This window comes from Pan paniscus, chromosome 22 (genome assembly GCF_029289425.2).
Source record: "Pan paniscus chromosome 22, NHGRI_mPanPan1-v2.0_pri, whole genome shotgun sequence".
Lineage (NCBI taxonomy): Eukaryota > Metazoa > Chordata > Mammalia > Primates > Hominidae > Pan > Pan paniscus.
In genome coordinates, this window is record NC_073271.2 from 8672761 (window position 1) to 8816939 (window position 144179).

The following is a 144179-nucleotide window of genomic DNA, read 5'->3' on the forward strand; positions in this document are numbered from 1 at the left end:
AATATATACTACACACCCTATGTAAAATATCAAAAGCTACACCAAATATATATTATATAATTTACATAAAATATCAAAAGGACACCAAATATATCTTATATACTCTACATAAATCATCAAAAAGTACAGTAAATATATTTCATATATTGTGCATATATTAACTAAAACTACACCAAATACATTTTATGTACTGTAAATAAAATTGCAAAAAGTTCAGTAAATATATATTACATACTGTACATAAAATATCAAAAAGTACACCAAATATGTGTTATATATACAGTAAATAAACTATCAAAAACTACAATAATTATATTTATTATACTGTACATAAAATATAAAAAATTACACCAAATGTATAATATACTGTAAATAAAATATCAAAAAGTACAGTAAATATATATTAAACATCATATATAAAATATCACAATCTACACAAAATATATATTATATAATTTACATAAAATATCAAAAGTACACCAAATACATATTATATACTGTATATAAAATATCAAAATATTCAGTAAATATATTTCATATATTGTACATATAATATTAACTAAAAGTACACCAAATGCATTATATATATTGTAAATAAAATATCAAAAAGTACAGTAAATATATATTACATACAGTACATAAAATATCAAAAAGTACACCAAATATGTGTTATATATACTGTAAATAAACTATCAAAAACTACATTAATTATATTTAATATACTGTATATAAAATATCAGAAATTACACCAAATGTATATTATATACTGTAAATAAAATATCAAACAGGACAGTAAATATATACTACACACCGTATGAAAAAATATCAAAAACTACACAAAATATATATTATATAATTTACATAAAATATCAAAAGGCCCCCAAATATATCTTATATACCGTACATAAAATATCAAAATGTACAGTAAATATATTTCATATATTGTACATATAATATTAACTAAAAGTACACCAGATACATTTTATATACTGTAAATAAAATATCAAAATGTACAGTAAATATACATTACATATTGTACATAATATATCAAAAAGTACACCAAATATGTGTTATATATACTGTAAATAAACTATCAAAATCTACAGTAATTATGTTTAATATACAGTGCATAAAATATCAAAAATTACACCAAAAGTATATAATATACTGTAAATAAAATATCAAAAATTACAGTAAATATATATTACATACTGTACATAAAATATCAAAAAGTACACCACGTATGTGTTATATATACTGTAAATATCAAAAACTACAGTAATTATATTCAATGTACGGTATATAAAATATCAGAAAATACACCAAATGTAAATTATATGGTGTAAATAAAATATCAAAAAGGACAGTAAATATGTACTACACACCCTATGTAAAATATCAAAAACTACATCAAATATATATTATATAATTTACATAAAATATAAAAAGTACACCAAATATATCTTATATACTGTAGATAAAATATCAAAATGTACAGTAAATATATTTCATATATTGTGCATATAATATTAACTAAAAGTACACCAAATACATTTTATGTACTGTAAATAGAATATCAAAAAGTACAGTAAATATATATTACATACTGTACATAAAATATAAAAAGTACACCAAATATGTGTTATATATAGTGTAAATAAACTATCACAAACTACAGTAATTATATTTAATATACTGTACATAAAATATCAAAAATTACACCAAATATATGTTATTTACTGTAAATAAAATATCAAAAATACAGTAAATATATATTACACACCATATGTAAAATATCACAATCTACACAAAATATATATTATATAATTTACAAAAAATATCAAAAGGACACCAAATATATCTTATATACTGTACATAAAATATCAAAATGTACAGTAAATATATTTCATATATTGTACATATAATATTAACTAAAAGTACACCAAATACATTTTATATACTGTAAATAAAATATCAAAAAGTACAGTAAATATACATTACTTATTGTACATAATATATCAAAAAGTACACCAAATATGTGTTATATATACTGTAAATAAACTATCAAAATCTACAGTAATTATGTTTAATATACAGTACATAAAATATCAAAAATTACACCAAAAGTATATTATATACTGTAAATAAAATATCAAAAATTACAGTAAATATATATTACATACTGTACATAAAATATCAAAAAGTACACCACATATGTGTTATATATACTGTAAATATCAAAAACTACAGTAATTATATTCAATGTACGGTATATAAAATATCAGAAATTACACCAAATGTAAATTATATGCTGTAAATAAAATATCAAAAAGGACATTAAATATATACTACACACCCTATGTAAAATATCAAAAACTACATCAAATATATATTATATAATTTACATAAAATATAAAAAGGACACCAAATATATCTTATATACTGTAGATAAAATATCAAAATATACAGTAAATATATTTCATATATTGTGCATATAATATTAACTAAAAGTACACCAAATACATTTTATGTACTGTAAATAGAATATCAAAATGTACAGTAAATATATATTACATATTGTACATAAAATATCAAAAAGTACACCAAATACGTGTTATATATACTGTAAATAAACTATCAAAAAGTACATTAATTATATTTAATATACTGTACATAAAATATCAAAAATTACACCAAATGTATATTATATACTCTAAAATATCAAAAATTACAGTAAATATATATTACACACCCTATGCAAAATAACAAAAACTACACCAAATATATATTATATAATTTACACAAAATATCAAAAGGACACTAAATATATCTTATATACTGTACATAAAATATCAAAAAGTACAGTAAATATATTTCATATATTGTGCATATAATATTAACTAAAAGTACACCAAATACATTTTATGTACTGTAAATAGAATATCAAAAAGTACAGTAAATATATATTACATACTGTACATAAAATATCAAAAACTACACCAAATATATGTTATATATACTGTAAATAAACTATCACAAACTACAGTAATTATATTTAATGTACTGTACATAAAATTTCAAAAATTACACCAAATGTATGTTATTTACTGTAAATAAAATATCAAAAATACAGTAAATATATATTACACACCATATGTAAAATATCACAATCTACACAAAATATATATTATATAATTTACAAAAAAATATCAAAAGGACACCAAATATATCTTATATACTGTACATAAAATATGAAAATGTACAGTAAATATATTTCATATATTGTACATATAATATAAACTAAAAGTACACCAAGTACATTTTATATAGTGTAAATAAAATATCAAATAGTACAGTAAATATATATTACACACCATCTGTAAAATATCACAATCTACACCAAATATATATTATATAATTTACATAAAATATCAAAAGGACACCAAATATATGTTATATACTGTACATCAAATATCAAAATGTTCAGTAAATATATTTCATATGTTGTACATATAATATTAACTAAAAGTACACCAAATACATTTTATATAGTGTAAATAAAATATCAAAAAGTACAGTAAATATATATTACACACCATATGTAAAATATCACAATATACAACAAATATATATTATATAATTTACATAAAATATCAAAAGGACACAAAATATATCTTATATACTGTACATAAAATATCAAAATGTACAGGAAATATATTTCATATATTGTATATATAATATTAATTAAAGTACACCTAATACATAGTATATAGTGTAAATAAAATATCAAAAATTACAGTGAATATATATTACATACTGTATATAAATTATCAAAAAGTACACCAAATATGTGTTATATATAGTGTAAATAAACTATCAAAAACTACAGTAATTATATTTAATATACTGTACATAAAAAAACAAAAATTACACCAAATGTATATTATTTACTGTAAATAAAATACTAAAAAGTACAGTAAATATATATTACACACCCTATGTAAAATATCACAAACTACACCAAATATATATTATATAATTTACATAAAATATCAAAAGGTCACCAAATATACCTTATATACTGTACTTAAACTATCAAAATGTACAGTAAATATATTTCATATATTTTACATATAATATTAACTAAAAGTACACCAAATACATTTTATATACTCTAAATAAAATATCAAAAATTACAGTAAATATATATTACATACTGTACATAAAATATCCAAAAGTTAACCAAATATGTGTTATATATACTGTAAATAAACTATCAAAAACTACAGTAATTATATTTAATATACTTTATATTAAATATCAAAAATTACACCAAATGTATGTTATATATTGTATATAAAATATCAAAAAGGACAGTAAATATATACTGCACACCCTATGTAAAATATCAAAAACTACACCAAATATATATTATATAATTTACATAAAATATCAAAAATTACACCAAATATATATTATATACTGAAAATAAAATATCAAAAAGGAGAGTAAATATATATTACACTCTATGTAAAATATCAAAAACTACAAATATGTATTAAATTTACATAAAATATCAAAAGGACCCCAAATATATCTTATATACCGTACATAAAATATCAAAAAGTACAGTAAATATATTTCATATATTGTGCACATAATATTAACTAAAAGTACACCTAATACATTTTATGTACTGTAAATAAAATATCAAAAAGTACAGTAAACATATATTACATACTGTACATTAAATATCGAAAAGTACACCAAATATGTGTTATATATACTGTAAATAAACTATCAAAAACTACAGTAATTATATTTAATATACTGTATATAAAATATCAAAAATTACACCAAATGTATATTATATACTCTAAATAAAATATCAAAAATTACAGTAAATATATATTACACACCCTATGTAAAATATCACAAACTACACCAAATATATATTATATAATTTACATAAAATATCAAAAGGACACCAAATATACCTTATATACTGTACATAAAATATCAAAATGTACAGTAAATATATTTCATATATTGTACATATAATATTAGCTAACAGTACACCAAATACATTATATATATTGTAAATAAACTATCAAAAAGTACAGTAAATATATATTACATACAGTACATAAAATATCAAAAAGTACACCAAATATGTGTTATATATACTGTAAATAAACTATGAAAAACTACAGTAATTATATTTAATATACTGAATGTAAAATATCAGAAATTACACCAAATATATATTATATACTGTAAATAAAATATCAAACAGGACAGTAAATATATACTACACACCCTATGTAAAATATCAAAAACTACACCAAATATATATTATATAATTTACATAAAATATAAAAAGGACACCAAATATATCTTATATACTCTACATAAAACATCAAAAAGTACAGTAAATATATCTCATATACTGTGCATATAATATTAACTAAAAGTACACCAAATACATTTTATGTACTGTAAATAAAATATCAAAAAGTACAGTAAATATATATTACATACTGTACATAAAATATCAAAAATTACACCAAATATGTGTTATATATACAGTAAATAAACTATCAAAAACTACAATAATTATATTTAATATACTGTACATAAAATATAAAAAATTACACCAAATGTATAATATACTGTAAATAAAATATCAAAAAGTACAGTAAATATATATTAAACACCATATGTAAAATATCACAATCTACAGAAAATATATATTATATAATTTACAAAAAATATCAAAAAGACACCAAATATATCTTATATACTGTACATAAAATATCAAAATGTACAGTAAATATATTTCATATATTGTACATATAATATTAACTAAAAGTACACCAAATACATTTTATATACTGTAAATAAAATATCAAAAAGTACAGTAAATATACATTACTTATTGTACATAATATATCAAAAAGTACACCAAATATGTGTTATATATACTGTAAATAAACTATCAAAATCTACAGTAATTATGTTTAATATACAGTACATAAAATATCAAAAATTACACCAAAAGTATATTATATACTGTAAATAAAATATCAAAAATTACAGTAAATATATATTACATACTGTACATAAAATATCAAAAAGTACACCACATATGTGTTATATATACTGTAAATATCAAAAACTACAGTAATTATATTCAATGTACGGTATATAAAATATCAGAAATTACACCAAATGTAAATTATATGCTGTAAATAAAATATCAAAAAGGACAGTAAATATATACTACACACTCTATGTAAAATATCAAAAACTACATCAAATATATATTATATAATTTACATAAAATATAAAAAGGACACCAAAAATATCTTATATACTGTAGATTAAATATCAAAATTTACAGTAAATATATTTCATATATTGTGCATATAATATTAACTAAAAGTACACCAAATACATTTTATGTACTGTAAATAGAATATCAAAAAGTACAGTAAATATATATTACATATTGTACATAAAATATCAAAAAGTACAACAAATACGTGTTATATATACTGTAAATAAACTATCAAAAACTACAGTAATTATATTTACTATACTGTACATAAAATATCAAAAATTACACCAAATATATATTATATACTCTAAAATATCAAAAATTACAGTAAATATATATTACACACCCTATGTAAAATATCAAAAACTACACCAAATATATATTATATTATTTACATAAAATATCAAAAGGACACCAAATATATCTTATATACTGTACATAAAATATCAAAAACTTTAGTAAATAAATTTCATATGTTGTACATATAATATTTACTAAAAGTACACCAAATACATTTTATATACTGTAAATAAAATACCAAAAACTACAGTAAATATACATTACATATTGTACATAATATATCAAAAAGTACACCAAATATGTGTTATATATACTGTAAATAAACTATCAAAGTCTACAGTAATTATGTTTAATATACAGTACATAAAATTTCAAAAATTAAACCAAAAGTATATTATATACTGTAAATAAAATATCAAAAATTATAGTAAATACATATTACATACTGTACATAAAATATCAAAAAGTACACCACATATGTGTTATATATACTGTAAATATCAAAAACTATAGGAATTATATTCAATGTACGGTATATAAAATATCAAAAATTACACCAAATGTAAATTATATGCTGTAAATAAAATATCAAAAAGGACAGTAAATATATACTACACACCCTATGTAAAATATCAAAAACTACATCCAATATATATTACATAATTTACATAAAATATAAAAAGGACACCAAATATATCTTGTATACTGTAGATAAAATATCAAAATGTACAGTAAATATATTTCATATATTGTGCATATAATATTAACTAAAAGTACACCAAATACATTTTATGTACTGTAAATAGAATATCAAAAAGTAGAGTAAATATATATTACATACTGTACATAAAATATCAAAAAGTGCACCAAATATGTGTTATATATACTGTAAATAAACTATCACAAACTACAGTAATTATATTTAATATACTGTACATAAAATATAAAAATTACACCAAATGTATAATATAGTGTAAATAAAATATCAAAAAGTACAGTAAATATATATTAAACACCATATGTAAAATATCACAATCTACACAAAATATATAATTTACATAAAATATCAAAAGGACACCAAATATATCTTATATACTGTATATAAAATATCAAAATGTTCAGTAAATATATTTCATATATTTTACATATAATATTAACTAAAAGTACACCAAATACATTATATATATTGTAAATAAAATATCAAAAAGTACAGTAAATATATATTACATACAGTACATAAAATATCAAAAAGTACACCAAATATGTGTTATATATACTGTAAATAAACTATCAAAAACTACAGTAATTATATTTAATATACTGTATATAAAATATCAGAAATTACACCATATGTATATTATATACTGTAAATAAAATATCAAACAGGACAGTAAATATATACTACACACCCTATGTAAAATATCAAAAACTACACCAAATATATATTATATAATTTACATAAAATATCAAAAGGACCCCAAATATATCTTATATACCGTACATAAAATATCAAAATGTACAGTAAATATATTTCATATATTGTACATATAATATTAACTAAAAGTACACCAAATACATTTTATATACTGTAAATAAAATATCAAAATGTACAGTAAATATACATTACATATTGTACACAATATATCAAAAAGTACACCAAATATGAGTTATATATACTGTAAATAAACTATCAAAATCTACAGTAATTATGTTTAATATACAGTGCATAAAATATCAAAAATTACACCAAAAGTATATTATATACTGTAAATAAAATATCAAAAATTACAGTAAATATAAATTACATACTGTACATAAAATATCAAAAAGTACACCACATATGTGTTATATATACTGTAAATATCAAAAACTACAGTAATTATATTCAATGTACGGTATATAAAATATCAGAAAATACACCAAATGTAAATTATATGCTGTAAATAAAATCTCAAAAAGGACAGTAAATATATACTACACACCCTATGTAAAATATCAAAAACTACATCAAATATATATTATATAATTTACATAAAATATAAAAGGGACACCAAATATATCTTATATACTGTAGATAAAATATCAAAATGTACAGTAAATATATTTCATATATTGTGCATATAATATTAACTAAAAGTACACCAAATACATTTTATGTACTGTAAATAGAATATCAAAAAGTACAGTAAATATATATTACATACTGTACATAAAATATCAAAAAGTACACCAAATATGTGTTATATATACTGTAAATAAACTATGACAAACTACAGTAATTATATTTAATATACTGTACATAAAATATCAAAAATTACACCAAAAGTATGTTATTTACTGTAAATAAAATATCAAAAATACAGTAAATATATATTACACACCATATGTAAAATATCACAATCTACACAAAATATATATTATATAATTTACAAAAAATATCAAAAGGACACCAAATATATCTTATATACTGTACATAAAATATCAAAATGTACAGTAAATATATTTCATATATTGTACATATAATATAAACTAAAAGTACACCAAATACATTTTATATAGTGTAAATAAAATATCAAATAGTACAGTAAATATATATTACACACCATCTGTAAAATATCACAATCTACACCATATATATATTATATAATTTACATAAAATATCAAAAGGACACCAAATATTTCTTATATACTGTACATCAAATATCAAAAAGTTCAGTAAATATATTTCTTATGTTGTACATATAATATTAACTAAAAGTACACCAAATACATATTATATAGTGTAAATAAAATATCAAAAAGTACAGTAAATATATATTACACACCATATGTAAAATATCACAATATACAACAAATATATATTATATAATTTACATAAAATATCAAAAGGACACAAAATATATCTTATATACTGTACATAAAATATCAAAAGGTACAGTAAATATATTTCATATATTGTATATATAATATTAACTAAAAGTACACCTAATACATATTATATAGTGTAAATAAAATATCAAAAATTACAGTGAATATATATTACATACTGTATATAAATTATCAAAAAGTACACCAAATATGTGTTATATATAGTGTAAATAAACTATCAAAAACTACAGTAATTATATTTAATATACTGTATATTAAATATCAAAAATTACACCAAATGTATGTTATATATTGTATATAAAATATCAAAAAGGACAGTAAATATATACTGCACACCCTATGTAAAATATCAAAAACTACACCAAATATATATTATATAATTTACATAAAATATCAAAAATTACACCAAATATATATTATATACTGAAAATAAAATATCAAAAAGGAGAGTAAATATATATTACACTCTATGTAAAATATCAAAAACTACAAATATATATTAAATTTACATAAAATATCAAAAGGACCCCAAATATATCTTATATACCGTACATAAAATATCAAAAAGTACAGTAAATATATTTCATATATTGTGGACATAATATTAACTAAAAGTACACCAAATACATTTTATGTACTGTAAATAAAATATCAAAAATACAGAAAACATATATTACATACTGTACATTAAATATCGAAAAGTACACCAAATATGTGTTTTATATACTGTAAATAAACTATCAAAAACTACAGTAATTATATTTAATATACTGTACATAAAAAAACAAAAATTACACCAAATGTATATTATTTACTGTAAATAAAATACTAAAAAGTACAGTAAATATATATTACACACCCTATGTAAAATATCACAAACTACACCAAATATATATTATATAATTTACATAAAATATCAAAAGGTCACCAAATATACCTTATATACTGTACATAAACTATCAAAATGTACAGTAAATATATTTCATATATTTTACATATAATATTAACTAAAAGTACACCAAATACATTTTATATACTCTAAATAAAATATCAAAAATTACAGTAAATATATATTACATACTGTACATAAAATATCCAAAAGTTAACCAAATATGTGTTATATATACTGTAAATAAACTATCAAAAACTACAGTAATTATATTTAATATACTGTATATTAAATATCAAAAATTACACCAAATGTATGTTATGTATTGTATATAAAATATCAAAAAGGACAGTAAATATATACTGCACACCCTATGTAAAATATCAAAAACTACACCAAATATATATTATATAATTTACATAAAATATCAAAAATTACACCAAATATATATTATATACTGAAAATAAAATATCAAAAAGGAGAGTAAATATATATTACACTCTATGTAAAATATCAAAAACTACAAATATGTATTAAATTTACATGAAATATCAAAAGGACCCCAAATATATCTTATATACCGTACATAAAATATCAAAAAGTACAGTAAATATATTTCATATATTGTGCACATAATATTAACTAAAAGTACACCTAATACATTTTATGTACTGTAAATAAAATATCAAAATGTACAGTAAACATATATTACATACTGTACATTAAATATCGAAAAGTACACCAAATATGTGTTATATATACTGTAAATAAACTATGAAAAACTACAGTAATTATATTTAATATACTGAATGTAAAATATCAGAAATTACACCAAATGTATATTATATACTGTAAATAAAATATCAAACAGGACAGTAAATATATACTACACACCCTATGTAAAATATCAAAAACTACACCAAATATATATTATATAATTTACATAAAATATCAAAAGGACACCAAATATATCTTATATACTCTACATAAAAGATCAAAAAGTACAGTAAATATATTTCATATATTGTGCATATAATATTAACTAAAAGTACACCAAATACATTTTATGTACTGTAAATAAAATATCAAAAAGTACAGTAAATATATATTACATACTGTACATAAAATATCAAAAATTACACCAAATATGTGTTATATATACTGTAAATAAACTATCAAAAACTACAATAATTATATTTAATATACTGTACATAAATATAAAAAATTACACCAAATGTATAATGTACTTTAAATAAAATATCAAAAAGTACAGTAAATATATATTAAACACCATATGTAAAATATCACAATCTACACAAAATATATATTATATAATTTACAAAAAATATCAAAAAGACACCAAATATATCTTATATACTGTACATAAAATATCAAAATGTACAGTAAATATATTTCATATATTGTACATATAATATTAACTAAAAGTACAACAAATACATTTTATATACTGTAAATAAAATATCAAAAACTACAGTAAATATACATTACTTATTGTACATAATATACCAAAAAGTACACCAAATATGTGTTATATATACTGTAAATAAACTACCAAAGTCTACAGTAATTATGTTTAATATACAGTACATAAAATATCAAAAATTACACCAAAGTATATTATATACTGTAAACAAAATATCAAAAATTACAGTAAATATATATTACATACTGTACATAAAATATCAAAAAGTACACCACATATGTGTTATATATACTGTAAATATCAAAAACTACAGTAATTATATTCAATATACGGTATATAAAATATCAGAAATTGCACCAAATGTAAATTATATGCTGTAAATAAAATATCAAAAAGGACAGTAAATATACACTACACACCCTATGTAAAATATCAAAAACTACATCAAATATATATTATATAATTTACATAAAATATAAAAAGGACACCAAATATATCTTATATACTGTAGATAAAATATCAAAATGTACAGTAAATATATTTCATATATTGTGCATATAATCTTAACTAAAAGTACACCAAATACATTTTATGTACTGTAAATAGAATATCAAAAAGTACAGTAAATATATATTACACACTGTACATAAAATATCAAAAAGTACACCAAATATGTGTTATACATACTGTAAATAAACTATCACAAACTACAGTAATTATATTTAATATACTGTACATAAAATATCAAAAATTACACCAAATGTATGGTATTTACTGTAAATAAAATATGAAAAATACAGTAAATATATATTACACACCATATGTAAAATATCACAATCTACACAAAATATATATTATATAATTTACAAAAATATCAAAAGGACACCAAATATATCTTATATACTGTACATAAAATATCAAAATGTACAGTAAATATATTTCATATATTGTACATATAATATTAACTAAAAGTACACCAAATACATTTTATATACTGTAAATAAAATATCAAAATGTACAGTAAATATACATTACTTATTGTACATAATATATCAAAAAGTACACCAAATATGTGTTATATATACTGTAAATAAACTATCAAAATCTACAGTAATTATGTTTAATATACAGTAAATAAAATATCAAAAATTTCAACAAAAGTATATTATATACTCTAAATAAAATATCAAAAATTACAGTAAATATATATTACATACTGTACATAAAATATCAAAAAGTACACCACATATGTGTTATATATACTGTAAATATCAAAAACTACAGTAATTATATTCAATGTACGGTATATAAAATATCAGAAATTACACCAAATGTAAATTATATGCTGTAAATAAAATATCAAAAAGGACAGTAAATATATACTACACACCCTATGTAAAATATCAGAAACTACATCAAATATATATTATATAATTTACATAAAATATAAAAAGGACACCAAAAATATCTTATATACTGTAGATAAAATATCAAAATGTACAGTAAATATATTTCATATATTGTGCATATAATATTAACTAAAAGTACACCAAATACATTTTATGTACTGTAAATAGAATATCAAAAAGTACAGTAAATATATATTACATATTGTACATAAAATATCAAAAAGTACACCAAATACGTGTTATATATACTGTAAAGAAACTATCAAAAACTACAGTAATTATATTTAATATACTGTACATAAAATATCAAAAATTACACCAAATGTATATTATATACTCTAAAATATCAAAAATTACAGTAAATATATATTACACACCCTATGTAAAATATCAAAAACTACACCAAATATACATTATATAATTTACATAAAATATCAAAAGGACACTAAATATATCTTATATACTGTACATAAAATATCAAAAGTACAGTAAATATATTTCATATATTGTGCATATAATATTAACTAAAAGTACACCAAATACATTTTATGTACTGTAAATAGAATATCAAAAAGTACAGTAAATATATATTACATACTGTACATAAAATATCAAAAAGTACACCAAATATGTGTTATATATACTGTAAATATACTATCACAAACTACAGTAATCATATTTAATATACTGTACATAAAATTTCAAAAATTACACCAAATGTATGTTATTTACAGCAAATAAAATATCAAAAATACAGTAAATATATATTACACACCATATGTAAAATATCACAATCTACACAAAATATATATTATATAATTTACATAAAATATCAAAAGGACACCAAATATATCTTATATACTGTACATAAAATATCAAAATGTACAGTAAATATATTTCATATATTGTACATATATTAACTAAAAGTACATCAAATACATTTTATATACTGAAAATAAAATATCAAAAATTTCAGTAAATATATATTACGTACTGTACACAAAATATCAATAAGTACACCATATATGTGTTATATATAGTGTAAATAAACTATCAAAAACTACAGTAATTATAATTAATATACTGTACATAAAATATCAAAAATTACACCATATGTATGTTATTTAGTGTAAATAAAAAATCAAAAATTACAGTAAATATATATTGCACACCATATGTAAAATATCACAATCTCAACCTATATATATTATGTAATTTACATAAAATATCATAAGGACACAAATTATAACTTATATACTTTACATAAAATATCAAAAAGTACAGTAAATATATTTCATATATTGTACATATAATATTAACTAAAAGTACACCAAATACATTTTATATACTGTAAATAAAGTATCAAAAAGTACAGTAAATACATATTACATACTGTACATAAAATATCAAAAAGTACACCAAATACGTGTTATATATACTGTAAATAAACTATCAAAAACTACAGTAATTATATTTAGCATACTGTACATAAGATATCAAAAATTACACCAAATGTATATTATATACTCTTAAATATCAAAAATTACAGTAAATATATATTACACACCCTATGTAAAATATCAAAAACTACACCAAATATATATTATATAATTTACATAAATATCAAAAGGATACCAAATATATCTTATATACTGTACATAAAATATCAAAATGTATAGTAAATATATTTCATATGTTGTACATATAATATTTACTAAAAGTACACCAAATACATTTTATATACTGTAAATAAAATATCAAAAACTACAGTAAATATACATTACATATTGTACATAATGTATCAAAAAGTACACCAAATATGTGTTATATATACTGTAAATAAACTATCAAAGTCTACAGTAATTATGTTTAATATACAGTATATAAAATATCAAAAATTACACCAAAAGTATATTATATACTGTAAATAAAATATCAAAAATTACAGTAAATATATATTACATACTGTAAATAAAATATCAAAAAGTACACCACATATGTGTTATATATACTGTAAATATCAAAAACTACAGTAATTATATTCAATGTACGGTATATAAAATATCAATAATTACACCAAATGTAAATTATATGCTGCAAATAAAATATCAAAAAGGACAGTAAATATATACTACACACCCTATGTAAAATATCAAAAACTACACCAAATACATATTATATAATTTACATAAAATATCAAAAGGACACCAAATATTTCTTATATACTTTACATCAAATATCAAAATGTTCAGTAAATATATTTCTTATGTTGTACATATAATATTAACTTAAAGTACACCAAATACATTTTATATAGTGTAAATAAAATATCAAAAAGTACAGTAAATATATATTACACACCATATGTAAAATATCACAATATACAACAAATATATATTATATAATTTACATAAAATATCAAAAGGACACAAAATATATCTTATATACTGTACATAAAATATCAAAATGTACAGTAAATATATTTCATATATTGTATATATAATATTAGCTAAAAGTACACCTAATACATATTATATAGTGTAAATAAAATATCAAAAATTACAGTGAATATATATTACATACTGTATATAAATTATCAAAAAGTACACCAAATATGTGTTATATATAGTGTAAATAAACTATCAAAAACTACAGTAATTATATTTAATATACTGTATATTAAATATCAAAAATTACACCAAATATATGTTATATATTGTATATAAAATATCAAAAAGGACAGTAAATATATACTGCACACCCTATGTAAAATATCAAAAACTACACCAAATATATCTTATATAATTTACATAAAATATCAAAAATTACACCAAATATATATTATATACTGAAAATAAAATATCAAAAAGGAGAGTAAATATATATTACACTCTATGTAAAATATCAAAAACTACAAATATATATTAAATTTACATAAAATATCAAAAGGACCCCAAATATATCTTATATACCGTACATAAAATATCAAAAAGTACAGTAAATATATTTCATATATTGTGCACACAATATTAACTAAAAGTACACCAAATACATTTTATGTACTGTAAATAAAATATCAAAAAGTACAGAAAACATATATTACATACTGTACATTAAATATCGAAAAGTACACCAAATATGTGTTATATATACTGTAAATAAACTATCAAAAACTACAGTAATTATATTTAATATACTGTACATAAAATATCAAAAATTACACCAAATGTATATTATATACTGTAAATAAAATATCAAACAGGACAGTAAATATATACTACACACCCTCTTTAAAATATCACAAACTACACCAAATATATATTATATAATTTACATAAAATATCAAAAGGACACAAAATATACCTTATATACAGTACATAAAATATCAAAATGTACAGTAAATATATTTCATATATTGTACATATAATATTAGCTAAAAGTACACCAAATACATTATATATATTGTAAATAAAATATCAAAAAGTACAGTAAATATATATTACATACAGTACATAAAATATCAAAAAGTACACCAAATATGTGTTATATATACTGTAAATAAACTATGAAAAACTACAGTAATTATATTTAATATACTGTATGTAAAATATCAGAAATTACACCAAATGTATATTATATACTGTAAATAAAATATCAAACAGGACAGTAAATATATACTACACACCCTATGTAAAATATCAAAAACTACACCAAATATATATTATATAATTTACATAAAATATCAAAAGGACACCAAATATATCTTATAGAATCTACATAAAACATCAAAAAGTACAGTAAATATATTTCATATATTGTGCATATAATATTAACTAAAAGTACACCAAATACATTTTATGTACTGTAAATAAAATATCAAAAGTACAGTAAATATATATTACATACTGTACATAAAATATCAAAAAGTACACCAAATATGTGTTATATATACAGTAAATAAACTATCAAAAACTACAATAATTATATTTATTATACTGTACATAAAATATAAAAAATTACACCAAATGTATAATATACTGTAAATAAAATATCAAAAAGTACAGTAAATATATATTAAACACCATATGTAAAATATCACAATCTACACAAAATATATATTATATAATTTACAAAAAATATCAAAAGTACACCAAATACATATTATATACTGTATATAAAATATCAAAATATTCAGTAAATATATTTCATATATTGTACATATAATATTAACTAAAAGTACACCAAATGCATTGTATATATTGTAAATAAAATATAAAAAAGTACAGTAAATATATATTACATACAGTACATAAAATATCAAAAAGTACACCAAATATGTGTTATATATACTGTAAATAAACTATCAAAAACTACATTAATTATATTTAATATACTGTATATAAAATATCAGAAATTACACCAAATGTATATTATATACTGTAAATAAAATATCAAACAGGACAGTAAATATATACTACACACCGTATGAAAAAATATCAAAAACTACACAAAATATATATTATATAATTTACATAAAATATCAAAAGTACACCAAATATTTATTATATACTGTATATAATATATCAAAAAGTGCAGTAAATATATTTCATATATTGTACATATAATATTAACTAAAAGTACACCAAATACATTTTATATACTGTAAATAAAATATCAAAATACAGTAAATATATATTACATACTCTACATAAAATATCAAAGAGTACACCAAATATGTGTTATATATACTGTAAATAAACTATCAAAAACTACAGTAATTATATTTAATATACTCTACATAAAATATCAAAAATTACACCAAATATTTGTTATATATACTGTAAATAAACTATCAAAAACTACAGTAATTATATTTAATATAATGTACATAAAATATAAAAAATTACACCAAATGTATATTATATACTGTAAATAAAATATCAAAAAGGAAAGTAAATATATATGACACACCCTATGTAAAATATCAAAAACTACACCAAATATATATTATATAATTTATATAAAATATCAAAAGCACACCAGATATATCTTATATACTATACATAAAATATCAAAAAGTACAGTAAATACATTTCATATATTGTGAATATAATATTAACTAAAAGTACACCAAATACATTTTATATATTGTAAATAAAATATCAAAAAGGACAGTAAATATATATTACATACTGTACATAAAATATCAAAAAGTACACCAAATATGTGTTATACATACTGTAAATAAAGTATCAAAAACTTCAGAAATTATATTTAATATACTCTACATAAAATATCAAAAAGTACACCAAATATGTGTTATATATACTGTAAATAAACTATCAAATCTACAGTAATTATATTTAATGTACTCTACATAAAATATCAAAAATTATACCAAATATTTGCTATATACACTGTAAATAAACTATCAAAAACTACAGTAATTATATTTAATATAATGTACATAAAATATAAAAAATTACACCAAATGTATATTATATACTGTAAATAAAATATCGAAAAGGAAAGTAAATATCTATGACACACCCTATGTAAAATATCAAAAACTACACCAAATTTATGTTATATAATTAACATAAAATGTGAATAGGACACCAAATATATCTTATATACTGTAAATAAAATATCAAAAAGTACAGTAAAGATAATTCATATATTGTACATATAATATTAACTAAAAGTACACCAAATACATTATATATACTGTGAATAAAATATCAAAAAGTACTCTAAATGTATATTACATACTGTACATAAAATATCAAAAAGTACACCAAATATGTGTCATATATACTGTAAATAAACTATCAAAAACTACAGTAATTATATTTAATATACTGTACATAAAATATCAAAAATTACACCAAATGTATATTATATACTGTAAATAAAATATCAAAAAGAACAGTAAATATATATGACACACACTATGTAAAATATCAAAAACTACACCAAACATATAATATATAATTTACATAAAATATCAAAAGGACACCAAATATATATTATATACTGTACATAAAATATCAAAAAGTACAGTAAATATGTTTCATATATTGTACATATAATATTAACTAAAAGTACACCAAATACATTTTATATAGTGTAAATAAAATTTCAAAAAGTACAGTAAATATATATTACATACTGTACATAAAATATCAAAAAGTACACCAATTAGGTGTTATATATTCTGTAAATAAACTATCAAAAACTACAGTAATTACATTTAATATGCTGTACATAAAATTTCAAAAATTACACCAAATGTATATTATACACAGTAAATAAAATATCAAAAAGGACAGTAAATATATACAAAACACACCATGTAATATATCAAAAACTACACCAAATATGTATTATATAATTTACATAAAATATCAAAAGGACACCAAATATATCTTATATACTGTAGATAAAATATCAAAAAGTACAGTAAATATATTTCATATATTGTACATATAATATTAACTTAAATTACACCAAATACATTTTATATACTGTAAATAAAATATCAAAAAGTACAGTAAATATATATTACATACAGTACATATAATATCAAAAAGTACACCAAATATGTGTCATATATAGTGTAAATAAACTATCAAAAACTACAGAAATTATATATAATATACTGTACATAAAATATCAAAAATTACACCATATGTATATTATATACTCTAAATAAAATATGAAAAAGGACAGTAAATATATATTACACCCTATGTAAAATATCAAAAACTACATCAAATATATATTATATAATTTACATAAAATACCAAAAGGACACGAAATATATCTTATATACTGTACAAAAAATATCAAAAAGTACAGTAAATATATTTCATATATTGTTTATATAATATTAACTAAAAGTACACCAAATACATTTTATATACTGTAAATAAAATATCAAAAAGTACAGTAAATATATATTACATACAGTACATAAAATATCAAAAAGTACACCAAATATGTGTTATATATAGTGTAAATAAACTATCAAAAACTACAGAAATTATATTTAATATACTGTACATAAAATATCAAAAATTACACCAAATGTATATTATATACTCTAAATAAATATGAAAAAGGATAGTAAATATATATTACACTCTAAGTAAAATATCAAAAACTACACCAATATATAGTATATAATTTACATAAAATATCAAAAGTACACCAAATGTATATTATATACTGTAAATAAAATATCAAAAAGTACAGTAAATATATTTCATATATTGTACATATAATATTAACTAAAGGTACACCAAATACATTTTATATACTGTAAATAAAATATCAAAATGTACAGTATATATATATTACATACTGTACATAAAATATCAAAGAGTACACCAAATATGTGTTATATATACTGTAAATAAACTATCAAAAACTACAGTAATTATATTTAATATACTATACATAAAATATCAAAAATTACACGAAATGTATATTATATACTGTAAATAAAATATCAAAAAGACAGTAAATATATACTACCCTCCCTATGTAAAATATCAAAATCTACACCAAATATATATTATATAATTCACATAAAATATCAAAAGGCCACCAATTATAACTTATATACTGTACATAATATATCAAAAAGTAAAGTAAATATGTTTCATATATTGTACATATAATATTAACTAAAATACACCAAATACATTTTATATAGTGTAAATAAAATTTCAAAAAGTTCAGTAAATATATATTACATACTGTACATAAAATATCAAAATTACACCAAATATGTGTTATATATACTGTAAATAAACTATAAAAAACTACAGTAATTATATTTAATGTACTGTACATAAAAAATCAAAAATTACACCAAATGTATATTATATACTCTAAATAAATATGAAAAAGGACAGTAAATATATATTACACTCTATGCAAAATATCAAAAACTACACGAAATATATATTATATAACTTACATAAAATATCAAAAGGACACCAAATATAGATTATATACTGTACATAAAATATCAAAAAGTACATTAAATATATTTCATATATTGTACAGATAATATTAACTGAAAGTACACCAAATACATTTTATATACTGTAAATATAATATCAAAAATACAGTAAATATATATTACATACAGTACATAAAGTATCAACAAGTACACCAAATATGTGTTATATATACTGTAAATAAACTATCAAAAACTACAGTAATTATATTTAATATACTGTACATAAAATATCAAAAATTACACCAAATGTACATTATATACTGTAAATAAAATATCAAAAAAGACAGTAAATATATATGACACACCCTATGTAAAATATCAAAATGTACAACAAATATATATTTTTTAATTTACATAAAATTTCAAAAGTACACAAAATATATATTAAATAGTGTACATAATATATCAAAAAGTACAGTAAATATATTTCATATATTGTACATATAATATTAACTAAAAGTAAACCAAATATATTTTATATACTGTAAATAAAATATCAAAATACAGTAAATATATATTACATACTCTACATAAAATATCGAAAATTACACCAAATATTTGCTATATATACTGTAAATAAACTATCAAAAACTACAGTAATTATATTTAATATACTGTACATAAAATATAAAAAATACAACAAGTGTATATTATATATTGTAAATAAAATATCAAAAAGGAAAGTAAATACATATGACACACCCTATGTAAAATATCAAAAACTACACCAAATATATATTATATAATTTATATAAAATATCAAAAGGACACCAGATATATGTTATATACTGTACATAAAATATCAAAAAGTACAGTAAATACATTTCATATATTTTGCATATAATATTAACTAAAAGTACACCAAATACATTTTATATAGTGTAAATAAGGTATCAAAAAGGACAGTAAATAAATATTACATACTGTACATAAAATATCAAAAACTACACCAAATATGTGTTATATATACTGTAAATAAACTATCAAAAACTACAGTAATTATATTTCATATATTGTACATATAATATTAACTAAAAGTACACCAAATACATTTTATATACTGTAAATAAAATATCATAAAGTACAGTAAATATATATTACATACACTACATAAAATATCAAAAAGTACTCCAAATATGTGTTATATATACTATAAATAAACTATCAAAAACTACAGTAATTATATTTAATATTCTCTACATAAAATATCAAAAATTGCACCAAATATGTGTTATATATACTGTACATAAACTATCAAAAACTGCAGTAATTATATTTAATATACTGTACATAAAATATAAAAAAATTCTCCAAATGTATATTATATACTGTAAATAAAATATCAAAAAGACAGTAAATATATATGACACACCCTATGTAAAACATCAAAATCTACACCTAATAAATATTATATAACTTGCATAAAATATCAAAAGTACACAAATTGTATATTATATACTGCACATAAAATATCAAAAACTACAGTAAATATGTTTCATATATTGTATATATAATATTAACTAAAAGTACACCAAATACATTTTATATACTGTAAATAAAATTTCAAAAAGTACAGTAAATATATATTACATACTTTATATAAAATATCAAAAAGTACACCAAATATGTGTTATATATACTGTAAATAAACTATCAAAAAGTACAGTAATTATATTTAATATACTGTACATAAAATATCAAAAATTACACCAAATGTATATTATATACTCTAAATAAAAGATGAAAAATGACAGTAAATATATATTACACTCTGTGTGAAATATCAAAAACTACACCAATTATATACAATATAATTTACATAAAATATCAAAAGGACACCAAATATAGATTATATACTGTACATAAAATATCAAAAAGTACAGCAAATATATTTCATATATTGTACATATAATATTAACTAAAAGTACACCTAATATATTTTATATAGTGTAAATAAAACATCAGAAAGTACAGTAAATATATATTACATACTGCACATAAAATATCAAAAAGTACACCAAATATGTGTTATATATACTGTAAATAAACTATCAAAAACTGCAGTAATTATATTTAATATAATGTACATAAAATATCAAAAATTACACCAAATGTATATTATATACTGTAAATAAAATATCAAAATTACAGTAAATATATATTACATACTCTACATAAAATATCAAAAAGTACACCAAATATGTGTTATATATACTGTAAATAAACTATCAAAAACTACAGTAATTATATTTAATATACTCTACATAAAATATCAAAAATTACACCAAATATTTGTTATATATACTGTAAATAAACTATCAAAAACTACAGTAATTATATTTAATATACTGTACATAAAATATAAAAAATTACACCAAATGTATATTATATACCGTAAATAAAATATCAAAAAGTACAGTAAATATATTCTACACACCCTATGTAAAATATCAAAAACTACACCAAATACATATTATGTAATTTACATAAAATAACAAAAGGACAACAAATATATATTATATACTGTACATAAAATATCGAAAAGAACAGTAAATATATTTCATATATTCTACATGTAATATTAACTAAAAGTACACCAAATACATTTTATATACTGTAAATAAAATATCAAAAATACAGTAAATATATATTACATACTGTACATAAATTATCAAAAAGTACACCAAATATGTGTTATATATACTGTAAATAAACTATCAAAAACTACAGTAATTATATTTAATATACTGTATATAAAATATCAAAAATTACACCAAATGTACATTATATACGGTAAATAAAATATCAAAAAGACAGTAAATATATATGACACACCCTATGTAAAATATCAAAATCTACAACAAATATATATTTTTTAATTTACATAAAATTTCAAAAGTACACAAAATATATATTAAATAGTGTACATAATATATCAAAAAGTACAGTAAATATATTTCATATATTGTACATATAATATTAACTAAAAGTAAACCAAATACATTTTATATACTGTAAATAAAATATCAAAATACAGTAAATATATATTACATACTCTACATAAAATATCGAAAATTACACCAAATATTTGCTATATATACTGTAAATAAACTATCAAAAACTACAGTAATTATATTTAATATACTGTACATAAAATATAAAAAATACAACAAGTGTATATTATATACTGTAAATAAAATATCAAAAAGGAAAGTAAATACATATGACACACCCTATGTAAAATATCAAAAACTACACCAAATATATATTATATAATTTATGTAAAATATCAAAAGGACACCAGATATATGTTATATACTGTACATAAAATATCAAAAAGTACAGTAAATACATTTCATATATTTTGCATATAATATTAACTAAAAGTACACCAAATACATTTTATATAGTGTAAATAAGGTATCAAAAAGGACAGTAAATAAATATTACATACTGTACATAAAATATCAAAAACTACACCAAATATGTGTTATATATACTGTAAATAAACTATCAAAAACTACAGTAATTATATTTCATATATTGTACATATAATATTAACTAAAAGTACACCAAATACATTTTATATACTGTAAATAAAATATCATAAAGTACAGTAAATATATATTACATACACTACATAAAATATCAAAAAGTACTCCAAATATGTGTTATGTATACTGTAAATAAACTATCAAAAACTACAGTAATTATATTTAATATTCTCTACATAAAATATCAAAAATTGCACCAAATATGTGTTATATATACTGTACATAAACTATCAAAAACTGCAGTAATTATATTTAATATACTGTACATAAAATATAAAAAAATTCTCCAAATGTATATTATATACTGTAAATAAAATATCAAAAAGACAGTAAATATATATGACACACCCTATGTAAAACATCAAAATCTACACCTAATAAATATTAAATAACTTGCATAAAATATCAAAAGTACACAAATTGTATATTATATACTGCACATAAAATATCAAAAACTACAGTAAATATGTTTCATATATTGTACATATAATATTAACTAAAAGTACACCAAATACATTTTATATACTGTAAATAAAATTTCAAAAAGTACAGTAAATATATATTACATACTTTATATAAAATATCAAAAAGTACACCAAATATGTGTTATATATACTGTAAATAAACTATCAAAAAGTACAGTAATTATATTTAATATACTGTACATAAAATATCAAAAATTACACCAAATGTATATTATATACTCTAAATAAAACATGAAAAATGACAGTAAATATATATTACACTCTGTGTGAAATATCAAAAACTACACCAATTATATACGATATAATTTACATAAAATATCAAAAGGACACCAAATATAGATTATATACTGTACATAAAATATCAAAAAGTACAGCAAATATATTTCATATATTGTACATATAATATTAACTAAAAGTACACCAAATATATTTTATATAGTGTAAATAAAACATCAGAAAGTACAGTAAATATATATTACATACTGCACATAAAATATCAAAAAGTACACCAAATATGTGTTATATATACTGTAAATAAAGTATCAAAAACTGCAGTAATTATATTTAATATAATGTACATAAAATATCAAAAATTACACCAAATGTATATTATATACTGTAAATAAAATATCAAAATTACAGTAAATATATATTACATACTCTACATAAAATATCAAAAAGTACACCAAATATGTGTTATATATACTGTAAATAAACTATCAAAAACTACAGTAATTATATTTAATATACTCTACATAAAATATCAAAAGTTACACCAAATATGTGTTATATATACTGTAAATAAACTATCAAAAACTACAGTAATTATATTTAATATACTGTACATAAAATATCAAAAATTACACCAAATGTATATTATATACTGTAAATAAAATATCAAAAAGTACAGTAAATATATACTACACACCCTATGTAAAATATCAAAAACTACACCAAATACATATTATATAATTTACATAAATTAACAAAAGGACAACAAATATATATTATATACTGTACATAAAATATCGAAAAGAACAGTAAATATATTTCATATATTCTACATGTAATATTAACTAAAAGTACACCAAATACATTTTATATACTGTAAATAAAATATCAAAATACAGTAAATATATATTACATACTGTACATAAATTATCAAATAGTACACCAAATATGTGTTATATATACTGTAAATAAACTATCAAAATCTACAGTAATTATATTTAATATACTGCAAATAAAATATCAAAAATTACAGCAAATGTGTATTTTAGACTGTAAATAAAATATCAAAAAGGAAAGTAAATATCTAGTACACACCCTATGTAAAATATCAAAAACTACACCAAATTTATGTTATATAATTAACATAAAATATGAAAAGGACACCAAATATATCTTATATACGGTAGATAAAATATCAAAAAGTACAGTAAATATAATTCATATATTGTACATATAATATTAACTAAAAGTACACCATATACATTTTATATACTGTGAATAAAATATCAAAAAGTACTGTAAATATATATTACATACTGTACATAAAATATCAAAAAGTACACCAAATATGTGTTATATATACTGTAAATAAACTATCAAAAAATACAGTAATTATATTTAATATACTGTACATAAAATATCAAAAATTATACCAAATGTACATTATATAGTGTAAATAAATTATTAAAAAGGACAGTAAATATATATGACACAACCTATGTAAAATATCAAAGCCTACACCAAATATATATTATATAATTTACAAAAAATATCAAAAGTACCCCAAATATATATTATATACAGTACATAAAATATCAAAATGTACAGTAAATATATTTCATATATTGTACATATAATATTAACAAAAAGTACACAAAATACTTTTTATATACTGTAAATAAAATATCAAAATACAGTAAATATATATTACATACTCTACATAAAATATCAAAAAGTACACCAAATATGTGTTATATATACTGTAAATAAACTATCGAAATCTACAGTTATTATATTTAATATACTGTACATAAAATATCAAAAATTACACCAAATGTATAATATATACTCTAAATAAACTATCAAAAAGGACAGTAAATATATACTACACACCCCATGTAAAATATCAAAAACTACACCAAATATATATTATATAATTTACATAAAATATCAAAATGTCACCAAATATATCTTATACACTGTACATAAAATATCAAAAAGTACAGTAAATATATTTCACATATTGTACATATAATATTAAATAAAGTACACCAAATACATTTTATATACTGTAAATTAAATATCAAAAAGTACAGTAAATATATATTACAGACAGTACATAAAATATCAAGAAGTACACCAAATATGTGTTATGTATACAGTAAATAAAATATCAAAAATTACAGTAATTAAATTTCGTATATTGTACATATAATATTAACTAAAAGTACACCAAATACATTTTATATACTGTAAATAAAATATCAAAAAGTACAGTAAATATGTATTACATACACTACATAAAATATCAAAAAGTACACCAAATATGTGTTACAGATACTGTAAATAAACTATCAAAAACTACAGTAATTATATTTAATATACTGTACATAAAATATCAAAAATTACACCAAATGTATATTATATACTGTAAATAAAATATCAAAAAGTACAGTAAATATATACTACACACCCTATGTAAAATATCAAAAACTACACAAAATACGTATTATATAATTTACATAAAATAAAAAAAGGACACCAAATATATATTATATACTGTACATAAAATATCAAAAAGTACAGTAAATATATTTCATATATTCTACATGTAATATTAACTAAAAGTACACCAAATACATTTTATATACTGTAAATAAAATATCAAAAAGTACAGTAAATATAAATTACATACTGTACATAAAATATCAAATAGAACACCAAATATGTGTTATATATACTGTAAATAAACTATCAAAATCTACAGTAATTGTATTTAATATACTGTACATAAAATACCAAAAATTACACCAAATGTATATTTTAGACTGTAAATAAGATATCAAAAATGAAAGTAAATATATAGTACACACCCTATGTAAAATATCAAAAACTACACCAAGTTTATGTTATATAATTAACATAAAATATGAAAAGGACACCAAATATATCTTATATACTGTACATAAAATATGAAAAAGTACAGTAAATATAATTCATATATTGTACATATAATAATAACTAAAAGTACACCAAATACATATTATGTACTGTGAATAAAATACTAAAAGTACTGTAAATGTATATTACATACTGTACATAAAATATCAAAAAGTACACCAAATATGTGTTATATATACTATAAATAAACTATCAAAAACTACAGTAATTATATTTAATATACTGTACATAAAATATCAAAAATTACAACAAATGTACATTATATACTGTAAATAAAATATTAAAAAGGACAGTAAATATATATGACACACCCTATGTAAAATATCAAAATCTACACCAAATATATATTATATAATTTACATAAAATATCAAAAGTACACCAAATATATATTATATACTGTACATAAAATATCAAAAAGTACAGTAAATATATTTCATATTTTGTACATATAATATTAACTAAAAGTACACAAAATACATTTTATATACTGTAAATAAAATATCAAAATACAGTAAATATATGTTTCATACTGTACATAAAATATAAAGTAGTAGACCAAATATGTGTTATATATACTGTAAATAAACTATCATAAACTACAGTAATTATATTTAATATACTGTACATAAAATATCAAAAATTACCCCAAATGTACATTATATACCGTAAATAAAATATCAAAAAGGACAGTAAATATATACTACACACCCTATGTAAAATATCAAAAACTACACGAAATATATATTATATAATTTACATAAAATATCAAAAGTTCACCAAATATATCTTATACACCGTACATAAAATATCAAAAAGTACAGTAAATAGATTTCATATATTGTACATATAATATTAAATAAAGTACACCAAATACATTTTATATACTGTAAATTAAATATCAAAAAGTACAGTAAATATATATTACAGACAGTACATAAAGTATCAAGAAGTACACCAAATATGTGTTACATATACAGCAAATAAACTATCAAAAACTACAGTAATTATATTTCATATATTGTACATATAATATTAACTAAAAGTACGCAAAATACATTTTATATACACTAAATAAAATATCAAAATACAGTAAATATATATTACATACTCTACATAAAATATCAAATAGTACACCAAATATGTGTTATATATACTGTAAATAAACTATCATAAACTACAGTAATTATATTTAATATACTGTACATAAAATATCAAAAATTACACCAAAAGTATATTATATACTGTAAATAAAATATCAAAAAGACAGTAAATATATACTACACACCCTATGTAAAATATCAAAAACTACACCAAATATATATTATATAATTTACATAAAATATCAAAAGTTCACCAAATATATCTTATACACCGTACATAAAATATCAAATAGTACAGTAAATATATTTCATATATTGTACATATAATATTAAATAAAGTACACCAAATACATTTTATATACTGTAAATAAAATATCACAAATACAGTAAATATATATTACATACAGCACATAAAATATCAAGAAGTACACCAAATATGTGTTATATATACCGTAAATTAACTATCACAAACTACAGTAATTATATTTCATATATTGTACATATAATATTAACTAAAAGTACACCAAACACATTTTATATACTGTAAATAAAATATCAAAAAGTACAGTAAATATATATTACATACTGTATATAAAATATCAAAAAGTACAGTAAATATATTTCATATATTGGACATATAATATAAACTAAAAGTACAAAAAACACATTTTATATACTGTAAATAAAATATCCAAAGGTAAAGTAAATCTATATTACATACTGTACATAAAATATCAAATAGTACACCAAATATGTGTTTTATATACTGTATATAAACTATCAAAAACTACAGCAATTATATTTAACATACTGTATATAAAATATCAAAAATTACACCAAATATATATTATATACACTAAATATAATATCAAAAAGTACAGTAAATATTTATTACACACTGTGTTTAAAATATCAAAAATTACACACAATATATATTATATAATTTACATAAAATTTCAAAAGTACACCAAATATATATTATATACTGTACATAATATATCAGAAATTTCTGTAAATATATTTCATATAGTGTACATATAATATTAACTAAAATACACCAAATACATTTTATATACTGTAAACTAAATATTCAAACGTTCAGTAAATATATATTACATACTGTACATAAAATATCAAAAGTACACCAAATATGTGTTATATATACTGTAAATAAACTACCAAACACTACAGTAATCATATTTAATGTACTGTACATAAAATATCAAAAATTACACCAAATGTATATTATATACTGTAAATAAAATATCAAAAATTACAGTAAATATATATTACAAACTCTATGTAAATTATCAAAAACTACACCAAATATATATTATAAAATTTACATAAAATATCAAAAGTACAACAAATATATATTATATATTCTACATAAAATATCAAAATTTACAGTAAATATATTTCGTATATTGTACAGAGAATATTAACTAAAAGTACACCAAATACATTTTATGTACTGTAAATAAAATACCCAAAAGTACAGTAAATATATATTACATACTGTACATAAAATATCAAAAAGTACACCAAATATGTGTTATATATACTGTAAATAAGCTATCAAAAACTACAGTAATTATATTTAATATACTGTACATAAAATATCAAAAATTACACTAAATGCATATTATATACTGTAAATAAAATATCAAATAGTACAGTAAATATTTATTAAACACTCTATGTAAAATATCAAAAACTACACCAAACATATGTTATATAATTTACATAAAATATCTAAAGTACACCAAATATATATTATATACTGTACATAAAATATCAAAATGCACAGTAAATCTATTTCATATATTGTACGTGTAATATTAACTGAAAGTACACCAAATACATTTTATATACTGCAAATAAAATATCTAAAAGCACAGTAAATATATACTACATACTGTACATAAAATATCAAAAAGTACACCAAATCTGTGTTATATGTACTGTAAATAAACAATCAAAAAATACAGTAATTATATTTAATATACTGTAAATAAAATATCAAAAACTACACGAAATGTATACTATATACCGTAAAAAAATATCTAAAATTACAGTATATATATATTACACACTCTATGTAAAATATCAGAAACTACGCCAAATATATATTATATAATTTATATAAAATATCAAAAGCACACCAAATAGATATTATATACTGTACATAACGTATCAAAAAGTACAGTAAATATATTTCATATATTGTACATATAATATTAACTAAAAGTACACCAAATACATTTTATATACTCTAAATAAAATATCCAATAGTACAGTAAATATATATTACATACTGTACATAAAATATCAAAAAGTACACCAAATATGTGTTATATATACTGTAAATAAATTATAAAAACTACAGCAATTATATTTAATATAGTGTACATAAAATATGAAAAATTACACTAAATGCATATTATATACTGTAAATAAAATATCAAATAGTACAGTAAATATTTCTTACACACTCTATGTAAAATATCAAAAACTACACCAAATATATGTTATATAATTTACATAAAATATCAAAAGTACAGCAAATATATATTATATACTGTACATAAAATATCAAAAATTACACCAAATGCATATTATATACGGTAAATAACATATCAAAAAGGATAGCAATTATATATTACACACTCCATGTAAAATATCAAAAACTACACCAAATAGATAATATATAATTTACATAAAATATCAAAAGTACACCAAATATATATTATATACTCTACATAAAATATCAAAAAGTACAGTAAATATATTTCATATATTGCACATATAATATTAACTAAAAGTACACCAAATACATTTTATATACTGTAAATAAAATATCAAAAATACAGTAAATATATATTACATACTGTACAAAAAATATCAAAAAGTACACCAAATATGTGTTATATATAGTAAATAAAATATCAAAAACTACAGTAATTATATTTAATAAACTGTACATAAAATATCAAAAATTACACCAAATGTATAGTATATACTGTAAATAACATATCAAAAAGTACAGTAAAGATATATTACACATTGTCAGTAAAATATAAAAAACTACACCAAATATATATTATATACATTACATAAAATATCAAAAGTACAGGAAACTTATATTATACACTGTACATAAAATATCAAAATTACAGTAAATATATTCCATATATTGTACATATAATATTAACTAAAAGTACACCAAATACATTTCATATACTGTAAATAAAATATGAAAAACTACAGTAAATATGTATTACATACTGTACATGAAATATCAAAAGAACACCAAATATGTGTTATATATATTTTAAGTAAACTATCAAAAACTACCGTAATGATATTTAATATACTGTACATAAATTAGCAAAAATTACTCCAAATGTACATTATATACTGTAAATAAAATATCAAAATGTACAGTAAATATATATTACACACCCTATGTAAAATATCAAAAACTACACCAAATATACATTATATAATTTACATAAAATATCAAAAGGACACGAAATATATCTTATATATTCTACATAAAATATCAAAAATTACAGTAAATATATTTCATATATTGTACATAGATTATTAACTAAAAGTCCACCAAGTACCTTTTATATAGTGTAAATAAAATATCAAAAAGTACAGTAAAAATATATTACACACCATAAGTAAAATATCACAATCTACACCAAATATATATTACATAATTTACATTAACTATCAAAAGGACACCAAATATACCTTATATACTGTACATAAAATATCAAAATGTACAGTAAATATATTTCATATATTGTACATATATTATTAACTAAAAGTACACCAAATACATTTCATATATTATAAAGAAAATATGAAAAACTACAGTAATTATATATTACATACTGTACATGAAATATCAAAAGGACACCAAATATGTGTCCTTTATAATGTAAATACTCTATCAAAAACTACCATAATGATATTTAATATACTGTACATAAATTATCAAAAATTACTCCAAATGTACATTATATACTGTAAATAAAATATCAGAAAGTACAGTAAATATATATTACACACCCTATGTAAAATATCAAAAACTACACCAAATATATATTATATAATTTACATAAAATATCAAAAGGACACCAAATATACCTTATATACTGTACATAAAATATCAAAACGTACAGTAAATATATTTCAAATATTGTACATATAATATTAACTAAAAGTACACCAAATACATTTTATATACTGTAAATAAAATATCCAAAAGCACAGTAAATGTATATTACATACTGTACATAAAATATCAAAAAGCACACCAAATATGTGTTATATATACTGTAAATAAACAATCAGAAACTACAGTAATTATATTTAATATACTGTACATAAAATATCAAAAATTACACGAAATGTATACTATATACTGCACAAAAAGTATCTAAAATTACATTAAATATATATTACACACTCTATGTAAAATATCAAAAACTACGCCAAATATATATTATATAATTTACATAAAATATCAAAAGTACAACAAATAGATATTATATAGTGTACATAAAATATCATAATGCACAGTAAATATATTTCATATAATGTACATATATTGAGTAAAAGTACACCAAATTCATTTTATATACTGTAAATACAATATCCAATAGTACAGTAAATATATATTACATACTGTACATAAAATATCAAAAAGTACACCAAATATGTGTTATCTATACTGTAAATAAGCTATCAAAAACTACAATAATTATAATTAATATACTGTACATAAAATATCAAAAATTACACTAAATGCATATTATATAGTGCAAATAAAATATCAAATAGTACAGTAAATATTTATTGCACACTCTATGTTAAATATCAAATACTACACCAAATATGTTATATAATTTACATAAAATATCATAAGTACACCAAATATATATTATATACTGTACATAATATATCAAAATGCACAGTAAATCTATTTCATATATTGTACATATAATATTAACTGAAAGTACACCAAATACATTTTATATACTGTAAAAAATGTATCCAAAAGCACAGTAAATATATATTACGTACGGTACATAAAATATCAAAAAGTACACCAAATATGTGTTATATATACTGTAAACAAACAATCAAAAAATACAGTAATTATATTTAATATACTGTACATAAAATATCAAAAATTACACGAAATGTATACTATATACTGTAAAAAAATATCTAAAATTACAGTAAATATATGTTACACACTCTATGTAAAATATCAAAATCTACGACAAATATATATTATAGAATTTATATAAAATATCAAAAGTACGCCAAATAGATATTATATACTGTACATAAAATATCAAAAAGTACAGTAAATATATTTCATATATTGTACATATATCATTAACTAAAAGTACACCAAATACATTTTATATACACTAAATAAAATATCCAATAGTACAGTAAATATATATTACATACTGTACATAAATATCAAAAAGTACACCAAATATGTGTTATATATACTGTAAATAAGGTATAAAAACTACAGTAATTATATTTAATATACTGTACATAAAATATGAAAATTACACTAAATGCATATTATATACTGTAAATAAAATATCAAATAGTACAGTAAATATTTATTACACACTCTATGTAAAATATCAAAAACTACACCAAATATATGTTATATAATTTACATAAAATATCAAATTACACCAAATATATATTATATTCTGTACATAAAATATCAAATTGCACAGTAAAACTATTTCATATATTGTACATATAATATTAACTGAAAGTACACCAAATACATTTTATATATTGTAAATAAAATATCCAAATGCACAGTAAATATATATTACATACTGTAGATAAATTATACAAAAGTACACGAAATATGTGTTATATATACTGTAAATAAACAATGAAAAAAACAGTAATTATATTTAATATACTGTACATAAAATATCAAAAATTACACGAAATGTATACTATGTACTGTAAAAAATATCTAAAATTACATTAAATATATATTACACACTCTATGTAAAATACCAAAAACTACGCCAAATATATATTATATAATTTACATAAAATATCAAATGTACACCAGATAGATATTATATACTGTACATAAAATATCAAAAAGTACAGTAAATATATTGCAAATATTGTACATATAATATTAACTAAAAGTACACCAAATACATTTTATATACTGTAAATAAAATATCAAATAGTACAGTAAATATTTATTACACACTCTATGTAAAATATCAAAAACTACACCAAATATGTGTTATATATACTGTAAATAAGCAATCAAAAATTACAGTAATTATATTTAATATACTGTACATAAATTATCAAAAATTGCACGAAATGTATACTATATACTGTAAAAAAAATCTAAAGTTACAGTAAATATATATTACACACTCTATGTAAAATATCAAAAACTATGCCAAATATATATTATATAATTTACATAAAATATAAAATGTACAACAAATATATATATTATACTGAACATAAAACATCAAAAATACAGTAAATATATTGCAAATATTGTACATATAATATTAACTAAAAGTACACCAAATACATTTTATATACTGTAAATAAAATATCCAAAAGAACAGTAAATATATATTACATACTGTACATAAAATATCAAAAAGTACACCAAATATGTGTTATATATACTGTAAATAAACTATAAAAACTACAGTAATTATATTTAATATACTGTACATAAAATATCAAAAATTACACAAAATGTATATTATATACTGTAAAAAAATATCAAAAATTACAGTAAACATATATTACACATTCTATTTAAAATATCAAAAACTACACCAAAAATATATTTTATAATTTACATAAAATAGCAAAAGTACACTTAATATATTTTATATACTGAACATAAATTATGAAAATGTACAGTAAATATATTTCATATATTGTACATATAATATTAAATAAAGAACACCAAATACATTTTATACACTGTACATAAAATATCCAAATGTACAGTAAATATATATTACATACTGTGCATAAAATATCAAAAAGTACACCAAATATGTGTTATATATACTGTAAGTAAGCTATCAAAAACTACAGTAATTATATATAATATACTGTACATAAAACACATACTGTACATAAAATATCAAAAAGTACACCAAATGTGTGTTATATATACTGTAAAAAAGCTATAAAATCTACAGTAATTATATTTAATGTACTGTACATAAAATATCAAAAATTACACTAAATGCATATTATATACTGTAAATAAAATATCAAATAGTAAAGTAAATATTTATTGCACACTCTATGTAAAATATCAAAAACTACACCAAATATGTGTTATATATACAGTAAATAAACAATCAAAAATTACAGTAATTATATTTAATATACTGTACATAAAATATCAAAAAATACACGAAATGTATACTATATACTGTAAAAAAAATCTAAAATTACAATAAATATATATTACACACTCTATGTAAAATATCAAAAACTACACCAAATATATATTATATAATTTACATAAAATATCAAAAGTACACCAAATATATATTATATACTGTACATAAAATATCAAAAATACAGTAAATATATTGCAAATATTGTACATATAAAATTAACTAAAAGTACACCAAATACATTTTATATACTGTAAATAAAATATCCAAAACTACAATCAATATATATTACATACTGTACATAAAATATCAAAAAGTACACCAAAAATGTGTTATATATACTGTAAATAAACTATAAAAACTACAGTAATTATATTTAATATACTGTACATAAAATATCAAAAATTTCACCAAATGTATATTATATACTGTAAATAAAATATCGAAAAGTGCAGTAAATATATATTACACACTGTACCGAAAATATCAAAAACTACACCAAATATATATTATATAATTTACAGAAAATATCAAAAGTACACCAACTACATATTATATACTCTACATAAAATATCAAAAAGTACAGTAAATATGTTTCATATATTTTACATATAATATTAACTAAAAGTACACCAAATACATTTTATATACTGTAAATAAAATATCCAAAATACAGCAAATATATATTAGCTACTGTACATAAAAGTATCAAAAAGTACACCAAATATGTGTTATATATACTCTAAATAAACTGTCAAAAACTACAGTAATTGTATTTAATATACTGTACATAAAATATCAAAAATTACACAAAATGTATATTTTATACTGTAAATAAAATATCAAAAAGTATAGTAAATATATATTACACAGTCTATGTAAAATATCAAATACTACATCAAATATATATTATATAATTTATATAAAATATCAAAATTACACCAAATATATATTATATACTGTACATAAAATATCAAAAGTACAGTAAATATATTTCATATATTGTATATATAATACTAAATAAAAGTACACCAAATACATTTTATATACTGTAAAGTAAATATCCAAAATACAGTAAATATATATTACATAGCGTACATAAGATATCAAAATGTACACCAAATATGTGTTGTATATATTGTAATTAATCTATCAAAAACTACAGTAATAATATTCAATACACTGTACATAAAATATCAAAAATTACACCAAATGTATATTATATACTGTAAATAAAATATCCAAAAGTACAGTAAATATATATTACACATTCTTTGTAAAATATCAAAAACTACACCAAATAGACATTATATAATTTACAGAAAATATCAAAGTACAACAAATATATATTATATACTGTACATAAAATATCAAAATTACAGTAAAAATATTGCAAATATTGTACATATAATATTAACAAAAAGTACACCAAATACATTTTATATACTGTAAATAAAATATCCAATAGTACAGTAAATATATATTACATACTGTACATAAAATATCAAAAAGTACACCAAATATGTGTTATAGATACTGTAAATAAGCTATCAAAACTACAGTAATTATATATAATATACTGTATATAAAATATCAAAAATTACACTAAATGCATATTATATACTGTAAATAAAATATCAAATAGTACAGTAAATATTTATTACAGACTCTATGTAAAATATCAAAAACTACACCAAATATATGTTATATAATTTACATAAAATATCAAAAGTTCACCAAATATATATTATATACTGTACATAAAATATCAAAATGCACAGTAATCTATTTCATATATTGTACATATAATATTAACTGAAAGTACACCAAATACATTTTATATACTGTAAATAAAATATCCAAAAGCACAGTAAATATATATTACATACTGTACATAAAATTTCAAAAAGTACACCAAATATGTGTAATATATACTGTAAATAAACAATCAAAAACTACAGTAATTATATTTAGTATACTGTACATAAAATATCAAAAATTACACGAAATGTATACTATATACTTTAAAAAATATCTAAAATTACAGTAAATATATATTACACACTCTATGTAAAACATCAAAAACTACGCCAAATATATATTATATGATTTACATAAAATATCAAAAGTACACCAAATAGATATTATATACAGTTCATAAAATATGAAAAAGTTCAGTAAATATATTTCATATGTTGTACATATAATATTAACTAAAAGTACACCAAATACATTTTATATAGTGTAAATGAAATATCCAATAGTACAGTAAATATATATTACATATTGTACATAAAATATCAAAAAGTACACCAAATATGTGTTATATATACTGTAAATAAACTATAAAAACTACAGTAATTATATTTAATATACTGTACATAAAATATCATAAATTACACGAAATGCATATTATGTACTGTAAATAAAATATCAAATAGTACAGTAAATATTTATTACACACTCTATGTAAAATATCAAAAACTACACCATATATATGTTATATAATTTACATAAAATATCAAATGTACACCAAATATATATTATATTCTGTACATAAAATATCAAAATGCACAGTAAATCTATTTTATATATTTTACATATAATATTAACTGAAAGTACACCAAATACATTTTATATACTGTAAATAAAATATCCAAAAGCACAGTAAATATATATTACATACTGTACATAAAATATCAAAAAGTACACCAAATATGTGTTATATATACTGTAAATAAACAATCAAAAAATACACTAATTATATTTAATATACTGTACATAAAATATCAAAAATTACACGAAATATATACTATATACCGTAAAAAAAATCAAAAATTACAGTAAATATATATTACACACTCCATGTAAAATATCAAAAACTACACCAAATATACATTACATAATTTACATAAAATATCAAAAGTACACCAAATAGATATTATATATTGTACATAAAATATCAAAGTGTACAGTACATATATTTCATATATTGTACATATAATATTAACTAAAAGTACACCAAATACATTTTATATACTGTAAATAAAATATCCAATAGTACAGTAAATATATATTACATACTGTAAATAAAATATCAAAAAGTACACCAAATATGTGTTATATGTACTGTAAATAAAGTGTCAAAAACTACAGTAATTATATTTAATATACTGTACATAAAATGTCAAAAATTACACCAAATGTATATTATATACTGTAAATAAAATATCAAAAAGTACAGTAAATATATATTATACACAGTACCGAAAATATCAAAAACTACACCAAATATATATCATATAATTTACAGAAAATATCAAAAGTACACCAAATACATATTATATACTCTACATAAAATATCAAAATGTACATTAAATATATTTCATATATTTTACATATAATATTAACTAAAAGTACAGCAAATACATTTTATATAGTGTAAATAATATATCCAAAATACAGTAAATATATATTACCTACTGTACATAAAAGTATCAAAAAGTACAGCAAATATGTGTTATATATACTCTAAATAAACTATGAAAAACTACAGTAATTATATTTAATATACAGTACATAAAATATCAAAAATTATACAAAATGTATATTATATACTGTAAATAAAATATCAAAGTATAGTAAATATATATTACACAGTCTATGTAAAATATCAAAGACTACACCAAATATATATTATATAATTTATATAAAATATCAAATGTACACCAAATATATATTATATACTGTACATAAAATATCAAAAAGTACAGTAAATATATTTTATATATTGTATATATGATATTAACTACAAGTACACCAAATAAATTTTATATACTGTAAATTAAAAATCCAAAATTCAGTAAATATATATTACACAGTGTACATAAAATATCAAAAGTACACCAAATATGTGTTGTATATACTGTAAATAAAGTATCAAAAACGACAGTAATTATATTCAATATAGTGTACATAAAATATCAAAAATTACACCAAATGTGTATTATATACTGTAAATAAAATATCAAAAAGTACAGTAAATATATATTACACATTCTATGTAAAATATCAAAAACTACACTAAATATACATTATATAATTTACATAAAATATCAAAGTACAACAAATATATATTCTATACTGTACATAAAATATCAAAAAGAACAGTAAATATATCGCAAATATTGTACAAATAATATTAACAAAAAGTACATGAAATACATTTTATATACTGTAAATAAAATATCCAATAGTACAGTAAATATATATTACATACTGTACATAAAATATAAAAGTACACCAAATATGTGTTATATATACTGTAAATAAACCATCAAAAACTACAGTAATTATATTTAATATACTGTACATAAAATGTCAAAAATTACACCAAATGTATATTATATACTGTAAATAAAATATCAAATAGTACAGTAAATATTTATTACACACTCTATGTAAAATATCAAAAACTACACCAAATATATGTTATATAATTTACATAAAATATCAAAAGTACACCAAATATATATTATATACTGTAGATAAAATATCAAAATGCACAGTAAATCTATTTCGTATATTGTACATATAATATAAACTGAAAGTACACCAAATACATTTTATATACTGTAAATAAAATATCCAAAAGCACAGTAAATAGATATTACATACTGTACATGAAATATCAAAAAGTACACCAAATATGTGTTATATATACTGTAAATAAACTATAAAAAACGACAGTAATTATATTTAATATACTGTACATAAAATATCAAAAATTACACTAAATGCATATTATATACTGTAAATAAAATATCAAATAGTACAGTAAATATTTATTACACACTCTATGTAAAATATCAAAAACTACACCAAATATATGTTATATAATTTACATAAAATATCAAAAGCACACCAAATATATATTATATACTGTACATAAAATAACAAAAATTACACGAAATGTATACTATATACTGTAAAAAAAATCTAAAATTACAGTAATTATATATTACACACTCTATGTAAAATATCAAAAACTACGCCAAATATATATTGTATAATTTACGTAAAATATCAAATGTATAACAAATATATAGTATATACTGTACATAAAATATCAAAAGGTACAGTATATATATTGCAAATATTGTACATATAATATTACCTAAAAGTACACCAAATGCATTTTATATACTGTAAATAAAATATCCAAAAGTACAGTAAATATATCTCATATACTGTACATAAATTATCAAAAAGTACACCAAATACGTGTTATATATACTGTTAATAAACTATAAAAACTAAAGTAATTATATTTAATATACTGTACATAATATATCGAAAATTACACTAAATGCATATGATATACTGTAAATAAAATATCAAATAGTACAGTAAATATTTATTACACACTCTATGTAATTTATCAAAAACTACACCATATATATGTATATAATTTACATAAAATATCAAATGTACACCAAATATATATTAAATTCTGTACATAAAATATCAAAATGCACAGTAAATCTATTTCATATATTGTACATATAATATTAACTGAAAGTACACCAAATACATTTTATATACTGTAAATAAAATATCCAAAAGCACAGTAAATATATATTACATACTGTACATAAAATATCAAAAAGTACACCAAATATGTGTTATATATACTGTAAATAAACAATCAAAAAATACACTAATTATATTTAATATACTGTACATAAAATATCAAAAATTACACGAAATGTATACAATATATCGTAAAAAAAATCTAAAATTACAGTAAATATATATTACACACTCTATGTAAAATATCAAAAACTACGCCAAATATACATTACATAATTTACATAAAATATCAAAAGTACACCAAATACATATTATATACTGTACATAAAATATCAAAGTGTACAGTATATATATTTCATATATTGTACATATATTAACTAAAAGTACACCAAATACATTTTATATACTGTAAATAAAATATCCAATAGTACAGTAAATATATATTACATACTGTACATAAAATATAAAAGTACAACAAATATGTGTTATATATACTGTAAATAAACTGTCAAAAACTACAGTAATTATATTTAATATACTGTACATAAAATGTCAAAAATTACACCAAATGTATATTATATACTGTAAATAAAATATGAAATAGTACAGTAAATATTTATTACACACTCTATGTAAAATATCAAAAACTACACCAAATATATGTTATATAATTTACATAAAATATCAAAAGTACACCAAATATATATTATATACTCTACATAAAATATCAAAATGCACAGTAAATCTATTTCACATATTGTACATATAATATTAACTGAAAGTACACCAAATACATTTTATATACTGTAAATAAAATATCCAATAGTACAGTAAATATATATTACATACAGTATCTAAATTATCAAAAAGTACACCAAATATGCGTTATATATACTGTAAATAATCAAAAACTACAGTAATTATATTTAATATACTGTACATAAAATATCAAAAATTACACCAAATGTATATTATATACTGTAAATAAAATATTAAAAATTACAATAAATATATATTACACACTCTATGTAAAATATCAAAAACTACACCAATTATATATTATAAAATTTACATAAAATATCAAATCTACAACAAATATATATTACATACTGTACATAAATTATCAAAAAGTACAGTAAATATATTTCATATATTGCACATATAATATAAACTAAAAGTACAAAAAATACATTTTATATACTGTAAATAAAATATCCAAAGGTAAAGTAAATCTATATTACATACTGTACATAAAATATCAAATAGTACACCAAATATGTGTTTTATATACTGTATATAAACTATCAAAAACTACAGCAATTATATTTAACATACTGTATATAAAATATCAAAAATTACACCAAATATATATTATATACACTAAATATAATATCAAAAAGTACAGTAAATATTTATTACACACTCTGTTTAAAATATCAAAAATTACACACAATATATATTATATAATTTACATAAAATTTCAAAAGTACACCAAATATATATTATATACTGTACATAATATATCAGAAAGTTCTGTAAATATATTTCATATAGTGTACATATAATATTAACTAAAATACACCAAATACATTTTATATACTGTAAACTAAATATTCAAACGTTCAGTAAATATATATTACATACTGTACATAAAATATCAAAAGTACACCAAATATGTGTTATATACACTGTAAATAAACTACCAAACACTACAGTAATCATATTTAATATACTGTACATAAAATATCAAAAAGTACACCAAATGTATATTATATACTGTAAATAAAATATCAAAAATTACAGTAAATATATATTACAAACTCTATGTAAATTATCAAAAACTACACCAAATATATATTATAAAATTTACATAAAATATCAAAAGTACAACAAATATATATTATATATTCTACATAAAATATCAAAATTTACAGTAAATATATTTCGTATATTGTACAGAGAATATTAACTAAAAGTACACCAAATACATTTTATGTACTGTAAATAAAATACCCAAAAGTACAGTAAATATATATTACATACTGTACATAAAATATCAAAAAGTACACCAAATATGTGTTATATATACTGTAAATAAGCTATCAAAAACTACAGTAATTATATTTAATATACTGTACATAAAATATCAAAAATTACACTAAATGCATATTATATACTGTAAATAAAATATCAAATAGTACAGTAAATATTTATTAAACACTCTATGTATAATATCAAAAACTACACCAAACATATGTTATATAATTTACATAAAATATCAAAAGTACACCAAATATATATTATATACTGTACATAAAATATCAAAATGCACAGTAAATCTATTTCATATATTGTACGTGTAATATTAACTGAAAGTACACCAAATACATTTTATATACTGCAAATAAAATATCTAAAAGCACAGTAAATATATACTACATACTGTACATAAAATATCAAAAAGTACACCAAATCTGTGTTATATGTACTGTAAATAAACAATCAAAAAATACAGTAATTATATTTAATATACTGTAAATAAAATATCAAAAACTACACGAAATGTATACTATATACCGTAAAAAAATATCTAAAATTACAGTAAATATATATTACACACTCTATGTAAAATATCAGAAACTACGCCAAATATATATTATATAATTTATATAAAATATCAAAAGTACACCAAATAGATATTATATACTGTACATAACGTATCAAAAAGTACAGTAAATATATTTCATATATTGTACATATAATATTAACTAAAAGTACACCAAATACATTTTATATACTCTAAATAAAATATCCAATAGTACAGTAAATATATATTACATACTGTACATAAAATATCAAAAAGTACACCAAATATGTGTTATATATACTGTAAATAAATTATAAAAACTACAGTAATTATATTTAATATAGTGTACATAAAATATGAAAAATTACACTAAATGCATATTATATACTGTAAATAAAATATCAAATAGTACAGTAAATATTTCTTACACACTCTATGTAAAATATCAAAAACTACACCAAATATATGTTATATAATTTACATAAAATATCAAAAGTACAGCAAATATATATTATATACTGTACATAAAATATCAAAAATTACACCAAATGCATATTATATACGGTAAATAACATATCAAAAAGGATAGCAATTATATATTACACACTCCATGTAAAATATCAAAAACTACACCAAATAGATAATATATAATTTACATAAAATATCAAAAGTACACAAAATATATATTATATACTCTATATAAAATAACAAAAAGTACAGTAAATATATTTCATATATTGCACATATTATATTAACTAAAAGTACACCAAATACATTTTATATACTGTAAATAAAATATCAAAAATACAGTAAATATATATTACATACTGTACAAAAAATATCAAAAAGTACACCAAATATGTGTTATATATAGTAAATAAAATATCAAAAACTACAGTAATTATATTTAATAAACTGTACATAAAATATCAAAAATTACACCAAATGTATAGTATTTACTGTAAATAACATATCAAAAACTACAGTAAAGCTATATTACACATTCTCAGTAAAATATAAAAAACTACACCAAATATATATTATATACATTACATAAAATATCAAAAGTACAGGAAACTTATATTATACACTGTACATAAAATATCAAAATTACAGTAAATATATTCCATATATTGTACATATAATATTAACTAAAAGTACACCAAATACATTTCATATACTGTAAATAAAATATGAAAAACTACAGTAAATATGTATTACATACTGTACATGAAATATCAAAAGAACACCAAATATGTGTTATATATATTTTAAGTAAACTATCAAAAACTACCGTAATGATATTTAATATACTGTACATAAATTATCAAAAATTACTCCAAATGTACATAATATAGTGTATATAAAATATCAAAAAGTACAGTAAATATATATTACACACCCTATTTAAACTATCACAATGAACACCAAGTAGACATTATATAATTTACATAAAATATCAAAAGTACACCAAATATATATTATATAATCTATATAAAATATCAAAATGTACAGTAAATATATTTCATATATTGCACATATTATATTAACTAAAAGTACACCAAATACGTTTTATATACTGTAAATAAAATATCAAAATATACAGTAAATATATATTACGTACTGTACATGAAATATCAAAAGGACACCAAATATGTGTTATATATACTGTACATAAACTATCAAAAACTACCGTAATGATATTTAATATACTGTACATAAATTATCAAAAATTACTCCAAATGTACATTATATACTGTAAATAAAATATCAAAAAGTACAGTAAATATATATTACACACCCTATGTAAAATATCAGAAACTACACAAAAAATATATTATATAATTTACATAAAATATCAAAAGGACAGCAAATATATCTTATATAATCTACATAAAATATCAAAAATTGCAGTAAATATATTTCATATATTGTACAGAGAACATTAACTAAAAGTACACCAAGTACATTTTATATAGTGTAAATAAAATATCAAAATGTACAGTAAAAATATATTACACACCATATGTAAAATGTCACAATCTACACCAAATATATATTACATAATTTACGTAAAATATCAAAAGGACACAAAATATACCTTATATACTGTACATAAAATATCAAAAATTACACCAAATTAATATTATATACTGTAAATAAATTATCAAAAATACAGTAAATATATATTACACACCCTATGTAAAATATCAATAACTACAACAAATATATATTATTTAATTTCCATAAAATATCAAAAGGACACGAAATAAATCTTATATACTGTACATAAAATATCAAAATGTACAGTAAATATATTCCATATATTGTATATATAATATTAACTAAAAGTACACCAAATACATTTTCTATACTGTAAATGAAATATCTAAAAGTACAGTAAATATGTATTACATACTGTACATAAAATATCAAAAAGTACACCAAATATGTGTTTTATATACTGTAAATAAACTATAAAAAACTGCAGTAATTATATTTAATATACTGTACATAAAATATCAAAAATTACACCAAATGTACGTTATTTACTGTAAATAAAATATCAAAAAGTACAGTAAATATATATTACACACCATATGTAAAATATCACAATCTACACCAAATATATATTATATAATTTACATAAAATATCAAAAGGACACCAATTATATCTTATATACTGTACATAAAATATCAAAAAGTGCAGTAAACATATTTCATATATTGTACATATAATAATAATTAAAGTACAACAAATACATTTTATATACTGTAAATAAAATATCAAATAGTACAGTAAATATATATTACATACTGAACATAAAATATCAAAAAGTAAACCAAATATGTGTTATATATACTGTAAATAAACTATCAAAAACTACAGTACTCATATTTAATATACTGTACATAAAATATCAAAAAGTACAGTAAATATGTTTCATATATTGTACATATAATAATAATTAAAGTACAACAAATACATTTTATATACTGTAAATAAGATTTCAAAAATTACAGTAAATATATATTACATACTGTCCATAAAATATCATAAAGTACACCAAATATGTGTTATATATACTGTAAATAAACTATCAAAAACTACAGTAATCATATTTAATATACTGTACATAAAATATCAAAAATTACACCAAATGTATATTATATACTTTAAATAAAATATGAAAAAGGACAATAAATATATATTACACACCCTATGTAAAATATCAAAAACTACACCAAATATATATTATATAATTTACATAAAATATCAAAAGGACACCAAATATATATTATATGCTGTACATAAAATATCAAAAATTACAGTAAATATATGTCATATATTGTGCATATAATATTAACTAAAAGTACACCAAATACATTTTATATACTGTAAATAAAATATCAAATAGTACAGTAAATATATATTACATACTGAACATAAAATATCAAAAAGTAAACCAAATATGTGTTATATATACTGTAAATAAACTATCAAAAACTACAGTACTTATATTTAATATACTGTACATAAAATATCAAAAATTACACCAAATGTATAATATATACTGTAAATAACATATCAAAAAGGACAGTAAATATATACTACACACCCTATGTAAAATATCAAAAACTACACCAAACATATATTATATAATTTACATAAAATATCAAAACGAAACCAAATATATGTTATATACTGTACATAAATATCAAAAAGTACAGTAAATATATTTCATACATTGTACATATATTAAATAAAAGTACGCCAAATACATTTTATATACTGTAAATTAAATATCAAATATTACAGTAAAGATATATTACATACTGTACATAAAATATCAAAAACACCCCAAATATGTGTTATATATAGTGTAAATAAACTATGAAAAACTACAGTAATTATATTAATATACTGTACATAAAATATCAAAAATTACACCAAATATATTATATACTGTAAATAAACTATCAAAAATACAGTAAATATATATTACACACGCTATGTAAAATATAACAAACTACACCAAATATATATTTTACAATTTACATAAAATATCAAGAGGACACTAAATATATCTTATATACTGTAAATAAAATATGAAAAACTACAGTAAATATGTTTCATAGATTGTACATATAATATTAACCAAAAGTACAACAAATACATTTTATATACTGTAAATAAAATTTCAAAAAGTACAGTAAATATATATTACATACTGTATATAAAATATCAAAAAGTACACCAAATATGTGTTATATATACTGTAAATAAACTGTGAAAAACTACAGTAATTATATTTAACATACTGTACATAAAATATCAAAAATGACACCAAATGTATATTATATACTGTAAATAAAATATTAAAAAGGACAGTAAATATACATTACACCCTATGTAAAATATCAAAAACTACACCAAAAATATATTATATAATTTACATAAAATATCAAAAGGACACCAAATATATCTTATATACTGTACGTAAAATATCAAAAAGTACACCAAATGTGTGGTGTATATACTGTAAATATACTATGAAAAACTACAGTACTTATATTTAATATACTGTACATAAAATATCAAAATTTACACCAAATGTATAATATATACTGTAAATCAAATATCAAAAAGGACAGTAAATATATACTGCACTCCCTATGTAAAATATCAAAAACTACACCAAATATATATTATGTAATTTACATGAAATATCAAAAGGACAGCAAATATATATTATATACTGTACATAAAATATCAAAAATACAGAAAATGTATTTCATATATTGTGCATATAATATTAACTAAAAGTACACCAAATACATTTTATGTACTGTAAATAAAATATCAGAAAGTACAGTAAATATATATTACATACTGTACATAAAATATCAAAAAGTACAGCAATTATGTGTTATATATACTGTAAATAAACTATTAAAAACTACAGTACTTATATTTAATATACTGTACATAAAATATCAAAAAGTACAGTAAATATGTTTCATATATTGTACATATAATAATAATTAAAGTTCACCAAATACATTTTATATACTGTAAATAAAATATGAATAAGTACAGCAAATGTATATTACATACTGTATATAAAATATCAAAAAGTACACCAAATATCTGTTATATATACTGTAAATAAACTATCAAAAATTACAGTAATCATATTTAATATAATGTAGATAAAATATCAAATATTACACCAAATGTATAATACATACAGTAAATAAAATATCAAAAAGGACAGTAAATATATACTACACACCCTATGTAAAATATCAAAAACTACACCAAATATATATTATATAGTTTACATAAAATATCAAAAGGCCACCAAATATATCTCATATACTGTACAGAAAATATCAAAAAGTACAGTAAATATATTTCATATATTGTACATATAATATTAACTAAAAGTACACCAAATACATATTACATACTGTAAATAAAATATAAAAAATTACAGTAAGTATATATTATCTACTGTACATAAAATATCAAAAAGTACAGTAAATATATTTCATATATTGTACATATAATATTAACTAAAAGTACAACAAATACATTTTACATACTGTAAATAAAATATTAAAAATTACAGTAAGTATATATTATCTACTGTACATAAAATATCAAAAAGCACACCAAATATGTGTTATATATACTGTAAATAAACTATCAAAATCTTCAGTAATTATATTTAATATACTGTTCATAAAATATCAAAAATTACACCAAATGTATATTATACACTCTAAATAAAATATCAAAAATGACAGTAAATATATATTACACTCTATGTAAAATATCAAATACTACACCAAGTATATATTATATAATTTACATAAAATATCAAAATACACCAAATATATATTATATACTGTACATAAAATATCAAAAAGTACAGTAAATATATTTCATATATTGTACATATAATATTAATTAAAGTACACCAAATACATTTTACATACTGTAAATAAAATATCAAAAATTACTGTAAGTATATATTATCTACTCTACATAAAATATCAAAAAGTACAGTAAATATATTTCATATATTGTACATATAATATTAACTAAAAGTACACGAAATACATTTTACATACTGTAAATAAAATATAAAATTTACAGTAAGTATATATTATCTACTGTACATAAAATATCAAAAAGTACACCAAATATGTGTTATATATACTGTAAATAAACTATCAAAATCTTCAGTAATTATATTTACTATACTGTTCATAAAATATCAAAAATTACACCAAATGCATATTATACACTCTAAATAAAATATCAAAAAGGACAGTAAATATATATTACACTCTATGTAAAATATCAAAAGTTACACCAAATATATATTATATAATTTACATAAAATATCAAAATTTCACCAAATGTATATTATATACTGCACATAAAATATCAAAAAGTACAGTAAATATATTTCATATATTGTACATATACTATTAACTAATAGAACACCAAATACATTTTACATACTGTAAATAAAATATCAAAAATTACAGTAAGTATATGTACTCTACTGTACATAAAATATCAAAAAGTACACCAAATATGTGTTATATATACTGTAAATAAACTATCAAAATCTACAGTAATTATATTTAATATACTGTTCATAAAATATCAAAAATTACACCAAATGTATATTATACACTCTAAATAAAATATCAAAAAGGACAGTAAATATATATTACAATCTATGTAAAATATCAAAAACTACACCAAATATATATTATATAATTTACATAAAATATCAAAAGTACACAAAATATATATTATATATTGTACATAAAATATCAAAAGGGACAGAAAATATATTTCATATATTGTACATATAATATTAACTAAAAGTACACCAAATACATTTTACATACTGTAAATAAAATATCAAAAATTACAGTATGTATATATTATCTACTGTACAAAAAGTATCAAAAAGTACACCAAATATGTGTTATATATACTGTAAATAAACTATCAAAATCTTCAGTAATTATATTTAATATACTGTTCATAAAATATCAAAAATTACACCAAATATATACTATACACTCTAAATAAAATATCAAAAAGACAGTAAATATATATTACACTCTATGTAAAATATCAAAAACTACACCAAGTATATATTATATAATTTACATAAAATATCAAAAGTACACCAAATATACATTATATACTGTACATAAAATATCAAAAAGTACAGTAAATATATTTCATATATTGTACATATAATATTAACTAAAAGTACACCAAATACATTTTACATACTGCTAATAAAATATAAAAAATTACAGTAAGTATAAATTATCTACTGTACATAAAATATCAAAAAGTTCAGTAAATATATTTCATATATTGTACATATAATATTAACTAAAAGTACAACAAATACATTTTACATACTGTAAATAAAATATCAAAAATTACAGTAAGTATATATTATCTACTGTACAAAAAATATCAAAAAGTTCACCGAATATGTGTTATATATACTGTAAATAAACTATCAAAATCTTCAGTAATTATATTTAATATACTGTTCATAAAATATCAAAAATTACACAAAATGTATATTATACACTCTAAATAAAATATCAAAAAGGACAGTAAATATATATTACACCCTATGTAAAATATCAAAAACTAAACCAAGTATATATTATATAATTTACATAAAATATCAAAAGTAGACCAAATATATATTATATACAGTACATAAAATATCAAAAAGTTCAGTAAATATATTTCATATATTGTACATATAATATTAACTGAAAGTACTCCAAATACATTTTACATACAGTAAATAAAATATAAAAAATTACAGTAAGTATATATTATCTACTGTACATAAAATATCAAAAAGTACAGTAAATATATTTCATATATTGTACATATAATATTAACTAAAAGTACAACAAATACATTTTACATACTGTAAATAAAATATAAAAAATTTCAGTAAGTATATATTATCTACTGTACATAAAATATCAAAAAGTACACCAAATATGTGTTATATATACTGTAAATAAACTATCAAAATCTTCAGTAATTATATTTAATATACTGTTCATAAAATATCAAAAATTACACCAAATGTATATTATACACTCTAAATAAAATATCAAAATGACAGTAAATATATATTACACTCTATGTAAAATATCAAAAATTACACCAAATATATATTATATAATTTACATAAAATATCAAAAGTACACCAAATATATATTATATACTGTACATAAAATATCAAAAAGTACAGTAAATATATTTCATATATTGTACATATAATATTAACTAAAATTACACCACATACATTTTACATACTGTAAATAAAATATCAAAAATTACAGTAAGCGTATATTATCTACTGCACATAAAATATCAAAAAGTACACCAAATATGTGTTACATATACTGTAAATATTTACCAAAATCTTCAGTAATTATATTGAATATACTGTTCATAATATATCAAAAATTACACACAATGTATATTATACACTCTAAATAAAATATCAAAAAGGACAGTAAATATATATTACACTCTATGTAAAATATCAAAAACTGCACCAAATATATATTATATAATTTACATAAAATATCAAAAGTACACCAAATATATATTATATACTGTACATAAAATATCAAAAAGTACAGCAAATATATTTCATATATTGTACATATAATATTACCTAATAGTACAACAAATAAATTTTACATACTGTAAATAAAATACCAAAAATTACATTAAGTATATATTATCTACTGTACATAAAATATCAAAAAGTACACCAAATATGTGTTATATATACTGTAAATAAACTATCAAAATCTTCAGTAATTATATTTAATATACTGTTCATAAAATATCAAAAATTACACCAAATGTATATTATACATTCTAAATAATATATCAAAAACGACAGTAAATATATATTACACTCTATGTAAAATATCAAAAACTACACCAAATATATATTATATAATTTACATAAAATATCAAAAGTACACAAAATATATATTATATATTGTACATAAAATATCAAAAAGTACAGTAAATATATTTCATATATTGTACATATAATATTAACTAAAAGTACCCCAAATACATTTTACATACTTTAAATAAAATATCAAGAATTACAGTAAGTATATATTATCTACTGTACAAAGTATCAAAAAGTACACCAAATATGTGTTATATATACTGTAAATAAACTATCAAAATCTTCAGTAATTATATTTAATATACCGTTCATAAAATATCAAATATTACACCAAATGTATATTATACACTCTAAATAAAATATCAAAAAGGACAGTAAATATATATTACACTCTATGTAAAATATCAAAAACTAAACCAAGTATATATTGTATAATTTACATAAAATATCAAAAGTACACCAAATATATATTATATACTGTACATAAAATATCAAAAAGTACAGTAAATATATTTCATATATTGTACATAGAATATTAAGTAAAAGTACACCAAATACATTTTTTATACTGTAAATAAAATATAAAAAATTACAGTAAGTTTATATTATCAACTGTACATAAAATATCACAAAGTACAGTAAATATATTTCATATATTGTACATATAATATTAACTAAAAGTACACCAAATACATTTTACATACAGTAAATAAAATAACAAAAATTACAGTAAGTATATATTATCTACTGTACATAAAATATCAAAAAGTTCAGTAAATATATTTCATATATTGTACATATAATATTAACTAAAAGTACACCAAATACATCTTACATACTGTAAATAAAATATAAAAATTACAGTAAGTATATATTAACTACTGTACATAAAATATCAAAAAGTACACCAAATATGTGTTATATATACTGTAAATAAACTATCAAAATCTTCAGTAATTATATTTAATATACTGTTCATAAAATATCAAAAATTACACCAAACGTATATTATACACTCTAAATAAAATATCAAAAAGGACAGTAAATATATATTACACACTATGTAAAATATCAAAAATTACACCAAATATATATTATATAATTTACATAAAATATCAAAAGTACACCAAATATATATTATATACTGTACAAAAAATATCAAAAAGTACAGTAAATATATTTCATATATTGTACATATAATATTAACTAAAATTACAGCACATACATTTTACATACTGTAAATAAAATATCAAAAATTACAGTAAGAATATATTATCTACTGTACATAAAATATCAAAACGTACACCAAATATGTGTTACATATACTGTAAATATCTACCAAAATTTTCAGTAATTATATTGAATATACTGTTCATAAAATATCAAAAATTACACACAATGCATATTATACACTCTAAATAAAATATCAAAAAGGACAGTAAATATATATTACACTCTATGTAAAATATCAAAAACTACACCAAATATATATTATATAATTTACATAAAATATCAAAAGTACACCAAATATATATTATATACTGTACATAAAATATCAAAAAGTACAGCAAATATATTTCATATATTGTACATATAATATTAACTAAAAGTACAACAAATACATTTTACATACTGTAAATAAAATACCAAAAATTACATTAAGTCTATATTATCTACTGTACATAAAATATCAAAAAGTACACCAAATATGTGTTATATATACTGTAAATAAACTATCAAAATCTTCAGTAATTATATTTAATATACTGTTCATAAAATATCAAAAATTACACCAAATGTATATTGTAAACTCTAAATAAAATATCAAAAAGGACAGTAAATATATATTACACTCCATGTAAAATATCAAAAACTACACCAAATATATATTATATAATTTACATAAAATATCAAAAGTACACCAAATATATATTATATACTGTACATAAAATATCAAAAAGTACAGTAAATATATTTCATATATTGTACATATAATATTAACTAAAAGTACACCAAATACATTTTACATACTGTAAATAAAATATAATAAATTACAGTAAGTATATATTATCTACAGTACATAAAATATCAAAAAGTACAGTAAATATATTTCATATATTGTACATATAATATTAACTAAAAGTACAACAAATACATTTTACATACTGTAAATAAAATATTAAAAATTACAGTAAGTATATATTATCTACTGTACATAAAATATCAAAAAGCACACCAAATATGTGTTATATATACTGTAAATAAACTATCAAAATCTTCAGTAATTATATTTAATATACTGTTCATAAAATATCAAAAATTACACCAAATGTATATTATACACTCTAAATAAAATATCAAAAAGGACAGTAAATATATATTACACTCTATGTAAAATATCAAATACTACACCAAGTATATATTATATAATTTACATAAAATATCAAAATACACCAAATATATATTATATACTGTACATAAAATATCAAAAAGTACAGTAAATATATTTCATATATTGTACATATAATATTAATTAAAGTACACCAAATACATTTTACATACTGTAAATAAAATATCAAAAATTACTGTAAGTATATATTATCTACTCTACATAAAATATCAAAAAGTACAGTAAATATATTTCATATATTGTACATATAATATTAACTAAAAGTACACGAAATACATTTTACATACTGTAAATAAAATATAAAATTTACAGTAAGTATATATTATCTACTGTACATAAAATATCAAAAAGTACACCAAATATGTGTTATATATATTGTAAATAAACTATCAAAATCTTCAGTAATTATATTTAATATACTGTTCATAAAATATCAAAAATTACACCAAATGCATATTATACACTCTAAATAAAATATCAAAAAGGACAGTAAATATATATTACACTCTATGTAAAATATCAAAAGTTACACCAAATATATATTATATAATTTACATAAAATATCAAAATTTCACCAAATGTATATTATATACTGCACATAAAATATCAAAAAGTACAGTAAATATATTTCATATATTGTACATATAATATTAACTAAAATTACACAAAATACATTTTACATACTGTAAATAAAATATCAAAAATTAGAGTAAGTATATATTATCTACTGTACATAAACTATCAAAAAGTACAACAAATATGTGTTATATATACTGTAAATAAACTATCAAAATCTTCAGTAATTATATTTAATATACTGTTCAAAAATATCAAAAATTACACCCAATGTATATTATACACTCTAAATAAAATATCAAAAAGGTCAGTAAATATATATTACACTCTATGTAAAATATCAAAAACTACACCAAATATATATTATATAATTTATATAAAATATCAAAAGTACACCAAATATATATTATATACTCTACATAAAATATCAAAAAGTATAGTAAATATATTTCATATATTGTACATATACTATTAACTAATAGAACACCAAATACATTTTACATACTGTAAATAAAATATCAAAAATTACAGTAAGTATATGTAATCTACTGTACATAAAATATCAAAAAGTACACCAAATATGTGTTATATATACTGTAAATAAACTATCAAAATCTACAGTAATTATATTTAATATACTGTTCATAAAATATCAAAAATTACACCAAATGTATATTATACACTCTAAATAAAATATCAAAAAGGACAGTAAATATATATTACAATCTATGTAAAATATCAAAAACTACACCAAATATATATTATATAATTTACATAAAATATCAAAAGTACACAAAATATATATTATATATTGTACATAAAATATCAAAAGGGACAGTAAATATATTTCATATATTGTACATATAATATTAACTAAAAGTACACCAAATACATTTTACATACTGTAAATAAAATATCAAAAATTACAGTATGTATATATTATCTACTGTACAAAAAGTATCAAAAAGTACACCAAATATGTGTTATATATACTGTAAATAAACTATCAAAACCTTCAGTAATTATATTTAATATACTGTTCATAAAATATCAAAAATTACACCAAATATATACTATACACTCTAAATAAAATATCAAAAAGACAGTAAATATATATTACACTCTATGTAAAATATCAAAAACTACACCAAGTATACATTATATAATTTACATAAAATATCAAAAGTACACCAAATATACATTATATACTGTACATAAAATATCAAAAAGTACAGTAAATATATTTCATATATTGTACATATAATATTAACTAAAAGTACACCAAATACATTTTACATACTGCTAATAAAATATAAAAAATTACAGTAAGTATAAATTATCTACTGTACATAAAATATCAAAAAGTTCAGTAAATATATTTCATATATTGTACATATAATATTAACTAAAAGTACAACAAATACATTTTACATACTGTAAATAAAATATCAAAAATTACAGTAAGTATATATTATCTACTGTACAAAAAATATCAAAAAGTTCACCAAATATGTGTTATATATACTGTAAATAAACTATCAAAATCTTCAGTAATTATATTTAATATACTGTTCATAAAATATCAAAAATTACACAAAATGTATATTATACACTCTAAATAAAATATCAAAAAGGACAGTAAATATATATTACACCCTATGTAAAATATCAAAAACTAAACCAAGTATATATTATATAATTTACATAAAATATCAAAAGTAGACCAAATATATATTATATACTGTACATAAAATATCAAAAAGTTCCGTAAATATATTTCATATATTGTACATATAATATTAACTGAAAGTACTCCAAATACATTTTACATACAGTAAATAAAATATAAAAAATTACAGTAAGTATATATTATCTACTGTACATAAAATATCAAAAAGTACAGTAAATATATTTCATATATTGTACATATAATATTAACTAAAAGTACAACAAATACATTTTACATACTGTAAATAAAATATAAAAAATTTCAGTAAGTATATATTATCTACTGTACATAAAATATCAAAAAGTACACCAAATATGTGTTATATATACTGTAAATAAACTATCAAAATCTTCAGTAATTATATTTAATATACTGTTCATAAAATATCAAAAATTACACCAAATGTATATTATACACTCTAAATAAAATATCAAAATGACAGTAAATATATATTACACTCTATGTAAAATATCAAAAATTACACCAAATATATATTATATAATTTACATACAATATCAAAAGTACACCAAATATATATTATATACTGTACATAAAATATCAAAAAGTACAGTAAATATATTTCATATATTGTACATATAATATTAACTAAAATTACACCACATACATTTTACATACTGTAAATAAAATATCAAAAATTACAGTAAGAGTATATTATCTACTGTACATAAAATATCAAAAAGTACACCAAATATGTGTTACATATACTGTAAATATCTACCAAAATCTTCAGTAATTATATTGAATATACTGTTCATAAAATATCAAAAATTACACACAATGTATATTATACACTCTAAATAAAATATCAAAAAGGACAGTAAATATATATTACACTCTATGTAAAATATCAAAAACTACACCAAATATATATTATATAATTTACATAAAATATCAAAAGTACACCAAATATATATTATATACTGTACATAAAATATCAAAAAGTACAGCAAATATATTTCATATATTGTACATATAATATTAACTAATAGTACAACAAATAAATTTTACATACTGTAAATAAAATACCAAAAATTACATTAAGTATATATTATCTACTGTACATAAAATATCAAAAAGTACACCAAAGATGTGTTATATATACTGTAAATAAACTATCAAAATCTTCAGTAATTATATTTAATATACTGTTCATAAAATATCAGAAATTACACCAAATGTATATTATACACTCTAAATAATATATCAAAAACGACAGTAAATATATATTACACTCTATGTAAAATATCAAAAACTACACCAAATATATATTATATAATTTACATAAAATATCAAAAGTACACAAAATATATATTATATATTGTACATAAAATATCAAAAAGTACAGTAAATATATTTCATATATTGTACATATAATATTAACTAAAAGTACACCAAATACATTTTACATACTTTAAATAAAATATCAAGAATTACAGTAAGTATATATTATCTACTGTACAAAGTATCAAAAAGTACACCAAATATGTGTTATATATACTGTAAATAAACTATCAAAATCTTCAGTAATTATATTTAATATACCGTTCATAAAATATCAAAAATTACACCAAATGTATATTATACACTCTAAATAAAATATCAAAAAGGACAGTAAATATATATTACATTCTATGTAAAATATCAAAAACTAAACCAAGTATATATTGTATAATTTACATAAAATATCAAAAGTACACCAAGTATATATTATATACTGTACATAAAATATTAAAAAGTACAGTAAATATATTTCATATATTGTACATAGAATATTAAGTAAAAGTACACCAAATACATTTTTCATACTGTAAATAAAATATAAAAAATTACAGTAAGTTTATATTATCAACTGTACATAAAATATCACAAAGTACAGTAAATATATTTCATATATTGTACATATAATACTAACTAAAAGTACACCAAATACATTTTACATACAGTAAATAAAATAACAAAAATTACAGTAAGTATATATTATCTACTGTACATAAAATATCAAAAAGTTCAGTAAATATATTTCATATATTGTACATATAATAATAACTAAAAGTACACCAAATACATCTTACATACTGTAAATAAAATATAAAAATTACAGTAAGTATGTATTAACTACTGTACATAAAATATCAAAAAGTACACCAAATATGTGTTATATATACTGTAAATAAACTATCAAAATCTTCAGTAATTATATTTAATATACTGTTCATAAAATATCAAAAATTACACCAAATGTATATTATACACTCTAAATAAAATATCAAAAAGGACAGTAAATATATATTACACCCTATGTAAAATATCAAAAATTACACCAAATATATATTATATAATTTACATAAAATATCAAAAGTACACCAAATATATATTATATACTGTACAAAAAATATCAAAAAGTACAGTAAATATATTTCATATATTGTACATATAATATTAACTAAAATTACACCACATACATTTTACATACTGTAAATAAAATATCAAAAATTACAGTAAGAATATATTATCTACTGTACATAAAATATCAAAAAGTACACCAAATATGTGTTACATATACTGTAAATATCTACCAAAATTTTCAGTAATTATATTGAATATACTGTTCATAAAATATCAAAAATTACACACAATGCATATTATACACTCTAAATAAAATATCAAAAAGGACAGTAAATATATATTACACTCTATGTAAAATATCAAAAACTACACCAAATATATATTATATAATTTACATAAAATATCAAAAGTACACCAAATATATATTATATACTGTACATAAAATATCAAAAAGTACAGCAAATATATTTCATATATTGTACATATAATATTAACTAAAAGTACAACAAATACATTTAAATACTGTAAATAAAATACCAAAAATTACATTAAGTCTATATTATCTACTGTACATAAAATATCAAAAAGTACACCAAATATGTGTTATATATACTGTAAATAAACTATCAAAATCTTCAGTAATTATATTTAATATACTGTTCATAAAATATCAAAAACTACACCAAATGTATATTATACACTCTAAATAAAATATCAAAAAGGACAGTAAATATATATTACACTCCATGTAAAATATCAAAAACTACACCAAATATATATTATATAATTTACATAAAATATCAAAAGCACAACAAATATATATTATATACTGTACATAAAATATCAAAAAGTACAGTAAATATATTTCATATATTGTACATATAATATTAACTAAAAGTACACCAAATACATTTTATATACTGTAAATAATATATCAAAAATTACAGTAAATATATATTACATACTGTACATAATATATCAACAAGTACACCAAATATGTTATATACTGTAAATAAAGTATCAAAAACTACAGTAATTATATTTAATATACTGTACATAAAATACCAAAAATTACACCAAATGTACATTACATAGTGTAAATAAAATATCAAAAAGGACAGTAAATATATACTACACACCCTATGGAAAATATCAAAAACTGCACCAAAGATATGATTTATAATTTACATAAAATATCAAAAGGCCACCAAATATATCTTATATACTGTACATAAAATATCAAAAAGTACAGTAAATATATTTCATATATTGTACATATAATATTAACTAAAAGTACACCAAATACATTTTATATACTGTAAATAAAATATCAAAAATTACAGTAAATATATATTACATACTGTACATAATATATCAAGAAGTACACCAAATATGTGTTATATATACTGTAAATAAACTATCAAAAACTACAGTAATTATATTTAATATACTGTATATAAAATATCAAAAATTACACCAAATGTGTATTACATACGGTAAATAAAATATCAAAAAGACAGTAAATATATACTACACACCCTATATAAAATATCAAAAACTACACAAAATATATATTATATAATTTACTTAAAATATCAAAAGGCCACCAAATATATCTTATATACTGTACATAAAATATCAAAAGGTACAGTAAATACATTTCATATATTGTACTTATAATATTAACTAAATGTTCACCAAATACATTTTATATACTGTAAACAATATATCAATAAGTACAGCAAATGTATATTACATACTGTACATAAAATATCAAAAAGTACACCAAATATCTGTTATATATACTGTTAATAAACTATCAAAAATTACAGTAATCATATTTAATATACTGTAGATAAAATATCAAATATTACACCAAATGTATATTACATACTGTAAATAAAATATCAAAAAGGACAGTAAATATATACTACACACCCTATGTAAAATATCAAAAACTACAGCAAATATATATTATATAGTTTACATAAAATATCAACAGGCCACCAAATATATCTCATATACTGTACAGAAAATATCAAAAAGTACAGTAAATATATTTCATATATTGTACATATAATATTAACTAAAAGTACACCAAATACATTTTATATACTGTAAATAATACATCAAAAATACAGTAAAAGTATATTACATACTGTACATAATATATGAAAAAGTACACCAAATATGTGTTATATATATCGTAAATAAACTATCAAAATCTACATTAATTATATTTATTATACTGTACATAAAATATCAAAAATTACACCAAATGTATATATTATACTCTAAATAAAATATCAAAAATGACAGTAAATATATATTATACTCTATGTAAAATATCAAAAACTACACCAAATATATATTATATAATTTACATAAAATATCAAATGTACACCAAATATATATTATATACTGTACATAAAATGTCAAAAAGTACAGTAAATATATATTACATACTGTACATAAAATATCAAATAGTACACCAAATATGTGTTATATATACTGTAAATAAAGTATTAAAAAATACAGTAATTATATTTAATATACTGCACATAAAATATCAAAAATTACACCAAATGTATATCACATACTATAAATAAAATATCAAAAAGACAGTAAATATATACTACACATCCTATGTAAAATATCAAAAAACACACCAAATATATATTATACAATTTACATAAAATATCAAAAGACCACCAAATATATCTTATACACTATACATAAAATATCAAAATATACAGTAAATATATTTCATCTATTGTACATATAATATTAAATAAAGGTACACAAAATGCATTTCATATACTGTAAGTAAAATATCAAAAAGTACAGTAAATATATATTACATACTGTATATAAAATATCAAAAAGTACACCAAATATGTGTTATATATACTGTAAATAAACTGTCAAAAACTACAGTAATCATATTTAATATACTGTACATAAAATATCAAATAATACACCAAATATATATTACATACTGTAAATAAAATATCAAAAAGGACAGTAAATATATTCTACACACCCTATGTAAAATATCAGAAACTACACCAAATATGTATTATATAATTTACATAAAATTTCAAAAGGCCACCAAATATATCTTATATACTGAACATAAAATATCAAAAAGTACAGTAAATATATATCATATATTGTACATCTAATATTTACTAAAACTACACCAAATACATTTTATATACTGAAAATAAAATATCAAAAATACAGTAAATATATATTGCATACTGTACATAATATATCAAAAAGTACACCAAATATGTGTTATATATACTGTAAATAAACTATCAACAACTACAGTAATTATATTTAATATACTGTACATAAAATATCAAAAATTACACCAAATGTATATCACATACTGTAAATAAAATATCAAAAAGACAGTAAATATATACTACACATCCTATGTAAAATATCAAAAACTACACCAAATATATATAATACAATTTACATAAAATATCAAAAGGCCACCAAATATATCTTATATACTGTACATAAAATATCAAAATGTACAGTAAATATATTTCATATATTGTACATATAATATTAAATAAAAGTACACCAAATACATTTCATATACTCTAAATAAAATATCAAATGTAGAGTAAATATATATTACATACTGTACATAAAATATCAAAAAGTACACCAAATATGTGTTACATATACTGTAAATAAACTATCAAAAACTACAGTAATCATATTTAATATACTGTACATAAAATATCAAATATTACACCAAATGTATATTACATACTGTAAATAAAATATCAGAAAGGACAGTAAATATATACTACACACCCTATGTAAAATATCAAAAACTACACCAAATATGAATTATATAAGTTACATAAAATTTCAAAAGGCCACCAAAGATATCTTATATACTGTACATAAAATATCAAAAAGTACAGTAAATATATTTCATATATTGTTCATATAATATTAACTAAAAGGACACCAAATACATTTTTTATACTGTAAATAATATATCAAAAATACAGTAAAAATATATTACATACTGTACATTATATATGAAAAGGTACACCAAATATGTGTTATATATATAGTAAATAAATTATCAAAAACTACAGTAATTATATTTAATATACTGTACATAAAATATCAAAAATTACACCAAATGTATATTTTATACTCTAAATAAAATATCAAAAATGACAGTAAATATATATTACACTCTATGTAAAATATCAAAAACTACACCAAATATATATTATATAATTTACATAAAATATCAAAAGTACACCAAATATATATTATATACTGTACATAAAATGTCAAAAAGTACAGTAAATATATATTACATACTGTACATTAAATATGAAAAAGTACACCAAATAGGTGTTATATATAGTGTAAATAAAGTATCAAAAACTACAGTAATTATATTTAATATACTGTACATAAAATATCAGAAATTACACCAAATGTATATTATATAGTGTAAATAAAATATCAAAAACAACAGTAAATATATATTACACACCCTATGTAAAATATCAAAAACTACACTAAATATATATTATATAATTTACATAAAATATCAAAAGGCCACCAAATATATCTTATATACTGTACATAAAATATCAAAAATACAGTAAATATATTTCATATATTGTACATATCATATTAACTAAAAGAACACCAAATATATTTTATATACTGTAAACAAATTATCAAAAATACAGTAAAGATATATTACATACTTTACATAAAATATCAAAAAGTACAACAAATATATGTTATATATACTGTAAATAAACTATCGAAAACTACATTAATTATATTTAATATACTGCATATATAATATCAAAAATTACACCAAATGTATATTTTATACACTAAATAAAATATCAAAAAGGACAGTAAATATATATTACACTCTATGTAAAATATTAAAAACTACACCAATTATATATTATATAATTTACATAAAATATCAAAAGTACACCAAATATATATTATATACTGTACATAAAATGTCAAAAAGTACAGTAAATATATTTTATATATTGTACATATAAGATTAACTTAAAGTACACCAAATATATTTTATATACTGTAAAAAAAATTTCAAATGTACACTAAATATATATTACATACCGTACATAAAATATCAAAAAGTACACCAAATATGTGTTATATATACTGTAAATAAACTATCAAAAACTACAGTAATTATATTTAATATACTGTACATAAAATATCAAAAATTACACCAAATGTATATTATATACTGTAAATAAATTATCAAAAAACAGTAAATATATACTACACACCCTATGTAAAATATCAAAAACTACACCAAATATATATTTTATAATTTACATAAAATATAAAAAGCCCACCAAATATATTTTATATACTGTACATAAAATATCAAAAAGTACAGTAAATATATTTCATATATTGTACATATAATATTAACTAAAAGTACACTAAATACATTTTCTATACTGTAAATAAAATATCAAAAAATTCATTAAATATATATTATGTACTGTACATAATATATCAAAAATTACACCAAATATATATTTTATATACTGTAAATAAACTGTCAAAAACTACAGTAATTATATTTAATATACTGTACATAAAATAACAAAAATTACACCAAACGTATATTTCATACTGTAAATAAAATATGAAAAAGGACAGTAAATATATACTACAAACCCTATGTAAAATATCAAAAACTACACCAAATATTTATTATATAATTTACATAAAATATCAAAAGGCCACCAAATATATCTTATATACTGTACATAAAATATCAAAAAGTACAGTAAATATATTTCATATATTGTACATATAATATTAACTAAAAGTACACCAAATACATTTTATATACCGTAAATAAAATATCAAAGTACAGTAAAAATATATTACATACTGTACATAATATATGAAAAAGTACACCAAATATGTGTTATATATATTGTAAATAAACTATCAAAAACTACAGTAATTATATTTAATATACTGTACATAAAGTATCAAAAATTACACCAAATCTATATTACATACTGTAAATAAAATATCAAAAAGGACAGTAAATATATACTACACACCCTATGTAAAATATCAAAAACTACACCAAATATATATTATATAATTTACATTAAATATCAAAAGGCCACCAAATATATCTTATATACTGTACATAAAATATCAAAATGTACAGTAAATATATTTCATATATTGTACTTATAATATTAACTAAAAGTACACCAAATACATTTTATATACTGTAAATAAAATATCAAAAATGCAGTAAAAATATATTACATACTGTACATAATATATGAAAAAGTACACCAAATATGTGTAATATATATTGGAAATAAACTATCAAAAACTACGGTAATTATATTTAATATACTGTACATAGAATATCAAAAATTACACCAAATGAATATTACATACTGTAAATAAAATATCAAAAAGTACAGTAAATATATACTACACACCCTATGTAAAATGTCAAAAACTACACCAAATATACATTATATAATTTACATAAAATAAAAAAGGCCACCAAATATATCTTATATACTGTACATTAAATATCAAAAAGTACAGTAAATATATTTCATATATTGTACATATAATATTAACTAAAAGTACACCAAATACATTTTATATACTGTAAATAAAATATCAAAAAGTATAGTAAATATATATTATGTACTGTACATAATATATCAAAAAGTTCATTAAATATGTGTTATATATACTGTGAATAAACTATCAAAAACTACAGTAATTATATTTAATATACTGTACATAAAATATCAAAAATTACACCAAATGTATATCACATACTGTAAATAAAATATCAAAAAGCACAGTAAACACATACTACACACCCTATGTAAAATATCAAAAACTACACCAAATATATGTTATATAATTTACATACAATATAAAAAGGCCACCAAATATATCTTATATACTGTACATAAAATATCAAAAAGTACAGTAAATATATTTCATATATTGTACATATAATATTAACTAAAACTACACCAAATACATTTTATATACTGTAAATAAAATATCAAAAATACAGTAAATATATATTACATACTGTACATAATATATCAAAAAGTACACCAAATATGTGTTATATATACTGTAAATAAACTATAAAAAACTACAGTAATTATATTTAATATACGGTACATAAAATGTCAAAATTTACACCAAATGTATATCACATACTGTAAATAAAATATCAAAAAGTACAGTAAATATATACTACACATCCTATGTAAAATATCAAAACTGCACCAAATATATATTATATAATTTACATAAAATATCAACAGTCCACCAAATATATCTTATATACTGTTCATAAAATATCAAAATGTACAGTAAATATATTTCATATATTGTACATATAATATTAAATAAAAGTACATCAAATACATTTCATATACTGTATATAAAATGAAAAAAAGTACACTAAATATATATTACGCACTGTACATAAAATATCAAAAAGTACACCAAATATGTGTTATATATACTGTAAATAAACTATCAAATACTACAGTAATCATATTTAATATACTCTACATAAAATATCAAATATTACACCAAATGTATATTACATACTGTAAATAAAATATCAAAAAGGACAGTAAATATATACTACACAGCCTATGTAAAATATCAAAAACTACACCAAATATATATTATATAATTTACTTAAAATATCAACAGGCCACCAAATATTTCTTATATACTGTACAGAAAATATCAAAAGTACAGTAAATATATTTCATATATTGTACATATAATATTAACTAAAAGTACACAAAATACATTTTATATACTGTAAATAATATATCAAAAATACAGTAAAAATTATTACATACTGTACATAATATGTGAAAAAGTACACCAAATATGTGTTATATATAGTAAATAAACTACCAAAAACTACAGTAATTATATTTAATATACTGTGCATAAAATATCAAAAATTACACCAAATGTATATTTTATACTCTAAATAAAATATCAAAAAGGACAGTAAATATATATTACACTCTATGTAAAATATCAAAAACTACACCAAACATGTATTATATAATTTACATAAAATATCAAAAGTACACCAAATATATATTTTATACTGTACATAAAATGTCAAAAAGTTCAGTAAATATATATTACATACTGTACATAAAATATCAAAAAGTACACCAAATATGTGTTATATATAGAGTAAATAAACTATCAAAATATACAGTAATTATATTTAATATAATGTACATAAAATATCAAAAATTACACCAAATGTATATTACATACTGTAAATAAAATATCAAAAAGGAGAGTAAATATATTCTACACACCCTATGTAAAATATCAAAAACTACACCAAATATATATTATATAATTTACATAAAATATCAAAAGGCCTCCAAATATACCTTATATACTGTACATAAAATATCAAAAAGTACAGTAAATATATTTCGTATATTGTACATATTATATTAACTAAAACTACACCAAATACATTTTATATACTGTAAATAAAATATCAAAAATACAGTAAATATATATTACATACTGTACATAATATATCAAAAAGTACACCAAATATATGTTATATATAGAGTAAATAAACTATCAAAAACTACAGTAATTATATTTAATATACGGTACATAAAATATCAAAATTTACACCAAATGTATATCACATACTGTAAATAAAATATCAAAAATTACAGTAAATATATACTACACATCCTATGTAAAATATCAAAACTGCACCAAATATATATTATATAATTTACATAAAATATCAAAAGGCCACCAAATATATCTTATATACTGTTCATAAAATATCAAAATGTACAGTAAATACATTTCATATATTGTACATATAATATTAACTAAAAATACACCAAATACATTTTATATAACGTAAATAAAATATCAAAATGTACAGTAAATATATATTACATACTGTACATAATATATCAAGAAGTACACCAAATATGTGTGATATATACTGTAAATAAACTATCAAAAACTACAGTAATTATATTTAATATAATGTACATAAAATATTAAAAAATTACACCAAATGTATATTGCATACTGTAAATAAAATATGAAAAACACAGTAAATATATACTACGCACCCTATGTAAAATATCAAAAACTACACGAAATATATATTATATAATTTAGATAAAATATCAAAAGGCCACCAATTATATCTAATATACTGTACATAAAATGTCAAAAAGTACAGTAAATATATTTCATATGTTGTACATATAATATTAACTAAAAGTACACCAAATACATTTTATATACTGTAAATAAAATATCAAAAATACAGTAAATATTTGTTACATACTGTACATAAAATAACAAAAAGTACACCAAACAGGTGTTATATATACTGTAAATAAACTATCAAAAACTACAGTAATTATATTTAATATACTGTACTTAAAATATCAAAAATTACACCAAATGTGTATTACATACTGTAAATAAAATATCAAAAATTACAGTAAATATATACTACACACCCTATGTAAAATATGAAAAACTACACCAAATATATATTATATAATTTACATAAAATATCAAAAGGACACCAAATATATCTTATATACTGTATATAAAATATCAAAAAATACAGTAAATATATTTCATATATTGTACATATCATATTAACTAAAAGTACATCAAATACATTTTATATACTGTAAATAAATTATCAAAAATTACAGTAAATATATGTTACATACTGTACATAAAATATCAAAAAGTACACAAAATATATGTTATATATACTGTAAATAAACTATCAAAAACTACAGTAATTATATTTAATATACTGCACATATAATATCAAAAATTACACCAAATGTAAATTATATACTGTAAATAAAATATCAAAAATTACAGTAAATATATATTACACTCTATGTAAAATATCAAAAACTACACCAAATATATATTATAAAATTTACATAAAATATCTAAGTGACACCAAATATATCTTATATACTGTACATAAAATATCCAAAAGTACGGTAAATATATTTCATATATTGTATATATAATATTAACTAAAAGTACACAAAATACATTTTGTATACTCTAAATAAAATATCAAAAAGTACAGTAAATATATTACATATTGTACATAAAATATCAAAATGTACACCAAATATGTGTCATATATACTGTAAATAAACTATCAAAAACTACAGTAATTATATTTAATATAGTGTACATAAAATATCTAAATTTACACCAAATGTATATTATATAGTGTAAAGAAAATATCAAAAGGACGGTAAATATATATTACACACCCTATGTAAAATATCAAAAACTACACCAAATATATATTATATAATTTACATAAAATACCAAAAGGCCACCAAATATATCTTATATACTGTACATAAATTATCAAAAAGTACAGTAAATATATTTCATATATTGTATATATAATATTAACCAAAATTACAGCAAATACATTTTATATACTGTAAATAAAATTTCAAAAAGTTCAGTAAATATATATTACATACTGTACATAAAATATCAAAAAGTACACCAAATATGTGTTATATATACTGTAAATAAACTATCAAAAACTACAGTAATTATATTTAATATACTGTACATAAAATATCAAAAATTACACCAAATGTATATTATATACTCTAAATAAAATATGAAAAAGGACAGTAAATATATATTACACTCTATGTAAATTATCAAAAACTACACAAAATATATATTATATAATTTACATATAATATCAAAAGGACACAAAATATATCTTATATACTGTACATAAAATATCAAAATGTACAGTAAATATATTTCATATATTGTACAAATAATATTTACTAAAATTACACGAAATACATTTTATATACTGTAAATAAAATATCAAAAAGTACAGTAAATATATATTACATACTGTACATAAATTATCAAAATGTACACGAAATATATGTTATATATACTGTAAATAAACTATCAAAAACTACAGTAATGACATTTAATATACTGTACATAAAATATCAAATATTACACCAAATGTATATTATATAGTGTAAAGAATATATCAAAAAGACTGTATATATATATTACACACCCTATGTAAAATATCAGAAACTACACCAAATATATATTATATTATTTACATAAAATATCAAAAGGACACCAAATATATCTCATATACTGTACATAAAATATCAAAAGGTACAGTAAATATATTTCATATATTGTACATATAATATTAACTAAAAGTACACCAAATACATTTTATATACTGTAAAAAAGGTATCCAAAAGTACAGTAAATATATATTACATACTGCACTTAAAATATCAGAAAGTACACCAAATATGTGTTATATATACTGTAAATAAACTATCAAAAACTACAGTAATTATATTTAATATACTGTACATAAAATATGAAAAATTACACCAAATGTATATTATTTACTGTAAATAAAATATCAAAAAGTACAGTAAATATATATGACACACCCTATGTAAAATATCACAATCTACACCAAATATATATTATATAATTTACATAAAATATCAAAAGGACATCAATTATAACTTATATACTGTACATAAAATATCAAAAAGTACAGTAAATATATTTCATATATTGTACATATAATATTAACTAAAAGTACACCAAATTTATTTTATATAGTGTAAATAAAATATCAAAAAGTACAGTAAATATGTATTACATACTGTACATAAAATATCAAAAAGTACACCAAATATGTGTTATAAGTACTGTAAATAAACTATAAAAAACTACAGTAATTATATTTAATATACTGTACATAAATTATCAAAAATTACACGAAATATTTATTATATACTGTAAATAAGATATCAAAAAGGACAGTAAATATATATTACACTCTATGTAAAATATCAAAATCTACAAATATATATTATATAATTTACATAAAATATCAACAGGACAAAAATTATATCTTATATACTGTACATAAAATATCAAAAATTTCAGTAAATATATTTCATATATTGTACATATAATATTAACTAAAAGTACACCAAATATATTTTATATAGTGTAAATAAAATATCAAATGGTTCAGTAAATACATATTACATACTGTACATAAAATATCAAAAAGTACACCAAATATGTGTTATATATACTGTAAATAAACTATCAAAAACTACAGTAATTACATTTAATATACTGTATATAAAATATCATATATTACACCAAATGTATATCATATACTCTAAATAAAATATGAAATAGGACAGTAAATCTATATTAAGCACCCTATGTAAAATATCAAAAACTACACAAAATATATATTATATAATTTACATAAAATATCAAAAGTACACCAAATATATATTATACACTGTGAATAAAATATCAAAAAGTACAGTAAATATATTTCAGATATTGTATATATAATATTAACTAAAAGTACAACAAATACATTTTATATACTGTAAATAAAATAACAAAAAGTACAGTAAATATATATTACATACAGTACATAAAATATAAAAAATACACCAAATATGTGTGATATATACTGTAAATAAACTATCAAAAACCACAGTAATTATATTTATTATACTGTATATAAAATATCAAAAATTATACCAAATGTATATTGTATACTGTAAATAAAATATAAAAAAGGACAGTAAATATATATGACACACCCTATGTATAATATCAAAGACTACACTAAATATATATTATATAATTTACATCCAATATCAAAAGGACAGCAAATATATCTTACATACAGTACATAAAATATCAAAAATTACAGTAAATATATTTCATATATTGTACATAAAATAGGAAAAATTACACCAAATGTATATTATTTACTGTAAATAAAATATCAAAAAGTACAGTAAATATATATGACACACCCTATGTAAAATATCACAATCTACACCAAATATATATTATATAATTTACATAAAATATAAAAAGGACACCAAATATAACTTATATACTGTACATAAAATATCAAAAAGTACAGTAAATATATTTTATATATTGTACATATAATATTAACTAAAAGTACACCAAATTTATTTTATATAGTGTAAATAAAATATCAAAAAGTACAGTAAATATGTATTACATACTGTACATAAAATATCAAAAAGTACACCAAATATGTGCAATATATACTGTAAATAAACTATCAAAACTACAGTAATTATATTTAATATACTGTACATAAAATATAAAAAATTACACCAAATGTATATTATATACTCTAAATAAAATATGAAATAGGACAGTAAATCTATATTAAGCACCCTATGTAAAATATCAAAAACTACACCAAATATATATTATATAATTTACATAAAATATCAAAAGTACACCAAATATATATTATATACTGTAAATAAAATATCAAAAAGTAGAGTAAATATATATTACATAGTGTACATAATATATCAAAAAGTACACCAAATATGCGTTATATATACTGTAAATAAACTATCAAAAACTACAGTAATTATATTTAATATACTGTACATAAAATATCAAAAATTACACTAAATGTATATCACTCACTGTAAATAAAATATCAAAAAGACAGTAAATATATACTACACATCCTATGTAAAATTTCAAAAACTACACTATATATATTATATAATTTGCATAAAATATCAAAAGGCAACCAAATATATCTTATATACTGTACATAAAATATCAAAATGTACAGTAAATATATTTCATATATTGTACATATAATATTAAATAAAAGAACACCAAATACATTTCATATACTGTAAATAATATATCAAAAAGTACAGTAAATATATATTACATACTGTACATAAAATATCAAAGAGTACACCAAATATGTGTTATATATACTGTAAATATAGTATCTAAAACTACAGTAATCATATTTAATATACTGTACATAAAAATCAAATATTACACCAAATGTATATTACATACTGTAAATAAAATATCAAAAAGGACAGTAAATATATACTACAAACCCTTTGTAAAATATCAAAAACTACAGCAAATATATATTATATAATTTACATGATACATCAAAAGGCCCCCAAATATATCTCATATACTGTACAGAAAATATCAAAAAGTACAGTAAATATATTTCATATATTGTACATATAATATTAACTAAAATACACCAAATACATTTTATATAATGTAAATAATATATCAAAAATACAGTAAAAGTATATTACATACTGTACATAATATATGAAAAAGTACACCAAATATGTGTTATATATATCGTAAATAAACAATAAAAACTACAGTAATAATATTTAATATACTGTACATAAAATGTCAAAAATTACACCAAATGTATATATTATACTCTAACTAAAATATCAAAAAGGACAGTAAATATATATTACACTCTATGTAAAATATAAAAAACTACACCAAATATATTATATAATTTACATAAAATATCAAAAGTACACCAAATATATATTATATACTGTACATAAAATGTCCAAAAGTACAGTAAATATATTTCATATATTGTACATCTAATATTTACTAAAACTACACCAAATACATTTTATATACTGTAAATAAAATATCAAAAATACAGTAAATATATATTGCATACTGTACATAATATATCAAAAAGTACACCAAATATGTGTTATATATACTGTAAATAAACTACCAAAAACTACAGTAATTATATTTAATATACTGTACATAAAATATCAAAAATTACACCAAATGTATATTTTATACTCTAAATAAAATATCAAAAAGACAGTAAATATATATTACACTCTATGTAAAATATCAAAAACTACACCAAATATGTATTATATAATTTACCTAAAATATCAAATGTACACAAAATATATATTATATACTGTACATAAAATGTCAAGAAGTACAGTAAATATATATTACATACTGTACATAAAATATCAAAAAGTACACCAAATATGTGTTATAAATACGGTAAATAAATTATTATAAACTACATTAATTATATTAATATTCTGCACATAAAATATCAAAAATTACACCAAACGTATATCACATACTGTAAATAAAATATCAAAAAGGTCAGCAAATATATACTACACATCCTATGGAAAATATCAAAAACTACACCAAATATATATTATATAATATACATAAAATATAAAAAGTCCACCAAATATATCTTATATACTGTACATAAAATATCAAAATGTACAGTAAATATATTTCATATATTGTACATATAATATTAACTAAAAGTACACCAAATACATTTTATATACTGTAAATAAAATTTCAAAAAGTTCAGTAAATATATATTACATACTGTACATAAAATATCAAAAAGTACACCAAATATGTGTTATATATACTGTAAATAAACTATCAAAAACTACAGTAATTATATTTAATATACTGTACATAAAATATCAAAAATTACACCAAATGTATATTATATACTCTAAATAAAATATGAAAAAGGACAGTAAATATATATTACACTCAATGTAAATTATCAAAAACTACACAAAATATATATTATATAATTTACATAAAATATCAAAAGGACACAAAATATATCTTATATACTGTACATAAAATATCAAAATGTACAGTAAATATATTTCATATATTGTACAAATAATATTTACTAAAATTACACGAAATACATTTTATATACTGTAAATAAAATATCAAAAAGTACAGTAAATATATATTACATACTGTACATAAATTATCAAAATGTACACGAAATATATGTTATATATACTGTAAATAAACTATCAAAAACTACAGTAATGACATTTAATATACTGTACATAAAATATCAAATATTACACCAAATGTATATTATATAGTGTAAAGAATATATCAAAAAGACTGTATATATATATTACACACCCTATGTAAAATATCAGAAACTACACCAAATATATATTATATTATTTACATAAAATATCAAAAGGACACCAAATATATCTCATATACTGTACATAAAATATCAAAAGGTACAGTAAATATATTTCATATATTGTACATATAATATTAACTAAAAGTACACCAAATACATTTTATATACTGTAAAAAAAGTATCCAAAAGTACAGTAAATATATATTACATACTGCACTTAAAATATCAGAAAGTACACCAAATATGTGTTATATATACTGTAAATAAACTATCAAAAACTACAGTAATTATATTTAATATACTGTACATAAAATATGAAAAATTACACCAAATGTATATTATTTACTGTAAATAAAATATCAAAAAGTACAGTAAATATATATGACACACCCTATGTAAAATATCACAATCTACACCAAATATATATTATATAATTTACATAAAATATCAAAAGGACATCAATTATAACTTATATACTGTACATAAAATATCAAAAAGTACAGTAAATATATTTCATATATTGTACATATAATATTAACTAAAAGTACACCAAATTTATTTTATATAGTGTAAATAAAATATCAAAAAGTACAGTAAATATGTATTACATACTGTACATAAAATATCAAAAAGTACACCAAATATGTGTTATAAGTACTGTAAATAAACTATAAAAAACTACAGTAATTATATTTAATATACTGTACATAAATTATCAAAAATTACACGAAATATTTATTATTTACTGTAAATAAAATATCAAAAAGTACAGTAAATATATATGACACACCCTATGTAAAATATCACAATCTACACCAAATATATATTATATAATTTACATAAAATATCAACAGGACAAAAATTATATCTTATATACTGTACATAAAATATCAAAAATTTCAGTAAATATATTTCATATATTGTACATATAATATTAACTAAAAGTACACCAAATATATTTTATATAGTGTAAATAAAATATCAAATGGTTCAGTAAATACATATTACATACTGTACATAAAATATCAAAAAGTACACCAAATATGTGTTATATATACTGTAAATAAACTATCAAAAACTACAGTAATTACATTTAATATACTGTATATAAAATATCATATATTACACCAAATGTATATCATATACTCTAAATAAAATATGAAATAGGACAGTAAATCTATATTAAGCACCCTATGTAAAATATCAAAAACTACACAAAATATATATTATATAATTTACATAAAATATCAAAAGTACACCAAATATATATTATACACTGTGAATAAAATATCAAAAAGTACAGTAAATATATTTCAGATATTGTATATATAATATTAACTAAAAGTACAACAAATACATTTTATATACTGTAAATAAAATAACAAAAAGTACAGTAAATATATATTACATACAGTACATAAAATATAAAAAATACACCAAATATGTGTGATATATACTGTAAATAAACTATCAAAAACCACAGTAATTATATTTATTATACTGTATATAAAATATCAAAAATTATACCAAATGTATATTGTATACTGTAAATAAAATATAAAAAAGGACAGTAAATATATATGACACACCCTATGTATAATATCAAAGACTACACTAAATATATATTATATAATTTACATCCAATATCAAAAGGACAGCAAATATATCTTACCTACAGTACATAAAATATCAAAAATTACAGTAAATATATTTCATATATTGTACATAAAATAGGAAAAATTACACCAAATGTATATTATTTACTGTAAATAAAATATCAAAAAGTACAGTAAATATATATGACACACGCTATGTAAAATATCACAATCTACACCAAATATATATTATATAATTTACATAAAATATAAAAAGGACACCAAATATAACTTATATACTGTACATAAAATATCAAAAAGTACAGTAAATATATTTTATATATTGTACATATAATATTAACTAAAAGTACACCAAATTTATTTTATATAGTGTAAATAAAATATCAAAAAGTACAGTAAATATGTATTACATACTGTACATAAAATATCAAAAAGTACACCAAATATGTGCAATATATACTGTAAATAAACTATCAAAACTACAGTAATTATATTTAATATACTGTACATAAAATATAAAAAATTACACCAAATGTATATTATATACTCTAAATAAAATATGAAATAGGACAGTAAATCTATATTAAGCACCCTATGTAAAATATCAAAAACTACACCAAATATATATTATATAATTTACATAAAATATCAAAAGTACACCAAATATATATTATATACTGTAAATAAAATATCAAAAAGTAGAGTAAATATATATTACATAGTGTACATAATATATCAAAAAGTACACCAAATATGCGTTATATATACTGTAAATAAACTATCAAAAACTACAGTAATTATATTTAATATACTGTACATAAAATATCAAAAATTACACTAAATGTATATCACTCACTGTAAATAAAATATCAAAAAGACAGTAAATATATACTACACATCCTATGTAAAATTTCAAAAACTACACTATATATATTATATAATTTGCATAAAATATCAAAAGGCAACCAAATATATCTTATATACTGTACATAAAATATCAAAATGTACAGTAAATATATTTCATATATTGTACATATAATATTAAATAAAAGAACACCAAATACATTTCATATACTGTAAATAAAATATCAAAAAGTACAGTAAATATATATTACATACTGTACATAAAATATCAAAGAGTACACCAAATATGTGTTATATATACTGTAAATATAGTATCAAAAACTACAGTAATCATATTTAATATACTGTACATAAAAATCAAATATTACACCAAATGTATATTACATACTGTAAATAAAATATCAAAAAGGACAGTAAATATATACTACAAACCCTTTGTAAAATATCAAAAACTACAGCAAATATATATTATATAATTTACATGATACATCAAAAGGCCCCCAAATATATCTCATATACTGTACAGAAAATATCAAAAAGTACAGTAAATATATTTCATATATTGTACATATAATATTAACTAAAAGTACACCAAATACATTTTATATAATGTAAATAATATATCAAAAATACAGTAAAAGTATATTACATACTGTACATAATATATGAAAAAGTACACCAAATATGTGTTATATATATCGTAAATAAACAATAAAAACTACAGTAATAATATTTAATATACTGTACATAAAATGTCAAAAATTACACCAAATGTATATATTATACTCTAACTAAAATATCAAAAAGGACAGTAAATATATATTACACTCTATGTAAAATATAAAAAACTACACCAAATATATATTATATAATTTACATAAAATATCAAAAGTACACCAAATATATGTTATATACTGTACATAAAATGTCCAAAAGTACAGTAAATATATTTCATATATTGTACATCTAATATTTACTAAAACTACACCAAATACATTTTATATACTGTAAATAAAATATCAAAAATACAGTAAATATATATTGCATACTGTACATAATATATCAAAAAGTACACCAAATATGTGTTATATATACTGTAAATAAACTACCAAAAACTACAGTAATTATATTTAATATACTGTACATAAAATATCAAAAATTACACCAAATGTATATTTTATACTCTAAATAAAATATCAAAAAGACAGTAAATATATATTACACTCTATGTAAAATATCAAAAACTACACCAAATATGTATTATATAATTTACCTAAAATATCAAATGTACACAAAATATATATTATATACTGTACATAAAATGTCAAGAAGTACAGTAAATATATATTACATACTGTACATAAAATATCAAAAAGTACACCAAATATGTGTTATAAATACGGTAAATAAATTATTATAAACTACATTAATTATATTAATATTCTGCACATAAAATATCAAAAATTACACCAAACGTATATCACATACTGTAAATAAAATATCAAAAAGGTCAGCAAATATATACTACACATCCTATGGAAAATATCAAAAACTACACCAAATATATATTATATAATATACATAAAATATAAAAAGTCCACCAAATATATCTTATATACTGTACATAAAATATCAAAAAGTACAGTAAATATATTTCATATATTGTACATATAATATTAACTAAAAGTAAACCAAATACATTTTATATACTGTAAAAAAAATATCAAAATTGCAGTAAATATACACTATGTACTGTATATAATATATCAAAAAGTACACCAAATACATTTTATATACTGTAAATAAAATATCAAAATTACAGTAAATATATACTATGTACTGTATATAATATATCAAAAAGTACACCAAATAAATTTTGTATACTGTAAATAAAATATCAATATCCTGTAAATATATATTACATACTTTACATAAAATATCAAAAAGTACACCAAGTATGTGTTATATATACTGTAAACTATCAAAAACTGCAGTAATTATATTTAATATACTGTACATAAAATACCAAAAATTACACCAACTGTATATTATTTACTGTAAATAAAATACCAAAAATTACAGTAAACGTATATTACACACCCTATGTAAAATATCACAAACTACACAAAATATATATTATATTATTTACATAAAATACCAAAAGCACACCAAATATACCTTATATACTGTACATAAAATATCAAAATGTACAGAAAATATGTTCCATATACTGTACATATAATATTAACTAAAGGTACACGAAATACATTTTATATACTGTAAATAAATTTCAAAAGTACAGTAAAGATATATAACATACTGAACATAAAATATCAAAAAGTACACCAAATATGTGTTATATATACTGTAAATATACTATCAAAAACTACAGTAATTATATTTAATATACTGTATATAAAATATCAAAAACTACACCAAATGTATACTATATAGTGTAAATAATATATAAAAAAGAACAGTAAATATATACTACACACCCTATGTAAAATATCAAAAACTACACCAAATATATATTATATAATTTACATAAAATATCAAAAGGCCACCAAATATATCTTATATACTGTACATAAAATATCAAAAGGTGCAGGAAATATATTCCATATATTGTACATATAATATTAACTAAAAGTACACCAAATACATTTTATATACTGTAAATAAAGTATCAAAAACTACAGTAAATATGTATTACATACTGTACATAAAATATCAAAAGGTACACCAAGTATGTGTTATATATACTGTAAATAAACTATCACAAACTACAGTATTTATATTTAATATACTGTACATAAAATATCAAAAATTACACCAAATGTATATTGTATACTCTAAATAAAATATGAAAAAGGACAGTAAATGTATATTACACAATATGTAAAATATCAAAAACTACACCAAATATATATTATATAATTTACATAAAATATCAGAAGTACACCAAATATATATTATATACTGTACATAAAATATCAAAAAGTACAGTAAATATATTTCATATATTGTACATATAATATTAACTTAAAGTACACCAAATACATTTTATATACTGTAAATAAAATATCAAAATGTACAGTAAATATATATTACATACTGTACATAAAATATCAAAAAGTACACCAAATATGTGTTTTATATACTGTAAATCAACTATCAAAAACTACAGTAATTATATTTAATATACTGTACATAAAATATCAAAAATTAAACCAAATGTATATTATATACTCTAAATAAAATATGAAATAGGACAGTAAATATATATTACATCCTATGTAAATTATCAAAAACTACAAGAAATATATATTATATAATTTACATAAAATATCAAAAGGACACCAAATATATATTATGTACTGTAAAAAAAAATCAAAAAGTACAGTAAATATATTTCAAATATTGTACATATAAGTTTAACTAAAATTACACCAAATATATTTTTATACTGAAAATAATATATCAAAAAGTACAGTAAATATATATTACATACTGTACATAAAATATCAAAAAGTACAGCAAATATGTGTTATATATACTGTAAATAAACTCTCAAAATATACAGAAATTATATTTAATATAATGTACATAAAATATCAAAAATTACACCAAATGTATATTATAAATTGTAAATAAACTGTCAAAAAGGACTGTAAATATATACCACACACCCTATGTAAAATATCAAAAACTACACCAAATATATATAATATTATTTACATAAAATATCAAAAGGACACCAAATATATCTTATATACTGTACATAAAATATCAAAATGTACAGGAAATATATTTCATATATTGTATATATAATATTAACTAAAAGTATACCAAATACATTTTATATACTGTAAATAAAATATCAAAAAATACTGTAAATGTATATTACATACTGTACATAAAATATCAAAAAGTACACCAAATATGTGTTATATATACTGTAAAATAACTATCACAAACTACAGTAATTTTATTTAATATACTGTACATAAAATATCAAAAATTACACCAAATGTATATTATATAGACTAAATAAAATATGAAAAAGGACAGTAAATATATATTACACTCTATGTAAAATATCAAAAACTACACCAAATATATATTATATAATTTACATAAAATATCAGAAGTACACAAAATATATATTATATACTGTACATAAAATATCAAAAAGTACAGTAAATATGTTTCATATATTGTAAATATAATATTAACTAAAAGTACACCAAATACATTTTATATACTGTAAATAAGATATCAAAAAGGACAGTAAATATATATTAATTACTGTACATAAAATATCAAAAAGTACACCAAATATGTGTTATATATACTGTAAATAAACTATGAAAAACTACAGTACTTATATTTAATATAATGTACATAGAATATCAAAAATTACACCAAATGTATATTATAAATTGTAAATAATCTGTCAAAAAGGACAGTAAATATATACTACACACCCTATGTAAAATATCAAAAACTACACCAAATATATATTATATAATTTACAAAAAATATCAAAAGGACACCAAGTATATCTTATATACTGTATATAAAACATCAAAATGTACAGTAAATATATTTCATATATTGTATATATAATATTAACTAAAAGTACACCAAATACATTTTATATACTGTAAATAAAATATCAAAAAGTACTGTAAATGTATATTACATACTGTACATAAAATATAAAAAAGTACACCAAATATGTGTTATATGTACTGTAAAAAAACTATCGCAAACTACAGTAATTTTATTTAATATACTGTACATAAAATATCAAAAATTACACCAAATGTATATTATATACTCTAAATAAAATATCAAAAAGTACATTAAATATTTATTACACACCCTAAGTAAAATATCAAAAACTACAACAAATTTATATTATAAAATTTACATAAAATATCAAAAGGCCACAAAATTTATCTTATATACTGTACATAAAATATCAAAAAGTACAGTAAATATATTTCATATATTGTGCATATATTAACTAAAAGTACGCCAAATACATTTTATATACAGTAAATAATATATCAAAAATTACAATAAATATATATTACCTTCTGTACATAAAATATCAAAAAGTACACCAAATATGTGTTATATATACTGTAAATAAACTATCAAAAACTACAGTAATAATATTTAATATACTGTACATAAAATATCAAAAATTAAACCAAATGTATATTATATACTGTAAATAATATATCAAAAAGACAGTAAATATCTACGACACACACTATTTAATATATCAATATCTACACCAAATATATATCATATAATTTACATAAAATATCAAAAGGACACAAAATATATCTTATATATTGTACAGAAAATGTCAAAAAGCACAGTAAATATATTTCATATACTGTACATCTAATATTAACTAAAAGTACACCAAATATATTTTATATATTCTCAATAAAATATCAAAAATACAGTAAATATATATTACATACTGTACATAAAATATCAAAAAGTACATGAAATATGTGTTATATATAGTTTAAATAAACTATCAAAAACTACAGTAATTATACTTAATATACTGTACGTAAAATATCAAAAATGACACCAAATGTATATTATATATTGTAAATAAAATATAAAAAAGGACAGTAAATATATATTACACCCTATGTAAAATATCAAAAACTACACCAAATATATATAATATAATTTACATAAAATATCAAAAGGACACCAAATATATATTATATACTGTACATAAAATATCAAAAAGTACAGTAAATATATTTCATATATTGTACATGTAATATTAACGAAAAGTACACCAAATACATTTTATATACTGTAAATAAGATATCAAAAACTACAGTATATATGTTACATACTGTACATAAAATATCGAAAAGTACACCAAATATGTGTTATATATACTCTAAATAAACTATCAAAAACTACAGTTCTTATATTTAATATACTGTACATAAAATATCAAAAATTAGAGGAAATGTATATTATATACTGTAAATAAAATATCAAAAAGGACAGTAAATATATACTACACACCCTATGTAAAATATCAAAAACTACACCAAATATATATTATATAATTTACATAAAATATCAAAAGTACACCAAGTATATATTATATACTGTACATAAAATATCAAAAAGTACAGTAAATATATTTCATATATTGTACATATAATATTAACTAAAAGTACACCAAATACATCTTACATACTCTAAATAAAATATCAAATTTCAGTAAATATATATTACATACTGTACATAAAATATCAAAAAGTACACCAAATATGTGTTATATATACTGTAAATAAACTATCAAAAACTACAATAATTATATTTAATATACTGTACATAAAATATAAAAAATTACACCAAATGTATATTATACTGCAAATAAAATATCAAAATTACAGTAAATGTATATGACACAACCTATGTAAAATATCACAAACTACACCAAATATATATTATATAATTTACATAAAATATCAAAAGGACAACAAATATATCTTATATACTGTACGTAAAATATCAAAAATTACAGTAAATATATTTCATGTATTGTACATATAATATTAACTAAAAGTACAGCAAATACATTTTATATAGTGTAAATAAATTATCAAAAATACAGTAAATATATATTACACACCATATGTAAAATATCACAATCTATGCCAAATATATATTATATAATTTACATAAAATGTCAAAAGGACACCAAATATATCTTATATACTGTACATAAAATATCAAAAAGTACAGTAAATGTATTTCATATATTGTACATATAATATTAACTAAAAGTACACCAAATACATTTTATATACTGTGAATAAAATATCAAAATGTTCAGTAAATATATATTACATACAGTACATAAAATATCAAAAAATACACCAAATATGTGTTATGTATACTGTAAATAAACTATCAAAAACTGCAGTAATTATATTTAATATACTGTACATAAAATATCAAAAATTACACCAAATGTATATTATATACTGAAAATAAAATATCAAAAAGTACAGTAAATATATATTACACACACTATGTAAAATAACACAAACTACACCAAATATATATTATATAATTTACATAAAATATCAAAAGGACACCAAATATATCTTACATACTGTACATAAAATATCATAAGGAAAGTAAATATATTTCATATATTGTACATTTAATATTAACTAAAAGTACACCAAATACATTTTATATAGTGTAAATAAAATATCAAAAATTACAGTAAATAGGTATTACATACTGTACATAAAATATCAAAAAGTACACCAAATATGTGTTATATATACTGTAAATAAACTATAAAAAACTACAGTAATTATATTTAATATGCTGTACATAAAATATCAAAAATTACACCAAATGTACATTATTTACTGTAAATAAAATACCAAAAAGTGCAGTAAATATATATTACACACCCTATGTAAAATACCACAAACTACACCATATATATATTATATAATTTACATAAAATATCAAAAGGACAAAAAATATACCTTAATTACTGTACATAAAATATCAAAATGTACAGTAAATATATTTCATATATTGTACATATAATATTAACTAAAAGTACACCAAATACATTTTATATACTGTAAATAAAATATCAAAAATTACAGTAAATATATATTACATACTGTACATAAAATATCAAAAAGTACACCAAATATGTGTTACATATACTGTAAATAAACTGTCAAAAACTACAGTAATTATATTTAATATACTGTACATAAAGTATCAAAAATTACACCAAATGTATATTATTTACTGTATATAAAATATCAAAAAGTACAGTACATATATATTACACACCATATGTAAGATATCACAATCTACACCAAATATATATTATATAATTTACATAAAATATCAAAAGGACACCAAATATATCTTCTATACTGTACATAAAATATCAAAAAGTACAGTAAATATATTTCATATATTGTACATATAATATTAACTAAATGTACACCAAATACATTTTATATAGTGTAAATAAAATATCAAAAATACAGTAAATATATATTACACACCTTATGTAAAATATCACAATCTACGCCAAACATATATTATTTAATTTACATAAAATATCAAAAGGACACCAAATATATCTTACATACTGTACATAAAATATCAAAAAGTACAGTAAATATATTTCATATATTGTACATATAATATTAACTAAAAGTACAGCAAATACATTTTATATAGTGTAAATAAAATATCAAAAAGTACAGTAAATATATATTACACACCCTATGTAAAATATCACAATCTATGCCAAATATATATTATATAATTTACATAAAATATCAAAAGGACACCAAATATATCTTATATACTGTACATAAAATATCAAAAATACAGTAAATATATTTCATATATTGTACATATAATATTACCTAAAAGTACACCAAATACATTTTATATAGTGTAAATAAAATATCGAAAATTACAGTGAATATATATCACATACTGTACATAAAATATCAAAAAGTACACCAAATATTTGTTATATATACTCTAAATAAACTATCAAAATCTACAGTAATTATATTAATATACTGTGCATAAAACATCAAAAATTACACCAAATGTATATTATTTACTGTAAATAAAATACCAAAAAGTAGAGTAAATATATATTACACACCCTATTTAAAATATCACAAACTACACCAATTATATATTATATAATTTACATAAAATATCAATAGGACACCAAATATACCTTATATACTGTACATAAAATATCAAAATGTACAGTATATATATTTCATATATTGTACATATAATATTAACTAAAAGTACACCAAATACATTTTATATACTGTAAATAAAATATCAAAAATTACAGTAAATATATATTACATACTGTACATAAAACATCAAAAAGTACACCAAATATGTGTTATATATACTGTAAATAAACTATCAAAGCTACAGTAATTATATTTAATATACTGTACATAAAACATCAAAAATTACACCAAATGTATGATATTTACTGTAAATAAAATATCAAAAAGTACAGTAAATATATATTACACACCATATGTAAAATATCACAATCTTCACCAAATATATATTATATAATTTACATAAAATATCGAAAGGACACAAAACATATCTTATATACTGTACATAAAATATCAAAAAGTACAGTAAATATATTTCATATATTGTACATATAATATTAACTAAAAGTACACCAAATACATTTTATATAGTGTAAATAAAATATCAAAAATTACAGTAAATGTATATTACATACTGTACATAAAATAACAAAAAGTACACCAAATATGTGTGATATATACAGTGTAAATAAACTATAAAAAACTACAGTAATTATATTTAATATACTGTACATATAATATCAAAAATTACAACAAATGGATATTATATACTGTAAATAAAATATCAAAAAGGACAGTAAATATATATTACACTCTATGTAAAATATCAAAAACTACAAATATATATTATATAATTTACATAAAATATCAAAAGGACAAAAAGTAAGTCTTATATACTGTACATACAATATCAAAAATTTCAGTAAATATATTACATATATTGTACATATAATATTAACTAAACGTACACCAAATAAATTTTATATAGTGTAAATAAAATATCAAAAATTACAGTGAATATATATTACATACTGTACATAAAATATCAAAAAGTACAACAAATATGTGTTATATATACTGTTAATAAACTGCCAAAAACTACATTAATTATATTTAATATAATGTACATAAAATATCAAAAATTACACCAAATGTATATTATTTACTGTAAATAAAATACCAAAAAGTACAGTAAATATATATTACACACCCTATGTAAAATATCACAAACTACACCAAATTTATATTATATAATTTTCATAAAATATCAAAAGGACAACAAATATATCTTATATACCGTATATAAAATATCAAAAGTACAGTAAATATATTTCATATATTGTACATATAATATTAACTAAAAGTACACCAAATATATTTTATATAGTGTAAATAAAATATGAACAGTACAGTAAATATGTATTATATACTGTAAATGAAATATCAAAACGTACACCAAATATGTGTTATATATACTGTAAATAAACTTTAAAATCTACAGTAATTATATTTAATATACTGTACAAAAATATCAAAAATTACACCAAATGTATATTATACACTGTGAATAAAATATCAAAAAGGACAGTAAATATATATAACACTCTATGTAAAATATCAAAAACTACAAATATATATTATATAATTTACATTAAATATCAAAAGTACACATTTTATATAGTGTAAATAAAAATCAAAAAGTACAGTAAATATATATTACACACCATATGTAAAATATCGCAATCTACGCCAAATATATATTATATAATTTTCATAAAATATCAAAAGGACACCAAAAATATCTTGTATACTGTACATAAGATATGAAAAAGTACAGTAAATATATTTCATATATTGTACATATAATATTAACTAAAAGTACACCAAATACATTTTATATACTGTAAATAAAATATCAAAAATTACAGTAAATATATATTACATACAGTACATAAAACAGCAAAAAGTACACCAAATATGTGTTATATATACTCTAAATAAACTATCAAAAACTACAGTAATTATATTTAATATACTGTACATAAAAGATCAATAATTACACCAAATGTATATTATTTACAGTAAATAAAATATCAAAAAGTACAGTTAATATATATTACACACCTTATGTAATATATCACAATCTACACCAAATATATATTATATAATTTACATAAAATATCAAAAGGACACCAAATATATCTTATATAGTGTACATAAAATATCAAAATGTACAGTAAATATATTTCATATATTGTACATATAATACTAACTGAAAGTACACCAAATACATTTTATATAGTGTAAATAAAATATCAAAAAGTACAGTAAATATATATTACACACCATATGTAAAATATCACAATATACACCAAATATATATTATATAATTTACATAAAATATCAAAAGGACACCAAATATATCTTATATACTGTACATAAAATATCAAAAAGTAGAGTAAATATATTTCATATATTGTACATATAATATTAACTAAAAGTACACCAAATACATTTTATATACTGTAAATAAAGTATCAAAAATTACAGTGAATATATATTACATACTGTACATACAATATCAAAAAGTACACCAAATATGTGTTATATATACTGTAAATAAACTATCAAAAACTACAATAATTATATTTAATATACTGTACATAAAATATAAAAAATTACACCAAATGTATAATATACTGCAAATAAAATATCAAAAAGTACAGTAAATATATATTACACAACTTATGTAAAATATCACAAACTACACCAAATATATATTATATAATTTACATAAAATATCAAAAGGACACCAAATATATCTTATATACTGTACGTAAAATATCAAAATGTACAGTAAATATATTTCATATATTGTACATATAATATTAACTATAAGTACACCGAATACATTTTATATACTGTAAATAAATTATGAAAAATTACAGTAAATATATATTACATACTGTACATAAAACATCAAAAAGTACACCAAATATGTGTTATATATACTCTAAATATACTATCAAAAACTACAGTAATTATATTTAATATACTGTACATAAAATATCAAAAATTACACCAAATGTACGTTATTGACTGTAAATAAAATATCAAAAAGTACAGTAAATATATATTACACACCATATGTAAGATATCACAATCTACACAAAATATATATTATATAATTTACATAAAATATCAAAAGGACACCAAATATATCTTCTATACTGTACATAAAATATAAAAAGGTACAGTAAATATATTTCATATATTGTACATATAATATTAACTAAATGTACACCAAATACATTTTATATAGTGTAAATAAAATATCAAAAATACAGTAAATATATATTACACACCTTATGTAAAATATCACAATCTACGCCAAACATTTATTATTTAATTTACATAAATTATCAAAAGGACACCAAATATATCTTACATACTGTACATAAAATATCAAAAAGTACAGTAAATATATTTCATATATTGTACATATAATATTAACTAAAAGTACACCAAATACATTTAATATACTGTGAATAAAATATCAAAAAGTACAGTAAATATATATTACATACTGTAGATAAAATATCAAAAAGTACACCAAATATGTGTTATATATACTGTAAATAAACTATAAAAAACTACAGTAATTATATTTAATATACTGTACATAAAATATCAAAAATTACACCAAATGTATATTATATACTGTAAATAAAATGTCAAAAACGACAGTAAATATATATTACACTCTATGTAAAATATCAAAAACTAAAAATATACATTATATAATTTACATAAAATATCAAAAGGACTCCAAACATATCTTATATAGTGTACATGAAATATCAAAAGTACAGTAAATATATTTCATATATTGTACATATAATATTAACTAAAAGTACACCAAATACATTTTATATAGTGTAAAGAAAATATCAAAAAGTACAGTAAATATATATTACACACCATATGTAAAATATCACAATCTACACCAAATATATATTATATAATTTACATAAAATATCAAAAGGACACCAAATATATCTTATATACTGTACATAAAATATCAAAAAGTACAGTAAATATATTTCATATATTGTACATATAATATTAACTAAGAGTACACCAAATACATTTTATATAGTGTAAATAAAATATCAAAAATTACAATGTATATATATTACATACTGTACATAAAATATCAAAAAGTACACCAAATATGTGTTATATATGCTGTAAATAAACTATCAAAAACTACAGTAATTATATTTAATATACTGTACATCACATATCAAAAATTACACCAAATGTATAATTTTTACTGTAAATAAAATACCAAAAATTACAGTAAATATATATTACACACACTATGTAAAATATCACAAACTACACCAAATATATATTATATAATTTACTTAAAATATCAAAAGGACACCAAATATACCTTATATACTGTAAATAAAACATCAAAATATACAGTAAATATATTTCGTATATTGTGCATATAATATTAACTAAAAGTACAGCAAATACATTTTATATACTGTAAATAAAATATCAAAAATTACAGTAAATATATATTACATACTGTACATAAAATATCAAAAAGTAAAGCAAATATATGTTATATATACTGTAAATAAACTATCAAAACCTACAGTAATTATATTTAATATACTGTACATAAAATATCAAAAATTACACCAAATGTATATTATTTACTGTAAATAAAATATTAAAAAGTACAGTAAATATATATTACACACCATATGTAAAATATCACAATCTACACAAAATATATACTATATAGTTTACATAAAATATCGAAAGGACACCAAATATATCTTATATACTGTACATAAAATATCAAAAGTACAGTAAATATATTTCATATATTGTACATATAATATTAACAAAAAGTACACCACATATATTTTATATAGTGTAAATAAAATATCAAAAAGTACAGTAAATATGTATTATATACTGTACATAAAATATCAAAACGTACACCAAATATGTGTTATATATACTGTAAATAAACTTTAAAATCTACAGTAATTATATTTAATATACTGTACATAAAATATCAAAAATTACACCAAATGTATATTTTACACTGTAAATAAAATATCACAAAGAACAGTAAATATATATTACACTCTATGTAAAATATCAAAATCTACAAATATATATTATATAATTTACATTAAATATCAAAATTACACAAAATATATCTTATATACTTTACATAAAATATCAAAATGTACACCAAATATGTGTTAAATATACTGTAAATAAACTATCGAAAACTCCAGTAATTATATTTAATATACTGTATATAAAATATCAAAAATTACACCAAATGTATGTTATATACTGTATATAAAATATCAAAAAGGACAGTAAATATATACTTCACACCGTATGTAAAATATCAAAAACTACACCAAATATATATTATATAATTTACATAAAATATCAAAAGGACACCAAATATATCTTATATACTGTACATAAAATATCAAAAAGTACAGTAAATATATTTCATATATTGTGCATATATTAACTAAAAGTACAACAAATACATTTTATGTACTGCAAATAAAATATAAAATATTACATTAAATATATATTACATACTGTACATACAATATCAAAAAGTACAAAAAATATGTGTTATATATACTGTAAATAAACTATCAAAAACTACAATAATTTTATTTAATATACTGTACAGAAAATATAAAAAATTACACCAAATGTATAATATACTGTAAATAAAATATCAAATAGTACAGTAAATATATATTACACACCCTATGTAAAATATCACAAACTACACCAAATATATATTATATAAGTTACATAAAATATCAAAAGGACACCAAATATATCTTATATACTGTACATAAAATATTAAAATGTACTCTAAAGATATTTCATATATTGTACATATAATATTAACTAAAAGTACACCGAATACATTTTACATACTGTAAATAAAATATCAAAAATTACAGTAAATATATATTACATACTGTACATAAAGCATCAAAAGTACACCAAATATTTGTTGTATATACTCTAAATAAACTATCAAAAACTACAGTAATTATATTTAATATACTGTACATAAAATATCAAAAATTACACCAAATGTACATTATTTACTGTAAGTAAAATATCAAAAAGTACAGTAAATATATATTACATACCGTATGTAAAATATCACAATCTACACCAAATATATATTATATAATTTACATAAAATATCAAAAGGACACCAAATATATCTTATATACTGTACATAAAATATCAAAATGTACAGTAAATATATTTCATATATTGTACATATAATATTAACTAAAAGTATACCAAATACATTGTATATACTGTAAATTAAATATCAAAAAGTACAGTAAATATATATCACATACTGTACATAAAATATCAAAAAGTACACCAAATATGTGTTATATATACTGTAAATAAACTATCAAATCTACAGTAATTATATTTAATATAATGTAAATAAAATATCAAGAATTTCACCAAATATATATTATTTACTGTAAATAAAATATCAAAAAGTAGAGTAAATATATATTCCACACCCTATGTAAAATATCACAAACTGCACCAAATATATATTATATAATTTACATAAAATAACAAAAGGACACCAAATATACCTTATATTCTGTACATAAAATATCAAAATATACAGTAAATATATTTCATATATTATATATAATATTAACTAAATGTACACCAAATACATTTTTTATACTGTAAATAAAATATCAAAAATTACAGTAAATATGTATTTCATACTGTATATAAAATATCAAAAAGTACACCAAATATGTGTTATATATACTGTAAATAAAGTATAAAAAACTACAGTAATTGTATTTAATATTCTGTACATAAAATATCAAAAATTACACCAAATGTATATTATATACTGTAAATAAAATATCAAAAAGGACAGTAAATATATATTACACTCTATGTAAAATATCAAAAACTACAAATATATATTATATAATTTACTTAAAATATCAAAAGGACAAAAAGTATATCTTATATACTGTACATAAAATATCAAAAAGTACAGTAAATATATTTCATATATTGTACATGTAATATTAACTAAAAGTACACCAAATACATTTTATATACTGTAAATAAAATATCAAAAAGTACAGTAAATATATATTACATACTGTACATAAAATATCAAAAAGTACACCAAATATGTGTTATATATACTGTAAATAAACCATCAAAAACTACAGTAATTACATTTAATATAGTGAACATAAAATATCAAAATTTACACCAAATGTATATTATATACGGTAAATAAAATATGAAAAAGGACAGTAAATATATATTACGCACCCTATGTAAAATATCAAAAACTACAACAAATATATATTATATAATTTACATAAAATATGAAAAGTACAACAAATATATATTATATACTGTACATAACCTATCAAAAATTGCAGTTAATACATTTCATATATTGTACATATAATATTAAATAAAAGTACACCAAATACATTTTATGTATTGTAAATAAAATATCGAAAAGTACAGTAAATATATATTACATACAGTACATAAAATATCAAAAAGTACACCAAATATGTGTTATATATACTGTAAATAAACTATCAAAAGCTACAGTAATTATATTTAATATAATGTAAATAAAATATCAAAAATTACACAAAATCAATATTATTTACTGTAAATAAAATATCAAAAAGTACAGTAAATATATATCACACACCCTATGTAAAATATCACAAACTACACCAAATATATATTATATAATTTACATAAAATAACAAAAGGACACCAAATATACCTTATATACTGTACATAAAATATCAAAATGTACAGTAAATATATTTCATATATTGTATATATAATATTAACTAAATCTACACCAAATACATTTTTATACTGTAAATAAAATATCAAAAATTACAGTAAATATATATTACATACTGTACATAAAATATCAAAAAGTACACCAAATGTATATTATACACTGTAAATAAAATATCAAAAAGGACAGTAAATATGTACTACACACCCTATGTAAAATATCAAAAACTACACCAAATATATATTATATAATTTACATGAAATATCTAAAGGACACCAAATATATCTTTTATACTGTACATTAAGTATTAAAAAGTACAGTAAATATATTTCATATATTGTGCATGTAATATTAACTAAAAGTACAACAAATACATTTTAAGTACTGTAAATAAAATATCAAAAATTACAGTAAATATATACTACATGCTGTACATAAAATATCAAAATGTACACCAAATATGTGTTATATATACTGTAAATAAACTATCAAAAACTAAAATAATTATACTTAATATACTGTACATGAAATATAAAAAATTACACCAAAGGTATAATATTCTGTAAATAAAATATCAAAAAGTACAGTAAATATATATTACACACCCTGTGTAAAATATCACAAACTACACCAAATATATATAATATAATTTACATAAAATATCAAAAGTACAACAAATATATATTATATACTGTACATAACCTATCAAAAAGTACAGTTAATACATTTCATATATTGTACATATAATAATAACTAAAAGTACACCAAATACATTTTATATACTGTAAATAAAATATCAAAAAGTACAGTAAATATATATTACATACAGTACATAAAATATCAAAAAGTACACCAAATATGTGTTATATATACTTTAAATAAACTATCAAAAACTACAGTAATTATATTTAATATACTGTACATAAAATATCAAATATTACACCAAATGTACGTTATTTACTGTAAATAAAATATCAAAAAGTACAGTAATTATATATTACACACCATATGTAAAATATCACAATCTACACCAAATATATTTTATATAATTTACATAAAATATCAAAAGGACAACAAACATATCTTATATACTGTACATAAAATATCAAAATGTACAGTAAATATATTTCATATATTGTACATATAATATTAACTAAAAGTACACCAAATACATTGTATATACTGTAAATTAAATATCAAAAAGTACAGTAAATATATATTACATACTGTACATAAAATATCAAAAAGTACACCAAATATGTGTTATATATACTGTAAATAAACTATCAAAAGCTACAGTAATTATATTTATTATAATGTAAATAAAATATCAAAAATTAGACCAAATGTATATCATTTACTGTAAATAAAATATCAAAAAGTACAGTAAATATATATTACACACCCTATGTAAAATATCACAAACTACACCAAATATATATTATATAATTTACAGAAAATAACAAATGGACACCAAATATACCTTATATACTGTACATAAAATATCAAAATGTGCAGTAAATATATTTCATATATTGTATATATAATATTAACTAAATGTACACCAAATACATTTTTTATACTGTAAATAAAATATCAAAAATTTCAGTAAATATATATTACATACTGTACATAAAATATCAAAAAGTACACCAAATATGTGTTTTATATACTGTAAATAAACTATCAAAAACTACAGTAATTATATTTAATATACTGTACATAAAATATGAAAAATTACACCAAATGTATATTAATTACTGTAAATAAAATATCAAAAATACAGTAAATATATATTACACACCATATGTAAAATATCACAATCTACACCAAATATATATTATATAATTTACATAAAATATCAAAAGGACACCAAATATATCTTATATACTGTACATAAAATATCAAAAACTACAGTAAATATATTTCATATATTGTGCATATATTAACTAAAACTACACCAAATACATTTTATGTACTGTAAATAAAATGTCAAAAAGTACAGTAAACATATATTACATACTATACATAAAATATCGAAAAGTACACCAAATATGTTTTATATATACTATAAATAAACTATCAAAAACTACAATAATTATATTTAATATACAGTACATTAAATATAAAAAATTACACCAAATATATAATATAATGTAAATAAAATATCAAAAATACAGTAAATATATATTACACACCCTATGTAAATTATCACAAACTACACCAAATATATATTATATAATTTACATAAAATATCAAAAGGACACCAAATATATCTTACATACTGTTCATAAATTATCAAAAAGTACAGTAAATATGTATTACATACTGTACATAAAATATCAAAAAGTACACAAAATATGTGTTATATATACTGTAAATAAACTATCAAAAACTACAATAATTATATTTAATATACCGTACATAAAATATCCAAAATGACACCAAATGTACATTATATACTGCAAATAAAATATCAAAAAGGACAGTAAATATATATGACACATCCTATGTAAAATATCAAAATCTACAACAAATATACATTACATCATTTACGTAAAATATCAAAAGGACACCAAATATATCTTATATACTGTACATAAAATATCAAAAATACAGTAAATATATTTCATATATTGTACATATAATATTAACTAAATGTACACCAAATACATTTTGTATACTGTAAATAAAATATCAAAATACAGTAAATATATATTACATACTCTACATAAAGTATGAAAAAGTACACCAAATATGTGTTATATATACTGTAAATAAACTATCAAAACTTACAGTAATTATATTTAATATACTGTGCATAAAATATCAAAAATTTCACCAAATGTATATTATATACGGTTAATAAAATATCAAAAAGGACAGTAAATATATGCTACACACCCTATGTAAAGTATCAAAAACTACACCAAATATATATTATATAATTTACATAAAATATAAAAAGGACACCAAATATATGTTATATACTGTACATAAAATAGCAAAAAGTACAGTATATATATTTCATATATTGTACATATAATATTAACTAAAATTACACCAAATACATTTTATATACTGTAAATAAAATATCAAAATGTACAGTAAATATATATTACATACTGTACATAAAATATCAAAGAGTACACCAAATATGTGTTATATATACTGTAAATAAACTATCAAAAACTACAGTACTTGTATTTAATATACTGTACATAAAATATCAATATTTACACCAAATGTATAGTACCTACTGTAAATAAAGTATCAAAAAGGACAGTAAATATATACTACACACCCTATGTAAAATATCAAAAACTACACCAAATATATATTATATAATTTACATACAATATCAAAAGGACACCCAATATATCTTATATACTGTACATAAAATATCAAAAAGTACAGTAAATATATTTCATATATTGTACATATAATATTAACTAAAAGTACACCAAATACATTTTATATACTGTAAATAAAATATCAACAAATACAGTAAATGTATATTACATACTGTACATAAAATATCAAAAAGTACACCAAATATGTGTTATATATACTGTAAATAAACAATCAAAAACTACAGTACTTATATTTAATATACTCTACATAAAATATCAAAAATTACACCAAATGTATATTATATACTGTAAATAAAATATCAAAAAGTACAGTAAATATTTACTACACACCCTAAGTAAAATATCAAAAACTACACCAAATATATATTATATAATTTACGTAAAATATCAGTAGGACACCAAATATATCTTATATACTGTATATAAAATATCAAAAAGTACAGTAAATACATTTCATATATTGTACATATAATATTAACTAAAAGTACACCAAATTCATTTTATATACTGTAAATAAAATATCAAAAGTACAGTAAATATATATTACATACTGTACATAAAATATCGAAAAGTACACCAAATATGTCTCATATATACTGTAAATAAACTATCAAAAACTACAGTAATTATATTTAATATACTGTACATAAAATATCAAAAATTAAACCAAATCTATATTATATACTGTAAATAAAACATCAAAAAGTACAGTTAATATATACTACACACCCTATGTAAAATATCAAAAAGTAAACCAAATATGTATTATATAATTAACATAAAATATCAAAAGGACACCAAATGTATCATATATACTGTACATAAAATATCAAAAAGTACAGTGAATATATATTACACACCCTATGTAAAATATCAAAAACTACACCAAATATATATTATATAATTTACATAAAATATCAAAAGGACACCAAATGTATCTTATATACTGTACATAAAATATCAAAAAGTTCAGTAAATATGTTTCATATGTTGTACATATAATATTAACTCAAAGTACACCAAATACATTTTATATACTGTAAATAAAATATCAAAATGTTCAGTAAATATATATTACATACTGTACATAAAATATCAAAAAGTACACCAAATTTGTGTCATATATACTGTAAGTAAACTATCAAAAACTACAGTAATTATATATAATATAATGTAAGTTAAATATCAAAAATGACACCAAATGTATATTATATACTGTAAATAAAATATCAAAAAGGACAGTAAATATATATGACACAAACTATGTAAAATATCAAAAACTACACAAATATATATTATATAATTTACATAAAATATCAAAAGGACACCAAATATATCTTATATACTGTACATAAAATATCAAATATACAGTAAATATATTTCATATATTGTACATATAATATTAACTAAAAGTACACCAAATACATTTTATATACTGTAAATAAAATATCAAAAAGCACAGTAAATATATATTACATAATGTACATAAAGTATCAAAAAGTACACCAAATATGTGTTATATATACTGTAAATAAACTATCAAACACTACAGTAATTATATTTAATATACTGTACATAAAATATCAAAAATTACACCAAATGTATATTATATACTGTAAATAAAATATCAATAATGACAGTAAATATATATGACACACCCTATGTAAAATATCAAAAACTACACCAAATATATAATATGTAATTTACATAAAATATCAAAAGGACACCAAATATATCTTACATACTCTACATAAAATATCAAAATGTACAGTAAATATATTTCATGTATTTTACATATAATATTAACTAAAATTACACCAAATACATTTTATATACTGTAAATAAATATCAAAAAGTACAGTAAATATATATTACATAGTCTACATAAAATATCAAAAAGTACACCAAATATGTGTTATATATACTGTAAATATACTATGAAAAACTACAGTAATTATATTTAATATACTGTACATAATATATCAAAAATAACACCAAATGTATATTATATACTGTAAATAAAATATCAAAAAGGCCAGTAAATATATATTACACTCTATGTAAAATATCAAAAACTAAAAATATATATTATATAATTTACATAAAATATCAAAAGGACACCAAATACGTATTATATACTACACATAAAATATCAAAAAGTACAGTAAATATATTTCATATATTGTACGTATAATATTAACTAAAAGTACACCAAATACATTTTATATAGTGTAAATAAAATATCAAAAATTACAGTAAATATATATTACATACTGTACATAAAATATCAAAAAGTACACCAACTATGTGTTATATATACTGTAAATAAACTACCAAAAACTACAGTAATTATATTTAATATACTGTACATAAAATATCAAAAATTACACCAAAGGTATATTATTTACTTTAAATAAAATATCAAAAAGTACAGTAAATATATATTACACACACTATGTAAAATATCACAAACTACACCAAATATATATTATATAAATTACATGAAATATCAAAAGGACACCAAATATACCTAATATACTGTACATAAAATATCAAAATGTACAGTAAATATATTAGATATATTGTACATATAATATTAACTAAAAGTAAACCACATATATTTTATATACTGTAAATAAAATATCAAAAAGTACAATAAATATATACTACATACTGTACATAAAATATCAAAAAGTACACCAAATATGTGTCATATATACTGTAAATAAACTATCAAAATCTACAGTAATTATATTTAATATACTGTACATAAAATATCAGTAATGACTCCGAATGTATATTATATACTGTAAATAAAATATCAAATAGTACAATAAATATATATTACACACCCTATGTAAAATATCAAAAACTACACCAAATATATATAATATAATTTACCTAAAACCTCAAAAGGACACCAAATATATCTTATATACTGTACATAAAATATCAAAAAGTACAGTAAATATATTTCATATATTGTATATATAATATTAACTAAAACTACACCAAATATATTTTATATACTGTAAATAAAATATCAAAAACTACAGTAAATATATATTACATACTGTACATAAAATATCAAAAAGTACACCAAATATGTGTTATATATAGTGTAAAGAAACTATCAAAAACTACAGTAATTATATTTAATATACTGTATGTAAAATATCACAAATTACACCAAATGTATATTATATACTCTAAATAAAAGATGAAAAAGGACAGTAAATATATATTACACTCAGTGTGAAATATCAAAAACTACACCAAATATATATTATATAATTTACATAAAATATCAAAAGGACACCAAATATATATTATATACTGTACATAAAATATCAAAAAGTACAGCAAATATATTTCATATATTGTACATATAATATTAACTAAAAGTACACCAAATATATTTTATATAGAGTAAATAAAATATCAAAAAGTACAGTAAATATATATTACATACTGTACATAAAATATCAAAAAGGTCACCAAATATGTGTTATATATACTGTAAATAAACTATCAACAAATGCAGTAATTATATTTAATATAATGTACATAAAATATCAAAAATTACACCAAATATATATTAGATACTGTAAATAAAATATCAAAAAGAACAGTAAATATATATGACACACCCAATGTAAAATATCAAAAACTACACCAAATATATATTATATAATTTACATAAAATATCAAAAGGCCACCAAACATATCTTATATACTGTACATAAATTATCAAAAATACAGTAAATATGTTTCATATATTGTACATATAATACTAACTAAAAGTACACCAAATATATTTTATATACTGTAAATAAAATTTCAAAAATTACAGTAAATATATATTACGTACTGTACATAAAATATCAAAAAGTACACAAAATATGTGTTATATATACTGTAAATAAACTATCAAAAACTACAGTAATTATATTTAATATACTGTACATAAAATATCAAAAATGCCATCGAATGTATATTATATACTCTAAATAAAATATCAAATAGTACAGTAAATATATATTACACACCCTATGTAAAATATCAAAAACTACACAAAATATATATTATATAATTTACAAAAAAATATCAAAAGGCCACCAAATATATCTTATATACTGTACATAAAATATCAAAAAGTACGGTAAATATATTTCATATATTGTACATATGATATTAACTAAAATTACACCAAATATATTTTATATACTGTAAATAAAATATCAAAAATTACAGTAAATATATATTACATACTGTACATAAAACATCAAAAAGTACACCAAATATTTGTTATATATAGTGTAAAGAAACTATCAAAAACTATAGTAATTATATTTAAAATACTGTATGTAAAATATCACAAATTACACCAAATGTATATTATATACTCTAAATAGAAGATGAAAAAGGACAGTAAATATATATTACACTCTGTGTGAAATATCAAAAACTACACCAAATATATATTATATAATTTACATAAAATATCAAAAGGACACCAAATATATCTTATATACTGTAGTGTGGGCGTGTTTGGAGAGTAGCTGGGACAGACAGGCGAGTCCCTGAGGGTTGGAGATAAAGACGTGCTAGAGACTGGGGAGTAACTCAGTGAAAGTGGTGGGCTTGGTGGTGATCCCTGGGTTCCTGGAACTGACCCGCGCTGAAATGTGGGCGTGGTTGGAGAGTAGCTGGGACAGACTGGAGGGTCCGTAAGGGCTGGGGGTGAAGACGTGAGAGAGACTGGCGAGGATCTCACTGAGGTCTGTGAGTTTGTAGGTGTTTCTGGGGTGTGGGGTAGAGACTCCCGCTGAAATCTGGGCGTAGTTGGAGAGTAGCTGGGACAGACAGGAGAGTCATGGGTGGCTGGGGGTGAGCTGCTGGATGATGGCAGTAAGAACATATGGTATATTATTGATGAATGAGGTGACTGTGAAGAATCTCCAGAGGAGGACACGGGAGAACACAATGACATGAGTGACTGTCCTGCTTGGTTAGGAAAGGGAAACGTAAAGTTGTGGAATTCTGTTGATGATGGATGTGAGAGTGGTGAAGCCCTGCGGGGTGATGTAGAGTACTTCCACATCCCTGGTGAGCAGCTGCCCCTTGGGTCTGAGTTTCTGGGAGGGGAGAGGGAGAAGCTGGGTGAGGCAGGCATGAATCTTGAGGAGTCAGGGCTGGGGGACCGCTCATATTCTCCCGAGACGTGTGAGTCTCTGGGGGACTCCTGGGTGCATGGGGCTGACTCCCGCAGGAACCTGGGGATGGCTGGAGAGTAACTGGGAGCCACAGGAGAGTCCCTGAGGCCTGGGGGTGAAGAGATGAAAGACACAGGGGTGGAGCACCGTGAGGCTCGTGAGTTTGTAGGTGATTCCCGGGTGTGGGGGCTGACTCCAGCTGAAATCTGGGGTTGTTTGGAGAGTAGCTGGGAGACACAGGAGATCCCCCGAGAGCTGGGGGTGAGCTGCTGGGTGATGGCAGTAAGAACATGTGGTATATTATTGATGAACGTGGGGACTCTGAGGAATCCTCAGAGGAGGACACGGGAGAGCCCAATGGCTTCATTGATTGCCCATCACGGTGAGGACAGGGAAATGGGAGCTTGTGGGATTCTGGTGATGACAGAGGTGAGTGTGGTGAAGCCCTAGGGGATGGTGAATGGTAGCTCCGGATCCCTGGTGAGGAGCTTCCCCTGAAGCCTGAGTTTCTGAGAGGGGAGAGGGAGAAGCTGGGTGAGGCTCGCATGGACCTTGGGGAGTCCGTGCTGGGGGACCGTTCATAAGAAGAGCTGGACAAGACCCTACCGTTCTTAGGTGCAGACATGATTAGGAAACCTGCAGCTCCCAGGGGCCCCTACTAATTTTCTAACTCGCAGAAGGAAGGAGTGTGTGTGCGTGTGTGTGTGTGTGTGCGGTGTGAGGTATGTGCCCCTTAAGAAAATGGAAATCAACCAACCAATGAGACAGACAGACAGACAGACAGAGATTCACTTGCCCAAGTGTTCTGTCCTGTCCTCTGAATCCGCTTCCAAGTCGCAAGACGCTTTGAGCTCCAAGTCAACGCAGAGTCCGCCAACCGCTCCGGCCGCTGATCCGCTCCGCGAAGATCTGAGTACAGGCCAGCCAGGGTGGGTTTAAATGGCTTCGGGCGCAGCCTAGCAGCGGAAAGGGCGGAGCTTCACTCCTCCTTTCCATCAGTCACCCCCAACTTTCCCAGGCTACACCTCGTAGGAAACTGTTCTCCTGCTTTGATTTCATGCGCCACCTTTGGGACAATCTAAGAACTTACAAGTTTTCTTGGCCAGATATATTAGGAATTGTATGCACTGAAACACTGAAAACCAACTAGTGGTTCTGTGGTTCCCACGTTGTGGTTTTGACACCAGCAGCATCCTTGCCACAATCAAACCCCGGAGATCCACAGATCTGCGGTGTAACAATACCTCCCCCTGATCCGGATGCATGGCAGTTTAAGGAGTCTTTCCGTGTAAGGGAAAAGACCTCGAAGAAAAGGTGGAGATATGCGTTGTGTAAACATTCTTTTGCTCTGGAACCACGTAGAGACTTGGGAGCCAGTTGGGAGGAGCATTCGTTGGATGAGGGTGCTCGGGTTAGGAATATCAAGGTGTGGCTCCAGATAATCCAATCATCTAATTAAGATTCCAGTTATGCTCATCTGTTTTAAAATTCCGTTTGGGTAAATTCTTTTAGTCAGACTGGAAATGGCAAAGCCTCAACCCCAATTTCCAGGGAGGGTTGAGAGCCTCAGGTGGAGTTGATCACCAATAGCCTATGGTTTAACCCGTCATGCCTATAGAATGAGGTCTCCATAAAAACCCAAAAGGACTGGGTTCAGAGAGCTTGTGGATAACACTTCCTGGAAGGTAGTGCACCCCTCCCCACACGCCGGGCCCCGCATTTATTTCTGAACTTTTTGCAAAGTCCGCTAAAATACAACGGCAAATGTAAGTGTTTCCCTGCGTGCTGTGAGCTCTTCCAGCCAATGAATGCAACTAAATCTGGGAGTGGTGGCAACCTGATTTATAGCCAGTTGCTGAGAAGCACAGGTAAAACAACGTGGGGCTTCCCATTGTTATTAGTGTGGGAGGCCTGTCTGGCGGGACTTGGCCCTTTGGAATCTAAAGCTATGTCCCGGTAGATAGCGTCACCATTGAATTAGAAGACACACATATGTTGAGAATAATCTTTCTGGTCATTTGCTGCATGTCTTATTTACAATATGTAATCAAATTCTTTATCCTGGCCTTATGGCACCTGGGTTGAGAACCATGATTTGAACCAAACATTGGTCTGTCACGTTCTGAGTTTGAAACTTTATTTTGCCTTTAGCGTTTTGCTATTGCTTTTTCGTTTTCTTTTGTTTCGTTTCGTTTCTAAGTTCTGGGGTATATGTGCAGGATGTGCAGATTTGTTACTAAGGTAAACGTGTGCCATGGTGGTTCGCTGCACCTGTCAACCCATCACCTAGGTATTAAGCCCAGCATGCAGTAGCTGTTTTTCTTAACGCTCTGCCTCCCGAAAGGCCCCAGTGAGTGTTGTTCCCCTTCCTGTGTCCATGTGATCTCATTTTTCAGCTCTCATTATAAGTGAGAATGTGGCGTTTGGTTTTCTTTCCCTGGATTAGTTTGCTGAGCATAATGACCACACATCACCACTGTTTCTGTTTTTTAGTATAAAGAGTAGTATTTTATTGAATAAGATTTGCTCACAGAAAAATAAGCTTAAGTCTACAATGAATGCCAGACTCTACAGCAGAAAGCAATTTTCTCACTTTTCCACACACAATGGTTCCTACTAAGTGAAAAAACTTCATTCACAAATGTACTACTCTGTCTCAAAACATCTCACATAATCATGCACTGTACTAAAGCCATTAGATCAGTTCTTCAGTCAGGTTAAAGAAGTATCCCTCTAATAACTGACTTTTATAATGCTATCAATATCCACTCCCAATCAGTCTGCCATTGTTAATGGTGTACAGCATTACTGAATACAATGGAATTGATGACGCCCATATCCACGGACACACCGTGACTTACGGTGGTTTGATTTATGATTTTTCAACGTTATGATGGGATTATTGGAATATTAGATGCGTTTCTGAGTTACAGTGGGTTTATGAGTATGCGACCCTATAGTCCAGAAACAGCTGTATAAGGAAAAACAGGTGTACCTAATAAAAATATGCTTAGTGACTTGGGATAAACCAATAGATGTTCACAACTGATGGAGAGCCGTGAAAGAGAGATAGCGGTAAATAGTTACAATAACACAATTTTCCTGCACCTGTCGAGGATTTCTCCCAAAAAACGCAGAATGTGGGATGCACCTAAGGCATATGAAAGAGAGAGGGCAGAAGGAGTAAGAGAGAAATAGGAGGAAGGAAGGAAGGAAGGAAAGAAAGAAGGAAGGTAGGAAGGAATGAAGGAAGGAAGGAAGGAAGGAAGGAAGGAAAGAAGGACGAAAGGAAGGAGAAAACACCCGGTGTTACTAAAACCCCCCAAAAAATGGTTTCCCCCTGTGGGTAAGCCTACAATGTGGATGAATCTTGAAAATATTGTGCTACGTGTTGTGTCAGTCATAACAGCTCACCTATTGTGCAATTCCGTTGATAGGAAATGTCCACAATATGGAAATCTATGCATATGGGATTGATCGCACTAGGTAGTTGCTACCTAGGGCTGAGGGTCAGGGAGAGGGTTTGAGACAGAATGAGGAGTGACTAATGTCTACAGGGTTTTTCTCTGGTCGGGGGTGATAAGACGTTCTACAATGGATTGCGAATTAAAATTGAATGTGCACCACCACAGGTATACTAAAAGCCACTCAATTCATGACTTTTAATGGGGGAATCTTCTGTGGCGCACTCTCATGGAGACCACGGCAGACATAGTGAGAGAGAAAAAGGTGAGTAAATATCTGAAACGGAGGCAGAAAGAGAGAGAATGAGAAGCCCTGTGAATGGAAGGGAGAGCGAAAAGGGAAAATGGTCCTATTTACAAATGACAGATGTGAAACCGGGGTTCACATCAACAGTGTCACTGCCAGGAAGGAGGGTCATGCTAGCCATGTCACCGGTAGTGTGGCCCGCAGGGACGCCGACCTGCTGGAGCGTCGTGCCAGCATGGGCTCTGGCAGCCACGTGGGCCAGCAGGAGGGTCCCGCTGCACAGCTGTGGGGTGAGGATAGACTGGGTGGTGATATCGCCCATTACAGGGGCCTCTTCTGCTGGCAAGAGTGTGACAGTAGCAAGTAGATGGACAAGCCTGCGTGTGAGGACGGAATGCAGGAGGGGCTCTTGTGCGGCTGGGTGTGGGGCCCTCACGGGAACCGTGGAGAAATGGCCAGGTAACTGCGTCATGTGGGCTAGTAGATTGGCCAGGGCTTCGAACTGAAGGACAATAACGGGGAGTAGCTGTCAGGCCCTGGGAGTGTCTGAGTGTAAGTGGAGATGGGTTTGGGGTCACTGAGGGATGCGTGGGAGCCATCCCTGTATAGGTACAGGTCATAGGGAGATAGTCTCGTGAGGCCTGTGAGTGTCTAGGGTTGTCCTGGGTGCCTGGGGCTGACTGTGGCAGAAATGTGGGGAAGGCTGGAGAGAAGCTGGGAGACCCAGGAGAGTCCCTGAAGGCAGGGGGTGAAGAGGTGAAAGAAATGGGGGAGGGTTGCAGTAAGGTCCGTGAGTTTGTAGGTGATTCCTGGGTGCGGGAAGCTGACTCCAGGTGAAATCTGGAGATGGTCGGAGTGTAGCTGAGAGAGACAGAAGAGTCCTTGAGGGCTGGGGGTGAGAACATGAGGGAGACTGGGGAGTAAGTCAGTGAAATTCGTGAGTTCGGTGGTGTATCGTGGGTGCCTGGAACTGACTCCAGCTGGAATCTAGCGAAGTTTTGAGAGTAGCTGAAAGAGACACAGGAGTCCCTGTGGGCTGAGGGCAAAGACCTGAGAGAGACCAGGGAGGACCTCAGTGAAGCCTGTGAGTCTGTAGGTGATTCCGGAGTGTGGGAGGCTGAGTGCCGCTGAAATCTGGGCGTGGTGGGAGAGTAGCTGGGACAGACAGGAGAGTCCCAGGGGGCTGGGGGTGAAGACATGACAGAGACTGGGGAGTAACTCAGCGAAACTGCTGAGTTTGGTGGTGATACCTGGGTGCCTGGAACTGACTCCCGCTGAAATCTGGGCATGGTTGGAGAGTAGCTGGGACACACAGGAGAGTCCCTGAGGGCTGGGGGTGAAGACATGAGAGAGACCGGGGAGTACCTCAGTGAAACTGGTGAGTTTGGTGGTGACTCCGGGGTGCCTGGGACTGACTCCAGCTGAAATGCGTGCGTGGTTGGAGAGTAGCTGGGACAGACAGGAGAGTCCCTGAGGGCTGGTGAAGACATGAGAGAGACTGGAGAGTAAGTGAGTGAAATTGGTGAGTTTGGTGGTGCTTCCTGGGTGCCTGGAACTGACTCCCGCTGAAGTGTGGGCGTGGTTGGAGAGTAGCTGGGACACACAGGAGAGTCCCTGAGGGTTGGAGATAAAGACGTGCTAGAGAGTGAGGAGTAACTGAGTGAAATTGGGGAGTTTGGTGGTGATTCCGGGGTGCCTGGAGCGGACTGCAGCTGAAATGTGGGCGTGGTTGGAGAGTAGCTGGGACAGACGGGAGAGTCCCTGAGGGATGGTGAAGACATGAGAGAGACTGGGGAGTAACGCAGTGAAATTGGTGAGTTTGGTGGTGATTTCTGGGTGCCTGCAACGGACTCCCGCTGAAGTGTGGGCGTGTTTGGAGAGTAGCTGGGACAGACAGGCGAGTCCCTGAGGGTTGGAGATAAAGACGTGCTAGAGACTGGGGAGTAACTCAGTGAAAGTGGTGGGCTTGGTGGTGATCCCCGGGTTCCTGGAACTGACCCGCGCTGAAATGTGGGCGTGGTTGGAGAGTAGCTGGGACAGACTGGAGGGTCCGTAAGGGCTGGGGGTGAAGACGTGAGAGAGACTGGCGAGGATCTCACTGAGGTCTGTGAGTTTGTAGGTGTTTCTGGGGTGTGGGGTAGAGACTCCCGCTGAAATCTGGGCGTAGTTGGAGAGTAGCTGGGACAGACAGGAGAGTCATGGGTGGCTGGGGGTGAGCTGCTGGATGATGGCAGTAAGAACATATGGTATATTATTGATGAATGAGGTGACTGTGAAGAATCTCCAGAGGAGGACACGGGAGAACACAATGACATGAGTGACTGTCCTGCTTGGTTAGGAAAGGGAAACGTAAAGTTGTGGAATTCTGTTGATGATGGATGTGAGAGTGGTGAAGCCCTGCGGGGTGATGTAGAGTACTTCCACATCCCTGGTGAGGAGCTGCCCCTTGGGTCTGAGTTTCTGGGAGGGGAGAGGGAGAAGCTGGGTGAGGCAGGCATGAATCTTGAGGAGTCAGGGCTGGGGGACCGCTCATATTCTCCCGAGACGTGTGAGTCTCTGGGGGACTCCTGGGTGCATGGGGCTGACTCCCGCAGGAACCTGGGGATGGCTGGAGAGTAACTGGGAGCCACAGGAGAGTCCCTGAGGCCTGGGGGTGAAGAGATGAAAGACACAGGGGTGGAGCACCGTGAGGCTCGTGAGTTTGTAGGTGATTCCCGGGTGTGGGGGGCTGACTCCAGCTGAAATCTGGGGTTGTTTGGAGAGTAGCTGGGAGACACAGGAGATCCCCCGAGAGCTGGGGGTGAGCTGCTGGGTGATGGCAGTAAGAACATGTGGTATATTATTGATGAACGTGGGGACTCTGAGGAATCCTCAGAGGAGGACACGGGAGAGCCCAAAGGCTTCATTGATTGCCCATCACGGTGAGGACAGGGAAATGGGAGCTTGTGGGATTCTGGTGATGACAGAGGTGAGTGTGGTGAAGCCCTAGGGGATGGTGAATGGTAGCTCCGGATCCCTGGTGAGGAGCTTCCCCTGAAGACTGAGTTTCTGAGAGGGGAGAGGGAGAAGCTGGGTGAGGCTCGCATGGACCTTGGGGAGTCCGTGCTGGGGGACCGTTCATAAGAAGAGCCGGACAAGACCCTACTGTTCTTAGGTGCAGACATGATTAGGAAACCTGCAGCTCCCAGGGGCCCCTACTAATTTTCTAACTCGCAGAAGGAAGGAGTGTGTGTGCGTGTGTGTGTGTGTGTGCGGTGTGAGGTATGTGCCCCTTAAGAAAATGGAAATCAACCAACCAATGAGACAGACAGACAGACAGACAGACAGACAGACAGAGATTCACTTGCCCAAGTGTTCTGTCCTGTCCTCTGAATCCGCTTCCAAGTCGCAAGACGCTGTGAGCTCCAAGTCAACGCAGAGTCCGCCAACCGCTCCGGCCGCTGATCCGCTCCGCGAAGATCTGAGTACAGGCCAGCCAGGGTGGGTTTAAATAGCCTCGGGCGCAGCCTAGCAGCGGAAAGGGTGGAGCTTCACTCCTCCTTTCCATCAGTCACCCCCAACTTTCCCAGGCTACACCTCGTAGGAAACTGTTCTCCTGCTTTGATTTCATGCGCCACCTTTGGGACAATCTAAGAACTTACAAGTTTTCTTGGCCAGATATATTAGGAATTGTATGCACTGAAACACTGAAAACCAACTAGTGGTTCTGTGGTTCCCACGTTGTGGTTTTGACACCAGCAGCATCCTTGCCACAATCAAACCCCGGAGATCCACAGATCTGCGGTGTAACAATACCTCCCCCTGATCCGGATGCATGGCAGTTTAAGGAGTCTTTCCGTGTAAGGGAAAAGACCTCGAAGAAAAGGTGGAGATATGCGTTGTGTAAACATTCTTTTGCTCTGGAACCACGTAGAGACTTGGGAGCCAGTTGGGTGGAGCATTCGTTGGATGAGGGTGCTCGGGTTAGGAATATCAAGGTGTGGCTCCAGATAATCCAATCATCTAATTAAGATTCCAGTTATGCTCATCTGTTTTAAAATTCCGTTTGGGTAAATTCTTTTAGTCAGACTGAGAATGGCAAAGCCTCAACCCCAATTTCCAGGGAGGGTTGAGAGCCTCAGGTGGAGTTGATCACCAATAGCCTATGGTTTAACCCGTCATGCCTATAGAATGAGGTCTCCATAAAAACCCAAAAGGACTGGGTTCAGAGAGCTTGTGGATAACACTTCCTGGAAGGTAGTGCACCCCTCCCCACACGCCGGGCCCCGCATTTATTTCTGAACTTTTGGCAAAGTCCGCTAAAATACAACGGCAAATGTAAGTGTTTCCCTGCGTGCTGTGAGCTCTTCCAGCCAATGAATGCAACTAAATCTGGGAGTGGTGGCAACCTGATTTATAGCCAGTTGCTGAGAAGCACAGGTAAAACAACGTGGGGCTTCCCATTGTTATTAGTGTGGGAGGCCTGTCTGGCGGGACTCGGCCCTTTGGAATCTAAAGCTATGTCCCGGTAGATAGCGTCACCATTGAATTAGAAGACACACATATGTTGAGAATAATCTTTCTGGTCATTTGCTGCATGTCTTATTTACAATATGTAATCAAATTCTTTATCCTGGCCTTATGGCACCTGGGTTGAGAACCATGATTTGAACCAAACATTGGTCTGTCACGTTCTGAGTTTGAAACTTTATTTTGCCTTTAGCGTTTTGCTATTGCTTTTTCGTTTTCTTTTGTTTCGTTTCGTTTCTAAGTTCTGGGGTATATGTGCAGGATGTGCAGATTTGTTACTAAGGTAAACGTGTGCCATGGTGGTTCGCTGCACCTGTCAACCCATCACCTAGGTATTAAGCCCAGCATGCAGTAGCTGTTTTTCTTAACGCTCTGCCTCCCGAAAGGCCCCAGTGAGTGTTGTTCCCCTTCCTGTGTCCATGTGATCTCATTTTTCAGCTCTCATTATAAGTGAGAATGTGGCGTTTGGTTTTCTTTCCCTGGAATAGTTTGCTGAGCATAATGACCACACATCACCACTGTTTCTGTTTTTTAGTATAAAGAGTAGTATTTTATTGAATAAGATTTGCTCACAGAAAAATAAGCTTAAGTCTACAATGAATGCCAGACTCTACAGCAGAAAGCAATTTTCTCACTTTTCCACACACAATGGTTCCTACTAAGTGAAAAAACTTCATTCACAAATGTACTACTCTGTCTCAAAACATCTCACATAATCATGCACTGTACTAAAGCCATTAGATCAGTTCTTCAGTCAGGTTAAAGAAGTATCCCTCTAATAACTGACTTTTATAATGCTATCAATATCCACTCCCAATCAGTCTGCCATTGTTAATGGTGTACAGCATTACGGAATACAATGGAATTGATGACGCCCATATCCACGGACACACCGTGACTTACGGTGGTTTGATTTATGATTTTTCAACGTTATGATGGGATTATTGGAATATTAGATGCGTTTCTGAGTTACAGTGGGTTTATGAGTATGCGACCCTATAGTCCAGAAACAGCTGTATAAGGAAAAACAGGTGTACCTAATAAAAATATGCTTAGTGACTTGGGATAAACCAATAGATGTTCACAACTGATGGAGAGCCGTGAAAGAGAGATAGCGGTAAATAGTTACAATAACACAATTTTCACAAAATATGTGTTATATATACTGTAAATAAACTATCGAAACTACAGTAATTATATTTAATATACTGTACATAAAATATCAAAAATTACACCAAATGTATATTATATACTCTAAATAAAATATCAAAAAGGATAGTAAATATATATTAAATTCTATGTAAAATATCAAAAACTACACCAAATACATATTATATAATTTACATAAAATATCAAAAGGACACCAAATATATATTATATACTGTATATAAAATATCAAAAATACAGTAAATATATTTCATATATTGTGCATATAATATTAACTAAATGTACACCAAATACATTTTATATGCTGTAAATAAAATATCAAAAATTACAGTAAATATATATTACACACCATATGTAAAATATCACAATCTACGCCAAATAAATATTATATAATTTACATAAAATATCAAAAGGACACCAAATATATCTTATATACTGTACATAAAATATCAAAAATTACAGTAAATATATTTCATATACTGTAAATATAATATTAACTAAAAGTACACCAAATAAATTTTATATAGTGTGAATAAAATATCAAAAATTTCAGTGAATATATATTACATAATGTACATAAACTATCAAAAAGTACAGCAAATATGTGTTATATACTGTAAATAAACTATCAAAAACTACAGTAATTATATTAAATATACTGTACATAAAATATCAAAAATTACACCAAATGTATATTATATACTGTAAATAAAAAATCAGAAAGGACAGTAAATATATATCACACTCTATGTAAAATATCAAAAACTAAAAATATATATTATATAATTTACATAAAATATCAAAATGACACCAATTATATCTTATATACTGTACATAAAATCATCAAAAAGTACAGTAAATATATTTCATATATTGTACATATAATATTAACTAAAAGTACACCAAATACATTTTATATACTGTAAAAATGTATCAAAAAGTGCAGTAAATACGTATTACATACTGTACATAAAATATCAAAAAGTACACCAAATACGTGTTATATATACTGTAAATAAACTATCAAAAACTACAGTAATTATATTTAATATACTGTACATAAAATAACAAAAATTACAACAAATGTATATTATATACTCTAAATAAAATATCAAAAATTACAGTAAATATATATTACACACCCTATGTAAAATATCACAAACTACATCAAATATATATTATATAATTTACATAAAATATCAAAAGGACACCAAATATACCTTATACACTGTACATAAAATATCAAAATATACAGTAAATATATTTCATATATTGTACATATAATACTAGCTAAAAGTACACCAAATACATTATACATATTGTAAATAAAATATCAAAAAGTACAGTAAATATATATTACATACAGTACATAAAATATCAAAAAGTACACCAAATATGTGTTATATATACTGTAAATAAAGTATGAAAAACTACAGTAATTATATTTAATATACTGTATGTAAAATATCAGAAATTACAACAAACGTATATTATATACTGTAAATAAAATATCAAACAGGACAGTAAATATATACTACATACCCTATGTAAAATATCAAAAACTACACCAAGTATATATTTTATAATTTACATAAAATATCAAAAGGACACCAAATATATCTTATATACTCAACATAAAACATCAAAAATACAGTAAATATATTTCATATATTGTGCATATAATATTAACTAAAAGTACACCAAATACATTTTATGTACTGTAAATAAAATATCAAAAAGTACAGTAAATATATATTACATACTGTACATAAAATATCAAAAAGTACACCAAATATGTGTTATGTATACTGTAAATAAACTATCAAAAACTACAGTAACTATATTTAATATACTGTACATAAAATATAAAAATTACACCAAATGTATAATATAGTGTAAATAAAATATCAAAAAGTACAGTAAATATATATTAAACACCATATGTAAAATATCACAATCTACACAAAATATATAATTTACATAAAATATCAAAAGGACACCAAATATATCTTATATACTGTATATAAAATATCAAAATGTTCAGTAAATATATTTCATATATTGTACAAATAATATTAACTAAAAGTACACCAAATACATTATATATATTGTAAATAAAATATCAAAAAGTACAGTAAATATATATTACATACAGTACATAAAATATCAAAAAGTACACCAAATATGTGTTATATATACTGTAAATAAACTATCAAAAACTACAGTAATTATATTTAATATACTGTATATAAAATATCAGAAATTACACCAAATGTATATTATATACTGTAAATAAAATATCAAACAGGACAGTAAATATATACTACACACCCTATGTAAAATATCAAAAACTACACGAAATATATATTATATAATTTACATAAAATATCAAAAGGACCCCAAATATATCTTATATACCGTACATAAAATATCAAAATGTACAGTAAATATATTTCATATATTGTACATATAATATTAACTAAAAGTACACCAAATACATTTTATATACTGTAAATAAAATATCAAAATGTACAGTAAATATACATTACATATTGTACATAATATATCAAAAAGTACACCAAATATGAGTTATATATACTGTAAATAAACTATCAAAATCTACAGTAATTATGTTTAATATACAGTGCATAAAATATCAAAAATTACACCAAAAGTATATTATATACTGTAAATAAAATATCAAAAATTACAGTAAATATATATTACATACTGTACATAAAATATCAAAAAGTACACCACATATGTGTTATATATACTGTAAATATCAAAAACTACAGTAATTATATTCAATGTACCGTATATAAAATATCAGAAAATACACCAAATGTAAATTATATGCTGTAAATAAAATCTCAAAAAGGACAGTAAATATATACTACACACCCTATGTAAAATATCAAAAACTACATCAAATATATATTATATAATTTACATAAAATATAAAAGGGACACCAAATATATCTTATATACTGTAGATAAAATATCAAAATGTACAGTAAATATATTTCATATATTGTGCATATAATATTAACTAAAAGTACACCAAATACATTTTATGTACTGTAAATAGAATATCAAAAAGTACAGTAAATATATATTACATACTGTACATAAAATATCAAAAAGTACACCAAATATGTGTTATATATACTGTAAATAAACTATGACAAACTACAGTAATTATACTTAATATACTGTACATAAAATATCAAAAATTACACCAAAAGTATGTTATTTACTGTAAATAAAATATCAAAAATACAGTAAATATATATTACACACCATATGTAAAATATCACAATCTACACAAAATATATATTATATAATTTACAAAAAATATCAAAAGGACACCAAATATATCTTATATACTGTACATAAAATATCAAAATGTACAGTAAATATATTTCATATATTGTACATATAATATAAACTAAAAGTACACCAAATACATTTTATATAGTGTAAATAAAATATCAAATAGTACAGTAAATATATATTACACACCATCTGTAAAATATCACAATCTACACCAAATATATATTATATAATTTACATAAAATTTCAAAAGGACACCAAATATTTCTTATATACTGTACATCAAATATCAAAAATTTCAGTAAATATATTTCTTATGTTGTACATATAATATTAACTAAAAGTACACCAAATACATTTTATATAGTGTAAATAAAATATCAAAAAGTACAGTAAATATATATTACACACCATATGTAAAATATCACAATATACAACAAATATATATTATATAATTTACATAAAATATCAAAAGGACACAAAATATATCTTATATACTGTACATAAAATATCAAAAGGTACAGTAAATATATTAAATATATTGTATATATAATATTAACTAAAAGTACACCTAATACATATTATGTAGTGTAAATAAAATATCAAAAATTACAGTGAATATATATTACATACTGTATATAAATTATCAAAAAGTACACCAAATATGTGTTATATATAGTGTAAATAAACTATCAAAAACTACAGTAATTATATTTAATATACTGTATATTAAATATCAAAAATTACACCAAATGTATGTTATATATTGTATATAAAATATCAAAAAGGACAGTAAATATATACTGCACACCCTATGTAAAATATCAAAAACTACACCAAATATATATTATATAATTTACATAAAATATCAAAAATTACACCAAATATATATTATATACTGAAAATAAAATATCAAAAAGGAGAGTAAATATATATTACACTCTATGTAAAATATCAAAAACTACAAATATATATTAAATTTACATAAAATATCAAAAGGACCCCAAATATATCTTATATACCATACATAAAATATCAAAAAGTACAGTAAATATATTTCATATATTGTGCACATAATATTAACTAAAAGTACACCAAATACATTTTATGTACTGTAAATAAAATATCAAAAAGTACAGAAAACATATATAACATACTGTACATTAAATATCGAAAAGTACACCAAATATGTGTTATATATACTGTAAATAAACTATCAAAAGCTACAGTAATTATATTTAATATACTGTACATAAAATATCAAAAATTACACCAAATGTATATTATATACTGTAAATAAAATATCAAAAATTACAGTAAATATATATTACACACCCTATGTAAAATATCACAAACTACACCAAATATATATTATATAATTTACATAAAATATCAAAAGGACAACAAATATACCTTATATACTGTACATAAAATATCAAAATGTACAGTAAATATATTTCATATATTGTACATATAATATTAGCTAAAAGTACACCAAATACATTATATATATTGTAAATAAAATATCAAAAAGTACAGTAAATATATATTACATACAGTACATAAAATATCAAAAAGTACACCAAATATGTGTTATATATACTGTAAATAAACTATGAAAAACTACAGTAATTATATTTAATATACTGTATGTAAAATATCAGAAATTACACCAAATGTATATTATATACTGTAAATAAAATATCAAACAGGACAGTAAATATATACTACACACCCTATGTAAAATATCAAAAACTACACCAAATATATATTATATAATTTACATAAAATATCAAAAGGACACCAAATATATCTTATATACTCTACATAAAACATCAAAAAGTACAGTAAATATATTTCATATATTGTGCATATAATATTAACTAAAACTACACCAAATACATTTTATGTACTGTAAATAAAATATCAAAAATTTCAGTAAATATATATTACATACTGTACATAAAATATCAAAAAGTACACCAAATATGTGTTATATATACAGTAAATAAACTATCAAAAACTACAATAATTATATTTATTATACTGTACATAAAATATAAAAAATTACACCAAATGTATAATATACTGTAAATAAAATATCAAAAAGTACAGTAAATATATATTAAACATCATATATAAAATATCACAATCTACACAAAATATATATTATATAATTTACATAAAATATCAAAAGTACACCAAATACATATTATATACTGTATATAAAATATCAAAATATTCAGTAAATATATTTCATATATTGTACATATAATATTAACTAAAAGTACACCAAATGCATTATATATATTGTAAATAAAATATCAAAAAATACAGTAAATATATATTACATACAGTACATAAAATATCAAAAAGTACACCAAATATGTGTTATATATACTGTAAATAAACTATCAAAAACTACATTAATTATATTTAATATACTGTATATAAAATATCAGAAATTACACCAAATGTATATTATATACTGTAAATAAAATATCAAACAGGACAGTAAATATATACTACACACCGTATGAAAAAATATCAAAAACTACACAAAATATATATTATATAATTTACATAAAACATCAAAAGGCCCCCAAATATATCTTATATACCGTACATAAAATATCAAAATGTACAGTAAATATATTTCATATATTGTACATATAATATTAACTAAAAGTACACCAGATACATTTTATATACTGTAAATAAAATATCAAAATGTACAGTAAATATACATTACATATTGTACATAATATATCAAAAAGTACACCAAATATGTCTTATATATACTGTAAATAAACTATCAAAATCTACAGTAATTATGTTTAATATACAGTGCATAAAATATCAAAAATTACACCAAAAGTATATAATATACTGTAAATAAAATATCAAAAATTACAGTAAATATATATTACATACTGTACATAAAATATCAAAAAGTACACCACGTATGTGTTATATATACCGTAAATATCAAAAACTACAGTAATTATATTCAATGTACGGTATATAAAATATCAGAAAATACACCAAATGTAAATTATATGGTGTAAATAAAATATCAAAAAGGACAGTAAATATATACTACACACCCTATGTAAAATATCAAAAACTACATCAAATATATATTATATAATTTACATAAAATATAAAAAGTACACCAAATATATCTTATATACTGTAGATAAAATATCAAAATGTACAGTAAATATATTTCATATATTGTGCATATAATATTAACTAAAAGTACACCAAATACATTTTATGTACTGTAAATAGAATATCAAAAAGTACAGTAAATATATATTACATACTGTACATAAAATATAAAAAGTACACCAAATATGTGTTATATATAGTGTAAATAAACTATCACAAACTTCAGTAATTATATTTAATATACTGTACATAAAATATCAAAAATTACACCAAATATATGTTATTTACTGTAAATAAAATATCAAAAATACAGTAAATATATATTACACACCATATGTAAAATATCACAATCTACACAAAATATATATTATATAATTTACAAAAAATATCAAAAGGACACCAAATATATCTTATATACTGTACATAAAATATCAAAATGTACAGTAAATATATTTCATATATTGTACATATAATATTAACTAAAAGTACACCAAATACATTTTATATACTGTAAATAAAATATCAAAAAGTACAGTAAATATACATTACTTATTGTACATAATATATCAAAAAGTACACCAAATATGTGTTATATATACTGTAAATAAACTATCAAAATCTACAGTAATTATGTTTAATATACAGTACATAAAATATCAAAAATTACACCAAAAGTATATTATATACTGTAAATAAAATATCAAAAATTACAGTAAATATATATTACATACTGTACATAAAATATCAAAAAGTACACCACATATGTGTTATATATACTGTAAATATCAAAAACTACAGTAATTATATTCAATGTACGGTATATAAAATATCAGAAATTACACCAAATGTAAATTATATGCTGTAAATAAAATATCAAAAAGGACAGTAAATATATACTACACACTCTATGTAAAATATCAAAAACTACATCAAATATATATTATATAATTTACATAAAATATAAAAAGGACACCAAAAATATCTTATATACTGTAGATAAAATATCAAAATGTACAGTAAATATATTTCATATATTGTGCATATAATATTAACTAAAAGTACACCAAATACATTTTATGTACTGTAAATAGAATATCAAAAAGTACAGTAAATATATATTACATATTGTACATAAAATATCAAAAAGTACAACAAATACGTGTTATATATACTGTAAATAAACTATCAAAAACTACAGTAATTATATTTACTATACTGTACATAAAATATCAAAAATTACACCAAATATATATTATATACTCTAAAATATCAAAAATTACAGTAAATATATATTACACACCCTATGTAAAATATCAAAAACTACACCAAATATATATTATATAATTTACATAAAATATCAAAAGGACACTAAATATATATTATATACTGTACATAAAATATCAAAAAGTACAGTAAATGTATTTCATATATTGTGCATATAATATTAACTAAAAGTACACCAAATACATTTTATGTACTGTAAATAGAATATCAAAAAGTACAGTAAATATATATTACATACTGTACATAAAATATCAAAAAGTACACCAAATATGTGTTATATATACTGTAAATAAACTATCACAAACTACAGTAATTATATTTAATATACTGTACATAAAATTTCAAAAATTACATCAAATGTATGTTATTTACTGTAAATAAAATATCAAAAATACAGTAAATATATATTACACACCATAGGTAAAATATCACAATCTACACAAAATATATATTATATAATTTATATAAAATATCAAAAGGACACCAAATATATTTTATATACTGTACATAAAATATCAAAAAGTACAGTAAATATATTTCATATATTGTACATATAATATTAACTAAAAGTACACCAAATACATTATATATATTGTAAATAAAATATCAAAATGTACAGTAAATATATATTACATACAGTACATAAAATATCAAAAAGTACACCAAATATGTGTTATATATACTGTAAATAAACTATCAAAAACTACAGTAATTATATTTAATATACTGTACATAAAATATCAAAAATTACACGAAATGTATATTATATACTGTAAATAAAATATCAAACAGGACAGTAAATATATACTACACACCCTATGTAAAATATCAAAAACTACACCAAATATATATTATATAATTTACATAAAATATCAAAAGGACACCAAATATATCTTATATACTGTACATAAAATATCAAAAACTTTAGTAAATAAATTTCATATGTTGTACATATAATATTTACTAAAAGTACACCAAATACATTTTATATACTGTAAATAAAATACCAAAAACTACAGTAAATATACATTACATATTGTACATAATATATCAAAAAGTACACCAAATATGTGTTATATATACTGTAAATAAACTATCAAAGTCTACAGTAATTATGTTTAATATACAGTACATAAAATTTCAAAAATTAAACCAAAAGTATATTATATACTGTAAATAAAATATCAAAAATTACAGTAAATACATATTACATACTGTACATAAAATATCAAAAAGTACACCACATATGTGTTATATATACTGTAAATATCAAAAACTACAGGAATTATATTCAATGTACGGTATATAAAATATCAAAAATTACACCAAATGTAAATTATATGCTGTAAATAAAATATCAAAAAGGACAGTAAATATATACTACACACCCTATGTAAAATATCAAAAACTACATCCAATATATATTACATAATTTACATAAAATATAAAAAGGACACCAAATATATCTTATAGAATCTACATAAAACATCAAAAAGTACAGTAAATATATTTCATATATTGTGCATATAATATTAACTAAAAGTACACCAAATACATTTTATGTACTGTAAATAAAATATCAAAAGTACAGTAAATATATATTACATACTGTACATAAAATATCAAAAAGTACACCAAATATGTGTTATATATACAGTAAATAAACTATCAAAAACTACAATAATTATATTTATTATACTGTACATAAAATATAAAAAATTACACCAAATGTATAATATACTGTAAATAAAATATCAAAAAGTACAGTAAATATATATTAAACACCATATGTAAAATATCACAATCTACACAAAATATATATTATATAATTTACAAAAAATATCAAAAGTACACCAAATACATATTATATACTGTATATAAAATATCAAAATATTCAGTAAATATATTTCATATATTGTACATATAATATTAACTAAAAGTACACCAAATGCATTATATATATTGTAAATAAAATATCAAAAAGTACAGTAAATATATATTACATACAGTACATAAAATATCAAAAAGTACACCAAATATGTGTTATATATACTGTAAATAAACTATCAAAAACTACATTAATTATATTTAATATACTGTATATAAAATATCAGAAATTACACCAAATGTATATTATATACTGTAAATAAAATATCAAACAGGACAGTAAATATATACTACACACCGTATGAAAAAATATCAAAAACTACACAAAATATATATTATATAATTTACATAAAATATCAAAAGGCCCCCACATATATCTTATATACCGTACATAAAATATCAAAATGTACAGTAAATATATTTCATATATTGTACATATAATATTAACTAAAAGTACACCAGATACATTTTATATACTGTAAATAAAATATCAAAATGTACAGTAAATATACATTACATATTGTACATAATATATCAAAAAGTACACCAAATATGTGTTATATATACTGTAAATAAACTATCAAAATCTACAGTAATTATGTTTAATATACAGTGCATAAAATATCAAAAATTACACCAAAAGTATATAATATACTGTAAATAAAATATCAAAAATTACAGTAAATATATATTACATACTGTACATAAAATATCAAAAAGTACACCACATATGTGTTATATATACTGTAAATATCAAAAACTACAGTAATTATATTCAATGTACGGTATATAAAATATCAGAAAATACACCAAATGTAAATTATATGCTGTAAATAAAATATCAAAAAGGACAGTAAATATATACTACACACCCTATGTAAAATATCAAAAACTACATCAAATATATATTATATAATTTACATAAAATATAAAAAGTACACCAAATATATCTTATATACTGTAGATAAAATATCAAAATGTACAGTAAATATATTTCATATATTGTGCATATAATATTAACTAAAAGTACACCAAATACATTTTATGTACTGTAAATAGAATATCAAAAAGTACAGTAAATATATATTACATACTGTACATAAAATATAAAAAGTACACCAAATATGTGTTATATATAGTGTAAATAAACTATCACAAACTACAGTAATTATATTTAATATACTGTACATAAAATATCAAAAATTACACCAAATGTATGTTATTTACTGTAAATAAAATATCAAAAATACAGTAAATATATATTACACACCATATGTAAAATATCACAATCTACACAAAATATATATTATATAATTTACAAAAAATATCAAAAGGACACCAAATATATCTTATATACTGTACATAAAATATGAAAATGTACAGTAAATATATTTCATATATTGTACATATAATATAAACTAAAAGTACACCAAGTACATTTTATATAGTGTATATAAAATATCAAATAGTACAGTAAATATATATTACACACCATCTGTAAAATATCACAATCTACACCAAATATATATTATATAATTTACATAAAATATCAAAAGGACACCAAATATATGTTATATACTGTACATCAAATATCAAAAAGTTCAGTAAATATATTTCATATGTTGTACATATAATATTAACTAAAAGTACACCAAATACATTTTATATAGTGTAAATAAAATATCAAAAAGTACAGTAAATATATATTACACACCATATGTAAAATATCACAATATACAACAATTATATATTATATAATTTACATAAAATATCAAAAGGACACAAAATATATCTTATATACTGTACATAAAATATCAAAATGTACAGTAAATATATTTCATATATTGTATATATAATATTAACTAAAAGTACCCCTAATACATAGTATATAGTGTGAATAAAATATCAAATATTACAGTGAATATATATTACATACTGTATATAAATTATCAAAAAGTACACCAAATATGTGTTATATATAGTGTAAATAAACTATCAAAAACTACAGTAATTATATTTAATATACTGTACATAAAAAAACAAAAATTACACCAAATGTATATTATTTACTGTAAATAAAATACTAAAAAGTACAGTAAATATATATTACACACCCTATGTAAAATATCACAAACTACAACAAATATATATTATATAATTTACATAAAATATCAAAAGGTCACCAAATATACCTTATATACTGTACATAAACTATCAAAATGTACAGTAAATATATTTCATATATTTTACATATAATATTAACTAAAAGTACACCAAATACATTTTATATACTCTAAATAAAATATCAAAAATTACAGTAAATATATATTACATACTGTACATAAAATATCCAAAAGTTAACCAAATATGTGTTATATATACTGTAAATAAACTATCAAAAACTACAGTAATTATATTTAATATACTGTATATTAAATATCAAAAATTACACCAAATGTATGTTATGTATTGTATATAAAATATCAAAAAGGACAGTAAATATATACTGCACACCCTATGTAAAATATCAAAAACTACACCAAATATATATTATATAATTTACATAAAATATCAAATATTACACCAAATATATATTATATACTGAAAATAAAATATCAAAAAGGAGAGTAAATATATATTACACTCTATGTAAAATATCAAAAACTACAAATATGTATTAAATTTACATGAAATATCAAAAGGACCCCAAATATATCTTATATACCGTACATAAAATATCAAAAAGTACAGTAAATATATTTCATATATTGTGCACATAATATTAACTAAAAGTACACCTAATACATTTTATGTACTGTAAATAAAATATCAAAATGTACAGTAAACATATATTACATACTGTACATTAAATATCGAAAAGTACACCAAATATGTGTTATATATACTGTAAATAAACTATCAAAAACTACAGTAATTATATTTAATATACTGTACATAAAATATCAAAAATTACACCCAATGTATATTATATACTCTAAATAAAATATCAAAAATTACAGTAAATATATATTACACACCCTATGTAAAATATCACAAACTACACCAAATATATATTATATAATTTACATAAAATATCAAAAGGACACCAAATATACCTTATATACTGTACATAAAATATAAAAATGTACAGTAAATATATGTCATATATTGTACATATAATATTAGCTAAAAGTACACCAAATACATTATATATATTGTAAATAAAATATCAAAAAGTACAGTAAATATATATTACATACAGTACATAAAATATCAAAAAGTACACCAAATATGTGTTATATATACTGTAAATAAACTATGAAAAACTACAGTAATTATATTTAATATACTGTATGTAAAATATCAGAAATTACACCAAATGTATATTATATACTGTAAATAAAATATCAAACAGGACAGTAAATATATACTACACTCCCTATGTAAAATATCAAAAACTACACCAAATATATATTATATAATTTACATAAAATATCAAAAGGACACCAAATATATCTTATATACTCTACATAAAACATCAAAAAGTACAGTAAATATATTTCATATATTGTGCATATAATATTAACTAAAAGTACACCAAATACATTTTATGTACTGTAAATAAAATATCAAAAATACAGTAAATATATATTACATACTGTACATAAAATATCAAAAATTACACCAAATATGTGTTATATATACAGTAAATAAACTATCAAAAACTACAATAATTATATTTAATATACTGTACATAAAATATAAAAAATTACACCAAATGTATAATATACTGTAAATAAAATATCAAAAAGTACAGTAAATATATATTAAACACCATATGTAAAACATCACAATCTACACAAAATATATATTATATAATTTACAAAAAATATCAAAAAGACACCAAATATATCTTATATACTGTACATAAAATATCAAAATGTACAGTAAATATATTTCATATATTGTACATATAATATTAACTAAAAGTACACCAAATACATTTTATATACTGTAAATGAAATATCAAAAACTACAGTAAATATACATTACTTATTGTACATAATATATCAAAAAGTACACCAAATATGTGTTATATATACTGTAAATAAACTACCAAAGTCTACAGTAATTATGTTTAATATACAGTACATAAAATATCAAAAATTACACCAAACTATATTATATACTGTAAATAAAATATCAAAAATTACAGTAAATATATATTACATACTGTACATAAAATATCAAAAAGTACACCACATATGTGTTATATATACTGTAAATATCAAAAACTACAGTAATTATATTCAATATACGGTATATAAAATATCAGAAATTGCACCAAATGTAAATTATATGCTGTAAATAAAATATCAAAAAGGACAGTAAATATACACTACACACCCTATGTAAAATATCAAAAACTACATCAAATATATATTATATAATTTACATAAAATATAAAAAGGACACCAAATATATCTTATATACTGTAGATAAAATATCAAAATGTACAGTAAATATATTTCATATATTGTGCATATAATCTTAACTAAAAGTACACCAAATACATTTTATGTACTGTAAATAGAATATGAAAAAGTACAGTAAATATATATTACACACTGTACATAAAATATCAAAAAGTACACCAAATATGTGTTATACATACTGTAAATAAACTATCACAAACTACAGTAATTATATTTAATATACTGTACATAAAATATCAAAAATTACACCAAATGTATGGTATTTACTGTAAATAAAATATGAAAAATACAGTAAATATATATTACACACCATATGTAAAATATCACAATCTACACAAAATATATATTATATAATTTACAAAAAATATCAAAAGGACACCAAATATATCTTATATACTGTACATAAAATATCAAAATGTACAGTAAATATATTTCATATATTGTACATATAATATTAACTAAAAGTACACCAAATACATTTTATATACTGTAAATAAAATATCAAAAAGTACAGTAAATATACATTACTTATTGTACATAATATATCAAAAAGTACACCAAATATGTTTTAAATATACTGTAAATAAACTATCAAAATCTACAGTAATTATGTTTAATATACAGTACATAAAATATCAAAAATTTCAACAAAAGTATATTATATACTCTAAATAAAATATCAAAAATTACAGTAAATATATATTACATACTGTACATAAAATATCAAAAAGTACACCACATATGTGTTATATATACTGTAAATATCAAAAACTACAGTAATTATATTCAATGTACGGTATATAAAATATCAGAAATTACACCAAATGTAAATTATATGCTGTAAATAAAATATCAAAAAGGACAGTAAATATATACTACACACCCTATGTAAAATATCAGAAACTACATCAAATATATATTATATAATTTACATAAAATATAAAAAGGACACCAAAAAATCTTATATATTGTAGATAAAATATCAAAATGTACAGTAAATATATTTCATATATTGTGCATATAATATTAACTAAAAGTACACCAAATACATTTTATGTACTGTAAATAGAATATCAAAAAGTACAGTAAATATATATTACATATTGTACATAAAATATCAAAAAGTACACCAAATACGTGTTATATATACTGTAAAGAAACTATCAAAAACTACAGTAATTATATTTAATATACTGTACATAAAATATCAAAAATTACACCAAATGTATATTATATACTTTAAAATATCAAAAATTACAGTAAATATATATTACACACCCTATGTAAAATATCAAAAACTACACCAAATATACATTATATAATTTACATAAAATATCAAAAGGACACTAAATATATCTTATATACTGTACATAAAATATCAAAAAGTACAGTAAATATATTTCATATATTGTGCATATAATATTAACTAAAAGTACACCAAATACATTTTATGTACTGTAAATAGAATATCAAAAAGTACAGTAAATATATATTACATACTGTACATAAAATATCAAAAAGTACACCAAATATGTGTTATATATACTGTAAATATACTATCACAAACTACAGTAATCATATTTAATATACTGTACATAAAATTTCAAAAATTACACCAAATGTATGTTATTTACAGTAAATAAAATATCAAAAATACAGTAAATATATTTTACACACCATATGTAAAATATCACAATCTACACAAAATATATATTATATAATTTACATAAAATATCAAAAGGACACCAAATATATCTTATATACTGTACATAAAATATCAAAATGTACAGTAAATATATTTCATATATTGTACATATAATATTAACTAAAAGTACATCAAATACATTTTATATACTGAAAATAAAATATCAAAAATTTCAGTAAATATATATTACGTACTGTACACAAAATATCAATAAGTACACCATATATGTGTTATATATAGTGTAAACTATCAAAAACTACAGTAATTATAATTAATATACTGTACATAAAATATCAAAAATTACACCATATGTATGTTATTTAGTGTAAATAAAAAATCAAAAATTACAGTAAATATATATTGCACACCATATGTAAAATATCACAATCTCAACCTATATATATTATGTAATTTACATAAAATATCATAAGGACACCAATTATATCTTATATACTTTACATAAAATATCAAAAAGTACAGTAAATATATTTCATATATTGTACATATAATATTAACTAAAAGTACACCAAATACATTTTATATACTGTAAATAAAGTATCAAAAAGTACAGTAAATACATATTACATACTGTACATAAAATATCAAAAAGTACACCAAATACGTGTTATATATACTGTAAATAAACTATCAAAAACTACAGTAATTATATTTAGTATACTGTACATAAAATATCAAAAATTACACCAAATGTATATTATATACTCTTAAATATCAAAAATTACAGTAAATATATATTACACACCCTATGTAAAATATCAAAAACTACACCAAATATATATTATATAATTTACATAAAATATCAAAAGGATACCAAATATATCTTATATACTGTACATAAAATATCAAAAAGTATAGTAAATATATTTCATATGTTGTACATATAATATTTACTAAAAGTACACCAAATACATTTTATATACTGTAAATAAAATATCAAAAACTACAGTAAATATACATTACATATTGTACATAATGTATCAAAAAGTACACCAAATATGTGTTATATATACTGTAAATAAACTATCAAAGTCTACCATAATTATGTTTAATATACAGTATATAAAATATCAAAAATTACACCAAAAGTATATTATATACTGTAAATAAAATACCAAAAATTACAGTAAATATATATTACATACTGTAAATAAAATATCAAAAAGTACACCACATATGTGTTATATATACTGTAAATATCAAAAACTACAGTAATTATATTCAATGTACGGTATATAAAATATCAGAAATTACACCAAATGTAAATTATATGCTGCAAATAAAATATCAAAAAGGACAGTAAATATATACTACACACCCTATGTAAAATATCAAAAACTACACCAAATACATATTATATAATTTAGATAAAATAACAAAAGGACACCAAATATATATTATATACTGTACATAAAATATCAAAAAGTAGAGTAAATATATTTCAGATATTCTAAATGTAATATTAACTAAAAGTACACCAAATACATTTTATATACTGTAAATAAAATATCAAAAAGTACAGTAAATATATATTACATACTGTACAAAAAATATCAAATAGTACACCAAATATGTGTTATATATACTGTAAATAAACTATCATAAAGTACAGTAATTATATTTAATATACTGTACAGAAAATATCAAAAATTACACCAAATGTATATTATATACTGTAAATAAAATATCAAAAGGACAGTAAATATATACTGCACACCCTATGTAAAATATCAAAAACTACACCAAATATATATTATATAATATACATAAAATATCAAAATGTCACCAAATATATCTTATACACCGTACATAAAATATCAAAAAGTACAGTAAATATATTTCATATATTGTACATATAATATTAAATAAAGTACACCAAATACATTTTATATACTGTAAATTAAATATCAAAAAGTACAGTAAATATATATTAGAGACAGTACATAAAATATCAAGAAGTACACCAAATATGTGTTATATATACAGTAAATAAACTATCAAAAACTACAGTAATTATATTTCAAACATTGTACATATAATATTAACTAAAAGTACAACAAAGACATTTTATATACTGTAAATAAAATATCAAAATGTACAGTAAATATATATTACATACACTACATAAAATATCAAAAAGTACACCAAATATGTGTTATAGATACTGTAAATAAACTATCAAAAACTACAGTAATTATATTTAATGTACTGTTTAAAATATCAAAATTTACACCAAATGTATATTATATACTGTAAATAAAATATCAAAAAGTACAGTAAATATATACTACACACCCTATGTAAAATATCAAAAACTACACCGAATACGTATTATATAATTTACATAAAATAACAAAAGGACACCAAATATATATTATATACTGTACATAAAATATCGAAAAGTACAGTAAATATATTTCATATATTCTACATGTAATATTAACTAAAAGTACACCAAATACATTTTATATACTGTAAATATAATATCAAAAAGTACAGTAAATATATATTACATACAGTACATAAAATATCAAGAAATACACCAAATATGTGTTATATATACTGTAAATAAACTATCAAAAACTACAGTAATTATATTTCATATATCGTACATATAATATTAACTAAAAGTACACCAAATACATTTTATATTCTGTGAATAATATCTCAAAAAGTACTGTAAATGTATATTACATACTGTACGTAAAATATCAAAAAGTACACCAAATATGTGTTATATATACTGTAAATAGACTATGAAAAACTACAGTAATTATATTTAATATACTGTACATAAAATATCAAAAATTACACCAAATGTATATTATATACTGTAAAAAAATATCAAAAAGGACAGTGAATATATGTTACACTCTATGTAAAATATCAAAAACTGCAAATATATATTATATAATATACATAAAATATCAAAAGTACACCTAATATATGTTATATAATGTATATAAAATATCAAAAAGTACAGTAAATATATTTCATATATTGTACATATAATATTAATTAAAAGTACACCAAATATATTTTATATACTGTAAATAAAATATCAAAAAGTGCATTAAACATATATTAAATACTGTAGAGAAAATATCAAAAAGTACACCAAATATGTGTTATATATACTGTAAATATACTATCAAAAACTACAGTAATTACATTTAATATACTGTATATAAAATATCAAAAATTATACCAAATGTATATCATATACTCTAAATAAAATATGAAAAATTACAGTAAATCTATATTACGCACCCTATGTAAAATATCAAAAACTACACCAAATATATATTATATAATTTACATAAAATATCAAAACTACACCAAATATATATTATATAATTTACATAAAATATCAAAACTACACCAAATATATATTATATACTGTAAATAAAATATGAAAAAGTACAGTAAATATATTTCATATATTGTATATATAATATTAACTAAACGTACACCAAATACATTTTCTATACTGTAAATAAAATATCAAAAATTACAGTAAATATATATTACATACTGTATATAAAATATAAATAATTACACCAAATATGTGTTATATATACTGTAAATAAACTATCAAAAACTACAGTAATTATATTTAATATACTGTATATAAAATATCAAAAATTACACCAAATGTAAATTATAAACTGTAAATAAAATATCAAAAAGGACAGTAAATATATATGACCCACCCTATGTAAAATATCAAAAACTACACCAAATATATATTATATAATTTACATAAAATATCAAAAGGACACCAAATATATCTTCTAAACTGTACATAAAATACGAAAAAGTACAGTAAATATATTTCATATATTGTACATATAATATTAACTAAAAGTACACCAAATACATTTTATATACTGTAGATAAATTATCAAAAAGTACAGTAAATATAGTTACATACTGTACATAAAATATCAAAAAGTACAACAAATATGTGTTATATATACTGTAAATAAACTATCAAAAATTACAGAAATTATATTTAATATACTGTACATGAAATATCAAAAATTACACCAAATGTATATTATATACTGTAAATAAAATATCAAAAAGGACAGTAAATACATATTACCCACACTATGTAAAATAACACAAACTACACCAAATAAATGTTATATAATTTACATAAAATATCAAAAGGACACCAAATATATCTTTTATACTGTACATAAAATATCAAAATGTACAATAAATATATTTCATATATTGTACATATAATATTAACTAAAAGTACACCAAATACATTTTATATACTGTTAATAAAGTATCAAAAATTACAGTAAATATAAATTACATACTGTACCTAAAATATCAAAAAGTACAGCAAATATGTGTTATATATACTGTAAATAAACTATCAAATACTACAGTAATTATATTTAATATACTGTACATAAAATATCAAAAATTACACCAAATGTATATTATTTAATGTAAATAAAATATCAAAAATACAGTAAATATATATTACACACCATATGTAAAATATCACAATCTACACCAAATATATATTATATAATTTACATAAAATATCAAAAGAACACCAAATATATCTTATATACTGTACATAAAATTTCAAAATATACAGTAAATATATTTCGTATATTGTACATATAATATTAACTAAAAGTTCACCAAATACATTTTATATAGGGTAAATAAAATATCAAAAAGTACAGTAAATAGGTATTACATACTGTACATAAAATATCAAAAAGTACACCAAATATGTGTTATATATACTGTAAATAGACTATAAAAAACTACAGTAATTATATTTAATATACCGTACATAAAATATCAAAAATTACACCAAATATTTATTATATACTGTAAAATAATATCAAAAAGGACAGTGAATATATATTACACTCTATGTAAAATATCAAAAACTGCAAATATATATTATATAATTTACATAAAATATCAAAAGTACACCAAATATATCTTATATACTGTACATAAAATATCAAATAGTACAGTAAATATATTTCATATATTGTACATATAATATTAACTAAAAGTACACCAAATATATTTTATATACTGTAAATAAAAAATCCAAAAGTACAGTAAATATATATTACATACTGTACAGAAAATATCAAAAAGTACACCAAATATGTGTTATATATACTGTAAATAAACTATCAAAAACTACAGTAATTACATTTAATATACTGTATATAAAATATGAAAATTTACACCAAATGTATATCATGTACCCTAAATAAAATATGAAAAAGGACAGTAAATCTATATTACGCACCCTGTGTAAAATATCAAAAAATACACCAAATATATATTATATAATTTACATAAAATATCAAAAGTACACCAAATGTATATTATATATTCTAAATAAAATATCAAAAAGTACAGTAAATATATTTCATATATTGTATACATAATATTAACTAAAAGTACACCAAATACATTTTCTATACTGTAAATAAAATATCAAAAAGTTCAGTAAATATATACTACATACACTACATAAAATATAAATAATTACCCCAAATATGTGTTATATATACTGTAAATAGACTATAAAAAACTACAGTAATTATATTTAATATACTGTACATAAAATATCAAAAATTACACCAAATGTTTATTATATACTGTAAAATAATATCAAAAAGGACAGTGAATATATATTACACTCTATGTAAAATATCAAAAACTGCAAATATATATTATATAATTTACATAAAATATCAAAAGTACACCAAATATATCTTATATACTGTACATAAAATATCAAATAGTACAGTAAATATATTTCATATATTGTACATATAATATTAACTAAAAGTACACCAAATATATTTTATATACTGTAAATAAAATATCAAAAATTACAGTGAATATATATTACATACTGTACATAAAATATCAAAAAGTACACCAAATATGTGTTATATATACTGTAAATAAACTATCAAAAACTACAGTAATTATATTTAATATATTGTACATAAAATATAAAAAATTACACCAAATGTATATTATTTAATGTAAATAAAATACCAAAAAGTACAGTAAACATATATTACACACCCTATGTAAAATATCACAAACTACACCAAATATATATTATATAACTTACAAAAAATAACAAAAGGACACCAAATATACTTTATATACTGTAGATAAAACATCAAAATGTACAGTAAATATATTTCATATATTGTACATATAATATTAACTAAAAGTACACCAAATACATTTTATATAGTGTAAATAAAATATCAAAAATTTCAGTGAATATATATTACATACTGTAAATAAAATATCAAAAAGTACACCAAATATGTGTTATATATATACTGTAAATGAGCTATCAAAAACTACAGTAATTATATTTAATATACTGTACATAAAATATCAAAAATTACACCAAATGTATATTATTTACAGTAAATAAAATACCAAAAATACAGTAAACATATATTACACACCCCATGTAAAATATCACAAACTACACCAAGTATATATTATATAATTAACATAAAATACCAAAAGGACACCAAATATACCTTATATACTGTACATAAAATATCAAAATGTACAGTAAATATATTTCATATATTGTACATATATTATTAACTAAAAGTACACCAAATACATTTTATATAGTGTAAATAAAATATCAAAAATTACAGTGAATATATATTACATACTGTACATAAAATGTCAAAAAGTACATCAAATATGTGTTATATATACTGTAAATAAACTATCAAAAACTGCAGTAATTATATTTAATATACGGTACATAAAATATCAAAAATTACACCAAATGTATACTATTTACTGTAAATAAAATATCAAAAAGTACAGTAAATATATCTTACACACCCTATGTAAAATATGAAAAACTACACCAAATACGTATTATATAATTTATATAAAATAAACAAAGGACACCAAATATATATTGTATACTGTACATAAAATATCGAAAAGTACAGTAAATATATTTCATATAATCTACCTGTAATATTAACTAAAAGTACACCAAAAACATTTTATATACTGTAAATAAAATATCAAAAAGTACAGTAAATATATATTACATACTGTACATAAAATATCAAATAGTACACCAAATATGTGTTATATACACTGTAAATATACTATCAAAATCTACAGTAATTATATTTAATATACTGTACATAAAATATCAAAAATTATACCAAATGTATATTTTAGACTGTAAATAAAATATCAAAAAGGAAAGTAAATATATAGTACACACCCTATGTAAAATATCAAAAACTACACCAAATTTATGTTCTATACTTAACATAAAATATGAAAAGCACACCAAATATATCTTATATACTGTACATAAAATATGAAAAAGTACAGTAAATATAATTCATATATTGTACATATAATATTAACTAAAAGTACACCAAATACATTTTATGTACTGTGAATAAAATACTAAAAGTACTGTAAATGTATATTACATACTGTACATAAAAGATCAAAAAGTACACCAAATATGTGTTATATATACTGTAAATAAACTATCAAAAACTGCAGTCATTATATTTAATATACGGTACATAAAGTATCAAAAATTACACCAAATGTATATTATTTACTGTAAATAAAATATCAAAAAGTACAGTTAATATATCTTACAAACCTTATGTAAAATATCACAATCTACACCAAATATATATTATATAATTTACATAATATATCAAAAGGACACCAAATATATATTATGTACTGTACATAAAATATCAAAACGTACAGTAAATGTATTTCATATATTGTATATATAATTTTAACTAAAAGTACACCAAATACATTTTATATACTGTAAATAAAATATCATAAAGTACAGTAAATATATATTACATAGTGTACAAAAAATATCAAAAAGTATACCAAATATGTGTTATATATACTGTAAATAAACTATCAAAAACTACAGTAATTATATTTAATATACTGTACATACAATATCAAAAATTACACGAAATGTATATTATTTACTGTAAATAAAATATCAAAAAGTACAGTAAATATATGTGACATACCATATGTATAATATCACAATCTACACCAAATATATATTATACAATTTACATAAAATATCAAAAGGACACCAAATATATCTTATATACTGTACATAAAATATCAAAATATACAGTAAATATATTTCATATATTGTACATATAATATTAACTAAAAGTACACCAAATACATTTTATAAAGTGTAAATAAAATATCAAAATGCACAGTAAATATATATTACACACCATATGTAAACTATCACAATCTACACCAAGTATATATTATATAATATACATAAAATATCAAAAGGACACCAAATATATCTTATGTACTGTACATAAAATATCAAAAAGTACAGTAAATATATTTCATATATTGTACATATAATATTAACTAAAAGTACACCAAATACATTTTATATAGGGTAAATAAATTATCAAAAATTACAGTGAATTTATATTACATACTGTACATAAAATATCAAAAAGTACACCAAATATGTGTTATATATACCCTAAATAAACTATCAAAAACTACAGTAATTATATTTAATATACTGTACATAAAATATCAAAAATTACACCAATTAAATATTATTTACTGTAAATAATATACCAAAAAGTACAGTAAATATATATGACACACCCTATGTGAAATATCACAAACTACAACAAATATATATTTTATAATTTACATAAAATATCAAAAGGACACCAAATATACTTATATACTGTACAAAAAATATCAAAATGTACAGTAAATATATTTCATATATTATACATATAATATTAACTAAAAGTACACCAAATACATTTTATATACTGTAAATAAAATATCAAAATTACAGTAAATATATATTACATACTGTACATAAAATATCGAAAAGTACACCAAATATGTGTTATATATACTGTAAATAAACTATCAAAAACTGCAGTAATTATATTTAATATACTGTACATAAAATATCAAAAATTACACCAAATGTATATTATTTACTGTAAATAAAATATCAAAAAGAACAGTAAATATATCTTACACACCCTATGTAAAATATGAAAAACTACACCAAATACGTATTATATAATTAACATAAAATAACAAAAGGACACCAAATATATATTATATACTGTACATAAACTATCGAAAAGTACAGTAAATATATTTCATATATTCTACATATAATATTAACTAAAAATACACCAAAAACGTTTTATATACTGTAAATAAAATATCAAAAAGTACAGTAAATATATATTACATACTGTACATAAAATTTCAAATAGTACACCAAATATGTGTTATATACACTGTAAATATACTATCAAAATCTACAGTAATTATATTTAATATACTGTACATAAAATATCAAAAATTACACCAAATGTATATTTTAGACTGTAAATAAAATATCAAAAAGGAAAGTAAATATATAGTACACACCCTATGTAAAATATCAAAAACTACACCAAATTTATGTTATATAATTAACATAAAATATGAAAAGGACACCAAATATATCTTATATACTGTACATAAAATATCAAAAAGTACATTAACTATAATCCATATATTGTACATATAATATCAACTAAAAGTACACCAAATACATTTTATATACTGTGAATAAAATATCAAAAAGTACTGTAAATATATATTACCTACTGTACATAAAATATCAAAAAGTACACCAAATATGTGTTATATATACTGTAAATAAACTACCAAAAACTACAGTAATTATATTTAATATACTGTACATAAAATATCAAAAATTACACCAAATGTACATTATATACTGTAAATAAAATATTAAAAAGGACAGTAAATATATATGACACACCCTATGTAAAATATCAAAATCTACACCAAATATATATTATATAATTTCCATAAAATATCAAAAGTACACCAAATATATATTATATACTGTACATAAAATATCAAAATGTACAGTAAATATATTTCATATATGGTACATATAATATTAACTAAAAGTACACAAAATACATTTTATATACTGTAAATAAAATATCAAAATACAGTAAATATATTACATACTCTACATAAAATATCAAAAAGTACACCAAATATCTGTTATATATACTGTAAATAAACTATCGAAAACTACAGTAATTATATTTAATATACTGTACATAAAATGTCAAAAATTACACCAAATGTATATTATATACTGTAAATAAAATATCAAATAGAACAGTAAATATATACTACACACCCTATGTTAAATATCAAAAACTACACCAAATATATATTATATAATTTAAATAAAATATCAAAATGTCACCAAATATATCTTATACACCGTGCATAAAATATCAAGTAGTACAGTAAATATATTTCATATACTGTACATATAATATTAAATAAAGTACACCAAATACATTTTATATACTGTAAATTAATTATCAAAAAGTACAGTAAATATATATTGCAGACAGTACATAAAATATCAAGAAGTACACCAAATATGTGTTATATATACAGTAAATAGACTATCAAAAACTACAGTAATTATATATCATATATTGTATATATAATATTAACTAAAAGTACACCAAATACATTTTATATACTGTAAATAAAATATCAAAAAGTACAGTAAATATATATTACATACACTACATAAAATATCAAAAAGTATACCAAATATGTGTTATAGATACTGTAAATAAACTATCAAAAACTACAGTAATTATATTTAATATACTGTACATAAAATATCAGAAATTACACCAAATGTATATTATACACTGTAAATAAAATATCAAAAAGTACAGTAAATATATACTACACACCCTATGTAAAATATCAAAAACTACACCAAATACGTATTATATAATTTACATAAAATAACAAAAGGACACCAAATATATATTATATACTGTACATAAAATATCGAAAAGTACAGTAAATATGTTTCATATATTCTATATGTAATATTAACTAAAAGTACACCAAATACATTTTATATACTGTAAATAAAATATCAAAAAGTACAGTAAATATATATTACATACTGTACATTAAATATCAAATAGTACACCAAATATGTGTTATATATACTGTAAATATACTATCAAAAACTACAGTAATTATATTTAATATACTGTACATAAAATATCAAAAATTACACCAAATGTACATTATATACTGTAAATAAAATATTAAAAAGGACAGTAAATATATATGACACACCCTATGTAAAATATCAAAATCTACACCAAATATATATTATATAATTTACATAAAATATCAAAAGTACACCAAATATATATTATATACTGTACATAAAATATCAAAAAGTACAGTAAATATATTTCATATATTGTACATATAATATTAACTAAAAGTACACCAAATACATTTTATATACTGTAAATAAAATATCAAAATTCAGTAAATATATATTACATACTCTACATAAAATATCAAAAAGTACACCAAATATGTGTTATATATACTGTAAATAAACTATCAAAAACTACAGTAATTATATTTAATATACTCTACATAAAATATCAAATATTACACCAAATATTTGTTATATATATTGTAAATAAACTATCAAAAACTACAGTAATTATATTTAATATAATGTACATAAAATATAAAAAATTACACCAAATGTATATTATATACTGTAAATAAAATATCAAAAAGGAAAGTAAATATATATGACACACCCTATGTAAAATATCAAAAACTACACCAAATATATATTATATAATTTATATAAAATATCAAAAGCACACCAGATATATCTTATATACTATACATAAAATATCAAAAATTACAGTAAATACATTTCATATATTGTGCATATAATATTAACTAAAAGTACACCAAATACATTTTATATATTGTAAATAAAATATCAAAATGGACAGTAAATATATATTACATACTGTACATAAAATATCAAAAAGTACATCAAATATGTGTTATACATACTGTAAATAAAGTATCAAAAACTTCAGTAATTATATTTAATATACTCTACATAAAATATCAAAAAGTACACCAAATATGTGTTATATATACTGTAAATAAACTATCAAAAACTACAGTAATTATATTTAATATACTCTACATAAAATATCAAAAATTACACCAAATATTTGTTATATATACTGTAAATAAACTATCAAAAACTACAGTAATTATATTTAATATAATGTACATAAAATATAAAAAATTACACCAAATGTATATTATATACTGTAAATAAAATATCGAAAAGGAAAGTAAATATCTATGACACACCCTATGTAAAATATCAAAAACTGCACCAAATTTATGTTATGTAATTAACATAAAATGTGAATAGGACACCAAATATATCTTATATACTGTAAATAAAATATCAAAAAGTACAGTAAAGATAATTCATATATTGTACATATAATATTAACTAAAAGTACACCAAATACATTTTATATACTGTGAATAAAATATCAAAAAGTACTCTAAATGTATATTACATACTGTACATAAAATATCAAAAAGTACACCAAATATGTGTCATATATACTGTAAATAAACTATCAAAAACTACAGTAATTATATTTAATATACTGTACATAAAATATCAAAAATTACACCAAATGTATATTATATACTGTAAATAAAATATCAAAAAGAACAGTAAATATGTATGACACACACTATGTAAAATATCAAAAACTACACCAAACATATATTATATAATTTACATAAAATATCAAAAGGACACCAAATATATATTATATACTGTACATAAAATATCAAAAAGTACAGTAAATATGTTTCATATATTGTACATATTATATTAACTAAAAGTACACCAAATACATTTTATATAGTGTAAATAAAATTTCAAAAAGTACAGTAAATATATATTACATACTGTACATAAAATATCAAAAAGTACACCAATTATGTGTTATATATTCTGTAAATAAACTATCAAAAACTACAGTAATTACATTTAATATGCTGTACATAAAATTTCAAAAATTACACCAAATGTATATTATACACAGTAAATAAAATATCAAAAAGGACAGTAAATATATACAAAACACACCATGTAATATATCAAAAACTACACCAAATATGTATTATATAATTTACATAAAGTATCAAAAGGACACCAAATATATCTTATATACTGTAGATAAAATATCAAAAAGTACAGTAAATATATTTCATATATTGTACATATAATATTAACTTAAATTACACCAAATACATTTTATATACTGTAAATAAAATATCAAAAAGTACAGTAAATATATATTACATACAGTACATATAATATCAAAAAGTACACCAAATATGTGTCATATATAGTGTAAATAAACTATCAAAAACTACAGAAATTATATATAATATACTGTACATAAAATATCAAAAATTACACCATATGTATATTATATACTCTAAATAAAATATGAAAAAGGACAGTAAATATATATTACACCCTATGTAAAATATCAAAAACTACACCAAATATATATTATATAATTTACATAAAATACCAAAAGGACACGAAATATATCTTATATACTGTACATAAAATATCAAAAAGTACAGTAAATATATTTCATATATTGTTTATATAATATTAACTAAAAGTACACCAAATACATTTTATA